Raw genomic sequence first — 144,179 nt, 5'->3', positions numbered from 1 at the left:
TGTAATTAATTAAATGCCCAGTTCTATTCTTGACCACCCAAAACTACCTAAGAAAAGGAGCAGCAATCATGAGAAAGGCTCTGAGGTTCTGTTCGATTATAAGCTCAATATGATTCAACAGTGTGATGTGATTACCAGAAAAGCTTACATGCGATCACAGTACATTAATTAGTCTGGGGATGATGGGTCATGAAACAAGTCTAATAAGAGACAGTTAAAGGGAACAAGTCAAGCTGGCTTCAGATATTTGAAGGGCTGTAAGGTGAAAGAGGCTTGTTCTATGAGTCTCAGAAGACAGAAACTACAGGGAGAGAGATTTCAGTTCAACATGAAAAAGAGCACTGTAACAACTGGAATCATCAAAAAAATGGAATGAGTAGCCTCTGTGGCAAGTTTCTTGTCACAGGAAGTTCAAATGCTTTATTGTCATCTATTAGAAGATTTATAAGCAATTCACAAACGGATTTGTAGGAAGAAGGGCAGCTAAACTATATAAAAGCACTTGGGATAGTGTCTGACATAGGAGATATTCAGTAGGTATTGATGTCTTTTCTTCTTGTTTCCTTACTATGGGATCCAGTTAATCTACAGAAGATAGCAACCCTTTGAAAAATATTCTGCCAATCACTTACCATGTATTTACTAATCCTGGACACTAATTAAGGGCTTGTTGACTACTGACTCTGAACTGCCAATTCAGATTTTGGGCTGTTCTAAGAATATGAGTGGTGTAAAAAGATCTCAATCTCTTTGAATCAAACCTTGAAGCCACAAAAATCTCCTGATTCTATAGCAGAATGTAAGCTACTACAAACATTCTTACATATTCATTTCTAGAGCACATTCACAAACAGCAATTTCAAACAACTTAAAATTCTATGAAATTCTACAATTCATTAGAAATCTGTTGGATGAAGAATAACATTTCAACTAAAATACTGCACATTTACACTTCAGACTTTAGACTAGAAAAAACTGTCCAACTACTCTGAGTAATGTAAACCTTGAGAAAAGGTTGAAAACACCCCAAACACAGATTTCCAGCTAGCTGAGGGCAATGGAAGCTGCCTAAATCTCTCTCCATAGCCTCTAAAAAAATACAGAATAGGGCTTCCCTGGTGGCGCAGTGCTTGAGAGTCTGCCTGCCGATGCAGAGGACACGGGTTCATGCCCCGATCTGAGAAGATCCCACATGCTGCAGAGCGGCTAGGCCCGTGAGCCATGGCCGCTGAGCCTGCGCATCCGGAGCCTGTGCTCCGCAACAGGAGAGGCCACAACAGTGAGAGGTTCGCGTACCGCAAAAAAGAAAAAAAAAATACAGATTAACAAGAAAAACAAATAAAACTGTACAAAACCATACCCTCAGCATAACTAGACAAAAGAAAACACAAAACTTCAAATTATCTGTAAGTGAAAAAAAAAAGGGAAAGGGAAAAAGTGACCAAATCCCTGCCAGCAATCATTCATGCTCCCACAGTAAGCCTCCTAGGGAAGAAGGGCAGTCTGAAAAATACTGCAGAGGAGAGAAGAGGGGAGCTAGTGGCAAGCCTACAATTGCTCTGAAACTACCACCAGGAAGAAAAAGACACCCCACAAGAGTGAAAATATTGAAAAAATATTCTTGTAGATCAAAACATGACTACAAGGAAGGGTTAGAAAAGCACGGGAGACTCAAGGCGGTAATCTTTGAAAGGTATAGCTTCTAGGAGAAGAAAAGAGGGAAAAAAAAATGTGGGGGGGAAGGCCCCTTTGGCAACTGGATGGTGAAAGAGAAAAGATGTAAACAGGGAAATTTCTGGGGTCCTACAAGACAAAACAAACAAACAAAAAAGAAACAAGAAATCAGAGGACACACAGTCCATCTTTCAAAAAATACACTACAGAAATAAGACTTTACTACACTAACATGAGAGGACATCAGAGAATTAGGAATCACTCCAAATTTAAAAGAACACTCTCAAATCACAATGTAATAAAACTAGTAATTATTAATAAAATGTAAAAATTAAGTCTACCTGGAAATTTTTAAACTATTTCCATAAAACAACTCTTGGGCAAAAAGAGGAAAGACAAATGATTGCAAAGCTTCTGAAAAAAATGATACTGAAAACTAAAACACTGCATATCAGAACCAATGCGATATGTTTAAAGCTGTAACAAGGACATAGCACTAAGAATGATTAAAATGGAACATATTGATCAATTAAAAAGAATGAAGTCCTGATCCATGCTACTACATGAATGAACTGTGAATGTTTCCTGTGCTGAGTGAAAGAAGCCAATCACAAAAGGTCACATACTGTAGGGTCCATTTAAATGAAGTGTTCATAATACGCAAACACATAAAAACAGAAATTAGATTAGTGGTTGCCTTAGAGCAAAGGATTGCTAATGGGTATGGGGTTTCCTTTGGGGATGATGAAAATGTTCTGAAATTAGATAGTGGTGATGATTGAACAACTCTGTGAATATACAAAAAAACACTGAATTGTACACTTTAAAAGAATGAATTTTTATGGTATGTCAATTTTATCTCAATAAAGCTGTTATTCACTAAAAGGATAAAAAATGAATTAAATTCCCAATTCAAAAAACAACAACAAAATAAACCAATAAAAAGCACAAGGAAGGGGCTTCCCTGATGGCGCAGTGGTTGAGAGTCCGCCTACTGATGCAGGGGACACAGGTTCGTGCCCTGGTCCGGGAAGATCCCACATGCCGCCGAGTGGCTAGGCCCGTGAGCCATGGCTGCTGAGCCTGAGCGTCCGGAGCCTGTGCTCCGCAACGGGAGAGGCCACAACAGTGAGAGGCCCACATACCACAAAAAAAAAAAAGCACAAGGAAGATAAAGGCAGGAAATAATGGAATAAAGAATTAGAAAGAATAGACATAATTAATCAGTCAAAATCCTATAGTTCTGAAAAATTTAACAAAAGAGACAAACTGCTACCCTAATTTAATAGGAAAAAAAGAAGAAAGCATATATACACAAAAATAATAAATAACAAGAGAAATACCACTGAAATAGAAATTTTATGTAAAAGACTACTTTTCAGACTTCCATACAAATAGATTTGAACCTCTAAATGAAACGAATAATTTCCCAGAGAAATACAGACTACCAAAATTGACCCCACTGGAGATGGAATGTTTAAACATAAAGAAATAGATAATTACCAAGCAACTACCAAAACAAACAAACAAACAAACCATACACACCAAAAAAACAGGCCCAGATGATTTCACAGGGTATTATATCAAACCTACAAAGATCAAGTAGTCCCAATGCTCCATAAATCGTTCCAAAGCATCAAAAACGAAGAAACACTTCCTACTTCGTTTTATAAAGTAAGTATAAAATTAACACCTAAACTTGATAAAGACATTAAAAAAAAGAAAATTAAAAACCAATATCACTTATGAATGTTGATCTGAAAGCACCAAATAAAATAGTGACAGAGTCTAACTCCACATTAAAAAAAAATCAATACATCATAACCAAGTGGCATTCATTCCAGACATGAAATGTTGAATCAATATCAGGAATCCATTAATAAAATATTCTATTACTAGATCTAAGTGGAGGACATAATGAAATCCACAGATGCTGGAAAAGCATTTGACAAAATTCAATACCCATTCCTGAAATAAAAAGAAACTCAAGAAAATAAAAATTGCTGAGTACTTTCTCAACACAATTAAATAAATAAATATATAAAAATAAATAAATATATATATATAAATATATATATATATATATATATATATGAGATCTTGAAGCCAGAATTGTACTTAAAAGTAATATTAATAACTATTAATATAACACCTCCCATAATGGACTGTTGTGAGAATTGAATGAGATAATATGGGTATGGAAATTCATTCATTCATTCAACAAATATTTATTGAGTATTTAAATATGCTAGGGATTGTAGAAGAGAAGGGGGAAAAAACTTTCTTCTGGCCAGATTACATGCCAACCACTGTGCTAGGCTGGATATACTGAAGGTAAACAAAACAGACATGGTTCCTGCTTTCATGGAGTTCATAAGACAAATAAGGAAGACAAAAATTAAACAAGTAAAACCACACACAATAAATGTATGAATATAAATAGTACTAAGTGCTATGAAGGAAAGCAATAGGAAACTATCTATGAAAAAGAATAACAGGAGGGATTCACTTCAATTGAATGATCAAGGAGGGTCTTTCTTTGAAGATTAATTAATTACAGAATACCTGCTTTGTGCCAGGCACTCTACTAGGTAACAGTCAAAGAGCAGGGAATAAAACAAACAAAAATCAGGCCCTTGTAGACTTAGATTCTGGTTGGAAGAGACAGTCAATAAATAAGAAAAAATATATATGCCATATTTTCATAAGTGCTCTATAAAATGATAAAGTAAGAGCTTCCTTGGTGGCACAATGGCTAAGAATCCACCTGCTAATGCAGGGGACACGGGTTCGAGCCCTGGTCCAGGAAGATCCCACATGCCATGGAGGAACTAAGCCCGTGCACCACAACTACTGAGCCTGCACTCTAGAGCCCATGAGCCACAACTACTGAAGCCCAAGTGCCTAGAGCCCGTGCACCACAACAAGAGAAGCCACCGCAATGAGAAGCCCATATACTGCAACAAAGAGTAGCTCCCGCTCACCGCAACTAGAGAAAGCCCACGTGCGGCAACGGAGACCCAACGCAGCCAAAAATTAAAAAAAAAAAAAAATGATAAAGTAAGAGACAGAGGATAGGGAGTTCTGGGAAGGAGGGTGATGAAAGATAGCAGAAGATGACATTTAAGCAAAGACCTGATGGAAGTAGGAAAGCTAGCACTGATGATATCTTAGGGTAAAGTATTCCAGAAGTTGAAATAGCAAGGCTTAGGCCCTGCTTAAGGTAGGAATGTGCTTACTGTGTTTGAGGAACCAAAAGGATAGTGTGGCTGGAGCAGAGTGGTAAAAGAAAAAATGGTAAAAGATGAGGTCAGAGAGCTAATGAGGGTGGAGGGTCAGATCATATAGAAGCTTGTAGGCTATAATAAGAACTGTAGGTTTCAATCTGAGTGTGGTAAGAACACAATAGAGTTCTTAGCAGAGGAGTGAAATGATCTAGCTTATATTTTAAAAGCGTTGCTCTGGACATAAAGTGAAGAATTGACTGAACAGGTACACAAGCAGAAGCCAGTAAAACCACTTAGGAGATTCCTATACTCCAGGTGAGAAATTATGATAGCTTGCACTATAGTAGAAGTGGGGAAAATGTGGAGAAACATTTCTCCTTCTCATATTTCCGGATATTTTAAGAAATGAGTAAAAAGGTTTGCTGATATATTGAATGCTGAGTATAAGAAAAATCAGGAATGGCTCTAAGCTTTTTGGCCAAAGGTCCTAAAGAGATGGAGTTATCATTTACTGGATAGGAAAAACTTCAGGAGGAACAGATGGGGAAGGTGGAAGTTCAAGGAAAGAATTAGGACTTCAGTTTTAGACCTGTTAAGTTTGAAAGGCCTATTAGACATCCAAGCAGAAATACTTTTGTAAAGTGTTGGAGATATGAGATAAGATTTTTTAAGACCTAAAGCATGAAAAGAGTTGACCTTGAAGGAATAAAGAGCACTGTAGCCAAAGAAAATATGAGACTGGGGCGCAGGGAATAAGTTTGGCTTACCGAACACACTGAAAGGCCAGTGAGCTTACACATAGGAAGACTAGACAACAGGAATTAAAACAAGAAATGATTTTTAAAAAGAGTCTCACCGTAACAAAGTAATAGAAAATACTGATACATATTTTGGTACCTGAATGCCATGGACTGAATTGTGTCCCCTCAAAATTCATTTGTTGGACTTCACTGGTGGTGCAGTGGTTAAGAATCCGCCTACCAATGCAGGGGACACGGGTTCGAGCCCTGGTCCAGGAAGATCCCACATGCCGCGGAGCAACTAAGCCCGTGTACCACAACTACTGAGCCTGCGCTCTAGAGCCCATGAGCCACAACTACTAAAGCCTGTGTGCCTAAAGCCCGTGCTCCATAACAAGAGAAGCCACAGCAATGAGAAGTCTGTGCACTGCAACGAAGAGTAGCCCCCGCTCACTGCAACTAGAGAAAGCCCACGCTCAGCAATGAAGACCCAATGCAACCAAAGATAAATAAATTTATTTTTAAAAAATTTCATTTATTGAAGTCCCAACACTCAGTGTGAGGGTTTTTGGAGATGGGTCTTTGGGAGGTAATTATGGTAGATGAGGTCATGAGGGTGAGTGCCTCCTGATAGGATTAGTGTCCTTATAAGAATCCTTACAAAAAGTGGAAGACAAAGATGTTTCTCTCTCCCTCTCTCTCTGCACCCACATAAAAGAAGAGGTCATGTGAATACACAGTGAGATGGCAGTCACCTATAACCCAAGAAAAAACCTATAAAACCAATCGTGCATCAGTATAAAACCAGTATCAGTATAAAACCTATCGTGCATCTTGATTTTAGACTTCCCAGCCTCTAGAACTATGAGAAATAAATTTCTGTTCTTTGAGACACCCAGTCTATGGTATTTGCTATGTCAGCCCAAGCAAACTAATATAGTGGAAATGGAGTTACACTGAACAAAAATGTAAGATATGTGAATGGCTTTGGAACCATTCTAGTTCCAAAGTTTGGAACAATTGCTAGCAAAAGCATAAAGTGCATTGAAGAAACCATTAGTAGTAGCCTCAAAGTCCTTTGAGGATGCTGCAGGTGAGAGTTTGCAAAAGGACAAAATCTTACTGAAAACTGGAGGAAAGGAGAGCCCTGTTAAAATAGAAGCAGAGATTACAGTAATACCATTACTTGCAGTTATGTAGAAACTAGTTAATAAGCAAAATATTGAAACTGCCACATGGTTTCTTCTGGCTGCTTACAGTAAAATTCTATGATGCTATATTGCAGAAAGGACTATTAAACAAAAAGGATTCAGGACTTGATAGTTTTGAAAATTCTCAGCCTTTCAAAGTGGTAAAAGATGCTAAAATTAAGAAATAGTCTTTGACGGGAATAAAGACGCAGACTTACCAGAGAATGGACTTGAGGATACGGGGAGGGGGAAGGGTAAGCTGGGACAAAGTGAGAGAGTGGCATGGACTTATATACCCTACCAAATGTAAAACAGATAGTTAGTGGGAAGCAGCCGCATAGCACAGGGAGATCAGCTCGGTGCTTTGTGACCACCTAGAGGGGTGGGACAGGGAGGGTGGGGGGGAGACACAAGAGGGAGGGGATATGGGGATATATGTATATGTATAGCTGATTCACTTTGTTATAAAGCAGAAACTAACACAACATTGTAAAGCAATTATACTCCAATAAAGATGTTAAAAAAAAAAAAAAAAGAAAGAAATAGTCTTTGAGCAAAGATCAAATCCAGGGCATTGCTAGGAAAACATGGTCCAAAAATGAAGCCCATGTTGTGACAAATCTTTTGTTAAGACCTCAGAAAGATCAAAGGTGATACCTCAGAATATTGTTCAGAGAGAAAAAAGCCCTCTAAAGAGAAAAAACCTGTGCCTCACAAATCCTCTCAATCAAAGGGCTGCAAGGAAGCTTAAGAATGTTGCTCCTCAGCCATCTCAGAAAGGACCCAAGGTAGAAAGACACTTAGCCCAAAGAGATTTGCAGGTGTAACTTGTTGACTAATGGCGTGACCAAACAAGATTCACAGGAGACCCACAAAGTTCTTAAGAGTGTTAGCATTCTATTTTTGACCTGGGAGGTAATTTAGGTCACAGTTATGAGCTTTGTGAGAATTCATGAAGCTGTATATTTATGTTGTGTGCATTTCTCTGACTTGAGTTATAATACACAACAACAACAAATGTCATATTTTTTAAAAATGCTGGGTTCAATCACTACTTTGATTCTTTAATTTCCTAGCAGGTCACAGATCAAAGTTTGAAAAATTATGGTCTGGGATAAGAGCTGTGATAGTAAAAGAAACTGGGGGAAAAAAAACATAATTTGGAGTTTGAAGGTAGAACTGATAGGACATAGTGAGGGACTGGAGTAGGGGAAGAGCAGGGAGAAGTGTCAAAGATGACTCATGTTTTTGCTTTGAACATCTGAATGGATGGAAATGCCACTTACTGAAATGAGGAAAAGTAGAGGAGGAACAAATTTAAGATATGGGGGAACAGAATGAAGAGTTTGCATCTGAACATGTGAAATTTGAGACATCTGTTACATACACAAGCAGAGATGCAAAGATGCCAACTGGATATACAAGTATAGAGTCCATCACTGACTATCCTAAGTTTGCCTCCCTCTCCCCACAAGTGCCTTGTTTTATTTTCTTCACAGGACTAATAATTGTTTGAAATTATCGTAGTTTTTTTCATACGCTACTGTCTCTCCCCAACTAGAAATTTAAGCAAAAACCTCACATTTCATTTGCTTATTTGTTGCTTGTGAATGAATGCACTGATGTCCCTAATTCTTTTTCCCTCCTGAATATCCTTTATGGTCTGACTTTGAAGTTTCCTACCACAAAAGAAGTAGAGTATATTACCCTATCCCTTGATTCCAAGTTTGCCATGTGACTTGCTTTGGTCAAGTCTCAAAAGGCCTTGCATGTTGCAGATTACTCTCTTGTGCTTCTGCTGTGACCATGAAAAGGACATGCCAGAGCTGGCCCTCCAGTCCCAAGAGGAAAATGAGGGACATATGACCCAGCCAAACAGTACTAAAACAGAGCCTCCAACCAACCTACAGTCATATGATCAACCCAGACAAAAAGACCTGAGCATGACTTAGATCAGCTGATTCCCAGTCAATCTACAAATTTGTAAGCTATAATAATAAATAATCATTGTTTAAAATTGCTGAGTTTTGGAGTGGTTTATTAAACAGCAATAGCTAACTGATATACTGCTGTATTCCAGTGCCTAGAATAGTGCCTGCAATATAATAATAGCTCAATATTTTAAATGAATTATTTAATTCAAAAGGAAATGGAGGGACTTCCCTGGTGACGCAGTGGTTAAGAATCCACCTGCCAATGCAGGAGACACAGGTTCCAGCCCTGGTCTCGGAAGATCCCACATGCCGCGGAGCAAATAAGCCTGTGTGCCACAGCTACTGAGCCTGCGCTCTGGAGCCCACGAGCCACAACTACTGAAGCCCATGCACCTAGAGCCCATGCTCCTCAACAAAAGAAGCCACCACAATGAGAAGCCCCTGCACCACAACAAAGATTAGCCCCCGCTCGCCGCAACTAGAGAAAGCCCATGTGAAGCAACGAAGACCCAACACAGCCAAAAATTAAAAATATAAATAAATAAATAAATTTTAAAAAAATCATTTAAAAAAATTAAAAAGGAAATAGACAAGGAATAGCCAAAGAGGTAAGGAAAACCAGAAGAACGAGATGTCACAGAGGCCAAGAGAAGAGAATGTTTTAAGAAAGAAGTGATCAAAAGGGACTAATGGTGCTGAGGTCTATTAAAATAGGATTGAAAAGCATTTACTTGATATGGCAACGTAGTGATCCGTGGTAGCCTTGAGAAAGGAGGGAAGCCAGATTGGAATGGACTGAGTTTAAAATGGTAAGAAATAGCTACAAGAAAGAAAATTTCCATGGCCCCAAACTGGCAGTGCTCCTTTATACCATCCTACCATTCTTCCTTGAAGATTTCTTTCCTTTCTGATTACTTGATCTTGACTATCAAACCTGGGATATATTTCCTGCAAAGAATAGGAATGCTGAACTTTCAAGCACAACTGTTTTCTTTCTTATCTCACAATACACAACAAGGCACTGGTTCAGGGTCATACAATAAAAACAAAAACAAAATAAAAAACTCTATCTGCACTATCCCATGCTTTATCTAACTGGCTAAGGCAGGCCAATCACTGATCATCAGTCAAAAAGCTAGGATGTTAAGCTACAAAATAAAAATCAACTGTGAAATTTTAAATCTCATAAAACACTATGGGTTGACAGATGATGATGGACTCCTGATGGGTTCAAGTACTGAGAATAAAATTTGGCTACATAAATCTACTACCAAGAGCTAGCTTTAAGTCTCATTACCATATTCAGAACTAATGAGCTTCAATTTATAGTCTATGATTAAAGGAGACAAGATTTATGTTATTTTTCCTATTTCAACGTCTTGTTTCAGAGCATTCTAGGTACTTCTCATATGATGTCCTATGTATAAATACTTTTAGAAAACTGAATTCTATACAGACTATTTCTTCAACTTAATTGAAAAACCATTTCATATTTTATACATCTTGGCATCCCCCACAGTTTCTTAATAAATACCTATTGTTTCTCACACATATATATAACTACCCATAAGACATAAAGTTTTTTAACATACCATATTTTTCCATGTGCTCTTTTCCAGCAAACCCAAACATCTGAGAAGCAACTGGGTGGGCTGACAATCCATACTTGTTGATCAGGACTTCGAGATGTTTATCAATTGGATTGGTCCTATTTGCAAACTAAGAGAGGGGAAAAAACAAAATTTAATAAGTACTTGACATGATAGGTGTCTCTTTTAACTATTACAGCGTTACTAAGACATTTGCTTATTTGAAGTGTAGAGTAAGCCAAAAATGGACAATGTGAATAAAATCAGTCAGAAAATGCTTTGCAGGGAAACATGGGAAGGAAAAATAATCAAGTGACCAAAGAGGTATTAATTCTTTGAAGAAACATGTATAAAGAGTCCATATGTGCAAATAACTACTCAAGGTGCTGGGGATAAAACAGTGAACAAAACAGATAAAGTCCCTGCTCATTTGGCATTTACATTTGAGGGAGGAGGGGACAGAAAGTAATGGGGATGAAAATTAATTAAAATGTAAATAGTAATGCTATAATGAATAAATTCAAGTAAAGGGATAAAGATTGAAAGTGGGAAGTGCTACTTTATAGAAAATAGTCAAGGGAGGTCACATTGACAAAATGACATTTGAGCAGGGATGTGAAGGAGTAGGAACAAGTCATTTGGACACCTTTGGGAGAGGAGCATTCAAGGCAGAAGGAACAGCAAGAATAAAGACCCTAAGGCAGGAGCAGGCTTGGGTATTTGAGAAAAAGAGTGAATTAGGGTTAGCATAAAGTGATACTCAGAGTGCAATCACCTCTGTTTCCATGGTTGTAGAATAGAGAAACACAGTTCCTACTGCAAACATTCTACAAAGGGAAAGCTAACTGTTTCTTACCAGTTTACCTACTAGACTATGAACACCCTGAGGGCAGGAACTCTGCTTCACATACTTCTGTATGTGAATCCAATGCCTAGCATATGGCCTGTTACATAGTAAACATTCCATAAATAATTGTTGAATGAAATAAATCAAGATTTTTTTGGTGCACAAAGGGGTTCTAAAGGGAATGCTATGAAAAAACTAAGATTAAGAAAAAATAGGCTTACAAGAGGAAAATTATTTAGTTAGATATGATAAGCAACTTGACAATCCAAAGGAGTAAGACAAAATGAGCTGATAAATGGGATCTGTGGAATCTGTGAACACAGAAACCTTAAAAATAAGTATATATAATTATGTGTTTGGATTTCCATAGATGTAAATTTTTTTCTGTCATAAGAAATCTAAAAAAAACATTAAAAAATACAGAAAATGTTCATACCTAAGTTAAAAAGGAATGTGAATGAAAACAATGGTATACAACTTCTGCTTCTAGTCATGATACACTATAGAAACCAGATTTACCTTTCTGTCTTAAGCAACTAAAAACCTGGACAAAATATACAAAGCAACTGGTTTCAGACAACGGACAACATAAAGCTTAGTATAGCAATCTCTGAAATAACTCACAGAGAAGAGTAATGGAGAGAAGAGAGAGAGAGAGAGAGAGAGAGAGAGAGAGAGCTGAAGATCTGAAGAGAGTTCCTCTTGAGTTTTCAATGAGTCTTATCAACACATGAATATGAGGAAACTACTGAGACCAGGGAAAGAATCACTGGAAAGGAGCAGGCAGAATAATTCCCAATGTTCCCACAGGGACAGGAATAGTTCTTATTCCCAAAACCACAATGGAAAAAATCTCCTAACATATGGGGGCATCAATGGAATCCTGAGGTTACTGCTTGAGTAACAGGGTCAGTTTAGTCTTAGAATGATAAAGGCTGTTCTGATTCTACCTAACAAAGCTTAAAAGCAAATCTCAAAATTATCAAACCACTTCTAAAAAACACCTACCCCAGAACAAACCCCTAAGTAGTTAACAGAACATAAAAATTCAACACCCAGCAAAGTAAAATTTAAAATGCCTAGCATTCAATCACAAGTTATAAGGCATGCAATGAAACAGAAAAGTACAACTTGTAAAGAGTGGATTAATCAATCAATAGAAATGATATAGCTGATAGAATTAGATGGGAACATTAAAACAGTTACTATAATATACTCCATCTGTTCAAGAAGGTAGAAGAAAGCATGAACATGACAAAGAAAAACAGAGAAGATATAAAAAAATGACCCACATGAAACTTTTAGAGATAAAATATACATTGTCTGAAATGAAAAGTAAATTCAGTGGAATTAACAGCAGATTAGACAATGCAGCATAGATTGGTAAACTTGGAGAAGTAGCAAATTAAAATATGAGGAGGAAAAAAGCTAGAAAAAAATGAACAAAATCAGTGAATTATGGTACAACAACCAAGAAGTTTAGTAGATATGTAATTGGAGACCCAGAAACAGAGAAAATGGAGAGAGACAAAAGTCAGAAAAAAATATTTTAAGGCATAATGGATGAAAAATTTTCAAATCTGATGAAAACTATAACTCATATATCCAAGAACCTCAACAAACCCCAAGCACAAGAAACACGATAAAACTACACCAAGGTACGTCATAATAAAATTGTTCAAAACCAGTGATAGGGCTTCCCTGGTGGCGCAGTGGTTGAGAGTCTGCCTGCCAATGCAGGGGACATGGGTTTGTGCCCCAGTCTGGGAAGATCCCACATGCCGCGGAGCGGCTGGGCCCGTGAGCCATGGCCGCTGAGCCTGCACATCCAGAGCCTGTGCTCCGCAACGGGAGAGGCCACAACAGTGAGAGGCCCGCGAACCCAAAAAAAAAAAAAAAAAGTGATAAAGAAAAATCTTAAAAGTAACCAAAGAAAAATACACATTAAGTATAGAGCAACAAAAAAAATAAGAATGACAGCAGACTTTAAATCGAAAACAATGAAAGCCAAAAAAAATAGTGAAGCTAAACTAGAATTCTGTACTCAGCAAATACATCTTTTAAAAAAAAAGGTAAAAGAAAAAAAATAAGGTAAATAAAGAATTATTAGAACATACAAAACTGAGAAAATTCATCACCAGCAGACCAGCACTATGTGAAATGTTAAAGGAGAATCTTCAGGCAAAAGGAATATAATCCTAGAGGAAAATTGGAATCAATAATAAAGGAATAAAGATCACTGGATGAGGTGGATGGACCTAGAGTCTGTCATACAGAGTGAAGTAAGTCAGAAAGAGAAAGACAAATACTGTATGCTGACACATATATATGAAATTTAAGGAAAAAAATGTCATGAAGAACATAGGGGTAAGACAGGAATAAAGACACAGACCTACTAGAGAATGGACTTGAGGATATGGGGAGAGGGAAGGGTAAGCTGTGACAAGGTGAAAGAGCGGCATGGACATATATACACTACCAAACATAAGGTAGATAGCTAGTGGGAAGCAGCTGCATAGCACAGGTAGATCAGCTCGGTGCTTTGTGACCGCCTGGAGGGGTGGGATAGGGAGGGTGGGAGGGAGACGCAAAAGGGAGGGGATATGGGAACATATGTATATGTATAACTGATTAAATTTGTTATAAAGCAGAAAAAAAATAAAATTAAAAATTTTTTTAAAAAAAGAAAAAAAAAGAATCACTGGAAATTATAAACATGTGGAGAAATATAAGGCTTTTTTCTACTTTAAGAATTCTTTTAAAAATAATTGACTATTTAAAGCAAAATCAATAGCTGATATAGGGCTTATAACATGTATAGAAGTAAAATGTGCTTCTAGGAAGAGGTAAACAAAAAAATACTTTGTAAGGTTCATGTAATACTATAGTGAACAGTCGTAACATTACTTAAAGGTGGTTTGTGAATAAGTTAAAGATGAATGTAAACCCTACAGCAACCACTAAAAGCAAAACATCTGAGGCATAGTTAATATGCTCATAAAACAGAAAAAATAAAATTATAAAAAATCTTCAATGAACAGAAAAGAAGACAAAGAGGAAAAAAGGAATAAAGATATTGAACAAAAAGAAAACGAGTAGAAAGATGGTAGATTTAAATCAGTGGTGTCCTAGTAAATGTTTAATAGTCTCATGGGGGGTGAGGGAGGTCTTATTGATAGCATTTGTCTGTTTTTGTGTTGTAAATACTCCCACCATGGCCAAATTGAATCTACTAGCATGATGTCACTGAAAGCAAAGATGAGAAGAGATATGCATAATCAGATCTTGCAAGCTGGTACAAGCCGGTAGGCATCAGTTTCAGCTAACCACTCATTTAAACCCAGCTATATCAGTAACCACACTAAGTGGAAAGGATATAAAAAGCCCAATTAAAAGGCAAAGATTATTATATTGTTAAAAAGCAAGACCCAACTAAATGCTGCCTAAAAAACATAATTCAAACATAAAGACAGAAATAGGTAAAAGGATGGAAAAAGATAAACAATTCTAATTCTACTCAAAAGAAAGCTGAAATGGCTATGTTAATATCAGACAAAATAGATATAACATCAAAGAACACTACAAGAGATAAATTCTTATAAGTAGCCTAAAATCCTTCAAAAGGCAGGGTCTGACAAAGGGAGTACCTGGCTGGGATCCATAAAAACTTTCACAAATGTGTTTTCAGTTTCACGATATAATACGCCTCACATCACCTCACAATGATGAAGGGGTCAATTTATCAAGGACATAACAATCTTAAATGTTAATACAACTAATATGAGAGCCTCAAACTACATGAAGCAAAAACTGATAAAACTGAAAAAAATAGACAAATCCACAGATTTAGCAGCAGATCTCAATACCTCCCTCTCAATAACTGATAGATCAAGTAGACAGAAAAAACAGTAAGGATATAGAAGGCAACCAATATTATCAACCAACTTGACCTAGAATTTATAGAACACCCCACCCAACAACAGTAGAGTACACATTCTTCTCAAGTGCACAAGAATATTTACCAAAACACACCACATCTTGAGCCAAAAAACAAGTCTCAATAAATGAAAAAGCATTCACATCATACAAAGTATATTCTCTGACCACAGATAATTAAAATAGAAACAAATATCAGTAACAAAAAGGTATCTGTAAACTGCCCAAATGTTAGGAAGCTAAGCAACACACTTCTAATGTATGGGTGAGAGAAGAAATCACAATGGAAATTGCTAAATAATTTGACCTAAATGAGAATGAAATCATGACATAAAAAATTTGTGGTATGCTGCTTAAGCAGTGTTTTAAAAGAAATCTATAATATTAAATGGCCATGTTTGAAAAGATTTAAAATCAATGACCTAAGCTTCCAGCTTAATAAACTACAAAACAGAGTAAATTAAACCCAGTGTAAGAATTGAAATATTAAGGATCACAGCAGATATAAATAGAAAATGAGCAGAATGAAGTAGAATGGATAGAAATTAGTAGAATGAAACAGAAAAGAGAAAAAAATAGAGAAAATCAATGAAAACAAGGGCTGGTCCTAGTAGAATGAAATAGAAAAGAGAAAAAAATCAATGAAAACAAGGGCTGGTACTCTGACAAGATCAATAAGACTGGTAAACACCTTTTGTTATACTGATCATGGAAAAAATAGAGAAGACAAAGGTTATCAACATCAGAAGAAGAGAAAGGACATATCTAAAGATCCTACCTTAAGGGGATACTATGGGAATAATATGAACAAGTTTTTGTCAATAAATTCAACAATTTAGATGAAATGGACAAATTCCTTAAAGGGCACAAACTATCAAAGCCCACTCAAAAAAAAAAATAGATAACCTGAATAGTAACATACTTACTAAAGAAACTGAACTTTAAAACCTTCCCATAAAGAAAACTACAGACCTAGATGTGCACTGGTGAACACTACCAAACATTTAAGGAAAAAAATACCAATTATATAAACAAACTCTTCCTAAATAAAAAAAAAAAAAAAAGAAGAGAAGGGAACAATTCTCAACCATTCTATGAGGCCAGCATTATCCTGATATCAAAAGTAAATAAACATTAAAACAAAAAAGAAAACAAATCAACACCATCACAAACATATACACAAAAATCCTTAGCATAATTTTAACAAATTAAATCCAAAAACATATAAAAGATAAGACATCACAACCAAGCATTTACCCCAGGAATACAGGATGGGTTAATATTCAAATATCAATCAATATAATTCACCATACTAACCAACTAAATTAAGAATAACAAACAAAATAAGGATCTCTCATAGGTACAGGAAAAGCAAGTGAGAAAATTCAACATATACTCATGACAGAAACTCTCAGCAAACTAAGAATAGAAGATAACTTTCTCAACCTGATAAAGAACATCTGTGAAAAACTTACAGCTAACATATTTAATAGTGAAATCTGAATGTTTTCCCCTATGATCAAAAACAAGGAAAAGATAAATGATCTCACAACCTCTATTTCAATTTGTTGTGATGACCCTAGCCAGTGCAATAAGGCAAGAAAAATAAATAAAAGGCATACAGATTGAAAAGGAAGAAATAAAACTGTCTTGTACATAGATGATACGATTGTTTATGCAGACAATCCTACAGAATCTTAAAAAAGCCACTAGACTAGGAAGAGAGACTAGCTAGATCACAAAATACAATGTACAGTTGGAAACTGGTATTAAAATAAGTGCTATTTTTAATAACATAAAAAACTTGAAATACCTGGGGAAATTTTTAATAAAATATGAAAAAGAGTTACACATTGAAAACTAAAAAACATTACTGAAAGAAATCAAAGACCTAAATAAAGAGAGATAAACCATTTTCATGGACTGGAACATTTAATATTGTTAAAAATGTGGAGATCCCTATGTATTAACCTATAAATCTATTACACGAAGCATTTTTATAGAAATTGACAAGCCAATTGTTAAAATGAATATGGAAATGCAAAGGATTAGAATAGACAAATCAATTTTGTAAAAGAAAAACAAAGTTGGAGAATATGCATTCCAATTTGGTTTCAAGGCTTATTATAAAGTTACAGTATTCAAGAAAGTAAAGTATTGGCATAAAGACTGATCAAGGAAGAGTCCAAAAAATGATCCACACTACATGGTCAACTGATTATCAGCAAAGATGTCAAGGCAGTTCAATGGGGAAAAGATAATCTTTTCAACAAATGGGGCTGTATGAAATATGGGATACACATTTTTTTTTTTTTGCAGTACGCGGGTCTCTCACTGCTGTGGTCTCTCCCGTTGCGGAGCACAGGCTCCGGACACGCAGGCCCAGCGGCCATGGCTCACGGGCCCAGCCACTCCGCGGCATGTGGGATCCTCCCGGACCGGGGCACGAACCCACGTACCCCGCATCGGCAGGCAGACTCTCAACCACTGCGCCACCAGGGAAGCCCTGGGATACACATTTTTTAAAAAATTTTAAACTTTGATCTTTACTTCCTACCACTTACAAAAATTAACTTAAAATTTTCTTAAATAGGATACAAAGAGCACAATAGTAGAAAACAGACAAACTAGACTTCATCAAAATTTTAAACTTTTGCTCTTCAAAAGATACCATTTATAAAAGGAAAGGGCAAGTCCAGAGAGCTGGAGAAAATATTTGTAAAACATATTGAACAAGAGCTTGTATCTATCTGGAATATACGAAGAACTCTTACAACACAATAATAAGAAAATAACCAACTAATAATTGGGCAAAATATTTGAACAGTCATTGAATTCATCAAAGAAGATATACCAATGACAAATAAAAACATGAAATGATGCTCAACACCATTAAATATTAGGAAAATACAAATTAAATCCACAATAAGATACCACTGTATACCCACTGTGTGAAGAAAATTAAAAAGAATGATGATCACAAGAAAACTATACACCAATATCTCTTAAGAATGTAGATGAAAATATCTTCAATGAAATGCTAGCAAACTGAATCAACAACACATTAAAAAAACGCATGACAAAGTGGGATTTATCCCAGGAATGCAAGGTTGGTTTAATGTCTAAAAATCAATTAATGTAATACACCATATCAATAGAATAAAGGGCAAACACCACACAATCGTCTCAACAGACACAGAAAAAGCATTTGACAAAATCCTAAACAGATTCCTGATTTAAAAAAACACTTTTAAAAAGCATGGAGGAACTTCCCTGGTTAAGAATCCACCTGCCAATGCAGGGGACACAGGTTCGATCCCTGGTTCAGGAAGATCCCACATGCTGCAGAGCAACTAAGCCCGTGCACCACAACTACTGAGCCTGTGCTCTAGAGCCTGCATGCCACAACTACTGAGCCCATGTGCCACAACTACTGAAGCCCGCATGCCCTAGAGCCTGTGCTCTGCAACAAGAGAAGCCACCGTAATGAGAAGCCCACACACCACAACGAAGAGTAGCCCCCACTCGCCACAACTAGAGAAAGCCTGCACACAGCAACAAAGACCCAATGCAGCCAAAAATTAATTAATTAATTAAAAAAAAATTTTTTTAAGTGTGGAAAAGAAGGGAACTTCCTCAACCTGATAAAAGGCATCTACCACAGATAACATGCTTAATGGTGAAAGACTGAATGCTTCCCTCATAAAAGCAGAAACAAGATGAAATGTCTGCTCTCACCATTTCTATTCAACATTGTACTAGAAGTTCTAGCTAGAGGAATTAGGCAAGAAAATAAATAAAAAGCAACCAGATTGAAAAAAAAAAAGAAGAAAAACTATCTCTATTTGTAGATGACATTATCTTGCAAATAGAAAATCCTAAGGAATCCACTAAAATCTATTAGAATAAACAAGTTAATCAAGATTACAGGATATAAGATCAATATATAAAAATTAAATATATTTCCATACACTTGCCAAGAACAACTCAAAATGAAATTAAGAAAATAGGGACTTCCCCGGTGGTCCAGTGGCTAGGACTACATGCTCCCAATGCAGGGGGCCCGGGTTCGATCTCTGGTCTGGGAACTAGATCCCACATGCCGCAACTAAGAGTTTGCATGCCGCAACTAAAGATACCGCATGCCGCAACTAAAGATACCACATGCCACAACCAAAGATTCCACATGCCACAACTAAAAGATCCCACATGCTGCATCTAAAAGATCCCACATGCCGCAATGAAGATTCCGCACATGGCAACAAAGATCCCACATGCCACAACTAAGACCCAGCACAGCCAAATAAATAAATATTAAAAAGAAAGAAAATAATTCCATTTACAAAAGCATCACTAAAAATAAAACACTTAGGAATAAATTTAACCAAAAAAGTGTAAAACTTACACTCAGAAAACTATAAACATTGTTGAAAGAAATGAAAGATCTATTTTAAATAAATGAAAAGACATTCCATGCTCATAAATGGAAGATTTCAGATGGTTAAAATGGTAGTACTCCTCAAAATGATATACAGTCAACACAATCCCTATCAGAATCTCAACTGGTTTCTTTGCAAATATTGATAAGCCAATCCCAAAGTTCATGTGGAAATTCAATGGACAGAGAACAGCCAAAACAATCTGGAAAAAGAAGAATTTAGAAGACTCTTACTAAACTTACTAAAAAACAACAGTAACTGGGGAATTCCCTGGTGGTCCAGGGGTTAGGACTCTGTGCTTCCACTGCAGGGGGCATGGGTTTGATCCCTGGTTGGCGAACTAAAATCTCGCCTGCCACACAGTGGGTCCAAAAAAAGAAAAACAAAAAACAAACAAACAAAAAAAACCAGTAACCGAAACACTGTAGTATTAACTAGCAAAAGACTATACAGATCAGTGGAATAGAACTGAGAGTACAGAAACAAACTCTTACAATTAAAATCAATTTTTTAAAATATTATTTTTGGGGTGTTTTTTTTTTTTTTTTTTGCGGTACGCGGGCCTCTCACCGCTGCGGCCTCTCCCGCCGCGGAGCACAGGCTCCGGACGCGCAGGCCCAGCGGCCATGGCCCACGGGCCCAGCCGCTCCGCGGAACGTGGGATCCTCCCAGACCAGGGAACGAACCCGCGCTCCCCGCATCGGCAGGCGGACTCCCAACCACTGCGCCACCAGGGAAGCCCTAAAATATTATTTTTATTAAGTCTTTAACCTTAACAGTGTGGTTTGGTTTTTTCCTAAATATTTATTTATTTACTTACTTTATTTGGCTGCGCTGGGTCTTAGTTGCAGCATGTGGGCTCTTAGTTGCAGCATGAGAACTCTCAGTTGCAGCATGCATGTGGGATGTAGTTCCCTGACCAGGGATCGAACCCAGGCCCCCTGCATCGGGAGCACGGAGTTTTAACCTATGGACCACCAGGGAAGTCCCAAAATCAAGTGGTTTTTTTTTGTTTTTTTGCGGTACGCGGGCCTCTCACTGTTGTGGCCTCTCCCGTTGCGGAGCACAGGCTCCGGACGCGCAGGCTCAACGGCCATGGCTCACGGGCCCAGCCGTTCTGTGGCATGTGGGATCCTCCTGGACCGGGGCATGAACCCGCGTCCCCTGCATCGGCAGGCGGACTCTCAACCACTGCGCCACCAGGGAAGCCCCATCAAGTTATTTTTGACAAAGGTACCAAGACAAGTAAATGGGTGTTAAGGATAGTCTTTTCAGTAAATGGTGCTGGGACAACTGGACATCCACATGCAAAAGAATGAAGTTGGATCCTTACCTCACACTATATTAAAAAAAAAAAACTCAAAATGGAACAAAGACCTAACTGTAACAGCTAAAACTATAGAATTCTTACAAGAAAATATAAAAGTAAATTTTCATGACCTTGAATTTGGCACTGTTTCTTAGATATGACACCAAAAGCATAAGCAACAACAACAAAAAATAGATCAATTGAACTTCATCAAAATTTAAACTTTTATGCCTCAAAGCAGGGGTCCCCAGCCCTTGGGCTGTGGACTGGTATCAGTCCTCTGCCTGTTAGGAACCAGGCCACACAGCAGGAGGTGAGCGGTGGGCAAGCAAGCGAAGCTTCATCTGATGCTCCCCATCGCTCGCATTACCTCCTGAACCACTGCTTGTATTACCACCTGAACCATCACCCCACCCCAACCCCATCTGTGGAAAAATTGTCTTCTACGAAACAGGCCCCTGGTGCCAAAAAGGTTGGGGACCGCTGCCTTAAAGGATACCATTAAAAAAGTGAAAAGAGAAGCCACTGAATGGGAGAAAATATTTACAAATCATCTATCTGATAAAGGACTTGTATCTAGAATATATCTTACAACTCCGTAATATAGAGACAACCTAATTTTAAAATGGGCAAAGGATCTGAGTAGACATTTCTCCAAAGATACACAAATGGCCTTTAATACATGAAAAGATTCAACATCATTAGCCATCATGGCAATGCAACTCAAAACCACAAGGAGATATTGCTTCACACCTACTAGGATAGTTATAATAAAAAAGACAGACAATAACAAATTTTGGCAGACGTGGCAAAATTGGAACCTTCATTGCTATGGACTGAACTTTGTCCATCCCAACAGTTATGTTGAATCCTGAACCCCCGATGTTACTGTATTTGAGGGGAAAAGGGCTTTTCAGAGGTAAAGATTAAATGAGGTCATAAGGGTGGGGTCCTCCTCCTTAGGACTGAAGAAAAGGAAAAGGTAATTCATTCCCTCTCCCTCTCTCTCTGTCTCTCTCTCTCTGTCTCTCTCGCTCTCTCACCCCTCATAAGTGTTAATGAAACTGGGATTTGGGAAAACTTTTTTTCCCCTTTGGATTTTACTGTATTGTTTGAAATTCTTTATAATTAGCATGAATTCCTTTCTGAAAATAATAAAGTCATTAGTCTTTAAAAGAAAAAGTTCGTATCTTTTACTAAATAATATCAGTTTGGGATCTGTCACAAGAAAAGAATCAAGTGCAGAAAAATATTGCTGAAATTATGTTCATCACAGCATACTTTACAATAATAATAAATAAAAATCTAAATGTCCAATAACAGGAGCAATCCTAAGTAAATTATAATATAGTCATGTGATAAATTGTAATGCAGACATTAAAAATTTTTTGCTTATAATTTTTAACATGACATAAAAAATAATGTTAAGTGAAAATGAAGTAAATCGAATTATAGATGCAGCACAATCTCGACTTTTTTTAGCTAAATTAGCAAATCACTAATGATGATTGTCATTATAGGCGATTATTTCTTCTTTATTTTTTCTGTATTCTTCCATTTTTTATGACTTTACAACAAGGAAAATAAAATTTTTACTTTTTAAAATTTTTATATTTATTTGGCTGTGCCAGGTCTTAGTTACAGCACACAGGATCTTCGTTGGGGCATGCAGGATCTAGTTCCCTGACCAGGGATGGAACCCAGGTGCCCTGCATTGGGAGTGCAGAATCTTAACCACTGGACCACCAGGGAAGTTCCAGGAAAATAAAAATTTTAAAATAAGCAGCTCCTGTAAGAGTGGGCCATGAAAATTTAAGAAGTAACTATACAAATCCTTCCAAACATATATACAAACACTCATAAAAGTCTGGCATCTGTCATTCTAAGTATCTGGGGATGAAATATCTCTTTTGCTCCTTGCCCCATGTCTTAATCAGTTTGGGCTTCTATAATAGAATACATAGACCAGGTGGATTAACCAACATATTCTCACAATTCTGAGAGCTGGGAAATCCAAGATCAAGGTGTCAGCACATCTGGCATCTGGTGAAAGCCCACTTCCTGGTTTGCAGATGGCTGTCTTCTCAATGTATCCTCACATGGCAGAGAGCAGAGTGGAAACAAACTCTCTCATGTCTTTATAAGGGCACTAATCCCATCATGAGGATTCCTCCACACTCACAACCTAATTACTTCCCAAAGGCCCCACCTCCAAATACCATCACCTTGGGAATTAGAGTTTTAACATCTGAATTTTGAGGGGATAAAAACGTTTAGTTCACCCTAGGAAGTTAAAAGCAGAGCAACAGCTCTTGTTCTCAGCCTAAAGAGATAATGAAGAGATGTCTTGGCAAAAATAAAAAACAAGAATACACTGTTCCTCTACTTCTCTGGTAAATTTAACTCCTAATTTTCTCCTATGTTTGTCTGTGCTATGAACAGCCAATCCCAGGCTTTCCCTGATGCCTAAAGTTCAACCAAGAGCTGACTTCAGCACTCCCTCCTTGCCTGCTGCTGACCTGAGGATCGAAATCACATCAAATCACATGCTTAGGTGGACTGAAAAATAAGTGGTCAGAGGCCAAACTGAGTGGCAACATTCCAACTCTGAAGAAATTATAAAACTAACCAAAATAAATTAACTGGTAGGAAGTGCCAACAATGGGAACCATAGAACCATTTCATCTCATAAGAGCAGCAGCCTCTTAAGTCCCTTTCTTGGCTACACTCAGGCCAATAAATAAAAAAATAATGTGTAAGCCATATATGTAATTATAAATTTTCAAGCAGCCACATTAAAAAAAAAAGGTAGGATTTATTTGAATATATTAATTTAACCCAATATATCCAAAATATTATAATTTCAAAGAAATATTTTTTTAAATATATATATATTTTAAAAATAAGAGTGGTTTTATTTATTTATTTTTGGCTGCCTTGAGTATTTGTTGCTGCGCGTGGGCTTTCTCTAGTTGCAGCGAGCAGGGGCTACTCTTCGTTGCGGTGTACAGGCTTCTCGTTGCGGTGGCTTCTCTTGTTGAAGAGCATGGGCTCTAGGCATACAGGCTTCAGTACTTGTGGCACAAGGGCTCAGTAGTTGTGGCACATGGGCCTAGTTGCTCCGTGGCATGTGGGATCTTCCCGGATCAGGGATCGAGCCCATGTCCCCTGCATTGGCAGGCGGATTCTCAACCATTGTACCACAAGGGAAGTCCCAAAATTATTTTTTTAATATTTTAGTTGATTTAAACAATATCAATTATGTGTATTGTGCTGGCACAAATATGCAGAAATATTTTTAAATTGTTGAGACAGTTTACATTCTTTTTTCATAGGAAATCTTTAAAATTCATGTATATTTTATGGTTCCAACACATCTCAACTTGGATGCTAAATTTTTATCAGAAATATTTGATCCAGGTAGGCAGCCACGTATATTTGTTTGTTGTGAATAGAATTCCCAGTGGAACAAGTATCCTTTTTAGTTCAAGCTAATAATTCTGTCTTGTATAAGAAATTATTACCTTTGTTTGCAGCATACCCATAAAAAGGGAAGTTACAACACATGATCTGAAGGGAAAGACATAGGACAAAGATAGAAACCAAAACAGCAATGCAGGAGTGGGAAGTTAAGCCCTCTGCTATAGAGAGCCACCTAGGGGCCATAAACAGAAACAGCAAGTTATTTTTGTTACATTCAAATAGATTGTTCAATCACCTGGTTTTTAAATTTAGGATTCTAAATACAAAATCTTAATAAATTCAGTTACAAATTGCTATAATTAATAAATGAATAAGGGAATAAAAGAAGAAAAAAGAAGTGTAGATGTATATGGAAGTAGGGGGGTAGTGAAATGCCAACAAAAGGATTTCATGTCAGATAGAAATAAAGAGGAAAAGACAAAGTATAAAAGATAAATGGAGAAGAAACTCATAGTGAAAGAGAAGGGAAAAAATGATAGGTTCTCCAGGTACAGCAAAAAGTTTACTTGGATTAAAAGACCTGGTCTCAGTTGAATCATTAACTGCTAACTGGGTCCAATGTCACTGGGTAATTACTTCACTCTGGGCTTCACAGATTCACTTTACCTATAAAATATCTTCAGGACCATCTCTAGCTAAAACATTGTCTAAGTTGCTTGCCTGCCCCAGGAATCTACCCTATAGAAATAATAGCTTGATGAGGGTGGGAGGGGGAAAAAAAAGAAAGAATGGCTGGAGAAAGTAAAGATATATGTACAAGAATGTTGACTGGAGCACTATAATAGCAAAAAAAAAGAACATGTAAAACTAAAATTAAACAACCTAATCAGAAGAGCAGAAGGGACTGATTGAAAACCCTATAGCCATGTAATGGGATACTAGGCAGCTGTTAAAAATAAGGAAGTATATCAATATGTTCTAGCCAGAAGCTGTCCATTTGCCATGTGAAAAAGCAACATATATAAAATCATTAATCTTCTCCATGAACATATCAGTGCTTTTTAACATTCTGAACATGTATATGCACGTATATGTGTATGAATGCTTAGTTAGATATGTCTGTATAAACTTGGAAAAAAGAAAGGACATATAGATACACTGGTTACCTCTGAAGAACAAGATTAAACAGGCAAATAAGGACTTTTAATATATATGCTTTTTAAATTATGGGACTATGGATGAATTTTACTATTTTATAGTTTTTAATAATTTTCAAATAAAAGTTATCAAGGTACCTACCATTAACTATGGAAGAAAAACATCTATTTTTCATGTGTCATAAATGTTAGGCACTTCTGTTAGGCAACACCTAATCATCTTACTTTGCATCTTCTCCAGTTGCCACCCTCCAATCCAGTTTTTCAAACTGTTCCCTGAACATACTATATTCACTCCAACATTCATGACTTGGCTTATGATGTTTTCTCCAACACCCAGAAAGATCTTGTCTTCCCCAATCTTCAATTATCCTTACTTTATTTTTATCTTTATTTATTATATAGCCTGCGAGCCACAACTACTGAAGCCCACGCACCCTAGAGCCTGTGCACAGCAACTACTGAGCCCACGTGCAGCAACTACTGAAGCCTGCGTGCCTAGAGCCCATGCTCGACAACAAAAGAAGCCACCACAATGAGAAGACCGCACACCACAACGAAGAGTAGCCCCCACTCGCTGCAAATAGAGAGAAATCCCTAGCACGGCGCAGCCAAAAAAAAAAAAAAGAGAGAGAAATAGATGGCAATACCATAATAGTAGGGGATTTTAATACTCCACTTTCATCAATAGATAGATCATTCAGACAGAAAATCAATAAGGGAACATCAGCCTTAAACAAGATACCAGACCAGATGGACTTAACAGACATTTGCAGAACATTCCATCCAAAAGCAACAGAATACACATTCTTCTCAAGTACACGTGGAATGTTCTCTAGGACAGATCATGTGTTAGGCCACAAACAAGTCAATAAATTTAAGGTTGAAATCATAGAAAGCATCTTTTCCAACCACTGTGGTTTAAAATTAGAAAACAATTACAAGAAGAGAACTAAAAAATTCAAGTAAGTGAAGATTAAACAACATGCTACTGAACAACCAATATGTCAAAGAAGAAATCAAAAGAAAAATCATAAAATATCTTGAGACAAACGAAAATGGAAATACAGCATACCAAAACTTACGGGATACCACAAAAGCAGTTCTAAGATGGAAATTCATAACAATAAACGCCTACATTAAGAACAAGAAAGATCTCAAATAAACAACCTAACTTTACACCTCAAGGAACTAGAAGAAGAAGAATAACCTAAGCCTAAAATTAGTAGAAGGAAGAAAATAACAAAGCTTAGAGAGGAAACAAATGAAATAGAGATAAAAAGACTATAGAAAAGATCAATGAAACTAAGAACTGATTTTCTGAAAAGATGAACAAAATGCCTACACCCTGTTTTCTCTCTCACCACTTCTTAATTCCAGTTACACATTTATTACACCTTATCACACTATCCTCCATATAACATAACTTCCTGCCAATTTTCAATCTTTTCCCTCTCTATAGTGTATTCTAAATAATCACTTCTAGTCCAGTTTCACTAATTCTCTTTTAGTCATGTATAATCAGCTATCAAACCTATCTTTTGAATTTTTAATTTTAATTATTTCATTTTTCTTTTCTATAAATCCTATTTGGTTTTTTTTTCAATGCCTGTAATGTCCCTTTTTGCAGTTTCTTATACCCCTGAGGTATTTCCAAGCTTGGCTTTTATTTTTTAAAACATAGCAAGCATGCCTAAAACTAGATGCAATAAATCTAGTTTCTGAGGTCTGCAGAGATCACTTTTTACTGTTCCTTCTTTATCCTGGTCCTCAAATATGCTGCCTTGTTTCTTTAATGCTTGATTATTTTAAATTGCATGTCCTTGAAAGGTTACTTGAAGAGTTCTCAAAGCCTTCTAGAAGGAAGATGCTTTCCTCCAAAAGAAAATTTGCAGTTGCTTCTGTTAAGTGCCATGGTTAACTAGAACCAACTTAAGACTCAATTCATGGTCTGACGTTTCTTTGACCACCCAGGTAAATGAGAATTTTGGCAACTGTCCCTGTGGTTTATTAATTCTCAGTGAAAGGTTTTCTGGTTATTTTTTTATTCTCTTTTTTTTCTCCCTTGCTCTGCTCAGTGCCAAAGCAACTCTCCCTGTAATCAACTGAAAGTGGGGAAAAGAGGAAGTAGGGGAGGGGGGGTAGTTTTACTTTTGTGTTCACCCTTACCGAAAAGGTTTACCCCTAACCAGTTTAATGTGGAGAGTCGGTATTTAACTTCTGATCTTGGGGAGACCTGAGCTGTGACTACTTTCCTCTTCATCTAGGGGGCCATCAAAATTGAAGTTCACAGCTTCCTGATCAGCGAAGCCCTTCAAGGCAAAAGTAGCTTCAAATGCTGATCTTAATTTTCCAGCATTCACCAGCAATTCCTCTCTCGTTAGCTCTTCAGTGTCTTTAGGATATCTTGTTTCTATTCCATTCAAATATTTTAGTTGTCATTAGTAGGAGAAATGATTCAAAAACCTGGCTTGCCATTACCAAAAACATAAGTCCCAAACCTTATTAACATTCTTCAGTTTGTTGAATGGAAATAATTTTTGAATGAATGAATGACTTTCAAATTAAACAGACATGTCACCCTCAGATTCAATCATCTAACCTGTCTGAACATCAGTTTCACAAAATAAAGGGGTTGAACAAAATTATCTCTATGATTCTTTATTGTCTAAAATAGCAGGATCTATTGCATATACATGCAATGTCACCTTTCAGCTTTTGCAAGCTCCATTTATGGTAGTCAGATGGGCAAAGTTTTCTCATAGTGTTACAATTCCAAAATAAGAATAAATGAGACTCACTGTTAATCCAAGGGATCCCTTTTCCATCTTCTCAAACCCAAGAGCCAAGACACAATCTGCCAGACCTTGAAAGAAAATGTAATTAGTTTGAAAAATTAAATTTCTAGACGCCCAACAAAATATCATTGAATACTTCAATTTAAATAAGCATGTCAATTTATACAAAATGTAAAAACATGGTATAATCCTATAAAATTTTTAATAAGTGAAAAATTACAGAGAAAATTCTTATATGCTTCTAAATAAGAGGAAAAATTAATAAAGTATATAATTCTTTCTTTGATTGTCAGTGTTAATAAGACTTTTGATTAATGTGGAAATATGTTCCAGTGAAGAACAAATATAAATAGCTAATTTTCAATTTTTAAACATTAAGTAAAATTTTTAAAAATTTTGAAGTATCTTGATCAAAATCTCAACAGAATTATTTTTGGAGGGAGGGGGCACATAAAAATGATGTTGAAGTTCAACTAAACAGCAAAACAAGCAGAATTACCAAAGTTTTTCCTTAAAAAAAGGAAAAAAAAAATAACATAGGGGGCACAGGGGATACTAATATTATCCAATAGTGTGACATTATAAAGCTCCAACAATTAAAACACCAAAGAGTAGAGCAATAATCAACAATCAATCAGAAGAAAGAACAGAGGGCCTAATAAAAGAGCCTAGAATATTTGGAAATATAGACTATGATATATATCCAAGAGAAGTGAAAATATATGGCCACAAAAAAAATTGTACACAAGTGCTTACAGCAACATTATTCATAATAGCCAAAAAGTAGAAACAACTCAATGTCCATCAACATGTAAATGGATAAACAAAATGTGGTGTATCCAAATAATGAATTATTAATTGGCCACAAAAAAGAATGAAGTACCAATACATGCTACAACATGGATGAACTGTGAAAATATTATGCTAAGTGAAAGAAGCCACAAAACGCCATATATCATATGGTTCCATTTATATAATGTTCAGAATAGGTAAATCCATAGAGACAGAAAGTAGATTAGTGGTTGCCAGGGGCTGTTGGGAGAGGGAAATGGGAAGTGACTGCTAATGGGTACCACTTTCTTTTTGGGGTGATAAAATGTTCTAAGATTAGATAGTGGTGATAGTTGCATAAACCTCTGAATATACTAAAAAACACTGAATTGTAAACTTTTAAAGGGTATATTTTATGCTATATAAAGTACCTCTCAATATAATTGGGTTTTTTTTGTTTGTTTTTGGTTTTGTGTTTGTTTTTGTTTTTTGCGGTACGCGGGCCTCTCACTGTTGTGGCCTCTCCCGTTGCAGAGCACAGGCTCCGGACGTGCAGGCTCAGCGGCCATGGCTCACGGGCCTAGCCACTCCGCGGCATTTGGGATCTTCCCGGACCAGGGCACGAACCCGTGTCCCCTGCATCGGCAGGAGGACTCTCAACCACTGCGCCACCAGGGAAGCCCTAATTGTTATTTTTTTAAAAAGAAATACATTATAAAGCAATCCCTCTGATGGTCGTATGGAGAAATAATAAAAGGGGGGCAATAACCCCACATCTATTTAAGTTTACTACACAAATAGGCACTTCTCACCACCCTGAATCAGTTGCCGGGCCATAAACAAAGCAGTTGAACCAGTAGAACAGTTATTGTTGACGTTGATTATAGGAATTCCAGTCAGTCCCAAACTGTGATAGATAGCCCTCTGTCCACAGGTAGAGTCACCTACGTATAAAAATAAAAAAAAAATTTATATATGCAACATGAGAATTATGGAGCTGCAAAGCAACATAATACTACATTATGGCTTTTCCAGTGTTATGTCTTTGTCTAACATATAACATGGGCAGAACAATAAATATACTATTGACATCTTACTCAGAAACAGTTTTAGCATGAAGCATCATTTACTCTGCAAATATAAAAATTCTCAAAACACAGAATATATATGCACTTTCTTTACACAATACAGAGGTAGGAAAGTAGAGACATGACCAAGTAATAGCAAACAATTCAATCTGGCTAGGGTTACATGACAGGCAGCAATATTTCATGTATACTGTCAGATATAAATCTTTTAAAACTAAACCAGTTGGGCTTCCCTGGTGGCACAGCGGTTGAGAGTCTGCCTGCCGATGCAGGGGACACAGGTTCGTGCCCCAGTCCAGGAAGATCCCACATGCCACGGAGTGGCTGGGCCCGTGAGCCATGGCCACTAGGCCTGCGCGTCCGGAGCCTGTGCTCCGCAGCGGGAGAGGCCGCAACGGTGAGAGGCCCGCGTACCGCAAAAAAAAAAAAAAAAAGTAAACCAATTGACTAAAAGGCCATGATTTTTCTCTTCATGTAAAATTTCGTAACTTCAAAAAGTTAAAAGATTCTGCATGCCAGGGTATTCCAGAGGAATGTAATCCAAGTAAAAACACATTTGACACCCTTTCCCAAGGAATATGTCCACCAAGGCAGACATGCTGGAGCAGTATGATGGAAACACCTGAAGATACAGACTCTCCAGAAGTCTTCAGGGAAAGCAGTAAGGTTCAGGACCTCCCTTTCATAAATACATTGTGCATCTCTTTGAATTAGTACATTTCCCTTCAAGAATTCTCTTGATATCTTGAAATCTCAAAGAAATAATCACAGATATAAATAAAGATTCATCTACAGTAATGCTTACTATAGCCTTTATAATAACTAGAAATTAGAAATAATTTAAAATGCCCAAGAATAGGGTATCATTCCTACTGCTAAATAAACTGTAGTAAATCCCCAAGACTAGAATATCATGAGATAATTTAAAATGCTGTAGGGGCTTCCCTGGTGGCGCAGTGGTTGAGAGTCCGCCTGCCGATGCAGGGGACACGGGTTCGTGCCCCGGTCTGGGAAGATCCCACATGCCGCGGAGCGGCTGGGCCCGTGAGCCATGGCCACTGAGCCTGTGCTCCGGAGCCTGTGCTCCGCAAGGGGAGAGGCCACAACAGTGAGAGGCCCGCCTACCGCAAAAATAAATAAATAAATAAATAAATAAATAAATAAATAAAATGCTGTAAAAGGACTGGGAACATTCTAAATGTCCATTAGAAGGGGATAGATTAAATAAATCATGATATATCTATTCAATGGAACACTATGCTATCATTAAAAGAGACCAAGAAAGCTCCTTATGAAACAATTTGGAATAGTCACCAAGAACTACTAAGTTAAAAAGAGCAAAATATAGGGACTTCCCTTGTGGTCCAGTGGTTAAGACTCCACGCTCCCAATGCAAGGGGACTGGGTTCAATCCCTGGTCAGGGAACTAGACCCTGCATGCCACAACTAAAAGATCCTGCACACCACAACTAAGATCCTGCACACAGCAACTAAGACCCAGTGCAGCCAAGTAAATAAATAAATAATTTTTTTAAAAAAGCAAAATACAAAATAATGTGTATATTATCCTACCATATGTGTAACAAAAGAAAGGAGGAGGGGGTATTTATACACCCACACATACTTATTTTTATATGGATAAATTACCTATGAAAAGATACACTAGAAATTAGTGAAATTGCACTACTATACATAAAATAGATAAGCAACAAGGATTTACTGTATAACACAGGGAACAATATTCAATGTCTTGTAATAACCTATAATGGAAAATAATCTGAAAAAATATATATATAACTGAATCACTTTCCTGTATACCTGAAACTAACACAATATTGTAAATCAAATATACTTCAATAAAAAAAGAAATTAGTAAAATTGGTTGTCTAAGGAAAGGAAATCATGAGACAGGGAGACAGGAATAAGAGTGAGACTTTCCAATATATAAACATCTACCTTTTGTATTTTTGTACCATGTAAATGTTTAATCTATTCCAGAAAAAAAAATTTGAAAAATATTAATGATGAAATGAAAGAAGACTGAATCACATGGGAAATATTGAATACAATAAAATGAGAAAAGCAGGTTACCAAAAGTATGTAACTAGCACCTAAATTGAAGAGAAAATTATGTGTGCATATGTATTCACACATATTCATACTCACTGAAGGACCTACACCAAAAAAGTAATGGTAATAATCTCTGGATAATGAGATTACAGGTGACTTATTTTTTCTTGCGCTTTTCTGTGTTTCCTTTTTTTAATTACAATAGTATATATCATTTTTCTAATTAGAAAAAAATCTTAATGAAAAAATTTTATTAGACACAAAAAAATCAATAAATACAAATTTTAAGACAACAAAGAAAAAAAGATAAAAAGTGTTTTAATTTACTTTTTAAAAAGTGTACTGTTTTGGCAGTACAATAATGGCAAAAAAATTTTTTTTAATATATATATATACTAAACTAGGCTGACACATAAAGGAAATCTAGGAATGATGAGAATAAGACCCTGAACTCTGAGTTTTTTTTTTTTTTTTTTTTTTTTTTTTTTTTTTATGGTATGCGGGCCTCCCACTGTCGCGGCCTCTCCCGTTGTGGAGCACAGGCTCCGGACGCGCAGGCTCAGCGGCCATGGCTCACGGGCCCAGCCGCTCCGCGGCATGTGGGATCCTCCCAGACCGGGGCACGAACCCGCGTCCCCTGCATCGGCAGGCGGACTCTCAACCATTGCGCCACCAGGGAAGCCCCTGAACTCTGAGTTTTGAGGGTTAAAATTCACAAATTCCTCTGCATTGTTTATGTAGTTGCTGTAACTTTTAGAATATATAGTTTATTACGTACCATACACATAGCCAATACATGCCTGTTCTACTGCAGAATAAGGGATCTGTGCATCCGCTAAAGCCTTCTGGCCTATAAAAACAAAAAAAAAATTATCACATAGCACTTTAAGTGAGTAAAAATAAGTTTAGAGTTTTCCCAGAGTAAACCTACCTCTAGTTAGTCTATGTTCAATTCAAATGACAAATCCTTCATCAAATCATCTCAGATTTTCAGAAGTTACCTTACCTTTCAAAAGTTATCATTTCTTCCTCTTAGCTATGTAACACTTTTTCATACCGCCTTTTTGATATTTAACATTTCCTATTCTAACTGTACACCTAACTATAAATATCAATATATTAAATCCCAATAGTCTTAAAGCTCCTTAATGTCAAGGTGTGTTATTCATCTTTGTGGCTCTATTGTACATCTAGAGGACAAAATAGGATAGAATTTTATTGTTGAGCAGGAGTGTGGGAGCACTCATATGGTCATCTTACAAAGCCAGGATCAAGAGATGACCCTGCCTATGGAACAAGAAATGAAGCTTTAAGGATGCTATCCAAAGGTACAGAAATGACCAATGGAGGAACTGAGAAAAGTTATGAAAATAAACTAGGAAGAGGAGAGTGGAAGCTAGAGATAAAATGTAACCTAAATCCTCATCTACCATAGTGAGAAGCAAACAGATGTCTAAAACTGATAAGTCAAAAACTGGAATAAGTGTGGTGGAACAAATATTTAAAGATATGGAGATAACCACCAGAAGAACTAAAGTCAAAACCGTTAAAAGAAGTTGCCCGCTGGGGAAGGGGCCTGGGAAGTATAAGCCATCTGTGTATGTGTGTTTTAACCATATGAATGTATTACTTTGAAGTTTTTTTTTTAACTTAAGAAGGTATATGATTGATTATGGGATTGGTTTAGTCAGACTAGTTATCTTTTCCCGCTTAATGTATGAGCAAAAAAATTAATGTTTTACTTATAATAATGTTGATGGGATTATGTTTAAAAGAGCATTCTCATATGCTGCTACTGAAACTAATAATATAAACAGTCTGAAAAATAATCTGACAAGAGTCTTAAAGCTGTTTATGTTCATTGTTCCAGTGAGTCTACTTCTAGGCTTTGTCCTCAACAATAACTAGAGGTGAGAACAAATATTTGTGTTCAGCAAGATGTTTACTATAATTCTTCTAAAATATCAAAAAGTTGTGAAGCAAATATCCAACAAAAATTACGGCATAAATATATAATGAAATATGCAAAAATTATTTTTTTCCAGTTTTAAGTGGAGAAATCTTTACAATAATAAGTTTTAAAAATCAGGACACAAAACTACATATAGAATATGATCCCACATAGCCACAGAAGAAAAAATTTTAAATAGAATACACCAAGGGAATGTAAACTAATACAGCCACTATGGAGAACAGTATGGAGGTTCCTTAAAAAACTAAAAATAGAATTACCATATGATCCAGCAATCCCACTACTGGGCACATACCCAGAGAAAACCACAATTCAAAAAGACACATGCACCCCAATGTTCATTGCAGCACTATTTACAATAGCCAGGTCATAGAAGCAACCTAAATGCCCATCAACATACGAATGGATAAAGAAGATGTGGTACATATATACAATGGAATATTAGTCAGCCATAAAAAGGAACGAAATTGAGTCATTTGTTGATACGTGGATGGATCTAGAGACTGTCATACAGAGTGAAGTAAGTCAGAAAAAGAAAAACAAATATCATATATTAAGGCATATATGTGGAACCTAGAAAAATGGTACAGATGAACCGGTTTGCAGGGCAGAAATTGAGACACAGATGTAGAGAACAAACTTAGGGACACCAAGCAGGAAAGCCATGGGGGTGGAGGGGGGTGGTGTGATGAACTGGGCAATTGGGATTGACATGTATACACTGATGTGTATAAAATTGATGACTAATAAGAACCTGCTATATAAAAAATAAATAAAATTAAATTTAAAAATTAAAAAAAAAACCAATTTAGAAAAATAAAAAAATAAAAATTAAGAAAAAACATTAAATGAACAGTGTCTACCCGGAAAATCAACATCAGTTAATCAAATCTCATGAACCTTCCTTTTGGGGGACAGAGATTTCTGATTCCCTGTATAGTAATATCTAAATACTGAGTTGAATGATGTAGTTGAAATGAAACCTAATTTATGAACACTGAGTGCACTAGGTACTTGTAGAGACAAGTAGTGTCTAATAAAAAACCACAGTAACCCTTTTTGGGTTGCTGGCAGCAAGTTGGCAAGAATAGGAGGAAGGGGAAGGCTTCCTAGGAGGAGGACTGTACCTGAACAACTTCATGGTACCACCGAGCTCCCAAGGTCTCCATGAGTGGGAAGCCTGTATTCCCCAGCACTCCCTTAAACAGCTGATACCTAAGCTTAGACTGCTTGGCCTTGAACTTACAACATCTCCTCTGACCCAGCTTCCTGTTAAGGTTGCAAGGCTGCTCCACAATCAAGACAGACCACACAATAAACTACAACGTTCAAAGATCTGAACGTTCTGTATTACCTGCTTCCTTTGCCAAGTCAGGGTAGTCTCTTGAATTCTCAGCTCCAGGCTTTGTGAACTAGAAATATAGAAGGAGATAATAAATAGAAACAAATATAGTTAGATTTTTTCACAACAGAGAACTGCAGAAATTCATTCGTCTATTCACTTAAACAAAAACATATTGAGCACCTATCGTGTTTCTGGACTCTGATAATAAATAATATATAGTTCGTACCCTCCGGGAGCTTACCGTCTAATGGAAAACAGGCAATTACACCACAGTGTCATAAGTACAGAATGATTTGGGAGAGACAATTACCCAGCTTTGGAGGACTAGAAAGGCTTCCCAGAGGAACTGACGTTTAAATTAAGTCTTTAAGGATGAGTAGGAATTAGCCAAGTGAAAGAAAAGGAAATTCTAGAGCAAAGGCCTGGAAATGACAGAATATAACAATTTTACATGCAAACAATTTTACATGCAAACAATTTTATATTGCAGAGGCTGAAACATGATTTGAAATGGTAAGTGATAAGGACAGAAAAATTACTGAGGACCAAACGATAATTACTAATATTGGGCACTTACTGTTGTTACTCACTGTACTAAGCACTTCACATGTATTAACTTGTTTAATCCTCACAACAACCCTCAGAGGTAGGTACTATTCTTATCACCATTTTAAGATAAGAAAACAAGGGCAGAGGTTAAGTCACTTGCCCAAGGATACACAGCTAATAATTAGTGGAGCTGAAACTTCAACCTGGTTCTAGAGCCAATTCACAAGTGACCTTATATGCCCTCCTATGACACCTGGGCTTTATCCTGAAGACAGTGTATTTTTAAAAAAAACAAAACAAAACAAAGACTGAAATAAACAATGAGATACACTACAACACCAAACACTGACAGGATGTGGAGCAGCAGGAACTCTCATTCATTGCTGGTGGAATGAAAAATGGTATTGCCACTGTGGAAGACAGTTTGGCAGTTTCTTACAAAACTAAACATCCTCTTAACATATGATCCAGCAGTTGTGCTCCTTGGTATTTACCAAATGAGTATAAAACTTATGTTCACACAAAAACCTGCACACGGATATTTATAGTAGCTTTATTATTTATTATTTTTTAAATTTATTTATTTATATTTGGTTGCATTGGGTCTTCATTGCTGCATATGGGCTTTCTCTAGTTGCGGCAAGCAGGGGCTACCCTTCCTTGCGGTGCATGGGCTTCTCATTGCGGTGGCTTCTCTTGTTGTGCAGCACAGCCTCTAGGTGCATGGGCTTCAGTAGTTGTGGCATGCAGGCTCAGTAGTTGTGGCTTGCAGGCTTTAGAGCACAGGCTCAGTAGTTGTGGCGCACGGGCTTAGTTACTCCACGGCATGTGGAATCTTCCCAGATCAGGGCTCGAACCTGTGTCCCCTGCATTGGCAGGCAGATTCTTAACCACTGCACCACCAGGGAAGCCCTATAGTAGCTTTATTTATAATTGCCAAATTTGGAAGCAACCAAGATGTCTTTAGCAGGTGAAAGGTTAAATAAACTGTAGTAAAACCAGACAATGGAATATTATTATTCAGCACTAAAAAGATATGAGCTACCAAACCACAGAAAGACATGGAGGAATTTTAAATGTATATTACTAAGTGAAGAAGCCAATCTGAAATGGCTACATATTGTATGATTCCAACTACATGACATTTTGGAAAAGGCAAAACTATGGAGACAGTAAAAAAAAATTAGTTGTTGTCAGGGACTGAGGGAAGGGAGGGATGAAGAGGCAGAGCAAGAGGATTTCAGGGCAGTGAAACTATTCTGTATATGATGTAATGTATACGTGTCACCACATATGTGTCTAAACCCATAGAATATACAACACCAAGAGTGAACCCTAATGTAAACTATGGACTTTGAGTGATAATGATGTGTCAATGCAGGTTCACTGACTGTAACATATGTGCCACTCTAATGCTGATTATTGATAGTGGGCAAGGCTTTCCGGCAGGGTCGGGGGCAGTGAGCATGTAGGAACCCTCTGTACTTTCTGCTCAATTTTGCTGTGAACCTAAAACTGCTTTGAAAAATAAAGCCCTACTTTAAAAAGAGAGAGAGAGAGAGAGAGAGAGAGAGAGAGAGAGAGAGAGAGAGAGAGACTGGGCCGAGAAGACGTGCACGTTAGATCATTCTAAATGCAATGTTGAGGAATGAATGGAGCAAGGCTGGAGGCAGTGAGACCAAATGGCATAATTCTGAAATAGTCCGAGTGAGAGTGAACTAAGATAGCAGCAGAAAGAATGGAAAGAAGCAGAGAGACTTGAGAAACATAAGTGAAGTAAAATCTACCAAATACAGTGATCAATTAGATAAGATGCAGTGGTCTGCTAGTCAGAGGTTGTGCTAACGAGAAATGGCTTTCAAAAATTTTTAACTGCAAACCACGATAACATACAACATGACCCAGTAGACACATAGTGAAGCAAAATTTTCATGAAATACTTATCCTTGTTATATTGATACAGTATTTTCGATTCTATTTCAATTTTTTTAATGCTAGAGGCAACCTTCTAAACAGACGTCACTACCCCTGCAATGGATCACAAAACCCAGTTTGAAACACTGTATAGATACTAGACTTAAATGCCACACTTTATTGCACAGTGCCAAAATACATCTGCTGAACTGAACCAAAACAAAACGTTTAACATTTGTTCCTATCTCTTACCCACCCCAATTCTTCATAACTTCTGAATTAGGGAATCCTTCATAATTCCCTAATTCAGCAGCCCCAAATTACCTATTTCCCCTGTAGTTACTCTTCAGTTCACTAATTACAATCAGAGCATGTAGTATAGAGAGCACTTACTGTAAGGAGAGAGTACTGTGCTACTAGGCTCCACCAAGTAATACCTATTAATAACCACATTATCATCCAGGTAGTGAAATGACTGCACTTTCTCATTTCTTACTGAAATCAAGGCAGTTTTTAAAAGATTAGTCAAGCAAATAAACACATACAACGTTACTCCTTCAAAATGAAAAGCATGTTTAGGTGGAAACTACCAAATGTCCATTAACAATAAATTGAATATATTATGGAATGTTCACACAATGGACTATGTTACATCAATGAGAATGAACAATCTATAACTACACATAAAATTAAGGATGAATCCCAGAAACATAATGTTGAATGAAAAAGCCAAAACCAATCTATGACATTAAAGGTCAGAAGTCAGGATAATGGTAACCCTTTGCAGGCAAGGAGTCAGTGACTGGAAGAAGGCACAGAGTAATTTCTGAAGCACTGGTAATGTTCTGTTTATATTTGCTTTTTAGTTTTTATTTTTTTAATCAAAGAAATGCAAAAAATAAAATAAAAATAAAAACCTACCTCAAGGTTTATAATAAAAACAGCAATCTTGTTCCACTACTCTCCACCCACTAGTCTTACTTGCTCCCAAAACATCCATTTTCAATTTTTTTAGATATTTCTTCTTTTATAAAATGCCATGTTTCTAAATATTCTTATGCTATTATTTCTTTATCAATTTAAGAAATTATATCATAGTCTCTAATAAGGGCCAATGAGAATTAGGTCTCTCAGGCCACCTCACATATACATTTACAGTTCCCCCATCCTCCTTATACAGTTGAATCACAATTTTTTTTGTGTTTGTGTGGTACGGGCCTCTCACTGTTGTGGCCTCTCCCGTTGCGGAGCACAGGCTCCGGACGCGCAGGCTCAGCGGCCATGGCTCACGGGCCCAGCCGCTCTGCGGTATGTGGGATCTTCCTGGACCTGGGCACGAACCCCCGTCCCCTGCATCGGCAGGCGGACTCTCAACCACTGCGCCACCAGGGAAGCCCACAATTTTTTTTATTAAATCAGTATGTAGTGCTTACCTTATAAAGTTAATGTTTCTTAGTATTGGGCTAGGTTGTATACTATGATTACACGTGCTTTATTGTACAATTTTGTTTTGCTTTGTTTTTCCTGGAGTTAACTGCCTCATTTTTAAAGTTTTGACCTTTTTATTGTAAATAACAGAGATACAGAAAACCACACACACACACACACATATATATATCTCCTAGTGAATTATTTTAAGGCAAACACTCTTGTAACCATTGACAAAGATTCTCTCCTTCACCAAATTCTAGCCAAGCTCCTCAGAGTCCTCTTCTCTACTAGGTCTCAACCTTGGCCTAAAAACTTAAACACTAACATAGTTTTTATGAGTTCTAACTTGCTCAAGGCCAGGTCCCTAGGAGGACCCTAGCCCCACTTAAAGCACCTGCCTGAGAAAACTCAAGGCCGTCAAAAGAATTTACTGCTTCTTCCAGCCAACACCTGAATATAGGGCTGGTCTCCCAGTCTCTGTGGGAGGGTAGGAGCCCAAGCTTGGGTAAGCGCCAGTTAGCAAATCCAGATGGTTCCATGTGAACTAGCCTCCCCTCTCCCCACTTTATGTAAGTTTTCACTTCCCTGACCCTACAGCTGGCCCTCTGCATCCGTGGGTTCTGCATTCACAGATACAGTGGGCCAACTAAGGGGACTGAGCATCCATGGATCCTGGTATCCAAGAGAGATCCTGGAACCAATCCCCCAGGGATACCAAGGGACTACTGTACTGTGTCCCTACTCACCACCCTTCCTATTCCCTTATTATCCCTTTAAAATACCCAGTCACATCTGTATAAAGTTAGTTCAGTTCACACTGGACTTCTTCCCTTTTGCAATAGCATATTACTAATTAAAATCTGTCCTAACACTTTACCTAGTGTCTACCTTTATCTTTGACACCAACCACCCAGACTAAAAAATTGAACCCTGCCTGCCCCTCCACAAACTCCTCTAAGCACTCTGTTCCAATCTCAACCCCGCTCCACCCCCAAAGTAATTATTATCCTGATTCTTACAATAATCACTTCCTTTTAGTATTTCATAGTTTTATCACCCAAGTGTCTATCTGTAGACACTATTGTTCAGCTCTTTTTTAAAGTGTTTATAGGCCTTTTAAATTCTCTTTTAATCTACAGGTTCTCCTCCACTACTTTCTTTTCCTCTCAATGCATCTGTTAAAGAACCCAGAGCATTTGGCCTGTAGCTTCCCACAGTCTGGATTTTGTAGATTGCATACTCATGCAGTTCAACATGTTCCTCTGTTCTCTTTATTTCCCACACACTGGCAGCTGGATCCAGAAGCTTGCAGACTCACATTCTATCTCCCTGACAAAACTATAGGTGGTGGTGTATTCTTTCATAAGGAAGCATATAACATCTGATTATTTTTGCTCTTTGTGTTTCTAACAGTTGTTGGTGCTCAATGACTAGATCCAGCAATTCTCAAAACTTCTCGGTCTCAAGACCACTTTACACTCACTGAAGATACCAAAGAGCTTTTGATTATGAGGATTATATTTACCAGTATTTACCCTCTTGGCACTTAAAATTTGAAAATAACTTTCAATTCACTCAAAAAAAACCATTACACGTTAACATAAATAATTTTTATGAAAAATAACTATATCTCTCCCTCAAAAAAGTGATGAGTGGCATCGTTTTGCATTTCTGCAATTCTCTCTTTTGTTTTTTTGGCTGTATTGGGTCTTTGTTGCTGCACACGGGCTTTCTCTAGTTGCAGTGAGCGAGTGGGGGCTACTCTTCGTTGTGGTCGCAGGCTTCTCATCGCGGTGGTTTCTCTTGTTGTGGAGCACAGGCTCTAGGTGCACGGTCTTCAGTAGCTGCAACACGCGGACTCAGTAGTTGTGGCACGCGGGCCCTAGAGCACGCGGTCTTCAGTAGTTGCAGCTCGTGGACTCTAGAGCGCAGGCTCAGTAGTTGTGGCTCGCAGGCTTAGCTGCTCCATGACATGTGGGATCTTCCCGGACCTAGAATCGAACCCATGTCCCCTGCATTGGCAGGAGGATTCACCACTGCACCACCAAGGAAGTCCCCTGCAATTCTCTTTATTGTCTGGTTTAACAGGAGGCAGCTGAATTCTCACAGCTGATTCTTCATTCAGCGTTTGGCGTTATGCTGTTTTGGTTGACGTCTATGAAGTAAATCTGACCTCACACAGATATGTGATTGGAAAAGGGAGGAGCATTTTAATAGCCTTTTTAGATAATTGTGGATATTCTTTTATACTACACTAAAACTTGACAAGTGGGAGTTTCTTACAGGTTAGTTGCAATGTTGAATTTAAAACAATATCAATGAACTTTTCATACTCTTGTTATATTCAAGTCCATTAAAATCTTGCACTTTTTTTTTTTGCAAAACCAAATTTTACTTAAAGCACAAATATGTTACTTTTTGCAAAGAGATTCATGACACAGGACTAGACAGTGAGGTCAGATAGCCACTTAGCACACATTTAAGTCCACGGCGCCTCCCAGGAACTGAGGGAGTGGCCCCATGCCCCTGGATACAGCTGTCTGGGCTGATTCTAGGGGGTGACAGAGTTCAGGCTGAAGTTTAATGCCTTAAATACTGGCTTCACTTGAGTATCACACAGTGGCAGCTCTTGACATTATTAAAAAGGAAGCAACGCACTAAAGGGAAGGTACAGACGGGTTTGGTGAATGACTAATTCTCACTGCATAAACAGGCTAACTTAAGTTACCATATCAGCCATTCTAACATCTGTATAGAAATTCCCAGGAAGATGTGTCCCTCAAGGCTAATTGTAAACCAGGATGTACATTTTGGAAGTTGGTCCCTTGCAGTGCCTGTAACAGGAGTGTTCTGGAGACGCTGTTGTGGCAGGACAGGTCACTTTGCAGGAGATGCCTGGGGCCTAGCAGCTTCATCCTTCAAGCCCCACTTGGTGCACACTGGGTTTGGGGGCCGTCTTGGGGAGGACAGGGAAGAGGCACTCCTCAATAAATAAGGTCGGGAAACAGACTTGGGCTTCACACTCCATCCTGCAGTCCCCCTTAGCCCAAGCAAGTGACTGAGGAAGAAGGAACAGCAGCCAGCGGGGTGGGAGTGGCCGTCCCACACCCCTGCTGGGGTCTCAGCTGAGTTGCTGGTGGTTGAGTGCTCTGATGATGGCTGGCATCTCCTTTCTGCAAAAGCATCAGTCCACACGGGTAGGATGCAGGGTGGGGCTGTCCTGGAGCCCCTCCAGTGACAGGTTTATGGGACAGCAGTAGGGAAGCAGCTTAATGGCCCAGCCAACACGGTCCTTCTTGAGAGCAGCTGACCCGTGAAGGAGAAGCTCCAGCCCTCGGTCTTCAGTGTTTCTGGCGGGGCAGCAAACGGAAGAACTGGGCGACATGTAGCATGGAGAAGCTGATGTGCTGGGCACAGACCTGCCCAGAAGGACAATGACCAGCTCTTGGGGTCTGCTTGGTGTGGCGGGCTGCTCCAGCCAAGGTGGCTTCCACTTCCTGCCTGGGAGGAAGAAGGCGTGGGGTCCCGCCCCTGTGGGGAGGCAGGACTGTGAAGTGGTCTGTCCCCTACCTGCTGGAGGGTCAAGTGTGGTTCAAGTCACAACGTCAGCAGACTTCGTTGAACCAGTTTTTGTTCTCTTACAAAAAAAAAAAAAAAAAAAAAAGACCCACAGAACCAAATCCTACATGACAATAAATATGTTTTTTCTCAATAATACTGCTTAGGAAGATCAAGAGCCCGCAATCCAGTCATCCTGAAGGTCCCAAATATCGCAGGCAAGTGGGGTTTTCCTGGTGAGACGGATCCCTGTGTGGGGTGGGCCGGTGTCTGTGCCGAGAGGCCTGCTGGGGTGCGTGACACCCGGGGCATTGATGTGATCCTCGGAAGAACAGAGGTCCAAGAGTAAAAAATGACATCAAAAGCAACCAGGCGTCTGCTCTCCTTGCCTTAGGCTGATGCCAGAGCTCTGCTTGTGGAGGCGGGCGGACACCCCCGAGAGGCTGGGCTGGGCTGGAGCCAGGCCAAGATGGGGCGGGGGTCCCACAGTGCGAAAACCCCAAATAGCCGAGATTGAGGCGCCAACAGGTTAACGCCAGCACTCCAGCGCATGCAGTGAGATCTGGAGACCCAGGTCTTCAGGAGATGCTGGTGCGGTGGCTGTGATGGCAGCGGAAGGCTGGGTGACGCAAAGAGGAGAAACGCTGTAAAGTCAGGATTCACCACCACGCATTGTGAATCAAAGTCCTGGTGCCAGACCAGTCGCAGGCATGGGAAAAAGGAATAACAAAACCCCACATTTTGTGCACGGAGGAATGCAGGAGGGTTCTCAGAAACACCGTGGTGGTCTGGTATGCTTTGGAATGGAAGCAGTATCCCTCCAAGGAAGCAAGAAAATCCTGCACTTTGAGTGGAGTGGTAATCTGGCTTTTCTCTGGAGCCATTTCACATAATTTTCCAAACCTCTGCCAGGAAGCTGGTATGTGTCTGATTGCCAGTGTTCTGGGAACAGGGCTGGGAAGTACCATCATTTAGTATACAGAATTTCACTTGATTCCCTTTTTTTCAACTTGGGCCTCACTCCCGCCTTCCAGTAAGCCTAATGGTCAGATGATTCTAGAGACTCATCTGTTCAGTTTCTCCAGAGAACAAGCCTCCAATACCCTGACAAGGAAGGGATAGTCACCTAGTGGTAAAAAGGATCTTGGAATCCAATTATTCCATAGAAGTGTTTTCCTTCCCTCCTCTCATCCCCAACTTCCTTGGCATCTAGTACATGCAGGTTCTGAGCCTTCTGGAGTTCTGCAGGAAGACTCAGCCAATATAACCCCTCTTCAGGAACTTGGGTTGTGGGTTTCTCTGTTCTGAGTCAATGACCACTTTTCCATCAGCTTTTAATCATCCAATATTTTTCTGACATCTTTCTGCTATTGTTTCCTCTCCTAGTCACTTCATCCCTACTGTCATTTTAGTGGTATTTGGAAAGCACCAATAGAGATAAATTCATATTTTCAACCTGCCATGCTTATCCAAATGTCCTAATACATCATATTTAAATTACCTGTTTATCCTTTCCTCCTCCATAGTATACATTCCTTAAGAACAGGAACCTTGCTTTTTTCATCTTTGTACTCCTAGCATATAGCACATACTATGTTTATTGAATATATGCTTAAATGATGAATTAACTACCCTATAACATTAACGTGTGTTAGAGATAGCATGGAAGAAACATGAGATTTTAAGTAATGCAGTTTCAAAATTTAGGAGCAGTATCAAGACAGATAAATTACTTAGCCCCTCTGAGCCACAAAAATGGACAATAAAATGTGGATAATAATAATCCCTTATGTGGTGAGGATTAAACACGATAATGTAATATTTTTTAAACCGTAGGTTTGTAGAAGGTGACAAAATTAATTTTAAGCGTTGTGGGTTGTGATCAGCATTTTAAAAAATGAAACAAAATACGAAATATCAAGAGTTCATCACACATAATAATAAGTGTTGCTTTAGCAAGCTTGTTTCAGTTTTGTGAGTGCATGTGTGTATGGAGTTGTGATGTAAGATATATTTCTTTCTGTGGGCTGTGGAATTATATATAAAAGTATTGAAAAATCAAATGCTTAATTATATGGTCCTGACTATAACGGCACCAGAATTTCCCCCCAAAAAAGTGGCCAACATAACTTAGAGCAGTCTGAGGAAGTTTTAAGAAAATACAGGACTTGGACTCTTGCTATAGACAGAATGTCTGTGTCCTCTCAAAATTCATATATTGATATCTAACTTACAAATCTAATTCTTCATTTTTGGAAGTGGGGCCTTTGGGAAGTCATGCAGATGGAGCCCTCAGGAATGGGACTAGTGCTTATAAAAAAGCCCAGAGAGTTCCCTTGCCCCTTCTGCCATAGAAAGCTGTCTATGAACCAGAGGGCAGGACTTCACCATGCATCAAATCAGCCTGTGCCTTGATCTTGAACTTCCCAGCCTCCAGAACTGTGAGAAATAAATATTTCTTGTTCAAGCCACCCAGTCTAAGGTATTGCTGTTATACAGCCCTAACAGACTAAGACAGACCAGTTCTTGAAGATAGCCAGAATTTAAATTGATGAAAAGAGGGCATATCAGGAGGTAGGCAGCATACGCAAAGGGACTCGGCCTGCTGTCAGCCAGGTAGTAGTTGTGATTTAGTTGTGTTAAAACCTCTTGACATGCATCATGCGAATTCCAGTTTACCATAGGAATTAATTTCCTACACTGATAATAAAACCTCACTAAGAGAACTTCAAGTTGTCTAGGAATTCAGCTATTCAAATTAAGAACCACAACCAGTTGAGATCTACCAATAGAGCTTAAAGTATTATCTGCTAAATTTCTCCCTCTTCATTAAACCCTCCTCCAAGTTCCAAAAGATCAAACCCAGAGAGAAGTACATTGGCCTAGTAAGCACATCAATAAAGCTGCTCTCCATAGTCCCAATCTCTTCCCTGAAGATTGTAACTAACACCTCCCACACCTCCACCTCTCAACTTGAGGAAAAATAAATATATCTCCTACTTCCCAAAGCTCAGTGCTTTTCTATATAGCCAATTTAACCAGACATTTAACAGCCAGCGGTGGAGGATCTGACTGTATTTATACCGTACTTTAAAAGGTTTTACTGGGCTTCCCTGGTGGCGCAGTGGTTGAGAGTCCGCCTGCCGATGCAGGGGACGCGGGTTCGTGCTCCGGTCCGGGAAGGTCCCACATGCCACGGAGCAATTAAGCCTGCGCACCGTAACTACTGAGCCTGTGGTCTAGAGCCCGCGAGCCACAACTACTGAGCCCACGTGCCACAACTACTGAAGCCCAAGCAGCTAGAGTCCATGCTCCGCAACAAGAAGCCACCGCAGTGAGAAGCCCGCGCACAACAACGAAGAGTAGCCCCCGCTCGCCGCAACTAGAGAAAAGCCCGCGTGCAGCAATGAAGACCCAACGCAGCCAAAAATAAATAAATAAATTTAAAAAAATAAAAATGCAAATAAGTTAACCAGTGAAGACAAAAGTAGTGGGAAAAACAGAAAGCAAAGCAACAGAGGCATAAAAAAGTTTGGGGTGAAACTAAAAGCAGTTTGGCGTCACTAGAGCACAGAGGTGGTGAGGATGTCAAGAAGTGAGACTGTAGGAGTCTCTGGCCTCCTGAGTACCAAGAAGAGTACCACCTGAGGAACAACAAAGGTCGGAGGATCCAGAAAACCTGCCACCTGTGCCGAAACGCTGAGCATCACTAATGATTCTCCTCCTCATCTACACTGGAACTGTCCCTGAGAAGGGATCCTACAAGGAGTATTCCTGCAAGTGCAGAACTGGCGACATTCACGACCTGCTTTCCTTTCGGGTGTGAGGCGGACCTTGCCTCCGTCAGAGGTCCACACATCTTAGGATTCCACCCAGATTCAAAGGAGGTGCGGACTTTGGGTCATCTTGGGGCGTCCTTCACAAACTGCGCCCCAGGGAGAAAAGGAAAAAAGGAGGAAGATATGGCCGCTGGAACAACCCTGCGATATTACGATCCCGCAGACACGCCCTACATCACAACCCACCCGAGTCGCCACTCTGATGCCCCCAGGGCCAAGAAGCCAAGCTGGGCGGTGGGATGCCCCGGGCGCCCTCCGGGTAGGAAGGACAGACCGACGCACAGCTCCAAATCTGATTCTCCCCCACCCCCACCCCCGGTTCCCGGTCACCTCGAATCTCCCCAGGCCTCACCCAGACACAGCAGAGCAGGGAGCCCGCCTCCGGGGACTCACGGCTCTGTTTACCTTGGTCATCCCAACGCCCACCACAAACACCCGGTTCCGGCGCGGAGACTGTGAGATGTCCACATGCATGGCTCGGACTCTTCTGGGCACGGGAGCCGCAGCTAACGTAAGAACGACTGGCCTAACGAGCGCGCAGACCTACTGAAACCTCTGCTGCGCCGGAGCAATTAGAACCGGGGGCGGGGCGGTAGGCGGCCAGGGGGCGGGGCGGGCAGGCGTGGGAGCGCGCGCGCGCGCGCGCGCGTGCACTGAGGCGCCTGCGACGTGGCCGTATGGTCTCCTGGTGGGGCGTCGCGGGTTAGGGAATCCTTTGAGGACAAGGCTGGAGTTCACTGGTGGGCTCGAGACCCAGGCCGCCTCAGCCCTTGCAAAAAAGCTCTATAGCCTGGAACCAGCCCCTCAGGTTTAGGTTATTTATGCTGAGAGGGAGTGTGGCCGAGAGCAAGGCCTGAGGCTGAGGGCAGGGCTTGGCCAGAAACCGGACTCACAAAAGGGTAGCCTCAGGAAGAATTTCGGAGTGTTGGAGTTGTTCTGTATCCTGTTGGTCGTAGTAGTTAGAAGAGTCACTGCACGTGTAAAACAAATAGGACTGTACACTGGGGGGAGGGGGGCGGATTTTATTACATGAATGTCTAAAACGAAAACCAAAGTTCTGTCACTAGCTCTGTGACCTTTCTTAACCTCTCTGAAACTCATTCTCATGTGTTGTTTTGTGAGGATTAAACGAGGCGATAGAAACAAAGCCCTTAGCACTGAATAGAAGGAATATGTATATATGTAGGTATACTGTGGATATATACAGTGGATGCTTTTTATTGGCTGGTTTTGAATTTGCAGATTTTCCTGCTCACAAAAATGTATTTGTAACCCCCAAATCAATACTAGAAGAACCCTTGAGGTGGCAGAAAATGTGAGTTGCCCCACGTGCCTGTTCTCAGCTGAGATTAAACAAGAACCATGCTCTGTTTGTTTCAGCTCATACTGTAAACCAAGGTACTTCTCATGATCTATTTAGTGCCACCTTATTCGCATTTTTGCGTTTTTTGTTGATGATTTCACTGTTTAAAAGTGGTCGCCAAGCATGTTGCCTGAAATGCTGTCTAGTATACCTGGATACAAGAAGGGTGTGAGATGCACTATGAAGAAAATACATGAACTTAGTTCAAACATGTTATAATGCTATTGGCTCTGAGTTCAATGTTAATATATATATGTGAATAATAAGATGTCTTTAAACAGAAACACACATAAAAGAAGGTTATGTATTGATCAGCTGACAAAAAATGCTGTGGGCAGAAACTTGCAGGAGCCTAACCCTGTATTTCCCCTAGGAGCAATTGTTCAGTATTCACTAATTTGTGTTCACAGCAACTTTCAGAACATAAATACCACCAAAAACTGAGAACCGACTCTGCGTGTGTGTGTGTGTGTGTGTGTGTGTGTGTGTGTGTATGTATGTGTAAAACTTCTGAGGGCCCTTCCAGTCCTAAGGGTGTGTGATAAGAGCCCCTCCTAGATCTCCATGGCATAAAGCATCAAATGCTGGAAGTTCACTCCCTCAGGAAAACTTCCTGTAATTGTTCCTAGCACTGGTAGAATTTAAGGCCAGATGTTCATTTAGCAGAAACTCCACTTGGCTGCTGAGGAGGCTTTGGGCAGGAAGCGGAACAAGGAAGCTACACGGAAAGGCAAGGGAAAAACTTGGGGCAAGCAGAGGTGTTCTGAGACTGATCACACTATCTCTATGGGGACTGAGTAACCTGTCTCTGGGGGAAGAGACATGTTCAAATTGAGGCTGACTGGCCTTGGGGTTATTGCAGGAGACAGCCTTACCCCTGGAAGGGAAACTGAACCAAGTGGACCCTCAGTTCACAGGCGATTTTTATTATTTCAAAAGGCCTTATAGAAATTTCATATGTATATACACCATGCCACCCCCAATAAAAATCACCATAGGTTCAAAACATCCATATCCAGAGCCTACTCTCTACTGAATCAGAGCCTCTGGGAGTAAAGCCTAGGCATCAATATTTAGAAAGTTGCTCCTAGTTGATTCTAAGGAGCCTCCACTAGGCTGGGTAAAGAACTCCTGAACTGAGAATGGGTCAACTTAGTAAAATCTTCACGTGATCAGAGAAGGGGCAAAGAATCTCCCCTTTTCCTGCCTATTCCTAAAGTCCAGCATAAGGCTGGCACTGAAGAGGCTTTTACTAAGTGTAGAGTTGTTTCTTGAAACTCTGATTGGCTGATAAAGACAGCACTGTGATTGGTGGATAAGATAACCCACTAGAGCAAGAAGTCACAGAGTCCAATTTAATTGTTATGTAACAAATGCTGCCTGTCCCATGGATATTGGTTTCAAAAAAGGAGCCCATAGAGGTGGAGAGGGAGTAATAATAAACATTGCTGTTAATGCTGAAAAGATTGGGAAAGGACACTTCCCTTTCCAATGTGGAAGACTAGATAATCCAAAAATTCTCCTGCCACAAAACACCTAGAAATGCTGCATAAAATACAACAAATTTCTTTTAAATGCATACAAGATGGAAGAGGCAAGTTTTTTCTTTTAATTTTATATCCATCTGTACTGTTTGAATGTTTTGATCTTGTGTGTGTTACTTTTATTTTTGTCTTTACTCTATCGTATTTATTTTAATTTTTGTTGTGTTTTGTTTTCATTTTAACTATTTATTTTTGAGTAGATAATACTTAAAACATGAATCAAGATTCAAAAAGTACAAAAGGTCAAACTGTAAAAATTCTCCCTCCTACCCCTATTGCCAGCTTCCAGTTCCTCTCTCCTACCCTAGAAATATTTTATGTAACTACAACCAAGTGTATATATACCCACCTAAGTAATGCTGTCCCTCTTTATAACACAAATTTTAGCATTCTTTACACACTATTCCACATCTTGATTTCTTTTCCATACAAAAATAGATTTTGAAGATCATATCAGAGCTTCCTATGTTTTTTCATAACTGCATAGTATTCAATTTACAGATGTACTATAATTTATTTAACCAATCCCCTGTTGTTGGATATCAACACCGTTTCCAGTCTTTTGCTATTATAAGCAATGCTGCAATGAATAACCTTGTACATATGTCATTTCACACCTGTGTGGGTATATCTGTAGGTTAAATTCCTAAAATTGGAATTTCACGGTAAAAAAAAAAAGAGGTGGGGCTTCCCTGGTGGCGCAGTGGTTGAGAGTCCGCCTGCCGATGCAGGGGACACGGGTTCGTGCCCCGGTCTGGGAGGATCCCACATGCCGTGGAACGGCTGGGCCCGTGAGCCATGGCCGCTGGGCCTGTGCGTCCAGGGCCTGTGCGTCCGGAGCCTGTGCTCCGCAAGGGGGAGAGGCCACAACAGTGAGAGGCCCGCGTAACGCAAAAAAAAAAAAAGAGGTGATTTATACTTCTGAACATATATTGCCAATTGGCCTCCATTAAAGACATTTACTATCATCATTGTGAGAGTGCTCTGCATATATCCTTTAATAACTAAAACAATAGTTACATTCATATTATAGTTCAGAAGGGATTACTGAAGGATTTTTTGCTTAAAACCCTCAGGATTTAAAAGAAAAAAATGTTACTGCCTATGGCCATATTATTACTACCACTCTCATCCTACCTCCCTTGCTCCTTTGCTAAGCTTCCTTGGAATCCCAGAAATAATCATAACATAGAGAGGAGGAGGTGCACCTTGTTATTTTAAAAACCAGGCACCAGGGCTTCCCTGGTGGCGCAGTGCTTGAGAGTCCACCTGCCAATGCCGGGGACACGGGTTCGTGCCCCGGTCCGGGAAGATCCCACATGCCGCGGAGCGGCTGGGCCCGTGAGCCGTGGCCGCTGAACCTGCGCATCCGGAGCCTGTGCTCTGCAACGGGAGAGGCCACAACAGTGAGAGGCCCGTGTACCGCAAAAAAAAAAAAAAAAAACAGGCACCAGATTTCCTCTTAGGAGAAGAACTTCCTTTACTTGGTGTATTAGTTTGTGAGGGTTGCCATAACAAAGTACTACAAATTGGGTAGCTTAAACAGCAGAAATTTATTTCTGCACAGTTCTGGGGGGCTAGAAGTCCAGGATGAAGGAATTAACAGGGTTGGTTTTGTCCGAGGCCTTGGCCTCTCCTTGGCTTCTAAATGGCCATTTTCTCACTTTGTCTTCCGGTATACCCATCTGTGTTAAAAAAAATCTCTTCTGGGCTTCCCTCGTGGCGTAGTGGTTGAGAGTCCACCTGCCGATGCAGGAGACACGGGTTTGTGCCCCGGGCCGGGAAGATCCCACATGCCGCGGAGCGGCTAGGCCCGTGAGCCATGGCCGCTGAGCCTGCGCGTCCGGAGCCTGTGCTCCGCAACGGGAGAGCCCACAACAGTGAGAGGCCCGTGTACCGCAAAAAAAAAAAAAAAAAAATTTCTTCTTATAAGGACATCAGTCATGTTGGATTAGAGCTAACCCTAATGACGTATTTCAACTTAATTACCTCTTTAAAGACCCTATTGCTAAATACAGTCACATTGTGAAGCCCTGAGGGATAGGACTTCAACACATAAATTTGGGGGGATGACACAATTCAGTCCATAACAGTTAGCTTTAACCTCCTTAAGTATGAGATGTGAAGTCCCACAATTGCTCCCCAACCTTCTGTAAACATCTTTCTCATGCAGCCTCATGTCTGTGATTCTTTAAGCAGTGGCAGAATTGGAGTTGTGTCCAGTAATATGTAGAAAAGGGACAGGGAGGGATGGCCAGGTGATCCATAACCTGAATTCATTGGAAGCAAGAACAGGTCACAAATGACCAGGAGTGACATAAACCCCAATTAATCTTGAGGGTCACAGAGAGGAACTTAAGAGTTTCCCACTGGACCCAGGAAGGAAGTTAGATACCAGTTTTGTTTAAACCTTGATGGACATAGTGCTGACCTCAGCAAGCACCAGTGACTTCAAAAAGAGAGAGTTTTATTTCTAGATTGCCTAACAGCCCAGACATTGGTTGGAGGCCAGGATTGTTAGTGGCTTTGGGGTCTTCAACAAGTGGAAAGTGAAAGAGGGGAGAGTGTTTGCTGAACACTATTGATCCACCCAGAATGAACTAAACAAGGCCACTGATGATCTCTGCAAAAGCATTTTGGGTGGACAGTGGGGGCAGACGCTTGGGATTCTCATTCACAAATATTTTTGCAGTCCAGTTACTGAGCGTAAAATTGGGATGAATTGAGATGCAAATGGGAGGTGAGGTGGTGAAGTCCATGACTGTAGACACTATGTCCGAATGAATAAATGAAATAACATTTTTTAAAGTGAGATAACATTATTGAGCATATGTGTAAGCAAGATTCACACATCCCATCCAATCATACCAACACCACCACAAGGTAGTGACAAAGATTCTCTCCATCACCAAACTCTAGCCAGCGTCCTCTGAGCCCTCTTCTCTACTAGGCTTCAGCCTCCCCTATAAAGACTTAAAGGAACACTAACATAGTTTCTAACAGCTCAAGGACACATCCCTAGGATGATTCTAGCCCCATTTAAAGTGCCTCCCTGAGAAAACTCAAGGCAGCTGAAAGAATTTACTCTTTGTTCCAGCCAACACCTGAAGGTAGGGCTCCTGTCTCCCAGTCTCTGTGGGAGCCTAAGCTTGCATAAGTGCCAGTTAGCAAACCTAGAACGCTTTCGTGTGGACTAACCCCCTCTGCGCATTTTGTAAGTTTTACTTCCCCGACTGTACATAGTCCCCGCTCACCCACCTCCCTGTTCCTTCATTCTCCCCGTAAAACTCCCAGTCACCTCTACAAATACAAGTTGAGTTCAGTGTCACGCAGGACACTTCCCTTTTGCAATAGTATATTAACGATTAAAATCTGTTCTCACTACCTTAGTGTCCGGCTTTCTTTATCTTTGACACTAGTCACTTTTATATCCACGCTTTACAGATTGACGCTTAGAGAGGTTGGCAGCCTTGTCCAAAATCACACAGCAGAGCTGGGCTTTCTCCTACCCAGGTCTTCCGGTCTCCCAAGAGCCTAAGAGAGCCGCGCCGGCCTCTCGGCCCATAGGCGGCGCAGTTTACGAAGGCCTGGGGCTGAGCGGCAAGCTTTCAGCCGGAGAGGAGGGGGTGGTGGAGGGGCCGAGAGGCACCTTCCCAGACTGGTCCGGATGCTGCGCGCCCTGACCAGCGCCCTGCGCCTTTGGAGCCCCCGGAGGCCCCTTGAGGCCCGTGGCTGCGCCGCCAACCTCGCGGCCGCAAACCGCGAGATCCAAGTGTGCGCTCTGGCGGGTCCAGACCAAGGTAAGTGCTCTGTCCTGGAAGGCCCGGGAGGCGGCTGGGGCGAGCTCTGGCGGGCTGTCGGAGGCCGGCCCGGGGCCTGGCACTACTGCCGGGACGGGACCCATGACCAGCGCGCCCACTGCCCCGAGCAGACTGAAACCGATCTCGGAGACAGCAGTGAGCGGTCCTGAAGAGAGATTTTAGTTCCCTGCCCAGGAATTGGACCTGGGTACCTGGATGAAAACCAGGAATCCTAGCCAGTAGACCACCAGCGAGCGGTTAGAGGCTAGAAGCAAAGTGGCCCTGGCTCTTTCCCCCATTTGAAAGCAAGAATGTTTCAAGGGGGCAAAAACTGTAAAAACATGTACAAAGTTTATCATTAGAGACACAGCACAACATGGGAGCGCACACAGAGAAGCAGTTTATTTAAGTCAGAAGCTAGGCAGAAATACACAGAGAAAGAGTATGGGGTTCCTCTCTAATGAGGAGCGCAGTAAAGAGGTGATTTAAATTACTTATATAGGACAGTCCTTCCAGGTCTTTGTTTACATTTGGCCAATTATCTTGTTTCTTTTCCACACCTGACCTGCCCTAGGGCCCTCCCCAACACGCGTGCGCAACTTTTTGTTAAGATGGATCCCACCAGAGGCCTGTGGGTGTATGTCCACACGTATTATGGGGTGGCACCTCCTCCCTTTTTGACCCTCACGGAGCCTTCCTGCCCATGTGTAGACAGGGAAGTTTTCCTTGACCTCAGGAGTGGTCATCTTCTCTTTATTCCAGCAGAGCTCAGCTTCTGCCACTAGCTTTGTCCTTGGATTGTCTGGGTGAGAACAAAGCTTCAGTTTTACTCCACTTGACGAACACCAGCTATCTGGCCCAGGGGCCCATCTATCCTACCTCAAATCCCCCCTGAGGGACGTGAACCCCGAAGAAATCTTTATTGGGAGGATGCAGGGCAATGGTCTGTCTTCTGTAGCTTCTGCAGGCATGAAAGGGGCTTGTAGACCCTACCTAGTTGGGGTCACGGAGCTCTCGCCCTATCTCACTAAGGGGTCCCAGGGCGACTTCTGTTGTTATTCCAGCAGGATCTGTTCCGAGGAGTGGCTGGAATCTCTGCATCACTGTCATCCTGATGTGAAACTATTGTAATCTGGAAGAGACAAACTTAACAAGTAGATTAAAAAGGCAGGAGCCACAGTAAAAGAATTATTGTAACCAGAGGCCCAAGCAGGAGTAAGAACCAGGATACATTTGGTAGCATTCCTTTAACTGTGGTCCAGATATAGTCAGCACTTAGGTTACCCTGTCCAAAGGAATGAAGCCATTTAGCATGGTCATATATCTTTTGATGTTCTCTTTTATTAGCCCAGTGTGATTGATGTAGGTGTAACAGACTCAGAAGTAGTTGGAAGAGTGACAACCTGAACATTAATAGACAAAATAGATCTCATTTTTTTTTTTCCGGAGAATAAGCCTGAATCCCAGTCTAGGCCTGGCACTTCGAGGAGACTTGTAGCCAGTAGGTTTTAACTTTTGATGCGGTATTAACGTATAAACCAAAGCAGTTGTCACCATTAATAATTTTAGTGTTTCTCTAGGTATGAGAAGATGTAAGAATTTGGGCTTATAAAAATCCTTACCTGAAAATATCTAACTATCTGAAGGCCTGTTCTGCCAGTTTTTCCCGGAGCACAGAATGCCTGATTCCTTATCTCCACCCTGAATTCCTTTCAGGGGGTGTTGAAGGTCAACAGCTGCAGCAGCTCCTGATCTAATCTTTGTAGAGGCAGATGGCAAGTGCCAGTTTCCAGTTGGCAGGGCCCCTTCATGGCCATAAATTTGACCATGGTTTGGGGGGCATTTCATGTCCATTTTGTCCCACAGTGCTAGGAATGTTTATTTCCTCCGCTGATAGGCCACATAATGCGTTGTTACTGGACTAGGCCTCGTTAGTAGTAGCCAAAATTCTCTGGACCACCTGAGACTAGTCTAGTCTCTTATGGTCCAGGAAAATATTCTCTCTTGTTGCTTTTTCCCATACCTAGAGTTACACCATTACAATCATTGACCTTATATGGGACTATCATTTTATCAGAGGCTCAGTCACATATTTGGTAATGTAAGAATAACAATTTTGATAAGGCTGCTCAGAACCCAACGGTCTCCAATTTCTGGAGGGACCAGGAAGAAAGAAAAGAAAAATGTTTTAATTTTACCCACGGGTGTAAATTACCAAATTGTTGTAAACCATAAGTAGCTTGAGAAGAAGAGATTCTTTATATCTGAAAAACAAAGATTAAAAGCTAGCAATATGTCAGACAAAAAGTAATAAAAGAATTATAATCATATTTAGCAGTTCATTTAATCCCATGTAATTAATTTTTGTTCTGAGTCCAGTTTTTCTATTAGTTTTGTTAACCTTGCCTGATGATTGAGAATGATAGTGACAGTGATAGTTTTAAGAAGTTTGTGAAGTTTTTGTTAAGGCTTGTATGATTTATCCAGTGAAGTGGGTGTCTTGATCACTGGAGACTGTAGAAAGTATACCGCAAGTAGAAAACACTTTTTTTTTTTTTTGGCTGCATTGGGTCTTTGTTGCTGCACATGGGCTTTCTCTAGTTGTGGTGAGCGGGGGCTACTCTTCATTGCAGTGCGTGGGCTTCTCATTGCAGTGGCTTCTCTTGTTGCGGAGCACAGGGTCTAGGCGTGCAGGCTTCAGCAGTTGCAGCACGCAAACTCAGTAGTTGTGGCATGCAGGCTCTAGGGCGTGTGGACTTCAGTAGTTGTGGCGCACAGGCTTAGTTGGTCCATGGCATGCGGGATCTTCCCAGACCAGGGATCAAACCTGTATCCCCTGCATTGGCAGGTGGATTCTTAACCACTGTGCCACCAGGGAAGTCCCAGAAAACAAATTTTTAATCTTTTATTTTCTTCATTGTGAGGGCATTAACCCTCCAGCCAGGGAAGGCTTTAACCCATCAAATTAAAAAATGAGGTTTGTCAGGGAGCTGGGAAAAGCCAAGTGGCTGTCTTGGGTTTCCCATAGCCCTGTTTAATTTATAGTCATTATTTATCCATTTTATTTATTTATTTTTTAATAAATTTATTTTATTTTTGGCTGCGTTGGGTCTTCGTTGCTGGGCACAGGCTTTCTCTAGTTGCAGCGAGCAGGGCCTACTCTTCGTTGCTGAGCGCAGGCTTCTCATTGCGGTGGCTTCTCTTTGTTGTGGAGCAGGGGCTCTAGGCACAGCGGGCTTCAGTAGTTGTGGCACGCGGGCTCAGTAGTTGTGGCTCGCAGGCTCTAGAGCACAGGCTCAGTAGTTGTGGTGCAAGGGCTTAGTTGCTCTGCGGCATGTGGGATCTTCCTGGACCAGGGCTTGAACCCGTGTCCCCCGCATTGTCAGGCAGATTTTTAACCACTGAGCCACCAAGAAAGCCCGTTTATCCATTTTAAATTCTCTTACTTAGGAATAGACCACTGCCATACTACAAGGACATCAGGATGGCAAAAGTCTGACAATGAGGGGTTAATCTTTGTAGAAGCAGAATGAACTTTATCTACATGTGCCATAATCTTCACAGATCATTGTGAAATATTTATTTACTTTAATAAAGTAACAGAAGATTTTAAAAACAAATATAAATCACTTAAATGTAAAGAAATTCACAGTCTATTATCAAAAGCAGCATTCCAAGAAAACTTTGTTCTCTTTTTTTTTATTTATTTATTTATTTATTTATTTATTTATTTATTTATTTTTTGGCTGTGTTGGGTCTTCGTTGCTGCGAGCGGGGGCTACACTTCATTGCAGTGCACAGGCTTGTCATTGTGGTGGCTTCTCTTGTTACGGAGCACAGGCTCTAGATGCACGGGCTTCGGTAGTTGCAGCATGCGGGCTCAGTAGTTGTGGCTCACCGGCTCTAGAGTGCAGGCTCAGTAGTTGTGGCACACAGGCTTAGTTGCTCCGCGGTATGTAGGATCTTCCTGGACCAGGGCTTGAATGCATGTCCCCTGCATTGGCAGGCAGATTCTTAACCACTGTGCCACCAGGGAAGCCCAAAACTTTGTTCTCTTAACAGAGAGAGAGAACCAAATTTCAGTCTGGTACCAGCTTACTGTTAATCACAAAATTTATTTACCTAATTAAATTTAATCTAGTCTTAATCAATCTTAACAACGTACAAAATTCTATTCTCAAAGTTCCTTTTTCACAAACCTTTTATCACCTTTCAGATCCATATTAACTTGTCCCATCCATAAACAATCAGCTCTAGGACAAAATTATTTTCCTCTTTTTTTTTTTTTAACAAAAAATATCTCCAGTCTTTATATATTCTTGCTGACAACAAATATCCTACTTGCTTTACACACTGAAATGCTTCCCTTGTCACTTTAGTAGCTTTGATTACATATTATAATTTTTAACCCTTAAAAAAATCTTAACTTCTAGTGAAAAGCAAGAAGAAAGCAATTGTGAACTGCTTGTCATATTGGCATTCTCTGATTAGCAAACTTAAGAGCATATTGATTGAGCGGTGTTGGCTTTTGTTTGTTCGGTTGGTTGGTTTTATTTTGTTTCTGTTTGGGGGTAGTTTTATTTGCGGGGGTGGTGCTGGGGGGCGGTGGTTGAACTTTGCATTCAGTGGTGTTACACTCCACAGTCTGCTGCTCATTGCCATCAGGGCAAGGTCCTTCTCTTGTCTTTACTTTCTCCCCAGTCCAACCCCTCTAACCTTCCCTGCATTTTATGTAGCATTGTTTGTGTCTGAGTTTTAATTTACACAGAAGGCACTATTCTAGACATCTCATGTTTCTTCCTTTTTCCCACTTGATACTAAGTTTTGAAGAGCTTCTTTGCCATATAAATCTGTTCCTTGCTCCCTGCTGTTGTATACTACTCCCTAGTGTGCATCCCCCACTTTTGATGGACATGTAGGGGCTTCCAGTGTCCGATTACATCACTTGGTGAGAATTCTCTGGCCATGTGGGATTGCTGGTGTTAGAGAATACCCCTTAGTCTCATGCTTAGTTCACTGCCAAACTGGCAATGGCGCTTGCCTTGAAATAATTATAGTTATTCTCCCAACTTTACAGATTAAGAACCTGAGGAACGGAGAGGTTAAGCAATTTGAACCAGCTCTGATTTCAAAACCTGTGTCCTCAACTATCAGGTCATCACTACCTCTTCTGGTAATTCAGTGACTCAAAACACAGACTTGTACATTAGTTAAAAAATTACCACGGGTCATAGACCTTAGGGCTCACTTGTAAAAAAGGGGAATTTTTTATCCGGAAATAACAAGCATCAGGAGATTAAGCCTCTGCCCCTGCCAGAGGGCATATGGAAGGAATGAGATAAGGAAATCGAGAAGCAGTGGAGGAGGCATGAGGAGGGGACCCACACACAGGAGAACCACCCCACCACCCTGTTAGAAGCCACCCGTTCTGCCTTCCACTTGTCATGATGTCACCAGAGCATAGTCACATTGTGCCTGTTGTCCTTGAAAATGGGATTGTTAACCCACTCTTGGTTAACTCTTGTTAACCACTCTTCACTCTTCCTTATGGCTCTACTCCAGCTCCTTAGCTGGATGTTCAAGTTTCTCCACCACAACCTGACACTGTCACCTCATCTCTTCCACCCATGTGTTTGTTCATTTCAAGCTGTCCCACCTCAGTGTTTTGTTCTAACTATGCCCCTGACTTGGGTCCTCTTCTTTCCTCTCTACCTTTGTAAATCCTTCTGGAATTACACCCCCCCGCCATTGTCCTTTTACATCCCTTGTGTCTGGACTTGTCTCCCTCATCAGTTGTTAGCTCTTTGAGAGGATTGCTAGCTGGGTCCACCTATCAACTTTGGCAAATTCTCTTCTTTTCTGGGCCTCAGTTTCCCCTTCTATATAGTAAGGGATTGTTAAACCAATTGGTCTCTATACTACTTTCCAGTAGTTTCTATTGACTTCCACCCACATCACCTTGTGATTCAAACCATCCAGTCAGATGTGACTCTAGGTCATCTGCTAAGGAAATCAAATCATCAGCCAGTGGTATGGGGGGGTCTGGTAAGAGTAGAGAGGGTGCAGTGCACTACTGGGGCCCAGCAAGGGCAAGGTTCCCAGAATAGGGGCTCAACTAAGAAGTCAGGGACCATGGCTGAGTCCTCTCTATTTCTCTGGGGCCTGGCATGTGGTAGTACAACTTGCACATTGTCAGGTGAGTGAATTAAAGCCAAAGACACCCTGTCTGGCTCCTCAGGGCTCCCAGCTTAGATTTCTCACCTCATATGGGGCCCTAGACTTTCCCCAGCTTCTGTGCATTTTCCCCACTCACAGTACCCACAAACTATGTTTAAGCACTTGTGGGCATTCTCTCTTTTAATCTTCATTACAACCTTTTTAGTATTTCTATTTACAGATTGGGAAAGTGAAGGTCAGAAGGGTAAAGTAATTTGCCCAAGGCCATGAAGCTGGTATGTGACTGAGCTGTGACTTGAGCCAAGCACCACATTTACATTCTGAAAGAGGGAAATAGAGATGAAATATGGGAGAGAGTCAGCCAGAGAAAATGGAAAAACAGAACAGGAAAGCAAAGAGAAGAGAGAAAAGTTTCTGTCAATCCCAAGACGTCATGACTGTATTAGTTTTCTATTGCCATGTAACAAATTACCACAAACTCTGTGCTTAAAATAACACACATTTATTTTCTCATAGTTTCCGTAGGTCAGAAGTCCAGGCACAATTTAGCTGGGTTCTCTGCTTCAGGGTTTTAGCAGGCTGCAATCCAGGAGCTGGCTGGGGCTGTGGTCTCATCACAGGCTCAACTGGGGAGAGGTCTGCTTCCAAGTTCCTCACGCTGTTGGCAGAATTCATCTCCTGTGGTTGTAGTACTGAAGTCCTGTTTTCTCGCTGTTGGCCAGGGGGCCACTCTCAGCTCCTAGAGGCTGACCACAGTACCTTGCCACACAACCCTCTCCATAGGTCCACTAGTTTCTCTAGTGTATGCTAGTAATAGAGTCTTATATACATCATAACCTAATCACAGAAGTAACATCTCATTACCTTTGCCATATAATTAGACCTAATCTTACAAGTGATATTTTATGACCTTACCTGTATTTTCTTGGTTAGAAGCAATTCACAGGCCCTGTCCACATTCAAGGGAAGGGGATTATTCAGGATGTGAACACGGGGGCCACTCTAAGGTCTGTCTGCCACAATGACCTTGGACCTAGACTGTTCTCAACCCTTCTGATGTGGTTTCTCTGTATCCACCACAGTTTCCCTCCCCCAAAGTTGCAGCATTTTCTCATCTGGAGAGGATCTTTGGGACATCTGAGTTCCTCAGTGGGACCTCCAGGCCTGCTGGGCTCAAAGAACTCTATGAAGGTTTCTGGGGAGGCTAAAGAAGCCCACCTAGCCTGCATGTTACAGTTCTCTGTCCTGGACCACAGTTCTCTAACTGTGGCTGGAAACCCTGTCCCCTGAGAGCCCTGCAACTTTCATTGGCCCTTCTCCGTGTCTCAGATCAACTCACACTGAGAATGCCATCTTAATAAATCCTGCTTGTTCTTCAAAGCTAAACACCCTGAGAGAAAATAATAAGGGGGCTTTGACGCCCAAAGGATTGGTAAACACTCCTCTAGTCCATCCTGACATTTTACAGGAGGCAAAACGGCCAAGAAGGCATAAGAGTATTTGAGCCCCTGCCCAGAGCTGTTCTCTCTTCCCCACACCTGACCCAGATTTGGCAGGTGAGTTGAGGCCAGAGTGAGGTGCAAGGGCCAGATTGTAGGGGGTCTTTGGGATGGTATTAAGGATTTAGACTTAATTTTGATGAAAAGGGAAGGGAAGAATATGGTCAGATTTGGGTAGGAAAGATGACTCTGACCCAGATGAGGGAACGAAAGTGGAGGGGGAAGGGGAGGCAAGACTGAGGGCAGAGGGCCAGTTGGGGGATTCACGTAAGAGAAGAAAGGGCCCACCAGGTTAGTGGCTGCAGGGAGGGATGTGAGCTGACAGGTATGAGATCTAAGAGGTTGTACTGGCCACTTGGGAGACTGAGTAAACTTCAAGGGTGAGGAAGATGGAGGCAACATGACAGAACTCTGAGTTAATATGTCATTCGCTCACCAAAGGAGCAGGAGAAAGAGTGATCATTTCTTGACATGTTGGTCTAGATGTCAAGTGGGCAGCTGGATATTCAGGCTCGGAGCTCAGAGGAGAGCTGGCCGGGTGTGCAGGGAAGTCCTGGGTGTACAGGAGGTAGGCACACGGGAGGCGTGAAGGAGAGGGGCGGATGAGCAAGTGCAGCCCTCCTGACTCTTCTGCCTTGCCTCACGCTGCTCTCCCTTTGCTCTGAACTCCTCCAGTTCTGGAAGACACTAAAAGGTGGCACAATGTGTCCCCCCCCCAAAAAAATATGCCACATTGGTATAGGGATTTTTTTTTTTGAGCTAAAGACACTTGAAAAAAACAGCAGATGCAAGAAGGCCATTCTGATCTCCCTTTTGCTTCCTGAAAACAGGAGATAAAAACTCCCATGTAAAAGATGCCCTCCCTGAAGCTGGAGAAAAGAAACATTCTTCAACAGGGAGTTGAAGCCAAGAGAATTCTGTACAAACAGACAACTGTGTACAAACAGGCCTTATCTTCCTTTAGCCTCCCACATAGTTAACTCTTCCACAACTGACATTCTTTCTTCAGCCTACTATAAAAGCATGTAGGTTCTACCATTTCTGGGGGTTTTCATTTCCTTTTGAGGGCTCTCATGTTACATAAAACTTATACAAATTTGTGTGCTTTTCTCCTCTTAATCTGTTTTATGTTGGTTTAATTCTCAGGCCCAGCCAAAAAACATTAAGAGGCCCAGCTCTACAAACCCTATAGTACCCTGCTCTGCTATACTCAGGGCCCTCATCTGCAGCATTCCCTCTGTCTGAAATGGGCTTTTCCCCACCAACACACAAACACACACACACACTTTTGCCTGGCTGACTCCTATTCGTTCCTCAGCTCTCAGCTGAAAGGTCACTTCTTCCTCTGGGAAGTCACTGCTCACCTTCTACACTAGGGGCCCCCTCTGCCCACTCTATACCGCTCACCTCCTTGTCCTTTTTCCCCCCATGTTCTCATCACGAATAGTAATTACTGGTTGAATGTCTGTCTGTCTCCTCTGTAGACTGTAAGATCTAAGAGGAGAGGGACTGGGTCTGCTCTGGCCTCTGACATCAGTGTCTGGTACAGAGGCCAGCATGTGTTAAATTCGTAATTGTACAAATGACTGAATAAAGAGATCTTGGATTGACCTTTCAGGAACTTCAACATTAAAAAATTGAGTACTCTCATAGAGAACAGACTTGTGGTTGCCAAGGGGGAGGAGGGGGACGGGGGGATGGATTGGGAGTTTGGGGTTAGCAGATGCAAACTATTATATATAGAATGGATAAACAAGGCCCTACTGTATAGCACAGGGAAATATATTCAATATCCTGTGATAAAACATAATGGAAAAGAATAGGAAAAAGAATATATATACACACACACACACACACACATATATATATATCTGAATCACTTTGCTGTACAGTAGAAATTAACACATTGTAAATCAACTATACTTCAATAATTTTTTTAAAAAATTGAGTAGTCTCTTACCTGTAGTATTTTCCCCATCATACCTCACTCTGCAAATGAAAATTTTTTTTTTTTTTTTTTGCAATACGCGGGCCTCTCACTGTTGTGGCCTCTCCCGTTGCGGAGCACAGGCTCCGGACGCGCAGGCTCAGCGGCCATGGCTCACGGGCCCAGCTGCTCCGCGGCACGTGGGATCTTCCCAGACTGAGGCATGAACCCGTGTCCCCTGCATCGGCAGGCAGACTCTCAACCACTGCGCCACCAGGGAAGCCCCAAATGAAAAATTTTACCTATTCTCACCTTGCTCAAATGCTTCCATCTATGAGCTGCCATCTGTAATCCTATAGTACTTCATGTGCTTACTTTACTTATGACCTCATGTTATTATTTACTTGTATTAGGCTGTAAGCACATTGAAGACAGGGGCTGTTACATAACTTATAACTCCCACAATTTATTATATATCATAGTTGTTCAATAGATATGTAAGGGGTTTTTTTCATAGCCAATACTTGGTTTTTATTTTCAGTCTTCTTAGTTTTAGTCGTTGTACTGGGTGCTATGCTTTTCTTAAACTCTTATTTATTTGATACTAATAAAATTAAACATCTTTTCATGTGCTTATTGGCCATTTGTATGTCTTCTTTCATGGAGTTACCTTTTTGTAAGAGCTGGCTTTTTAATTAAAATATAATTGACATATTAGTTTCAGATGTACAACAAAATTCAATATTTGTATACATTGTGAAATAATCACCGCAGTAATTCTAGTTAAGATCCATCACCACACAGTTACATTTTTTTGTATGTGATGGGAACTGTTCTTTTTTAAGTAATTTTAATTAATTAATCTTATTTTATTTTTGGCTGCATTGGGTCTTCGTTGCCGCGCATGGGCTCTCTCTAGTTGAGGCGAGCGAGGGCTACTCTTCATTGCGGTGCGTGGGATTCTCATTGCGGTGGCTTCTCTTGTTGTGGAGCACCAGCTCTAGGCACGCGGGCTTCAGTAGTTGTGGCTCGCGGGCTCTAGAGCGCAGGCTCAGTAGTTGTGGCGCACGGACTTAGTTGCTCCACAGCACGTGGGATCTTCCCAGACCAGGGCTCGAACCCATGTCCCCTGCATTGGCAGGCGGATTCTTAACCACTGCGCCACCAGGGAGGTCCTGTGATGGGAACTTTTAAGATGTACTCTCTTAGCAACTTTCAAATATACAATATTGTTAACTAAAGTCACATGCTGTACATTACATTCCCAGAACTTACTTATTATAGATATATGTTGAATAAATGAATTAAGAATTTTAAAATTGGGTAGAAGAAAACCTAGAAAAGTGCAGAGGCATCATCTGAGAGGTAGGAGGAAGACCAGGAGAACACGGGGCCACAAGGCAGATATACGTTACTACACGTCTGTCAAAACCCACTGGCTGTACAACACTAAGAGTGAACCCTAATGTAAACTATGGATGTTGGGTGATAATGACGTTTCCATGTAGGTTAATCTTTTGTAACAAATATCCCACTCTGGTGGGGATGTTAATAGTGGGGGAGACCATGTATGTGCAGTGGGCAGGGGATTTACGGGAAATCTCCGCATTTTCCACTCCATTTTCCTGTGAGCCTAAGCTGCTCTGAAAAAACTAAATCTATTGGGCTTCCCTGGTGGCGCAGTGGTTGAGAGTCCGCCTGCCGATGCAGGGGACACGGGTTCGTGCCCCGGTCTCGGAAGATCCCACATGCTGCGGAGCGGTTGGGCCCGTGAGCCATGGCCGCTGAGCCTGCGCGTCCGGAGCCTGTGCTCCGCAATGGGAGAGGCCACAACAGTGAGAGGCCCGCGTACCGCAAAAAAAAAAAAAAAAAAAAAACAAACTATATCTATTAAAAAAAAAAAAAAAAAATCCAAGGCAGAAAATGTTCAAGGAAGAGCATGTGTATTGTCAGCAGAGTTAACCGTTGCGGAGCCTGGGACCAGAATGGAAACATGTCCCTTGGTTAGTGATGTGGTTACATTGGTCACTTTGGTGAGAATGGTTTCTGCTGAGTGACAGGGTGGGAGCTAGATCGGAGAAGGCTTAAGTGAATGGAAGGCAAGAAAGTGATTAATTGAGTACAGAAAACCCTTTCAAGAAGCTTGACTGTTGCGGGTGAAAGAATATCACACGGATAGGGCAAACGTTATTCTCTTGCCAAAGGGGACGGAATGTGAGTGTGCTCAAGCCTCTGGATTAGTTGCTAAATTCCTTTGACAGAGGAACCTGGTCACTTGACCCATGAGTGTCCAATCAGTGAATTCCATGCTGCAGGACACCTTACAGGTCAAATGGCCCAGGTTCTTTAATAAATAACTTCTGTTTTTTTCCTCATTGTTATTATTATTATTATTTTTGGCTGCATCGGGTCTTACCTGTGGCACCCGGGATCTTCATTGTGGCGCGGGCTCTTCGTTGTGGTGCACGGACTTCTCTCTAGTTGTGGCACGAGGGTTTTCTCTGTAGTTGTGGCGCGAGGGTTTTCTCTGTAGTTGTGGCGCGAAGGCTCCAGGGCATGTGGGCTCTGTAGTTTGGGGCATGCAGGCTCTCTGGTTGAGGCTCGCAAGCGCAGTAGTTGTGGCGTGCTGGCTTAGTTGCCCCGTGGCATGTGGGATCTTAGTTCCCCGACCAGGGATTGAACCCGTGTCACCTGAATTGGAAGGCAGATTCTTTACCACTGGACCACCAGGGAAGTCCCAACAAACAGCTTTTGAGGGAAAGACAGGACTAGAGGCAGAACCTGAGGATTTTAACAAGCTTTTAAAAGACACATCAATATTTTTGCAAATTAGCAAGTCTAAACTCTGAAGTCTAGAGATGCACATTTGTGTGATAAAACGAAAGAAATGCATGGAAGTGATCACCATAAAAGTCAAGAGAGTTGTTACTTTTGGGGGGAGGAGGGAACAATGAACGAGTCAGAGCACACGAGGAGGTTTCTGGGTGGTGATATTATTATAACTCATTCAGCTCAAGAGGACGAAGTCCGGCTATGGAGAAAAGAAGAATGGAGAGATACGTGAAATTGAAGAAGGGGTGTGTGGTGTGTGTGTGTCTCACAATGGCAGAAGCAGGCAGGAACCACTGTGGCAGTCATTCTTGTCCCTCTCCCCATGTTGCACCAAGGTTCACAAGCCCTTCTACTTCTTCTGTGAGGCAGAAGGGGCAAGAGTTATTCTCCCCGTTTTATGGTTGGGAAAACTGAGGCCTGGTGTATGAGACTTGCCCCAAGTTACACTGCTCATCGAGGGTAGAGGCTTCCCAGATCCCAGGCCCCAGCCCAGGAGTGAGCAGGGCAGCTGGCTCACCCAAGGCTGCCCTGTCCCCTGCAGGAATCACTGAGATTTTGATGAACAGACCAAGCGCCCGCAATGCCCTGGGGAACGTCTTCGTTAGTGAGGTGAGAAAGGGTGGGCACGAGAGTGGGCTGGGGCTGGCTTGGGAGGTATCTGATGGAGTCTCCTCTGCAGCTGCTGGAAGCTCTGGCCCAGCTGCGGGAGGACCGGCAAGTGCGTGTCCTGATCTTCAGAAGTGGAGTGAAGGGTGTATTCTGTGCAGGTGGGTTTCCTTTCCAGCCCCTATGCTGCGGCTCAGCAGGGCTCCCCCCAGCCTGCAGGGCATTTGTGGGGCGGGGGGGTCCTTAGGTCAGCTCCAGCACAGGACTCATTATTCCCATTTTAGAGATGTGAACTCGGCGGTAAAATTCCTTGCCTAGGGTTACACAGATAGTAAGAATTCAGTTTGAACTTGGCCTCTCTGACCCCCAAATCCTTGTTCTTCCTGCTGCACCACCCACTGTTCTGACCCTTCACTGAGGAAATGAGGAAGCTGAGTCCAAAGACATTCACAAGGTCTGTGGCCAAGGTGGGACTCTGTGCCCCTTTGCCCACCTACAAGATCCCAGTCCGTCAAAAAAACTCTTCAATGTCTCTGCACCATTTGGTCCTCGCCACGCACTTCATTTCAAAGATGAGAAATGCCGCATCCCAGGCCCACAACAAGCAAATGAATGAGAGCTGAGCTAAGAACTGGCACTGGGGAGGCGGGAAGAGGCTGTGGAAGGCTAGGGTGGGAGGAGTGTGATGCTTAGGAGTTTTCAAGGAGATTTGGCTCAGTCCCTAGGTCTCAGCTGTCCAGATCACGGTGACCAGCTCGGGGTCTGCCATGGCAGGATAAGTATGTGGACCAGTCTGCCTGACCCCGCTGCCCTGGCTGAGGCCCTCCTCCTCCCCTGGCCTCTTCCTCTGGCTCCACCTCTATCTGACCTCTTCTATCATGGTCACTTCACGCCCCTGTTAGCCCCACTCCTCACTACCCCAACTAAGGACAGGGAAGTAAGGGAGCTGCAGGAGGTCTGCCCCTGACTTGCTCTGGAATCCTGGGCTAGTCCCTGTCCCTCTCTGGGCCTCAGTTTCCCCATCTCTCACTGAGGGGCTGGAACTAATCAAAGAATTCCAAGGGCTCTCCCAACTGACTTTCGGATAATCTAACATTGCGAAGGCTATATTCACCCCTTACTCCCGCCTCAGGCCCCTGCCATCTGGCCTTTGATGACGCCTCCATTGTCACTACTCTCACCAAGGTCCCTGCCCACCTCCATGCCACTGGGCCCTGCACTCACTCCTCAGTTCTCATCTTACTTGACCTCTCAGCCTCCTTGGACCCCACCAACCCCTTCTGTTAAAAAAAAATAATTATACAGTGATGTATGTCAATTATTTCTCAATAAAACTGGAAAAAAATAACTAAGAAATTTTTATTTTATTACTATTTAACATAGTTTTTGAATTGTCAAATATATATATATTACACAAAAATTTACATTTTAATCATTTTTAAGTGTAAAATTCAGTGGCATTAAGTACATTCACAAGGTTATTCAACAATTACCACTGTCCATTTCCAGAAAATTTTCATCATCCCAAATAAACTCTATACCCATTAAGCAATTCCTCCCCATTCGCCCAACCCCTGGTAACCTCTGTTCTACTTTCTATCTTTACGAATTTGCCTATTCTAGGTACCTCATACAAGTGGAATCATATATTTGTCCTTTCATGTCTGGCTTATTTCACTTAGTATAATGTCCTTCATGTTCATCCATGTTGTAGCATATTGCAGAATTTCTATCCTTTTAAAAAATGAATATTCCATTTTATATATATATATAAATTATATATATATATTTTTTTCCACATTTATTTTGTTTATCCATCTGTTGATAGACCTGGGTTTGTTTATACCTTTTGGCTATTGTGATTAATACTGCTATGAACATTGGTGTGCAAGTATCTGAGTCCTTGCCTTCAGTTCTTTGGGGTATACACTTAGGAACAGAATTGCTGGACCATACAGTAATCCTATGTTTAACTTTTTGAGGAGCCACCAAAATATTTTTCACAGTAGCTGCATCATTTTACATTCCCACTAGCAATGCATCAGGGTTCTCCACATCCATGCCAACACTTTTTTGTTTTTGTTGTTGTTGTTTATAATCACCATCCTAATGGGTGTAAAGGGGTATCTCATTGTGGTTTTTATTTGCATTTCCCTAATGACTAATGATGTTGAGCATCTTCTCCTGTGCTTACTGACTTATCGTCTTTGGAGAAATATCTATTCAAGTCCTTTGTCCTTTGTGGGTTTTGTTTTTGGTTTTGTTTTTAGTTGTAGGAAGTCTTTATATATCCTAGATATCAATTCCTCACCAGTTATATGATTTGCCAATATTTTCTTCCACTCGTGGGTTGTCTTTGCTCTCTTGATAGTGTCCTTTGATGCACAAAAGTTTTAAATTTTGATGAAATCCAGTCTATCTTTTTGTTGTTGTTGCATCTCTCCTTTTTTTGACCACCCCCACCCCCCACCCCTGGCTTCCCTAACCATGTTTTCCCAGTGTTTCTCTTTCCTCTCTGGCTGCTTCTCTTCAGATTTCCTTTGCTGGATCCTTTGACAGCCCGGAATGCAGTAACGGGCTGTCACCCTTGCATCTGCAGGTGCAGACCTGAAGGAGCGGGAGCAGATGAGTGAGGCGGAGGTGGGGGTCTTTGTCCAGCGGCTCCGAGGCCTGATGAATGAGATTGGTGAGGGTCCTGGAGTGCGGAGGAGGAGGGCATTCCGGGGCCCTGCTGGTCCCAGCCTCACCCCACCCACCACTCTACTCTAAAGACAGAACAGTTTCTGTTGTGAGCTCTGTGGAGAGACAGATGATTCTGGGTGTGGGGGGAAAGGGGCGAGGGCAGGGAACAAGGAATTCTGCAAGGGGGAGGGTGTGGCGAGGGTTCAGAGGGCATTTTTCCCAGGGGGAGCCCTGGCTTCTCAGCCTTTGTGCCCTGCTGGTTATGACCCCCAACCCCTGTGCCCTCAGGGTGCAAGCCTGGACTTTTCAGAGTCAGGTTTCACCAAGCATGCTTTCAGGCTTTGACAATGGCTGTTCTTTTAACTGGAATATCCCTCCTTGGCCATCTGAACTTTCTACTTGTTCTTTAAGACCACCAGTGCCTCCTCCTCCAGGAAGCTGTCCCTGATCCATCCTCCAAGCTTCCTTTATCAGAGCACTGATTACCTGGGTCATCATTGCCTGTTTACAGGTCTGCCTTCCCCACGTCTGATTCAGTTGTGTTCCCAGCACTCAGTATGGGGCTTGGCACACAGAATGAGAAGGGAGTGCAAAAAGGCTGGTCCCAGGGAGGCCAGCAGGAGATTACCCTGCCCATCTCCCCACTCCCGATCCCCAGCTGATGGCACAACTCTCCCCAGTGGGAAAACCAACCTCTAAGGTAACCTGGCTGAGGTACCAGGTAAGGTCCCCAAACCTGGGACCAATGAAGCCCTCTGTCCCAACCAGTGAGCTCCTCCCCTCCCTGAGACACTGTCCTGGTCCTGCCAGGGCCTCGCAGGCTGAGCCTTTCTTCATCTCCACAGCAGCCTTCCCTGCGCCCACCATTGCAGCTATGGATGGGTTTGCCTTAGGTGGAGGCCTGGAACTGGCCCTGGCCTGTGACCTCCGAGTGGCAGGTACTGGGCACAGGGAGAGGTGGGGTAGGGTGGGGAAGGAAGAGTGAAACAGGCTAATTCTGGGGATCCTGCAGTCAGCCACTGCTCTTGGCTTGCCAAGCAGCCACAGAACTAAAGGCAAAGTGGGGGACAGGGAGCTCAGGCAGCAGCTGGTTCCCCTCCTGGCCTGGCCCGACTGAGGCAGTACCCATGCTTCTCAGTCAGCTGCCCTCCGCTCAGGACTGCTCCTACCAACCCCAGAGCAACTGCTAACATGACAGCAGAAAGAACACAGAGAGGGAAGGCTGGGGACAAAGACTAACTGTTCAACCTTCCGGTTCTGTCCAAACCAGCTTTTTCAATCACGTTCTGAGCAAAGGTGAGCCGTGGGGGCGGCCTGTCACCTGCCCAGCTAATCACAAACATGCCTGGGCAAGAACACTGCCCTCTGGTTCATTGGCACCCAAAAAGGTTTGCGTTACTAGTTCAGAGAAATTGAGCTTTGAAGAGTGGAGGGAGGGGAGGATGAAGATGATCGATCACTTTTTAACCTTCCTGTCATGGTGGTTAGGTGCGCCCTTCTTGGAGGCAATCAGAGAAAGTCTGAGTGCCATCACGGTGCTACTCTCTTCCCCTCATTGCTTTCCCCCGCCACCCAGGAAGAACATTTTTAAAAAATGTGTAACCCCAGGCATAGAGGGAGCTTATATCTACAAGATACGTATCGAAGAGAAGGCATCAAAATACCAGGTCAGGTCACAGCCCTGAATCTGCTTCTCACCTGCCTATGTTTAGGGCAACTAACTTGCAGGATTTGGTGGACAGGAGGGTGAACGTCACCTCCTTCCTCCTGCACTGCATGGTTCAGGTAGCCTGTGCTGAGGGAATTCAGGAGAAGCCTGTGTGGTGGGACACCTCAAGGAGGGCTTGTCAGAGGAAGCAGAACTGGGGAAAGAGGATGTGGACCGGAATACAGGAAAATTTCAGGCTGACAAAAAGCTGGGAAAAATAACTGGTAGGAGCAGGAGTCAGCGGCACTCGAGGCCAAACCTGAGCTAAGGATGCGTGAGACAGAGAATCCATTAACTTACAAATAGGTATCGGGCACCTAGGAACCCCTGCCTTGTTCCAAGCACCATTACCTCACTTGATCCTTAGCAACTCTCTGGAGTAGGCAGAAGAGGGGTAGTCGTCGTCTTCCCACCCATGAGGCTCAGAAAGGGTAAGAGACTTGCCTGGTGAGTAGGGGAGGTAGATGAGTGCCTGGGCCTGCTGGCTTCCAGGCTAGGGCTCTTCCAAAGGCAGCATCTGGGGGAGCCTGGCTGTGGCCACACCACGAGGGAAGTGGCTGGCTGGAGGAGCGAGCAGAGCCCACAGGCGGTATCTCTTCTCCTTGGGGATTGGCGCTGGAAGGTAGGGTTGGGGATTCATTCTGTTTTGTTTAAGCAGCTTCCTCAGCTGTCATGGGGCTGATTGAGACCACCCGAGGACTCCTCCCAGGAGCAGGTAACCTCAACCCACAGCGTCCATCCTTCTTTACCTGTCCAACTCCAGTCTATCCAGCATAATTCCCTACTTTCCTCTTTTGCCCTATGTTCTGGGCTCTGCCCTGCCAACCTAACTCAGTTTGCTCTTCTGAGAGGTCTTGGCTGACTCCCAGCCTGGGCCTTCTCTGGCCTCCCACTTCCCATGCAGACTCACCACCCCTACTCCATCCTGGCAGGAGGGACTCAGAGGCTGCCTCGATGCCTGGGGGTGGCCCTGGCGAAGGAGCTCATCTTCACAGGCCGACGACTGAGTGGGGCACAGGCCCAGGCTCTGGGGCTGGTGAACCATGCTGTGGCCCAGAATGAGGAGGGCAACGCCGCCTACCACCGGGCACGAGCGCTGGCCCAGGAGATCCTGCCCCAGGTTTGATGATCACCCAGCACAGGAGGGCCTGTGCCATACGGGATGCACGTGTGGAGAGGCCAGGGGGCAATGGTGTCTCATGCAGCCACATAAGATCCATTTACCCAGATTTATAAAATTAACCCTCTTTGGAGTTTTAGCATCCATTCAGCCATCCAGTAAATGAAATCAGATTTTAAGTTAAAATGAAAATTAAGTTCTGAGGGACTGGAATCAAATAGGCCTGAAAATCCTCAGAACAGCACTGTAAAACAGAACTTCCTGAGATGATGTAAACATCCTCTACCTGTGCTCTCCACTAAGGCAGCCACTAGCCACATTATTTAAATTTAAATGAAAATTTTAGTTTCTCAATTACACTTGCCACATTTCAAATGCCAATAGCCACATGTGGCTACTGGCTACTGTATTGGACAGTACTCCATTAAAATGTCCCAAAATTGAAAAAGCAAGATTCTAAAGCAGATAGAGAACTACCAGCTCAACTTTCCGACCATACTACATGGGGGAAAAGTGCTTGAAATACATGATGTAGGACGTGTTAAGCTCCATTAATTTTTTAAAATCCTCAAAATAGCCTATGAGCATAGTCTCCCAAAAGGTTTAGAGACCCAGGGAGTAGGTTTAGGCCCTGCCTACATGTAAGCTCCAAGTACCTGAGAGGCTCTGCTGGCTTCTCACTCCTCTAAGAGGACCCAGAGGGAGGTCCCAAGTTTCTGCAAAGATATGCAAGCAGCTGAAATGGAGCTAGGTTTTGCTAATTTATAATACTGACTTAGCCCATACGGAGCATCTCATCCATCCGACACAATCCAAGGTATTTTAATAGTGTCCCAACTATTAGGACAATCCAGCTGAGCTGATTATCCCCATTGTATCTATGCTATAACAGACCCAGAAAGGTTAAGTGATCGTTCATCAAGGTCAAACAAAGTGACTGCAATACCAGAAAGAAAAACAGTAACTGGTATTTTGGCATTAATTTTGCATAATAAAAAAACTGGTATTTTATTTTAAAGAGTGCAGAATGTGTACGATTTTTTTAAAAAACTAAATAATGCATTTCAAATACAAAAAATTACAGACGTTATAAAATGAACTTAAAATATAAGCCTATAAAACTGTTACCCATACTCTATCATTTTAATATTATTAACAGAGAAAAGTATTTGAATTAATCATGAAGAGTAAAAAAGAGGTATTTTATTTTGGGAAAAAAACACTGTCTTCCTTAAATAATCCTGCCTCTTTTTATAACTTCGAGGTCTTCTTTGAGGGCAGGGACTATAAAAAACTGATAGTGAATTTGGTTTAAAAGAAAGTATTTCTTTTGTCTTCATTTCTTCTTTTTATTGATAGTTTCATCACATATAAATGGAGAGTCTGATGCTGTTAATTTTAATGCTGTCATGTTTCTGTTATAGTTGGTCAGAAAGTCTCTGAACTAATACAAAACTCTGAATGACTCAGGATAGTAGCTAATTACACTTCCACAGAGGGGGCCTATCCAGCAAGACTTGTAGACTACAGGGCTTATCTTTTTGCATAAACTAAATAACTGGGTCTTTGAGCTTGATCTCAAGATGATTCAGGCTTCAGATTTTTCAGTATATTGAAATAACGGTATTCTACTAATATAATTACTAGTATTTCAGGATTTAAAGGCAGCTTTGTATACCAAAACACGAGCATACCAAAAATTAGTACTAAAATCACTAATGCAAATGCTAGGACATTTTGATGCAACCTGAAAAACGAATCTTTAACTTCCAGCTGAGTAACTGGGTGCCAAGGATGAAAGGGTTCTTGGATGGGGTGAGCACAAAGGGTGGTGTGGTAGATGGCTGCCCTCTAGTGGACAAACTACTAAGACTAGGGAGTCAAGTGGCTGCAGAGATTAGAGCCCAGAAAAAACTGTCAATAAACACAAGGTCCACAACTTAACACTCAGATCTTCCCTTTAAATAATAAACATACCTTATCCTTTGAATATGGATTTGGCTACATTTTCCACTTGAACAACAAAGGGATGGAACATACTGTGGCCAGTGTGACTCACTGTTCTCATTCCAAATAACATGAAATGATCAATCATATTTCTAATAATTCATACACACACACACACACACACCCAGTGCACCCTTGAACAACACAGGTTTGAACTGTGCAGGTTCACTTATACATGGATTTTTTTCAGCTAAATACATACTACAGTACTACACGATCCGAGGTTGGTTGAGTTCGCGGATGCAGAACTCTTTATAGGGAGGGCTGGCTGTAAAGTTATACGCAGATTTTCCACAGCATGGATGGTCGGTACCCATAACCCCTGGGCTGTTCAAGGGTCAACTACATATATATATGTATATGTATATACACATACACACATACATACACACTCAGAAACATAAACGTGTGTTTTCAACACAGTACACATAGCTATGTAGTTTTTAATGTTCTGTGATGAGAAATCAGTAGTTAAATAACATATTCATGATAAGCAAATCAAACAGAAGAATAAGAAGGACATAAAGTAAAAATCAAAAGTAGGGTGACCCTGTTTACCTGGGGCTGTCCAGGTTCAACGTGAAAGTCCCATGTCCTAATAACCCTTCAGTCACTGGCAAGCCGGGAGAGCTGGTCACCAAAACATCGCTCAGGGCTTCCCTGGTGGCACAGTGGTTGAGAGTCCACCTGCCGATGCAGGGGACGCGGGTTCGTGCCCCGGTCCAGCTGCGGCTGGGCCTGTGAGCCATGGCCGCTGAGCCTGCGCGTCCGGAGCCTGTGCTCCGCAACGGAGAGGACACAGCAGTGAGAGGCCCGCGTACCACAAAAAACAACAACAACAACAACAAAAAAAACATGGCTCAATTCCCCAATCCCTCTCCCCAGAGATGACCACTGTTAACAGTTTGCACACTCTTCCAGAAATATTCATTGTATGTACAATATAAATTATGCACATATACTCATATCTAAATGACTCTAAATTCTTTTTAGGATGGTTTAGGGGACAAGGAACACACCTTTAGAGGCTAATCCAATTCTAACAGACATTTAAAAAACATGAAATTAAAATATGCATAGAAAAGAATTCAAGCAGTATGGAAAAGTATAAAACAAAAAAGTGAAGTTCTCCATTCTCTTGACCCTTCTCCCCAAAGGCACATCATACCAACACCTTTTACACAAATGGAATAATATACAAACCAGTATGCACCTTTCTTTTTTACCTACTACCTTGGAGAGTTTCCCATTTCAGCACATACTTATCAACCCCATTCTTTTAAACAGCTGCACACTTTTTCATTCATGGTATGGATGTGCCATCATTTAACCAGTACTCTAATGAGGAACATCATGTTGCTTACATCTTTATGCTCCTGAAAAATAGCTGGAGTGAATAACTTTGTACACCTTAGTGTACTTCTGGAAGTAGATGCCTACCTGGAGGTACAACATGAAAGAGCATGTGCATCTAATTTGCCAGTTCTTGTCAAACTGCCTGCCCGAAGCATTGTACCAATTTACTCTCCTATCAATTATGTATGCAAATACCTGTTTCCTAAATCACAGCTCTAATGGGCATTACCAACACTTTACAATTTACCTAGTCTGAGGTGAAAAGGAGCACCTCACTGTTCTGATTCATGTTTCTTTAAAAGTAAAGCTGAGCATACCTTGTGCCTGTATTTCTTTTCTGTGAACTAACTTTTCATACTGTTGTGAATGTTAAAAAAACATTATACCAGCTTTTTGTTAAGGAAATTCTTCTGTCACAGTATCACAAATATATTTTCCCAGTTTTTGATTTTTGTCTTTTATCTGTGGTATTTTTCAGTCTGAAGTCCTTCATTTTTATGTAGCTAGCTTTTTTATTTATGGCTTCCATGCTAACAAACTTTTTAAATCATTCTTTTTCTGATAAAGTCTTACTTACAAAAACTTCAAATAATATGAATAATATAGGAGGCAGAAGCACTCCTTGCCTGGAAGTGGGGCTGGGGATGGAGTGCCAGGCCTGCTGTGGCACAAGCTAACTGGAAGCAAGGCCAGTGAGGCAAAGACAGCCACTTGGATGCTCTTGCAAAATGCCCCCTCAGGATTTCAACCCAGGCCTGTCAGACTCCAAAGCCTGAGTTCCTAATCTTGACCTTTTTTCACCCTACTGGGGGAAAACCTGCTTGCAGTAGAGGCTTGAGATGAGAGGGGTAGAGGAAGGGAGCAGCAGTGGGAAAGGTGACTGGGAATCAGATCTGAGCTTCACCACTGACTCACTGGACAAACGTGGCCAAGTGCTTCACCACCCTGAGCCTCAATTAAACATGGCACCATCCTGGAAGGATGGGTAGCACCATTTGACCATTAGAGAAGTCTGTGGGCGGGAAAGTATTTGGAAAATGTTGTACATGTTGGAGGGATGGATTAAATGACAAGAACCCCGGATGGTCAGGCTTGGGAGGGTCAGGGATCAGTTAGGCTTCCTCCATTATAGAAAAGGAACATCAGCTGAGAAGTAGCAGGTACTAAAACTAACGAAACTTACTGTCAGTAAACAGCTGGATCTCTGTGCAGACCTCTTCCCCCACCGTGGAGCTGTGTGCCTAACTATGAGCACTGATCCCCTCCTCAACCAAGCTTCTTCTTTTCCCTAGGCCCCCACTGCTGTGCGGCTGGGCAAAGTAGCCATTGACCGAGGAACAGAGGTGAGAGGGTTTTGGGTTGGAACCTGGGCCCCACTAAAGTCAGTGGGGCGGCTGGGAGGTGGTGCTTTCATGGCAAACAGATGGACAGCACAGCTGGAAAGAGCTCGGGAACTGGACTCTTCTAACAGACTTTGAGTCTGACCTCTCTCTTTGTGCCTTGCTTTTACCTACCTACAAAATGAAGTGTGGCCAGGTGATATTCCAAATGACATTTTATCCTCATCTCTCTCCCTTGGAGAGAGAAGGAAATTGAGGTTCAGAAAGGGTAAGACTTATCCAGGGTCACAGAACAAGGGAGTAACAAGAACCCAGGTCTGCGTGGCTCCCAGTCCATGTTCTCGGGTTTGTGTTGGTGGTCAGTAATGTGGCCTCGTGGACCGGGCTCAGGTGTGGTGCCTTGGCTGCAGCTAACCCATCCTAGACATCAGCTTATTCATTCACTCATCACACACTGAACCTAGACCTGAATTGGGACGCAGAAATGAGTCAAATATGGTCACTGCCCCCAAGGTGGGGAGGGGGACAGACACAAATCACTAATAAAAGGTCAAGGGTACCAAGCGGACACCCTGGAGAGGTTAGAGCTGCACTGTCCATGTGGCTACTGGCTACGGTATTGGACAGTGCTGAGTTGGAGAACGTTTTCTAGAACTGGGACTTAGGGTGAATGAGAATTCCAAAAAATAGGGAAAAGTGTGAGGAAAAACAGGTGTATAAATAAGCAACTTGACAGAACAGGACGAAGGGACGAGTGAGACAACATAGCATGGAGGTTAGGGGCATAGGCTCTGGTGCTGGACCATCTGGGTTCAAAGACCTGCTTTTCCACATACTGTTGTGCCCTTAGACAAATCATTCCACCTTTCTATGCCTCAGATTTTTCAGCTGTATAGTAGGGAAAATAACCCCTGTTGTGAAAGGTACTTCTCTTAGAATAGTGCTTCTAAGTGGTAGTAATAGCAAGTACTGGGCAGTATAGGCTGGGAAGTTGCCAGGGGCCAAGTCATAAAGGCCTTAGTCCTCAGGGCAATGGGAAGCCAGCAAAGTTCACTAATAGGGGTGACGGGAGGCAGCCAGATGGCAAGGAGGGAACACTGGCTGTGCAAGCACAGCTCAGGCACACCCTCCTCAGCTCTACAGGCTATGTGTAATCCTCCCCACCGTTCTCGCAGCCCGCATTCGTCCCAGCAGTTTCACCACTGTTATGAATGGTGTTCCCTCTCCAGGTAGGGGATTCTTTATCTTCTCATCTCTCTTCATACGGGCTGGCATACAGTAAGCCTCAATAATTCTTTGCTGGAAGAATCCATAATCAGTAAGAAGTGGTGTAGGAAGTAGGGCAAGCTGGCGCCCAGTGCTGATGGAGATGGGCAAGGTCAGGCTGATCCAGGCACAACTTCTTTCTTGCAGGTGGACATTGCATCAGGGATGGCCATTGAAGGGATATGCTATGCCCAGGTACGTGTCTGCCACCAGTCCTGCATGCTTGTAGCAGAGGCCGGGCCAGAGTGGGCGGCCTTAAGTACTATATGACCAATTCAGTAGGTTCCTCCCAACCCAGAGAGTCAGTCTTTGTGCCATTCCTTCCTCAGTTAGCCTGGGGTGATGCCAGGGGAGCCACACTGCTCCTCTCTGGGACTGTTTCCTCAGCCATCTAATGGTGGTGGAACCTGCTATACTTGGGTGCCCAGAGAATCACAGAGGAACTTGAGAGAGAAGAATAGCAGCTTATGCGATCTCTGTACCAGTGGCTACTGTAGAGGCCAGGCTGGAGTGGGACATCAAAGCCTTGGTTTTCACCTGTAGGCTGTGTGTGTTCGATGGTAGGGCAGTAAACCTGGGGCCGACCTATTTAGCCCCTCACTCCTGGGTGAGTCAAAAATATTAATCTCCAGGTTAACAAATAATGAAAATACTCTTAAACAGGGGGTCCTGGGATTTGTAAGACGTAGTGTGAACCAACTACACACCAGGATTCAAAGCCAGAGTTCTTACCGCAAAGCCTAATCTATCTTCTCTACTGAGTAGCCTCATTTCAGACTGTTGCACGGGACTGTGAGCTCTCTGGAGGCATGCAAGCTGTGTGCAAAGAGAGGCTAGTGTGACAGGCCTTGGGTGCTGAAGAGGTAGCCTGCCTTCCCCCAGGAGACCAAGGAGCCATCGAGGCCCATACTGCTGCATGGCCCAACACCGGAGTCCAGAGACAGTGAAAGACTTGGATTCTGTCCTTGTCATGCGTCGAACAAGCTTGAGCGAGTCCTGGCCTCTGGTCCTGCTCCCACAGACTGACACTCTGTATGTTGTTTCAGAACATCCCGACCCGGGATCGGCTGGAAGGCATGGCTGCCTTCAGGGAGAAGCGGCCCCCTAGATTTGTTGGCGAGTGACTTCCTTTGAACCTTAAGCATGGGAGATGCACACCTTACAGGGAAGGATCCAGAAGGAAAATGTGCAGCGCGCCTGCCCTCATCATTTCACCTCTCTAGGCTTCAGTTTCCTCACAAGGACGATGATCGACATAGAATGACTGGCACGGTGCCTGGCACTAAGGTGCTGACTATGCCACCTACTGCTACCTTCGTCATTCCTCACCCAGGCTAGACAATCACTGGCGTCGGGTTGGCTTTGGAGAATACCTGTCTCTCCCTAAGAGAACGATCAGCTAAGGACAAAACAGACCCCTCTGGGCTTTTGTATCGCTGGCACTCAAGCCTGACCTCTGCATCTCAATTAGGTGCTCACCAGAGATGACAGGAGGTTGTAAGAACCACCCCCCAACTGCCCTGTTTCTTCCTCTGTACAACAGAGATAATAAGGAAACCCTGGCAGTGGTTGAATAGGCCCAGCTCTCTGCCAGTTACTCACTGTGTGCCTCAGCCTCCTCATCTGTAATGAAACTGTTGGGAAGACTAAAAAAAATAATAAAACGCCTGATGTTTAATCAACGTGAGTTATTATTCATGTACAGTGTTCTTTTAAGAACCAGATGAAATCACTGCTGTGAAAACCTTTTGTAAACTGTAACATGCCAGGCAAATCTTTGATGGAGCATTAAATGGCTTTCAGGAGTACTGAGAAGGGAACGATTAACTCTGATGGACAACATGGAAGGTCAGGAAATGGGCAGGTAACACTGGAGTTGAAAGCTGAAGGATCAATAGGCATTTGAGGCGAAAACGAGAAAGCCTGAGGGGAACAGAACGAGCAAAAGTGAGCAAGATGACGACACTCAGAAATAAAGGGTGGCTGATATGCACATATGCACACTAGTCTCAGGAGCCCTCCTTCTGTGTACCAAGGCCGGGGAAGAGACAGCCACGTGGTCATTCTTTAGCTTTCTGAGCCTACGCCTGGCCAGACTCAGAAGTCACTAAGCCATGGGCATGGAAACATACCAATAACATTGTTGACTTGCTGCTAAATACAAATGTGCCCCAAAGTTGTGCTCATTTCCTGAAAGGGAGAGTAACATAGAAGAGCCCAAGTCTTAGAATCAGCAGCAACCGCATGAGCAGTATCTATCTACTCAGGAAAGTAACCTAACTTCCTCTTTCTCATCTGTTAAATGGGGAGGATAAAACTCAACTATCGCAGAGGATTGTTGTGAATGAGACAAAACTTGGAGAGGTGCCCAGTGTAGAAGTGGACCTCAACAGGCACTATTTCCCACCCACCCTCCTCACATTAGCCTAAGCTAGTATCTGGTAACAGCACGTTCCAACGTACGGAACTCCGGTCAGGAAAGTAAGACAGCCTTTTGAATCACACAAAAGAGTGAATGAGATTGCTGGGTCATATGGTAGTTCTATTTTTAGTTTTTTAAGGAACCTCCATACTGTTCTCCATAGTGGCTGTACCAATTCACATTCCCACCAGCAGTGCAAGAGTGTTCCCTTTTCTCCACACCCTCTCCAGCATTTATTGTTTCTAGATTTCTTGATGATGGCCATTCTGACTGGTGTGAGATGATATCTCATTGTAGTTTTGATTTGCATTTCGCTAATGATTAATGATGTTGAGCATTCTTTCATGTGTTTGTTGGCAGTCTGTATATCTTCTTTGGAGAAATGCCTATTTAAGTCTTCTGCCCATTTTTGGATTGAGAAAACCATAATTCAAAAAGAGACATGTACCAAAATGTTCATTGCAGCTCTATTCACAATAGCCCGGAGCTGGAAACAACCTAAGTGTCCATCATCGGATGAATGGATAAAGAAGATGTGGCACATATATACAATGGAATATTACTCAGCCATAAAAAGAAACGAAACTGAGCTATTTGTAATGAGGTGGATAGACCTAGAGTCTGTCATACAGAGTGAAGTAAGTCAGAAAGAGAAAGACAAATACTGTATGCTAACACATATATATGGAATTTACAAAAAAAATGTCATGAAGAACCTAGGGGTAAAACGGGAATAAAGACACAGACCTACTTGAGAATGGACTTGAGGATATGGGGAGGGGGAAGGGTAAGCTGTGACAAAGCGAAAGAGAGGCATGGACATATATACACTACCAAACGTAAGGTAGATAGATAGTGGGAAGCAGCCGCAGAGCACAGGGAGATCAGCTCGGTGCTTTGTGACCGCCTGGAGGGGTGGGATGGGGAGGATGGGAGGGAGGGAGATGCATGAGGGAAGGGATGTGGGAACAGATGTATATGTATGACTGATTCACTTTGTTATAAAGCAGAAACTAATAAAAAATAAATAAATAAAAAATAAAAAGAGTGAATGAGAGAAAATATTGTGTAGTTGCAGGACTGTAGAAGGAAGCAGGTTACAAACTCCTCTTATCCAGTCACCAGTGAGCAACAGTTTGAAATATGGTTTAGAATAAGAATAAACCTCATCTGATTCCAAACGAAGGTATATAGCATTCCAGTTAAGAGTCTGGCCAGCTAACAGCACAAAAATCTAGTCCTAAAATAAGCTACTAATTCAAAAAGGAATTTATTTCTTTGAAAAACTTAAACAGATGAATGGTAAAACGTGTTTTGTTAGCTGTCAATAATAAGGTGAGGAAGGACTTCACACTCTATTCCATAGGCGGGTTTGCAGAGGACACAAACCAAAGCTCCTGAGAGTTTATACTGTGGGTGAGGCTGGTTCTCAGAAAAGCTCACTATTTTTCTCATCTCCGTATTAGGTAAGAGCACCTCTTTGCATCTCTGGCACAGCCCTTCCTTTTCCTCTCAGTTTTGGTCACAGTCCTAACTCAAATTAAAAATTTGAGGGACTGAGGGTTTGAGATTTATAATCCCCATATAATCTTTCATCTGAACACTCTATTCTCAGTCCTAACTTTTTTTTTTTTTTTTTTGTGGTACGTGGGCCTCTCACTGTTGTGGCCTCTCCCGTTGCGGAGCACAGGCTCCGGACGCGCAGGCTCAGCGGCCATGGCTCACGGGCCCAGCCGCTCCGCGGCATGTGGGATCTTCCCAGACCGGGGCACAAACCCGTGTCCCCTGCATCGGCAGGCGGACTCTCAACCACTGCGCCACCAGAGAAGCCCAGTCCTAACTTTGACCATGCCCCACCAGCACACCCAATTACACACAATGTTATGCTTACTCAGTCTAATGCGTAACGCTGGAGGGAGAAAGGTCAAAGGTAGACTACCCAAAATCATAAAAATATATTTCTCTTCCCTCCACCCAACAAGTGGAAGGTACTCTGGTATCTATTAAAAATAATTTTTTCCCTCCCCTCCAATAGAGGTTCTGCCTTCCAAACAATACATTTATACGTGTATGTTTCCTAAAACTTCTTCATGTACTTCTTTTCCAGTGGCTTCATATAACCAGGAATAACAACTTAGGAGATTCTTTCAAACATGAAATTTAACATAAATATCACAGCTTCCCCGTAAGTCTTTCTTTTTCCTTTCCTCTGACAAACACTCAGAGTTAAGAAATTGGCCAGGGCTAGAGAAAAGTAACTGGCATAGCTGTTCCAACACAAGCTCAGAGGTCTTCACACAGAGTCCAGGGCTTGATTCTTCAAAACTGCTGAAAGGGTATTCCCAGAATGATTCCAACTTGATTTGGGATCATGGCTATCATACAAACCCAACCTTCTTATAACTTATAGAAAATCAACCAAAAAAAAAAAAAGCCCAAGAAGGCAGTCAACTCACAAACTCCAATGACAATTTGTTTCAATTCAATTCAACATTCAATTGGTGACAGGGCAGAAGACCTGACACTGAGCAACAGAGCACCTCTGAAGCCCCTGAGGATAAGAAGGGCATTCAACAGAGAGGGGGTCTCTGATAATTCATGAAATGCATTCTGAAGTCATCTAGAATGGAGCTTGCAATGTGCTGTGCTTGGGGGTCTGCCTCACTGTGCTTCTGGATGTCACACAAAAGCTGCAGTCCTTCTTCTTCGACTAACATTTTGCAGTATTTGCTGGCTGAAAGAAAATCAAGCAAAGAAACCTGATGGACAAGTTGGCATCTTAAATATTCCCAAATTACCACATTCACCATTTTGAAGAAAGAGTACAAAGTTTTAAGCCCTGTGACACAGGAATTAACAGATAAACTGTGTCAATTTAGAAGAAATATGTCAGTTAATGCTTGGCTTGTGTAATGAGATAATGGATGATTATTTTATTATGTTTACTTCTGGACAACTCTATGCTTCAAATGTCTCTAATCCTAGCTAAAAGGATAAGAACATCTTTTATTACAAAAATAGTACAAATTTCAGGTTCAGGCAATATGTTGAGCTAGACAACCTAAAAACACCAGAGCTGGATACAGTATAATTGAAAAAAATTTTAATTCATAGTTGAGTGCACAAAGTAAAGGAATTGTCCAGGAGTCAGACACAAAGAGCAAAAAGCACCTAAAGCTCATGTAACCTAACCTGTAACTATCGTGAGGCAGAAAGGGACTATCAGTTTCAGTAATCTAGGAATTTAGATTTTAACTTAGGAAGTGAGAAGCAAAATCAATGCATAAAGCTGGCCCCTCAAAGGGCTAGACAAGACAACGGACAAGACAATGAAACATCTGCATTTAGCCTGGGCTCCTGGGGAGAAGTCTTTCCTGAGACTTTATAACCAGTCCCAAGTTGCTATAGGGTTTGAATTTATATTACCCTAAATATTCTGGGAACCCTTGAGCTGAGAAATTAATATAAGAATTAGTCCAGGGAAGCAGCCGCATAGCATAGGGAGATCAGCTCGGTGCTTTGTGACCGCCTGGAGGGGTGGGATGGGGAGGGTGGGAGGGAGGGAGATGCATGAGGGAAGGGATGTGGGAACAGATGTATATGTATGACTGATTCACTTTGTTATAAAGCAGAAACTAATAAAAAAATAAAATAAAAATAAAAAAAAATAAAAGATCAAAACAAGGAAAAAAAAAAGAATTAGTCCAATCCCAGGGAAACCTCTAGAACACTTGACAGAAGCAAATACAAAGCTGTACTGAAGGCACATGTCCACAAATCAGTCTGAAAGGATTCTCTTAATCAGTCCAAGAGTCTATTAGACACAGAAACAATGATCCAAAAACACAGCTAAGGCAATTACCAAGAATGCAGTAAAAAGAAACAAAGACATGGAAACATTTTTTTTAAATGGTTACAAAATATGTAGGACAGATTCAGAGAAGGTATAAGATACTTCTGATAGATGTTACAAGAAAGGAATAGAGAGAATAGGTGGAGGGTAATATTTTAAAAGAAAATTTTCATCAATTTTGTAAGGTATAATCATGGCCTGAAACCCAGGGGCCATATAACAAAATACTGACTTGTAAAAACAATGAATAAAATCAAGACAATAAACTGGGAAAAAATATTTGCAAGAGTTCCTTCAAATTAAAAGGACCAAAAAACAGTAAACAAAAAGTGAGCAATGGAAATCAACAGACAATTCAAATATAAGACAGTTCACCTTACTTAAAATAAACGTCAACTGAGACTCTCTTTCACCTTAGACTGACAAAGATCAAAAAATTCAACTAGGGCTTCCCTGGTGGCGCAGTGGTTGAGAGTCCACCTGCCAATGCCGGGGACACGGGTTCGTGCCCTGGTCCGGGAAGATCCCACATGCCGCGGAGCGGCTAGGCCCGTGAGCCATGGCCGTTGAGCCTGCGCGTCCGGAGCCTGTGCTCCGCAACGGGAGAGGCCACAACAGTGAGAAGCCCGCGTACCGCCAAAAAAAAAAAAAAAAAAAAAATTCAACTAAACCTTTTTGCAAGAATAAAAGGAAACTGGAAGCTCTAATATATTGCTGATGGGAATGCAAACTGGTAATCAATTCTCTGGATGACAGTTTAGCAATATCTACCAAAACAAGCATTCATAACACTTTGACTCAGTAATTCTAAAAGTATTCTGCAGATTATGCTTGCAAAGTGATGTCTTTTATTTTAACAAATGGTATGCACTACGCTTGTACTAATACTGTGCTATATACAAATGCTCGTACTATGAGCCAAGCAATGTTTAAATGCTTTGCAAATGTTACCGCATTTAATTCTCATAACAGCCCTATGAAATAGGTACTTTAATCCCCATTTTACAGATGAGGAAACTGGAGCACAGAGGGGTTCAGTAACTTGCTCAAGCTCCCACAGTTAGTAAATGGGAGCAAAGTACAAATAGTCTGATTCTGGGGTCTGTCCTCTTTTTTTTTTTTTTTTTTTTTTTTTTTTTTTTTTTTGCATTACGTGGGCTTCTCACTGCTGTGGCCTCTCCCGTTGCGGAGCACAGGCTCTGGACGCGCAGGCCCAGTAGCCATGGCTCACGGGCCTAGCCGCTCCGCGGCATGTGGGATCCTCCCAGACCGGGGCACGAACCCGCGTCCCCTGCATCGGCAGGCGGACTCTCAACCACTGCGCCACCAGGGAAGCCCGGTCTGTCCTCTTAATTAGCACATATGTTCATCTTTCCTAAATATATAGTATGTGTGTGAGTGAGAGTGAGAGAGAGAGAACGTCATTATTCATTGAACCAGTGTTTATATTGTGATAGAAAAGACTGGAAACAATGTTAAATAAATTGTTACATCATATAGCAAAGAAATATGGAGGAATCTAATTAATAGTGGTGATCTGGAGTCAGATCACTAGGTTAGAACCCTATCTCTGCCGGTGCAGGCTGTTTTAACTTTGGGCAAGTTACTTTACTTCTCTATGCCTCGTTTTCTCATCTGTAACAGATATACAATAAAATGCTACCCGTTCTATCTGTTGTGAAGATTAAATAAGTTACACATAAATAGCTTACAACACTGCTTGGCACATAGTAAATATAAATACTCAACTAAATTCTAGCTTTTGTTACAGTTACTACTGTTGTAACTGAATATACCAGAGTCTATTTCAGTGCCATTCAAACTGATTGATCTGCCTCCATCTATTCATATGCCAGTACCATTTAAAGAGAAGTGTTAGAGACTTCTCTGGTGGTCCAGTGGTTAGGACCCCATGCTTCCACTGCAAGGGGTGCCAGGGTTTGATCCCTGGTCTGGGAATTAAGATTCTGCATGCCGCAGGCACAGCCAAAAATAAATAAATAAATAAATAAAGAGAAGTATTAGGGCAAGCTCCTAAAAACCATTTTTCTCAGTCAGTTCTTTCCTGTTTATCCTGCCACTTTAACTTTAAAATAATTTGCAGATTCCTCAACTCTTACTCATTCACTTGAATTGTATTATATCCGTGAATTGAAAAGAACTGAGTATAGTATGTCTCACAATTATTTCAGGCTCTTAAATTATTTCCTATAGTTTTTTTTGCATATAGGCCTAAATACTTGTTAAAGCCATTTTAAGATAGCTTATGCTTTTGATAGTTAAACCTTTAATTAATTCTAAAAGTTATATCTTAGGTTTTTTAGTATAAAATTATAGCCTGTATTTCTTTTATAATAAAAGCAAAAATTTTAATAATAATGCTTAACAAAGAATAAAAGCCAAGGGACTTCCCTGGTGATGCAGTGGATAAGACTCCACGCTCCCAATGTAGGGGGCCTGGGTTCGATCCCTGGTCAGGGAACTAGATCCCACATGCATGCCACAACTAAGGAGCTGGCAAGGCACAACTAAGGAGCCCTGGAGCCATAATTAAAGAGCCCACATGCCGCAACTAACAATCCCATGTGCTGCAACTAAGGAGCCCACAAGCCACAACTAAGACCTGGCGCAACCAAATAAATATTTTTAAAAAAAAAGAATAAAAGCCAAGAATTCCCAAGGGGAATTTAAAACAGCTAAACATGGAAAAAGATTTAATCTGCCTGGGACCAACTCCTGACATCTGGCCCCCCAGCCTCCCTCAAACCATTACAAAGAGGCAAATCTATGTATTACTATAGGAAGAATAGTATTCATGATAAACTACTGAGTGAAAAACAGCAAGCTATAGGATAGTATGCACAGAATGAGCCCATTTTGTCTAAAAACATTATCCTATTCGCATATAGTATATACTAACTATAGCATGTATACAGAAAAGTATCTGGAAGTATAGTTATAGTTATCAACTTATGGACAGTGCTTGCCTATGGGGAATAGGAGTGGGAGCAAACTTTCAATTTCTATATTGCTTGACAACCACCCCCAATTATAATTCTGTAACATTTTTTATACTAATACAAATGCTTTTCAGTTTCTTTTTTTAAAGTGTTAAAATCAGGACACAGGTGAACAATTTTTCAAAATTCCACCTTGAACTTAATCCTTATACAGAAAAATAGCTGGAAAACTATTCTTTTTAATTACATACGGTTTTTACTGCAGACATGATACATGGCCCATAGTGCCCAGAGCTGAACCTCTGGTTGAGAGACGTTGCCAAGGAGTGGGAAAAATGCCTTGAAGGATCTAAATAAGTACAAAGAAGATGTTTCTTCAGAACTCAAGCTAACATCAAGGATATAGCAATAATTTTCAACATTTTCCCCCCAGGGTCAATTCCTCACCAAGACAGATGTACTGCTGAGCATATAATCAGAACTAGCATTTAAGAAATTATACTCTGTGTGAGACATTATACATTCAGTATCTGATTCCACCCTCAATCTTGCACAGTGCCAGCCTCATTTTACAGATGATGAAAACTGAGTCTCAGAGATTTTCTAAAAGTGATTTTCCCAATATCACAAAGAAACAGGATTTGAACACAGGCTATTTTATTCTAATAGTTTATCACTGTACCATGGCCTCTACATAGTGAGTAGACTGAGGACAAGCTTTAAGAAAAGCACTATACCATCATGAAATTACCTGTAGGTCACCAATGCTGTCATCTTACAACTTGAACTTGGCCAATTCTGGATGGTTGTATACTGTACAAAAAGACAAATCAAGATTCTAGTATTGTTTCATGTCATTTATAATTACATATATATGAAACAACATAAGTTTTCAAAATATGGGATTGATTACTCAAATTTAGGATACCTAACCTGCCAACTATCAATTAGATAAGCATTATATATGTAGAATATAAACAAAGTCATGTGGAAAACAATACAATAAAAGGGGCTCCTGCTTAATGATGGAAGATTGAGCATGCACCCACTCCTCTCCTAAATCCCATGAACAGAATGATACAAACAGTTTAAAAGAAGACAAATACACATAGAAGAAAGCAGAAGAAAAATGGTAACTAATTTAATAGATCTAGCACTGGGGAAGGTTAAAAAAACAAACCATTTTGAACAGAACACCCAAGAGACTTAAAAATTTGGCAAAAGTATTACTTCAGGAAGTAAGATTAGAGGTGGGGTTGAAAATAGGAGGATTGGTTGAAAGTACCAAAGAATCAAGACTTCAAGATCTCCTCTAACACCCCTTACAAAAATTTCTGGACTGGGCAATCCCATGAACAACTGAGGTTGGGAGTACCATGCTAAAAACAGGGGGCTAAAGTGAAAAATCTAAATACTAAATGCTGAGTCTCCTTTACCCCCCAACTCTCTTCCTCTAGTGGGTGTTTAGCCTGTTGGAAGCCGACCTTATAATCTTCAATCAGAAGAATAGAAATTAAGGAAGGGAGGGACGGGACTTCCCTGGTGGTGCAGTGGTTAAGAATCCACCTGCCAATGCAGGGGACACGGGTTTAAGCCCTGGTCCGGGAAGATCCCACATGCTGCAGAGCAACTAAGCCCGTGCACCACAACTACTGAGCCTGCGCTCTAGGGCCCGCGAGCCACAACTACTGAGCCCATGTGCTGCAACTACTGAAGCCCACATGCCTAGAGCCCATGCTCCACAACAAGAGAAGCCACTGCAGTGAGAAATCCGTGCACCACAACAAGGAGTAGCCCCGGCTCGCTGCAATTTGAGAAAGCCCATGTGCAGCAACAAAGACCCAATGCAGCCAAAAAAAAAAAGGAAGGGAGGGAAGCAGGGAGAAAAAAGAGGGGAAAAAAAGGAGGGATGGAGGGGCGAGAGGGAGAGAAAGAAATTTCCCAGAATTGAAGGAAATGAGCTTCCAGAGCAGTAAGTAGCCAATGTAACAGATGAAAATGAACCCACATCAAGGCACATCACTGTGATTTCCAAACACTGAAGACAAAGGTCTTAAAGCTTCCAAAGAAAAATGGCACAGGACTTCTCAACAGTGATACAGAGAAATAAAAGACAATGGAGCAATGACTTAGAAATTGTGAAAATATTTCAAAACTTAACTTTTATACCTAGCCATTTGATCAACTAAATGTGAATGTAAAATAAAGACCTTTTCAAACATAAAAGGCTTCAAATTTTCTTTTGCATACATCTCTTAGGAAGCTACTGGAGGATATGACCCAAGAGAATGAGGGAGTACACCAAAAAATAGGAAGGTACGCAATCCAGGAAACAGGGAATCCAACACAAGAGAGCAAAGAGAATCTCCAGAATGATAGTAAATGAATATCCTGGGATGACAGTGGTCTAACAGACATACAAAAAAGCAAATCAGATAGAAAAAAAAAAAGAAGGCTTGGGAAAGTAGTCTCCGAGAAGCTGAAGTAGACAGGATGTGCTTGAATGTACTGAAAGGAGATGTATACTTGGAGCATAGGAAAAGGTGTGCATTGGGACAAAGAGAAAAAGAATCTTCATTTTCCAAAGTGGGAAAATAAATTGATAATGTCTTAAACTACAAAGTCAAGAAATAACAACGTATGTTAGAGATATGGAGGTAAACACCAAAATAAATAGCTTTAAAAAGAGCTGAGAGTGGGAAAGAGAATTAGAATAAGTCATATAAACAGTTTGCATGTATAACTTTTATAGAAGGAAAGTTATCAGAAGGAATGCAACAAAATGTTAATAGAGATTAGCTTTGGGTGGTTAAGGTGTGGGTGATTTATAATGTTTTCTTTATATTTTTCTCTATCTTTCCCATTTTCTACAATGAACACATATTTCAAAAATTCTTACGATCTAGAAAAATAAGTTTTCTGCAAGAAGAGATGACTCTGGATTTTGTAAAGAGCAATGGTTCTCATACCAGATCCTGGAGAAGTGCTCTCCTCTGGAGGTCATGGGATATCCAGGGCTGTTTGTCAGATGTCAGGTGGGCTATGATGCCTGCAGCTAAATAGCTGACTTCCAATTCCTTACTATGCAGCAAGCTGCTGACATGCTTTACCACATCTTCAGTCATCAGCTTGGAAGAGAGTTCTCTGACTTCAGCTATGTTGTTCTATGGGTCAGATGGAGCAGAGAATATCAGGGACAGGAAAGGAGGGGAGAATCAGGAACTGGCTCCTCTCCCTCTCCTACTGCTCAGCTCATATACATACAAGAACACTTAGTCCCATCCTCCTCCCTCTGATTTAGCCTAATACCTACAATCCCACCCCCTTGATGATGAGGATGATCAGTAATAACAAATCATTGAGTAAGCACTTACTAAGTGCCAGGCACTGAGCTAGAGAGACTGAAATGTCTTTTTATCTGCCTTATCTCACTTAATCTTTAATAGTCCTAAAAAGAAATTCGACACTCAGCAAGACTGACTTGTCAGGTTCACACTGCTAATAACTGGTTGGACTAGAATACAAATCCAGGTCTGACTAAAAAACTTAACATTCCTGGGGGCCCACTATATGTTACATTAGCTTTAAGTTTAACAGTAACAATGAAAGGCAGGAAGTATTTTTGTTATTTTATGTACTGTATTAGTTTTCTATGTGTGTAACAAATTAACACAAACTTGGTGGCTTAAAACAACATACATTTTTCCTCTCCCAGTTTCTGTGGGCCTCGCTTAGCTGGGTCTCACAAGCCTGCAGTCAAAGGGCTGGCTGGGCTGCATTCTCATCTGGAGGCTCCAATGGGTGAGGTGTGGGTGGGGAGAATACTTCCAAGCTCACTCAGACCTTGGCAGAATTCATTCCCCTGTGGCTGCAGGAAGGAGGGTTTCTTGCTGGAGGCCACCCTCAGCTCCCAGAAGCCGCCCATAGTTTTTTTTGCTATGTGGGCTTCTCCCTTCTCCAACCACTCACTTCTCGATTGTCTGCTAGGAAGAAGGATTTTATACATATTGTAATATAATCACAGGAGTGATAGCCTATTATCTTTGCCATATTCTGTTAGTTAGAAGCAAGTCACAGGTCCTGCCCAGACTCTGGGGAAGGGGATTACACAAAGACATGAACACCAAAAAAAAACTATTATCACTGGGGGTTGGTCACTTAGGGTCTGTCCACTACACAGGTGAAAAAACAAAGGGTTAGAGGATAAACACACAGTCAAAGCGACCACAGCAGTTACTGCTCCTTCTCAAGCAGCTTTCAGAAAAGTATACCCTATAGACTTAGTATGTTGAAAAAGGCATAAGGCACTCTGCAGAAAATTGTACTGTTTTGAGACCCACCCTGCCCCCTTTTCCCAAGACTAGCTATACCCCTCTTGTCAACAGCATGATTTCAGCAGAAATTGCACTGTTTTTAGATCCCCTGCCCTTCTTCCCTGGGCCGGCTACACAATTAGTCAACAGCATGACTTCAGCATTGAGTCTATTAGATGGCAGCCCCAAACAAGAAGAGACAAGATGATAGACAGGATCCTTAGCAAAACTGAGAGGGACACCTCAGTTGAGTCCCAAGTTCCTCTTGTAATCCTGGCAGAGGCTTTTATATTAGCCTTTTCTTCCCAAGAGTCTATGGAATAAAATACTGAATGGGAGCTACAGGAGAATGTGGGTCTTCCTCATACAGAAAAAGAAGGAAAAGGAACAACCTCCCTAATCCTCAGTATTCTGAGAGGCTCTCAAAAGGATAAAAAGTAGGATACTTAGCACTGTATAGATCTATGAGGCTTCAATCCACCCTTCTGGCCTGATTTCCCATTGTTTTTCTTCTTCCCACCTTCTCCCAAAATTCCAGACACTCTATATTACGGTGTCCCTCAAATGATTACATTTTCTCATCCTTTCTTAGCCCAAAATGACCTTTGTTCCTTTCTTCTACTTTTCTGTACCTTCCAGGTTTCCAATACCAATCATGTATTCCTCTCTATGAAGCCTTTCACATCTGCTCTGTCCCAAGTCCTGTATGTGTTAGGGATACAAAGGGAAAGACACAGTCCCTGCTTTCAATGAGTTCATGATCTAGAATCAAAGGCTCCCACTGGACTTTGTGCCTCTTTTCCAGCACTTACCACAGTCAATCATGAATTAGAGAGGTATGTGCATACATGTCTGACACCACCTCCCAACATTATTAGTACTACCGGCTTGCTATGTTTCATGTATCTGTGTCTTCCGAAGCACCAGCACAGCAAACTGCAGAGGCATACAGTAGTATGTCTTCATTACTTTTTGTAAATCTTCACCTTTATCTTTAGGAAACAAAGAAATCTCTCAACAACAAATATCCTGATTGGGAGGTAGTATAAAAGTATAAACAAAGATATTTCTAAAAAATTAATTCAATTGTTAAAGAGGAAGTATAGTAAAGTGGCTAATATCAGAGGGTCTGGAGCCAGACTGCCTGAGTTTGAGTTCTGATTCTGCCTCTTGCTATCTAGGTAACATAGGGTAAATGGCGCTTCTGTGCCTCAGACTGAGTATCTATAAAATGTAGACGACGATGTATGGGAGAGTACAGAACATAACGCAATTTCCCCATCCCTGTGTATATGCCCTTTAACAATGTGACTGCTGCTCTTCCCATCAAGGGGTGGCCACCTCCTTTAATCTGGGCTTATCCATAGGCATAAGAAATACCTGGTCTTTGTCCCTGGTTCCTGACTCAGAGCTCTCAAATCCCTTGGAATTTCTGGAGTGATTGGAGCATCTTTGTTCTAATGAGGTGACTCTTGGCAGGCACCTAGATAGCTTCTGGATGGGGGCTGGATGCCAGAAAGACCAAACCTTGATTAGAAGCCTGGAACTTTCAACCCCATGCCCCCAACCTCAGCGGGAGAGGAGAGAGGCTAAAGATTGAATTAATAATCAATCATGCCTGTGTGATGAGACCCCCCCACCCCCACATAAATACCCTAAATAATGGGGTTTGGAGAATTTCTGGGTTGGTGAACACATCAAGGTGCTGGGAGGGTGGTGTATCCAGAGAGGGCATGGAAGCTCTGCACACATCCCTCCTTCCTTGCCCTACATCTCTCTTCTATTTGACTATTTCCGAGTTGTATCCTGTAATAAACTGAAAATAGAAAATAAAGTGCCTTCCTCAGTTCTGTGAGCCATTCTAGCAAATTATCGACCTAAGGAGGGGGTCGTGGAAACCCCCAATTTAAAGTCAGTCAGTCAGAAGTAGGGGTGGCCTGGGCTTAACAGTTGGCAACTAAAGTGGAGGCAGACTTGTGAGACTGAGCTTTTTAACTTGTGGGATCTGATGCTAACTCTGGATAGCTAGTGGCAGACTTGAACTGAATCGAACTGTAGGACACCCAGTTGGTGTCAAACAAGTGGCAAAGTGGTTGTTGGAAAACACCCTGGGTCTCATAACCTACTTTGACCTGTGAGACATTAGAAAATCTGATATAAGCAGAGGTTTAAGAAGCACTTGTACAGTGCACTTGCCTTCTATTGCTGCCCAGAAACTGCCAAGTGAAGAAGCTCATGGAGACACAAGGCCCAGCTAACAACCTGCACCAACGGTCAGAGTTGAGAGTCAGGCCATCCTAGAGCATCTAGGCCTAGCTGAGCCACCAGATGACTGCAGCGACATGAGTAACTCCACAGAGACCAGCAGAAGAACTGTACAGCTGGGCTGAGTTCAAACTCTTGACCCACAGATTCATAAGTGAATAAAATGGATGCTGTTTTAAGCTGTAGTTTGTTTACAGCAATAGATGACTCATATATAATGGTATTTACTTTATAGGGATAGTGTGAAGATTAAATGAGTTAATGCATGTAAACTGCTTACAAAAGTGCCTAGCACATAGTAGGTACTACATGAGCGTGAGCTTTCTATTTTTTTAAGTAATTAGAATTAACTCAAAACAATTCACCTTACCAAAAGACCAAGTATTTTTCTTTGTATTGTTGACTCTGAAAAAGTCTGTGAAAAGAATATACAGGTTACTTTATCATGAAGAAAAGAACTTTACAGGGACTTCCCTGGTGGTCCAGTGGGTGAGACTCCACACTCCCAATGCAGGGGGCCCAGGTTCAATCCCTGGTCGGGGAACTAGATTCCGCATGCGTGTCACAACTAAGAGTCTGCATGCCACAACTAAGAAGCCTTCATGCCGCAACTAAGAGTCTGCATGCTGCAACTACGAAGTCCGCATGCCACAACTAAGACCAGGAGCAGCCAAAATAAATAAATAAATAAATATTTTTTAAAAGGACTTTACACATAAACTCAATCCTGTCTTCCCACCTCCAAGACTTGGATGAAGATCGTCAATCCTTGATTTTCAATAACGTGCTTGCAGGCAGCTGGAGATTCATCTGTAAGATTCCAAAGTGCTTTCAAAGTAAACAAGAAGGTGACATCATCTAAATTCTCAGTAGTCTTTTGTTTTACTATTGCTAGAAGTTCCTAAAAAACAAAGAGACAGGGAGTAAGATGCCCTAGTGACTGACTCAATTCCAGTATAAGGAAAGAAATGGTTAAGAAAAGCTTTAGAATCAAACCTCGGTTCTAAACCCAAGTTCTACCACTTAATAGCCGTGTGACCCACTTTCTCTCTATAAAATGACTTACACCTATTTTTTAGGGTTTTTGTGAGGAAAAAATATTAAAGTTTATCAAGCACTTAATCTAGTTCTTGGTGCTTGTTAATAAACCTCATAATCAAGTACATATCAGCTATTCCATTATTCACATATTGACAATGTTTAGTCAACACCTTTTGGAAGTCAGGCACATATTCAGATAAGAGTGACAGATTAAAAAAAAGTTTATCTCAACTAAATAAAATAAGTTTTAGTTTTGGTAAATGCTCTGAAGGAAACACATAAAAGCCTAAGAACTTTCTTTAGAAAAGGTGGGAGAGGGAAGACTCCATACAAAGGTAATATGTAAAAGAGACCAAAAGAAAAAAAGGACAAGGCAGTTAAGCAAGGAATGAGGACATAAAAAGGGGAGGGGGGCAGATACTCCAGGCAAAAAAAAAAGTTTGCTGTTCTACACCACTGAGCAGGTTAGTATGGCTACAGGATAACACTAATTTCTAGTATAATATGTCCTAATAGCTTGAAGAAACCACTGACTTATTTAACAGAGATTCCAATATACCATTTCAAATCAGAATTTTTCTAGACAAAAGTTAAGCCAGTATTCATGGTTTCTTTCAAACATACTAGACTGTCATGTGAAAGGAAAAAGACAGCCATTTCCACTTAACCAGCTAATGAAAAGATACATAAAATATAACAACGCTAAACAAACCAGATTATGTCTGTTTTCAGGAGGAATGAGACCATCTCAAATATTTTACCCCATCAGGAGAGAACATATCAAGAGAATTCACAAAAATAAAGCTGTTAGAGCCAAAAGAAGAATATGAGTGCACACCACGCTGGTAGCAATCACCTAGACAGCCAATGGTGTGAGTGGCAGCAAGGGAGGGAGCAGAAAGTGAGGCTGACCTGGAAAGCAATGACAGCTGTGATCAGGCCCATGGTTAGATGCTTTACACATTTCATCTTAATAATACTCAAAATAACTGCAAAATATTACTCCCATGTCCAATGCCAGTTTTTCAGATAAAGAATCTGAGGCGCAGAGGAGATAAGTAAATTACCTAAGGGCTATGGCTAGTTAGTGGCTGAACCTAGTTTGTTTTAATCTAAAGCCTGAACTTTTTTAATTTTTGAATTTTATTTATTTTTTTATACAGCAGGTTCTTATTGTCACCCATTTTATACACGTCAGTGTATACATGTCAATCCCAATCACCCAATTCATCACACCCCCACCACCACCCCCCGCCACTCTCCCCGCCTGCTGTCCCTACGTTTGTTCTCTACATCTGTGTCTCAATTTCTGACCTGCAAACCGGTTCATCTGTGCCATTTTTCTAGGTTCCACATATATGCGTTAATATACAATATTTGTTTTTCTCTTTCTGACTTACTTCACTCTGTATGACAGTCTCTAGATCCATCCACGTTAAAGCCAGAACTTTTGGTACCACTACCTAAAATGGTTTCTCCAAGAACTACAGGGCTACACTTCCCTCCGTGTTACTTTAAGTACTTGTTCTCCATACCAATATCTCTCTCTCTCTACGTCTATCTATTACTGTTAGCATTCCCAGTAACTTCAGTGTTCTTCCACCACATCATCTTGGCAAAACTCCTACCTTAGTTAAACCCTACTTCATGCCCCACCTCCAAAATCTGAATATTGAAAAAGACTATGCTCGAGTCTCACTCTTAATATCTGTCTCAAAATTTCAAAAGGGCATTCAACTGTACTGGCAATCCTACTATATTTCTCAATGAATTCACTCCAAAGACTACTATTTCATAATTCTCACTCCCCAAACTTTAACTGCCATCTTCTTGTTCCTCTCATTTGATCAATTCATCTAAGTTTTCACTGGGAACCATAGCTATTCTTCCTAACAAAATCTAACAACCTGCTTGCCCTTGCATCAGTGTACTCTACCTTCCTTTCTGCTCCAATCTAAAGCCAGCATCTGGGGACTTTCCTGGTGGTCCGGTGGCTAAGACTCCACGCTCCCAGTGCAGAGGGCCTGGGTTCGATCCCTGGTTCAGGGAACTAGATCCTGCATGCACGTCGCAACTAAGAAGTCCACGTGCCACACAAAGATCCAGCGTGCCTCAACTAAGACCCTTTGTAGCCAAAATACATAAATAAATAAATAAATATTTTTAAAAAACCCAATGACAGGGGCTTCCCTGGTGGCGCAGTGGTTGAGAGTCCGCCTGGCGATGCAGGGGACACGGGTTCGTGCCCAGGTCTGGGAAGATCCCACATGCCGCAGAGCGGCTGGGCCCCTGAGCCATGGCCACTGAGTCTGCGCGTCTGGAACCTGTGCTCCGCAACGGAGAGGCCACAACAGTGAGAGGCCCGCGTACCGCAAAAAAAAAAAAAAAAAAAAAAAACCCAATGACAAAAATTTCTCCTTTAAAAAAAAAGAATAAATTCAACAATATAAAAAATTTTTTTAATTATTGCATACCAAATCATGCCATAAATAAAGTAAAAACAGACTAACAGCCAACTGAGGAAGAATTACATGCATCTTATAAACATAAAGGAATCCTATAAATTAGAAAAAAGCCAGCAACCCTAAAGAAAAACTAAAGGCCATGAACAGACAATTCACAGAAATTATAAATGACTCTTCCAAAAAAAAAAAAATGGCTCAAGCCTCACCTCAGAATAAGAGAAGTGCAAAATAAAACAATGATGTACATTTTTTCATGATCAATGTTAGCATAATCATAATGTAGATACTGATTTATTAAAACTTGTAATATAAATTTATTGGGGGTTGGGAAAGGAGGTAATTTGTAGAGATATATGTAGGAGAGCCAAATTCTTATTTACCATACCAGCAGAATCACGATATAACATCTAAAACTGATAAATCTTTTTTCTTTTTTTTTAATTGGAATATAGTTGCTTTACAATTTTGTTAGTTTCTGCTGTATAACGAAGTGAATCAGCTATATGTATACATATATCCCCTCCCTCTTGGACCTCCCTCCCACGCCCCCCCCCGGCCATCCCACCCATCTAGGTCATCACAGAACACCAAGCTGACAGCTCCCTGTGCTATAAAGGAGGTTCCCACTAGCTATCTATTTTACACATGGTAGTGTATTTATGTCAATCCTAATCGCCCAATTCTTCCCACCCTCCCCGTCCCCTCATGTCCACATATCTGTTCTCTCTGTCTGAGTCTCTATTCCTGCCCTGGAAATAGGTCCATCTGTACCATTTTTCTAGATTCCACATACATGCTTTAATATATGATATTTGTTTTTCTCTTTCTGACTTACTTCACTCTGTATGACAGACTGAAACCGCAATTATAAGCATTTTATTTAGAGATATGGAGAAGAAATAGCTATATGAGTACAGAATAGTTTCTTCTGGGTAGCAGGTCTTACAGATTGTTCATTTTATAAGCTTTTTAAAATGATTTAATTTTTTAAACTATGTTCACAAATTACTTTTATTGAAAAAAAAAGTTATAAAAGTGACAATTAACCTACCTTAACTGCCATGAAGAGCTCTTCTTTAAGTTGTGCAGTTTGATCAGGTGAGAGCTATAAACAAACAAAAAGCCGAAAGTGAAATGTTAGACCTCCATCAAAGCTCCACCAAGACTAGGGAGAGAGAAATTTTGCATTTAGCGATCACATACCTGCAGGGCTAGAATAGAGGTTATGCTCACTGCCATTGTTTGCATCTTGGGGTTTTCATGCTTACAGAGCCATCTCATAACAAATTTGGCAGCATCGAACCTAAAAAACAGTATTTTTCTCACAATAAAGTTTGTGAGACTGTACATGAGAAGTGAAGAAATCAGTTAGCCTCCCCAACAAATCTTGTTTAACAAAAATAGTCTTGGACTTATAAAGCCTCAGCTATGAAAGCAAAGAGCATTTGGCAAAAAGAAGAGAAAATCAGAAGAGGAAAAGGAGAGCATGCAAAAATGAATGTGAGTGGGAATTCCACAGCAGTCCAGTGGTTAGGACTATGCATTTTCACTGCCAAGGGCCCAGGTTCGATCCCTTGTCAGGAACTAAGATCCCACAAGCCACAGGGCATGGCGAAAAAAAAAGAATGTGAGCAAAATGCACAAGATTCAAAGACTGACAGACCTAAAAAAGACTTATTTTTGGCACTCAGTTCCAACTATGATGGGTCTGAAAAAGGAAATAAGTTCCCAAGAGGTAGTAATTTATAATCTGAATTGCAGACAGTGCTAAAATGCCACAGCAAACAAATCACTTAGCTAGACAGAATTCATGGCCCTTTATTCACGGCTTTTACTCAGCTCCAACAGATGATTGCTATACAGGAATGAAGACTAGCTGAAAAAGAGCTTCCAACTTGTCAAAAGAAAGTGAAAATACAGATTCGTTTTTTTTTTTTAATGAGGAAGACCACCTTCCCTACTGTACTTTTAAAAGTCGACTCTCATGTTAAGTACACACTTTAATTAGATTTGACAATGGCTTAGCCTACAACCTTGCATGCATAAATCATGGGCTCTGTTCATATCAAACTGTGGCTAATTTTCCTGTTGGCAGCAACTATTATTAATGGCAACTATTATTAATGTTTTGGAACTCATGAATCTGAGAGATTACAATGGTCTCAAGAGGAACCCCTCTGGAGTCTACAATGATGTTTTGTGTTTTTTTTTTTTTTTTAAAAAAGCATTATCAATAAAATAATAACAAAAAGAATGGTTAATATTTAGAACAGCCTGCACTCTTATGCTAGGCACTGTGATGAGTACCTTAGAAACATCATATCTAATCCTCGTAAGAGTCACCATTTTACAAATGAGGAAACTTACGCACAAAGATAATGAAAGGGCGAGAACTTGATTCGATGCTTTACTCTCTGGAGCCCATGTTCTTACCACCCACTGCCCTAAACTGGAATCACACTTTGGGAGACAACACTTGCAAGTATAGTACTTCTGAACACCTCTGTGGAAAAATCTCAACAGAACATTCTCCCCCAACACTTTATCCCAGCCTTAATCAGACCCTTGCTAGGCTAATAACCAAAACCCAACAATGCTCAGAGTCACACTGGTCAACACCCCAAAATCAGATAATCCAATTTTATACTTGCCTGTCAAATGGAACATCCACAAGAATCCTGGCATTGGTTAAGGAGAGAAGGCAATTCTTCTGTAACTTAACGGAATAAAGAAAAGTAGTTCTGAGCAAATGTATACTCATTCTAAATAAAGGTTCTAATTAAACATTTGGAAGCTGCTACTAATAAGCTTTTCTTATTGAGAGCTTGTTGTGTACCTGGTCCTCTCCAAGTTCTTCATTTAATCTTACTATTAAACTCTGTAACATTCACCTTTGCCTAAAGAACAATCTTTCCCTTTTATGGCAAAGAGGCAGTCTCCCTTCTCCCTGAACCCTAGAAGGATCTATGTGGAGAGTTGCCTGTGTGTCAGTCCAAATCAATTACCAGAATTCTGGCCCATCTACTGAATGACAAATGTCCTTACCAGATCTCATAACTGATTCTGTGATAGAGCTTCTACTTTCTACCTATGATTGGTAGGGATTGAACTATGCCTTTAAAGATAGGAAAGAAAGAGAAAAGGCCTTCTAGGAAAGCTTTAGGAATAGAAAAATATAACATCTCTTTGAAAGGCCATGAGTAGGCCAGAGACATGCACTGCCATGACAGCAGTGTATGAGGCAGGGATAGCAAACCTGAAATGCCAGCAGGAACTAGGCAGTAACATAAACAAGTGAAGAAAGCAGAGTACGAAACAATAGGGCAGTGGTAGGAATTATGGCAAACTGAAGAATTCATACCCTTCTATAGGGGCAGTTGTTACTCAGCTCCAACTGATGACTGCCATGCAGGAATTAAGACTGAATTGAGAAGGATCATCCAACTTTTCAAGAGAGTGGAAATACAGATTTTTTTTCAAACAAGGAAAGACCACCTTCCTTGTTGTATTTTTAATAAATCGATTCCCATTTTAAGTACACACTTCAATTAGATTTGACTAATTTACAAAGATGTGTAACTAATACCACCCACCACCACCACAAGCAACATAAAAAATATTTCCATCACCCCAAAGAGTTCCACTGTGCCCCCTTCCACTCAATCCCAACCCTGCAAATTCCAGTCCCAGAAAATTATACTGTCATTACAGATTAGCCTTTACTAAGATTTCACATAAGTAAAATCATACAGTATCTACTCTTTTGCATCTGGCTTATTTTGCTCAGCATATAACGTTTCTGAGATTCATCCATGTTGTATATGTATCAGTACTTCATTCTTTTGTATCACCAAGTAGTATTTTCTTATATGAATATACCACAATTTGTTTTATCTACTCACCTGCCGCTGGACATTAAGTTTTCAGTTTGGGGGGGATTATGAATAAAGATATTATGAGCATTTGTGTATAAGTCGTTATATGGTTATATGATTTCATTTCTCTAGGAGTAAAATGACTATGTAGCGTGAAAGAGGACTTTCATGTCTAACTTTCAAAGAAATTACCAGACTGTCGAACTGGTGGTTTTATCATTTTACCTTCTTAACATCAATATATGAGAATTTCAGTTTCTCTACACTCTTGTCAACACTTGGTATTGTCAGTTTTTTTATTTCAATCAATCTAGGGGGTGTGTAGTGGTATCTAGGTGTGCAGTGGTATCCAAATGTGCTTTTAATTTGCATTTCCCTGATGGCTAAAGATACTGAGCATCTTTTCATGTGCTCATTTACCATCTGCCTATCTTCTTTGGTGAAGTATCTGTTTCAAATCTTTTCCCTTCTTAAAAAATTGGTTTGTCTTGTGTTACAAGCCAAACAGTTCTTCACATATTGGATAAAAGTCCTCTGTCATATACATAAAATGAACATTTTCCCCAGCCCTGGATTACCTTTTCATTTTTTAATGTCTGTGTGCGTTTGAGCAGAAGCTTCTAATTTTGATGAATTCCAATTTATTATTTTTCTTTTATGATATATGCTTTTTGTATCCTAAGAAAACTTTGCCTACTCTGACATCACGTTTTCTTCTAGAAGTTTTATGGTTTTAGCTTTTATATTATTTAGACCTTTAATTTAGCTTTTATATTTAGGTCTATGATTCAATTCAGTTTAATTTCACACATGATGTTAAGCCTACAGGATGTGCTAAAGTGTTAATAGTAGATGTTTCTGGGTAACTGGTTTCTGATAAATTTAAAAATTTTAAACCCTATTACTTATTTATATTTCTTATTTTTTCTATAACAAACATGAATTCCTTACCTATTTCTCTCTCTCCCTCCCTTCCTCCCTCCTTCTCTCTCTCTCAGGATGAAAAATCAGAACTAAATAAGAAATACTTTTCATATATTTGTCCTCAAGTAAGAAGCAGTCAAATATTCAAACCAAATTACCTGCTGGTAATAGGGGAAATTTTTCAGAGCCTTGAAAAGTAGACAGGTAACCTCTGACAACAGACGAACAGGCATCCCCCTGGCTAGGTCCTGGCGTGTTAAGTTGAGGGCACAAGCACTGGCTGTGAACTGCACTGGCAAATCCAATGGATGATTCCTCATTCCTATAGCCACAAGCTGAAGACGAACTTGTTTTTAGTGGCATGTGACAACATTAGCATTCTTTACACAGTCTTATTTTTGTGTTAGTTGTCAAAAATATTTGCTCATTGGGACAAAAAGTAACAGATTTTCCCCTTCCTCGGCATTTATTTTTTAGGACACCAGCAATACCTTTCAATCCAAATGTAGCCATTAACTAGCTGTGTGACTTTAGGTAACTCACTTCCTTTCTCTGGACCTCTGTTTTGTCATCTGTGACTTCACAGTCATTTACTGAGCCTCAATCCACCCAAGACATTATGATAAGCACTACAGGGGACACAACATCAATCACTTATACCCTACTCCTGAGCATAAAGCCTTATGAAAGAAATAAGGTATGTTAACAAATAACATTGTAAGGGAGGTCAAAACATGAAGCTGAAAAAAAGCACCAAAAAAGAGGTGTAAATAAAGTGCTACCTAAGGTGGTTATGCAGGGAACAATCATTTCTGGTATGGAAGTCAAAGGCTTCATTCAGAGAACGCATTTAGGCAGGGTCTCAGATGGGATCTGGATAGGAGATGGAGGTAGGGGTGGAATGGAGAGGAATTACTAGGGAAGGGAAATGTGATAAGAAAAAACATAAAGTGGACAAAAAGATGGGACGAATCCACCAAGAGAAGGGGAAGAAATCTGAATTTGAAATAATCTGAAAAGTGGTAAAACCTAATATTAGGGAGTTCCCTGGTGGCCCAGTGGTTAGGATTTGGTGCTTTCACTGCTGTGACCGGGTTCAATCCCTGGTCGGGGATCTGGGATCCCACAAGCCACGCAATGCAGCCACAAACAACAAAAAAACCCTAACATTAGAAAGGCAACTAGAAGAGAGACTGCGTAAGACCTAGAAACAAATGTAAAATGAAGGTGTTATACTAAGCTTAGACCATACCTGCTCTAACATTCAGGGACAACGTGGTCTGCTTTGTCTATCGAATAGGGATAATCATCCTTACCTACCTCAGAGACCAGTCTGCTGATACACGCATGAACCATGATTTTATGAACTGTTAAAGAGACCAGAGCCCCTTACTTTGACACCTATATGAACTCAGACCTGGGATACACTTTTCCTATGGAAAATGTCTTTTTTCTATATTGCTAATCTGCTCTTAGGATTTCACTGGATTGCCATCATCGACAATATAAACATGTATTAAGTAAAACAAACATGATTTTCAAAATCAAAAATCACACAGTCTTAGATATGAAAAGGACTTTTAGAACGTCTAATTCAACCTCCTCCTTACAGATGGGAAACAAAGATCCACAGTTTTTTCCTTTATACAGTACCATTTTAAAGATATGAATAAATCTAATCTCCCATGGTACAGAAATAGCCCTAGTTTTATGGAACTACAAAAAATTACAAATGATAAAAACAAGGTGACCGGGGCTTCCTTGGTGGCGCAGTGGTTGAGAGTCCGCCTGCCGATGCAGGGGACGCGGGTTCGTGCCCCGGTCTGGGGGGATCCCACATGCCGCGGAGCGGCTGGGCCCGTGAGCTGTGGCCGCTGGGCCTGCGCGTCTGGAGCCTGTGCTCCGCAAAGGGAGAGGCCACAACAGTGAGAGGCCCGCGTACCGCAAAACAAAACAAAACAAAACAAAACAAAACAAGGTGACCTTAAGACTCTTCATTTTTATGTTACATTTAATTTTAAATAATTGTAGTTTTCCTTCCCAAACCACTTAAAACTTCCAATTACATTTAAAATAAATTCCTTCTTCCGTTATCCAAAGCAAAGTTGGCCCGGTCGATACTGGTAATTTTACTTTATTCACAAAATAACTTTAAACGGTAGACTTGGTTACCTTCAATTATTGTTATTTTGTTCTGTTCTTATTGTGGATACTGTTGTTGTTTTCTTTCAGAAAACCATATCTTAGATTTTAAAGATTAAACAAATAACACAATGTTTAGGCAAAGTGAATTCATGTTTAAAGATCAAGTCCTGCTTTAGACAAAATAGTGCAATGCTTCTAGAATCCCCTGCTCAGACCAAATTCAAAAATTTGAATGATTCAAATTGATTCAGATGCTCAAAAAAAGAGATGTTCTAGCAGTTTAAGCCTAACACCATTCTCCTCTATCTGTGAGGGCACTTTGACTCACAATAGAATAAGGCATATAAGTTAACCATATTCATTGTGTTTGATGAACAACTTTAATTGAACCAAATAATAATAATAAAAACTACATTTCTGATGTGCAGTTACCTTTAAAATAGCAGGCATGGCTACTTGCATTGAAAATGTCTCTGTGAAGAGCCTGTAGAGGGCTTCCTTCATAAAACATGACCTATTCCTGTATCGGCTCAGTGCTTCTGAAATCTGACTCATATTGGCTCCTCCGGCAACCTGGAAAACAAGGATGTTACCAATAGGTTTCACCATTCACCTTCAAGCACAGGCTTTTAGAGCGTGTCAAGTATTTGAAACAACAGATTTTCACTTAAATGTTTTAATAGCTTTACAATCTTGATCTCATTCAATCATAATTCTAGTAGGTAAAAGTTCTTCTCAACCTCATTTCTACATGGTGGGTCCAGAGAGGTGATGTACATTGTTAAATGTAACAAACCAGTTAAGTGGTGGGGCCAGATTCAAATACCATCTCTCTACAACTATATTACAGTTGAGACTGCAACTGCATACTAGCTAGCATGTAAATTCTTAAACAACCAATAAATAACCATGAATGCACGTCTTCTAAGTACTCATACAGAATGAATTAAGACAATAAAAGACAGGGAAAAGACCACGTAAAATAACTAAGATGAAAAAGGAGTTGACCAGTTATAGAATTAATTAATTAATATTAATATAATTCTTCCTTGCTACCACTGAAGTAATAATTTCAGAAAGTCTATAAATAGACTTTGGGTCTGGAGGATAATGGTATCCTCCTGATCCAAACCATCAAGTCAGCAAAGAATGTAGACAAAACTAGATACTATGCAGTTTTCAGCATTCCTGGGTGGTGAAGAAAAAGAAGAAAATAAAGGGGTAAAATTCAGGATCCTACAAAATGAAAAGAAAAACAACCTCTTCTCCACTCCACCATGACCAGTAGTCACATCACCCATTGAAGAAACATCACATCATTAAATTGACAGAAGAGTGCTTTTGAATTAGGAACCCTGTCAATTAAATGCCAATAAATAAAAAGATTCAAACCAATTCCATAAAAAGCTACTATAAGAAATTTTTTAAAAAGCAAATCTACACATTTCAACTGAGAAAAATTCTTCCCCTAAACCAACAACAAATCAGAAGAAAACTGTAACACAGCACTTTAAACTGAATTAAATCTTCTTAATCAGCATGTTAGGATGTGAAAAAATACGTTCAACAGAAAGATGAAACAAGGGATGATTAAACTCAGGAAAAAGACAAAATCATATCAAACATAAAAATTAAGTTACAAAGTACCCAAGGAAGAGTACAGCTGAATAAATATTTAGTAAGGAGAAGAAATGCAAGAAATAAACAAGAGAAAGAAATTTTAAGAAAGAAGAAGTAAAAAGGAATCTAAGATTGAGTGCTTATATAGAAAAAAATAAAGAAGATCCAACACACATATACTTGAAGTTCCTGGGGAAGAAATGAACTAACATTTAAAACTACTACCAAGAAAAACTTTCCAGAAATAAAAAAAAGACCTAAATCAATACACTGAAATAATCCACCAGCTACCTGGGAAAACTGACCCAGACCAAGTCTGAGACATAGCACAATATAAGGATTAAATTTAAAGATAAAGAAAAAAATCTTCAGGGCCTTCACATAAAAAGATCAAACAAATTAGAGAATTAGATTGTCAGTAGACTTAACAAGCAACACACAAAACAATGTAACAGTGGACAAGCATTTTCAAGAAATAAGGGGAAAAAAAGGTAAACAAAGGAGTTTATATCCATGCTTGCAACTTCTAGAGGAAGTCTGGACAGTAAATTGTGTTCAATTCCATAAATTTCAGCTCTTACCACAATAACAGTTGTCCATGCCCCAACCCACCCCCCAGCCACCAGCACATGCTCCTAGAGCTCCCTGCACTTAGCTTGTGAGAGCCCATGTGGGAAAAAGGACCCTGCCCTCCAAATATCAGGGATCTATGCTCTCTGATCACTGCTTGCTGCTTCTGAGAACAGGTACAAAGAGGTGAGCAGCCACTGTTGTTACACCCCCACCCCACCAACTGTTCAAAGCCCCCCTCCAACAGATAAAGTGACTACCAGGGGATTTAAAGGGCTGCCCCTTCATTGTTTTCTTTTTCCCCTTTTAGGAGACATTAATGACTATGACATTCAAAACAACTGCATATACAGAGAAAATTTCAAAGTGACTGCACATGCCCAGGAAAAGGCTCAAAAAAGACCTAATAAGACCTTAAAGTTTATACTTCAGGCTGATCCTCAACACAGACCCAAAATACAAAAACAATAACAAAAGCATCAAACCCCAGGAAAGGAAAAAAACCTGATTTCCAGAGTTGCAATATTATTAGTTTCAAATGTCCAGTTATCAACAACAAAAACAAATCATAAAGCATATAAAAAGATAGGAAAACATAGTCCATTCAAAAGGAAAAAGAAGAAAAATCAAAAGACACCGTCCCTGGGGCTTCCCTGGTGACGCAGTGGTTAAAAATCTGCCTGCCAATGCAGGAGACACGGGTTCGAGCCCTGGTCCGGAAAGATCCCACGTGCCGCGGAGCAAATAATAAGCCCATGCACCACAACTACTGAGCCTGTGCTCTAGAGCCCGCAAGCCACAACTACTGAGCCCATGTGCCACAACTATTGAAGCCTGCACACCTACAGCCCGTGCTCTGCAACATGAGAAGGCACCTTAATGAGAAGCCCATGCACCGCAATGAAGAGTAGCCCCCGCTCGTCACAACTAGAGAAAGCCCACACACGGCAACAAAGACCCAATGCAGCCAAAAAATTTTTTTAATTAATAGTTTTTAAAAATCTTACAATAAAAAAAATGAACTCAAAATGGATCAAAGACTTAAATTTATGACCTATAACTATAAAACTCTTACAAGGAAACATGGGGCAAAATCTTCACAATATTATACTTGGCAGTGATTTCTTGGATATGACACCAAAGGAACAAGCAACAAAAGAAATGCAGACAAACTGAACTTCATGAAAAAAGACAACCCAGAGAATGGGAGAAAATATTTGAAAATCATATATCATAAGGAATTAATATCCAGACTACACAGAGAACTCCTATAACTCAACAACAACAACAACAAAAAAAAAAAAACCCAAGCAACCTGATTTAAAAGTTGGCAAAGGACTTCATCAGACGTTCTTCAAAGACATACCAATGGTCAATAAGCTCCTTATAAAAGATGCCCAATATCACTGATCAGTATGGAAATGCAAATCAAAACTTCAAGGGATTTCTCTGGCGGCCCAGTGGTTAAGGCTCCATGCTTCCAATGCAAGGAGCGTCGGTTCGATCCCTGGTCAGGGAATTAAAATGCCACATGCCACACAGTACAGCCAAAAAAATAAATAAAATAAAAATTAAAAGGGTTATCCCTGTAAAAAGAAAAAAAAATTCAATGAGATACCACCTCACATCCATTAGTATGGCTACTACTAAAAAATTTAAAAACAGGGGTTTCCCTGGTGGCGCACTGGTTAAGAATCCACCTGCCAATGCAGGGGACATGGGTTTGATCCCTGGTCTCAGAAGATCCCACGAGCCATGGAGCAACTAAGACCGTGCTCCAAAACTACTGAGCCTGCGCGCTAGAGCACGCAAGCCACAACTACTGAAGCCCGTGTGCCCTAGAGCCCGCATGCCACAACCACTGAGCCCACACACTACAACTACAGAAGCCCACACACTCTAGGGACCACGTGCCACAACTACTGAGCCCGCGTGCTGCAAATACTGAAGCCCACACGTCTAGAGCCCGTGCTCCGCAACAAGAGAAGTCACCGCAATGAGAAGCCTGTGCACCACAACAAAGAGTAGCCCCCCACTTGCTGCAAATAGAGAGAAAGCCCATGTGCAGCAACAAAGACCCAACCCAGCCAAAAATAAATTTAAAAAAATTTTTTTTAAGTCTCTGCTGCTATTTACAATAGCCAGGACATGGAAGCAACCTAAGTGTCCATCGACAGATGAATGGATAAAGAAGATGTGGCACATATATACAATGCAATATTACTCAGCCATAAAAAGAAACAAAATTGAGTTATTTGTAGTGAGGTAGATGGACCAAAGTGTGTCATACTGAGTGAGGTAAGTCAGAAAGAGAAAAAGAAACACCGTATGCTAACACATATATATGGAATCTAAAAAAAAAAAAAAAAAGGTTCTGGAGAACCTAGGGGCAGGACAGGAAAAAAGACACAGATGTAGAGAATGGACTTGAGGACATGGGGAGGAGGAAGGGTACGCTGGGACGAAGTGAGAGAGTGGCATGGACATATATACACTACCAAATGTAAAATAGCTAGCTAGTAGGAAGCAGCCGCATAGCACAGGGAGATCAGCTGGGTGCTTTGTGTCCACCTAGAGGGGTGGGATAGGGAGGGTGGGAGGGAGACGAAAGAGGGAGGGGATATGGGGATATATGTATACGTATAGCTGATTCACTTTGTTATACAGCAGAAACTAACACATCATTGTAAAGCAATTATACTCCAATAAAGATGTTAAAAAAATTTTTTAATGTCTCTGCTGACCTTTAAAAAATAAAAAATTCAAAATTCAAAAACAGAAAATAATATATGTTGGCAAGTATGTGAAGAAAATGGAACATTTGTGCACTGTTAGTGGGAATGTAAAATGGTACAGCTGCTGTAGAAAACAGTATGGCAGTTCCTCAAAAAATTAATAGAATTACCATAAGATCTAGCAATTCCACTTCAGGATATATACCAAAAGAATTAAAAGCAGGGTCTTGGGAGTTCCCTGGTGGCCTAGTGGTTAGGATTCTGGGCTTTCACTGCTGTGGCCCAGGTTCAATCCCTGGAACTGAGATCCCTCAAGCTGTGTGGCACAGCAAAAAAAAAAAAAAAAAAAAAAAAGGCAGGGTCTCGAAGAGATATTTGTATACCCATGCTAACAACATTATTCACAATTACCAACACAGCCAAAACATGGAAACAACCCAAGTGTACATTGATGATAAATAGACAAGCAAAATGTGGTATACACATAATGGATGTTATTCAACCTGAAAAAGGCAGTATGCCACAACATGGATGAACCCTGAGGACACTATGCAAAGTGAAATGAGCCAGTCACAAAAAGACAAGTACTGTATGATTCCACTTACATGAGGTAGTTAGAATAGTCAAAATCATAGAGACAAAAGTAGAATGGAAGTTGTCAGGGTCCAGGGAGAAGGGGTAATGGGAGTTAGTGTTTAATGGGTATAGAATTTCAGCCTTACAAGATAAAAAGAGCTATGAAGATGAATGGTGGTGACGGTTGAACAAAATTATGAATGTATGCAAAACCACTGAACTATATACTTAAAAAAGATTAAAATGATAAATTTTATGTTATATGTATTTTACCATCCCCTCCCAAAAAATGGGAACATGAACTGACACAGGGTGATTTCCAAGACATACTGCTTAGTAAAAAAAGCAAAGTGCAGAGTACATATACTATGCTACCTATTGTGTAAGAAGAGGAAATTTAAAAACCTAAATATATGTGCTTAGTGCTTTGACTATACTCTCAGTCAAGAGGGAAAAGAAAGAACTGCAAACATATCTTCAACTTTTTTTAGTAGGTCTGTGTTTCAAAGTAGTATAGGTGTGGGACTTCCCTGGTGGCACAGTGTTTAAGACTCTGCGCTACAATGCAGGGGGCCTGGGTTCAATCCCTGGCCAGGGAACTAGATCCCACATGCATGCAGCAACTAAGAGTTTGTATGCCACAACTAAGGAGCCGGAGATCCGCAACTAAGGAGCCCTCCTGCTGCAACTAAGACCCTGTGCAACCGAATAAATAAATAAATAATGTAAAAGAAAAAAAAACAAGTAGTATAGGTGTAGCAACTCTGAAACTATTTTATATGTGTTATAGGATTAAGCAAATGTGCTGACGCTTTTGAGAGCCAAAGTTCTCACTGTGGGAAAGAGAGATACAAATACAGAATGTGGAAGGGCAAAGAACAGTGTGAGGATGGTCATTTGGAAGTATCACTTTTAAACTTACTTCATCTATTTCTTGGCTCTGTTCACTGAAAGGGCTTAAAAACACATCTAGTACTCAGATATTGGTTTCCTCCTAAAAGGAACCAGGGCTTCTGGGAGAAATGTCTAATTCCAAGGCCAAAACAGAGAAGTATAAGAAGCCTGGAACATCTTAGTTTGCCAGAAAGTAAAGAAGTACTCAAAATAATAACAACAACAAAAATGGGGGCATGTAAAAACTGACACGGGAGCTCTCATTGGCCAACCTGTGACAAATTGAGCATCAAAATAATTAAGAAGAGTAATGAATTATAAATCATTGAAAACATCAGGAATCAATGAGTCCACACTGAGGATACGTTAGACTTGCTAAATGTAGAAAGGAGAGCTGGAGTTGGAAAATCACCACTTTGCAACCACTGCAGTAAAGATTGGTTCAGGTAAGAAACATCAATGGATGCTATATCTAGATCAGAACGTTTGATGAGGACCAGGATATTGGCATAGTCTTCTAATATCTTATATATTGCTTATTAGTTTCAAGAGGAATAGTATTACCTATGTAGTGTAGAAACAATACAACAGTATATAGATAATATTTTATCTGCACCTGGATATTTTACCTAGTACCTGAACAATACTTTGACCAAGTGATGAAAAGTAACTTCACTAATGAGGGGCACTGTGTGCTTCATGTTGTAATACACTTGAGAAGGACACAACGACCCTTATGTGGTATTCCAAGCAGAGATGGAAGAACCTGAATATAATTATGAGGAAGCATCAGACTAACCCAAAATGAGGAGTATTCTTCAAAAAAGCCAACAAAACAATGCTGGTCTGTATTCTTCAAAAATATCAATGTAACAAAGGACAGGAAGGACTAAGGAACTCTTCTAGTTTAAATTATGAAGAAATATAACAACTGAATGCAAAAATAATCCTGGACTAAAAGGAAAAATATTTTATAAAGGGCATTACTGGGATAATATACATAGTAGATTATATAAAAGTATTGCATCAATGCTAAATTTCCTGAAATTTGATAGCTGCACTGTGGTCATCCCTGAGGCTATCCTTGCTCTCAGAAGAGTCCAAGAGACTATCCTTGCTCTACGATATACAAACTGAAGTATGTTAAGGGGCAGAGGGGCATGATGTATGCAACCTACCCTCAAGAAAAAAACTGTGTGTGTGTGTGTGCACATATGTGTACAAGTGCATGCAGAGATAAAATATGAAAAAACAAATTTGGAAAAATGTTTAAAGTTAGTGATCTGCAAAGTTTAAAATTATTTCAAAATAATTTTTCAAGTACTATACATTGCCCAACGACCTACACATTATTAAGAATCTAAATGCTGGATATATTCTAAAAATTTTTAAAGTTTTGTTAACATCCAGATGTAAGAGCTGAAAGAGAAACAAAGGATAAGCCCTAGTAAGGCTAAGCAGAAGACCAGATAGCTGTTGCATCACCCTCTCTCTCCAGGGCTTCCTATAGATGCCATTACAAAACAATCCTCAAAAGGGATTCTTGCTACGCCCCACCAGTGGATCAACAAGGATTTCTTAGCAAATGAAAATGTTACATGGCTTTTAATACTAATGGCGGGTGCCCTTTCCACCCATTTTAAAGCAATTAAGTACACGTTGCCCACTCTAACATTGGGTGCAGGAAATAACACATACTTGTTCTGTTAGATTTTCACTAACACTTAATTTTATCCATTTTAATTTAAGCAAACTTTTTTTTTTTTTTTTTTTTTGGTGGTACGCGGGCCTCTCACGGTTGTGGCCTCTCCCGTTGCGGAGCACAGGCTCCAGACGCGCAGGCTCAGCTGCCATGGCTCACAGGCCCAGCCGCTCCGCGGCATGTGGGATCCTCCCGGACCAGGGCACGAACTCGTGTCCCCTGCATCGGCAGGCGGACTCTCAACCACTGCGCCACCAGGGAAGCCCCAAGCAAACTTTTGATTAACCTAAACAACAAAAATACTTAGTATATTTTGCATCTGATTCGAGCGATACATATTTCTCTTAAATATAAGATTTTCTGAAACACACCTCTTAAACTTACCATACCTTACACTCCACGTAAGTCTAGATTAAGATCTTTAGAGTTTCTTAGTACTAGGAAGATTATGGTCTCTCCTCTCCATCCCCACAATATCCAACACTGTATATAAGGCATAATTTAAAATTTTCAAAATAAACTAAACTTACATGTATACCAGATAAAGTTTACTGCAAGAAGACTTCTATCATTTTCTTTTGGTGTACCCACTTTGACAGTATCTTAACAATATGCATAATCTGTCTATAGCACTTGTCCAATATTACTGTATGTATCAGGAGTTGATGTGTTAAAATCTATTTTTTTTAATCACTGTGGTCTTTTGATCATTGTGACACTAAATGCCATTAATCTGAAACTGGCCTAGGTGTTCATTCACGGTAAACAATTCTCTACTATACACATTTAATTTGAAAGTTCAAATTATCTATCTGTAGCCTAATGATGTAACTGATGGCTTCCACCTTCATTAACAAGCCAGAAAATTAAAAGGACTTTAAAATACAACAATTGCTATTTTCAAATCAAAAGAATAAAATTGTGAAAACAACTAATGACTGTAAATCACTTTTCTCTCTCACCCTAGGAAAAATTACATAAGGTATAATTATTTTTTTAAAAGGGTTCTTTTAAAGTGGTGGTTCTGAACTTTGGCTGCACACTAGAATTATGTGCGAGCTTTCAAAACCTTGATGCCCAGAACAAGTCCCAGACCAATTAAATCAGAATCTCTGGGGAATGGGACACAAGCATCAGTGTATTTTAAAGCTTCCGAAGTGTTTACAATGTACAACTGAGGTAGAAAGCCACTGTTTTAAAAGAGAAATATTCTAGGACATATATGCTGCTTTAAAAACAGCACCATGAGAGGCTATAAACATATTTCAGTAGTGTTCAATACTTTTTTCTTAAGACTCTTTTAAAAATCGCTTTTTGTCATACCTTCACCAAAAATGGTGTTAGACATATTGATCACCTGCCTTATTCGTTATATTTAGCTGTTACTAGAGGTGAAAACACTAGTTTTAGAGTCACAAAGACCAGGATACAAGTCCCAGCTCTATCATTTAATACTTCTATGACTGTGGATAAGTAGCTTAACTTCCCTGAGCTTCCATTTCCTCATCTGTAAAAAACAATGTGCATGACATCTGGCACATAAGAGGTAATGTATAAATGACTCTGCTTATCATTATCAAACCAGAGTAGAAGACGTGGAGGCTAGGACTGTATCTTGTTTAAGGTTATATGTTCACAACCTACCACACAGGAGCTACGCAATAATTCTTAATTAAGCTCCTTAAGAATTTTTTAATCTGCCTTTGTAACCCTAATGCCTAGTACAGATTCTGATATACAACAAAAACTTTAAAATGTTTTGAACAAATGAAACGAACTTATTTCAGTAAAGAACAAACCCTCAAGCCTTGCGCTGTAGCAAAGAATTCAGAATAACCAGCATCCGTAGCCAAGAGTCCCACAAATTGCATCGCAGGCCGCTGCTGTATAAACAGTTCTACAGCTTCATCAGTGATGCAACTGCCCCCAGAAATGTCCAGTGACACAATGTTAGGCAGAATATCCTTCTGCTGTAGCAAATGAAAAGCTAGATCTGACTTGAGTTGCCTGTGATCAGAAATATCAAGGTGAAGCAGACATTTAAGTTCTCTAATGACTGCGAGAATCTGAGGTTTGGTCATGGTCAGGCATTTTAGATAGTGCATCGTGAGAGATCTGAGTCGATCCTTACAGGTAAGAAGTGCAGAGATGTTAGTGACCATAGTATTAGAGATATCCAAGCTTTCCAGTCTGGGTAACTGAGAAACATTAGCCAGGTCTTCACTATGAAAACAAACACTGAAAACACTTAAGATGCGAAGACCAGTGAGCTGACCAAAGAACAACAGTCTTGAATTTTGAGGGATGCTTGTTGAGTCCAACAGGAGACGTCGGAGGTTTTGCTGGATCCAGCTATTGCTGCAGAGTCCATTTAGGATGTCTGGAACTGAGAGGTCAGTGTGTACGGCAGTAGCATCCAGTTCAATGAGTTTGTGATGGCAGAAGGCTTTTATGAATGCAGCTGTAGATATTTTAGCTTTTTGAATATTGACCAGCTTCAGTTTCATTTGGTTGCCTCGGAAAATGCTTGCCGTTCTATCAGTCAGCTTGCCTATAAGAGAACCAGAACCAGCTTGTAATAACAACTAAATCTCATGCCTTTTCCAGGAGGTGTTATAGCCAAAGAACTTTGACAGATGCTAATAATAACAACAATAATGACCTACATTTGCTGCTTACTCTGTGCCAAGCACTGTTCTAAACCCTTTACTCAAATTATCTCATTTACTCTTTACAATAACACCATAAAAGAACTATGATTATTACCATCTTATAGCCGAGGAAACTCAAGCTTAAAGAGGTTAAGTAACTTGCTCAAGGTCAAAATGTGTGGCAGAATCAAGAATCAAAACCAGTTTGACTCCAGAGCCCACAGTTTTAACCACAGCAACCTTGTTCACAGAAAATAAAGAACAAAATAAAAGAAGTAGGTAAGTATAGGGTATATAATATGAAAACAGCACTAATGATTACTTTTAACCAAATTAGTGCATGGCCTTTGGTAAGTCACTTACCTCTCTAGGCCTCATTTTCCTCATCTGTAAAATGAGTGGGTTATACTAGATTTCATTTAGAAACGATTTACTAAGCATCTTCTATGTGTGAGATCCCATGTTAAGTAATAGGCTCACAAGGTAATTAGACACGTGTGACCATAAAGAATTCAGTCTAGGAAGCATGACAGGCAAATAAATTATTATAATAATGTATTATATCCAATGGTGATTCATACCAGGTATTGAATTAATACAAATGAGGTTAACATCGGGGAAGGTTTTTAAGATGGAATATCAGTTTCCCAGGGTGAAGGTGAAGGGTGGAAGAACATGCCAAAGACATGGAGGCACAGAACAACAGATTTTTCAGAATGACCCTAAGTAGATCAGCACTACTGGCCCATAGCATACAAGGGGAAGCATGGCTGGAAATGAAAGTGGAGAGGGAGGTAAAAGGCAGATGGGGCCTGTAAACAAAGCTAGGAAACTCAGACATTTACCCTATAAACAATAATGAACAACTCAAAATTTTTAAGCAAAAAAAAAAAGAATGGTCATAATTATATTTTTAGAAAGATCAATTATGTGATAATGTAAAAGAATTAGGATGGTATTTGATGGGAGTGAGATGGGGCAAGAGATTATTAATGATTTTAATGATGAGAAATGAAAGTTTAAACTGACAACATGGTAGCTGAATGGACTAGGGGAAAGAACTGAGGAAAAAGGTATATAAGATGATTCACAAGTTCCCAGTTTGAGTTGGGCTGTGCTACTAAGATAGGAAAAAGGAAACCCCAATATTCAAGGCTTTGAGAAGGAACTTATTATATTTATTCAACAAATATCAAGTGCTCAAGGTATGCAAAGTGCTATGCTACATGCTGAGAATGGTGAATGAGACAGACATGGCTCTTGCCATCTTGGGGTTTATTTACATCCTAGAAAGAGAACACAGATACAAAAGAATATAAAACAAGCAGAATACTACTAACATTAAAAATGTAGTTAAGTGTTCTAAAGGAAACAAACAAGAATATAATATAGGGGTGGGGAAAAGGAGGAGGAGGACAAGAATCTTCTGTCTCTCGGTGAGGTATGAGGAGGCGACATTTAAACTGAGACCAAAAGGATATGAAAAGCAAAGGCAGCTGTCATTCCAGACATGAGGAGTTAAAGACCTGATATGGGAAAAAGCTTGGCTTTTTCTGTGAAATAAGAGAAAACCAATGTGGCTGAAGCATAGTTGGTGAAGGGGATACCGGCATCTGACAGGGTAGAGACAGAGGCAAGAGTCAGACCTTACAGGCCAGGGTAAATAATTGGCATTTTATCCTAAGTACAAGGAGAAGCCCTTAAAGAGTGGCAGAGGTGTATACAGATCTGATTAAGGTATAAGAGGACTGCTCTCTGCTGTGTGGCAGAGCTTGGCGAGGGGCAGAACTGGAGGTAAGGAAACCACTTGGGAGACCAGGGGAGAAGTAAGAGAAAGGTGTCAATGACAGGGGCTAGGAGGAAAAGAACGTTTGAGATATGTATTTTGAAGACAGAAAATGTGCCAACAGAATCAATGGTAGAGGGAGGAGGAATGAAAAATGACTCCTAAGTCACTGAACAACTAGGAAGATTTTGAGATGGGAGGAAATGGCAGTGTAGCAGATGCTGTGATGTGACACCAGATCACATTTAGAGATAAAGGACTTACTACTTGAGCTGCTGGGAATGCCACCAACTGACAGCCCTCATCTATGGGGACTGCATCAGCTGAAAAGAACTGCTTCACCCATGGTCATACCACTTTCCCATGGAAACCCATATCCCAAGACTGTGTTGGGAGGTATAAAGATCCAGCCCTCACGCCCTAATGCAACACAGATCTGGGTAGTTATTCCACCTTCAGGACTTCCCATAAGATCAGCCGAGGTCTTCTCAGTTCTACATATTTTAAATCTAAAAGACTGAAGCATAAACATTTGGAATTAATCAGCATAGAGACAGTATTTAAAACCATGGGAATGGATGACATGAGAAGGTAAGAAGAAAAGGAACAAGGACCAAGTACCAAAAAGCATCTACGTTTAAGATCAAATAGCAGAATGAGGAATAATAGCCATGATAATAACTAACCGTTTTTGAATGTTCTGAACATTTTAGATATACTAACTCCCTGAATCCTCATAAAACCCAATGAAGTATGTATTATTATTAGTCATACTTTACAGATGAGATGAGGCATAAGGAACTTAAGTAACTGGCCCATGGAAATGGTGGCAAACCCAAATAGTCTGGCACCAAAGCCAGAACTCTTACCCTTTCTGTACTACCCTTCAAGGGAAGCTAGATGAGCAGACAGATAAGCAGCAGCCACTGAGGTAGAAGAAAACCAAAAGAAGATGATGATTCAGCAGCCCAGAGAAGAGTTATAAGATATGTAAGAGGCATCCTGGATATGTGGTTCTGGAGCTTAGAATAAAGACCTGCACTGGAAACTCCGGGAAATTCAAGTAGAAGTGGTAGCTAAACCAAACAAAATTACCCAGGTAGTGTACAAAGTGAGAAGGGTACCCAAGACAGAAACTTGAGGAACATAAAAGATTTAACGTATATACGGAGAAACAGAGGCATACAAACGAAATTGTGGAATAGTAACCAAGGATAAAATAAAAAAACAGAAAAACAAAGTACTCTAAGCCAGGAAAGTTGAGAGTAATAAACATTAAGTCATACATACAAGAACCCCTGATGATTTAATAAATCTAGGAAGGTAATAATCATCTATGGCCACCAAAAGTGAAAAACAACCAGGCAATCAGACTTTATTAACACCCTTAAGAAGTATAGGGCACTACCAAACATCAAACCTGAATCTGATCAAGCCTCTACCTCTAATTTCCAATTTATAGGAATTACAAGGATCAGAGAAACATATCAAATCATTGCAGTCAAACAATGGTAAAGTCCAGATTGTAGGACACTTTACAAAACAAATGACCAGTTTCTTTAAAAAAAAAAAGAAAATAACTGGAAAATCCCAAAATACATGGAGATTAAACAACACACTTCTAAATAACATGAGTCAAAGAAAAAATCTGAAGAGAAACTGAAAAATATTTTGAATTAAATGAAAATGAAAACACAACTTATCAAAATCTATGGGATGCAGCAAAGGCAGTGCTTAGAGGGAAAGTTATAGCCCTGAATGCATATATTAGAAAAGAAAGATCTAAAATCAATAATCTAAGTTCCCATTTTAGGAAACTAGAAAAAGAAGAGCAAATTAAATTCAAAGTAAGCAGAAGAAAAGAAATAAGAATTAGAGCAGAAGGACTAACATCAGCAACATGGTAGAGTGAAACACTACCGTGGTCTCTCCCCTTCAATCTACAGCCAATAAAACATCCATCCACAATGCACATATAAACAGCTCATACAACTCAATATCAAAATAACAAACAACTCAATTTAAAAATGGGCAAAGACCTAAAAAGACATTTCTCCAAAGACATGCATATGCCCAACAGGCACATGAAAAGATGCTCAACATCCCTAATCACCAGGGAAATGCAAATCAAAACCACAATGAGATGTCACCTCATACCTGTCAGAATGGCTATCATCAAAAAGAACACAAATAACAAATGTTGGCGAGAATGTGGAGAAAAGGGAACCCTCATATGCTGTTGGGTGGGAATGTAAATTGGTACAGCTACTGTGGAAAACATCATGGAGGTTTCTCAAAAAAACTGAACTACCATATGACCAGCAATTCCACTCCTGGGTATATATCCGAAGAAAAAATGAAAACACTAATCTGAAAAGATACATACATCCCAATGTTCATAGCAGCATTATTTACCACTACCAAGGTACAGAAGCAGGGCTTCCCTGGTGGCACAGTGGTGAAGAATCCGCCTGCCAATGCAGGGGACACGGGTCCAAGCCCTGGTCCAGGAAGATCTCACATGCTGTGGAGCAACTAAGCCCGTGCACCACAACGACTGGGTCTGCACTCTAGAGACCATGAGCCACAACTACTGAAGCCCACGCGCATAGAGCCTGTGCTCTGCAACAACAGAAGCCACCACAATGGGAAGCCCATGCACTGCAACAAAGAGTAGCTCCTGCTCTATGCAACCAGAGAAAGCCCGCGCGCAGCAACGAACACCCAACACAGCCAAAAATAAATAAATAAATAAAGACGTGGAAGCAACCCAAGTGTCCATCAACAGATGAATGGATACTAGCCTTACAACAAATGTTAAAGGAACTTCTCTAGGCGGGAAACACAAGAGAAAAAGACCTACAAAAACAAACACAAAATAATTAATAAAATGGCAACAGGAACATACATAAAGGTGAATGGATAAAGAAGGTGTGTATATGTATGTGTGTGTGTATATAACATTTATATATATTACATTTTTATATATGATTTTTATATTTATATATTTTATATATTTATATTTATATAAAATGGAATACTAAGCCATAAAAGAGAACAAAATTTGCCCATTTGCAGCAACATGGATGGATTCAGAAAGCATGATGCTAAGTGAAATAAGTCAGACAAAGAAAGACAAATACTGTATGATATCACTTATATGTGGAACTTAATAAAAATACAACAAACTAGTGAATATAACAGAAAAGAAGAAGACAGACAGATATAGAGAACAAACTAGTGATTACCAGTGTGTGTATGTGGGCAATAATAGAGGTAGGGGACTGGGAAGTACAAACTACTGGTGTAAGAAAGGCTACAAAGATGTACTGTGCAACACAGTAAATATAGCCAATATTCTGTAATAACTGTAAATGGACTATAACCTTTAAAAATTGTATACAACTTTGAAAATTAAAAAGATAAAGAGGATGAATGATAGACCAAAAAAACCCTATTATCAAAATGGCAAGAAATAAGTACTGGCAAGGATGTGGAAACCCTCATACACTGTTAGTGGGAATGTAGATTGGTGCAGTCACTATGGAAAACAGCATGGAGAGTCCCACAAAATTACAAATAGAACTGCCATATAATCTAGCTATCCCACTTCTGGGTAGTTATCCAAAGAATACAAAAACATTAATTCAAAAAGATACATGCACCCCTATGGTCAATGCAGCATTGTTTACAATAACAAAGATATGGACACAACCTAAGTGCCCATCAACAGATGAATGGATAAAGAAGATGTGGAATATATACAATGGAATACTACTCAGCCATTAAAAAAATGAAATCTTAGCATTTCTGACAACATGGATGGACCTTGATGGTATTATGCTCAGTGAAATTAGTCAGACAGAGAAAGACAAATACCGTATAATTTCACTTTTATGTGGAATATAAACAAACAAAATATGAAAAACTAAACCAAACAGAAACATGTAGATAGAAAAAACAGAGTAGTGTTTATCAGACAGGAAGAAGTGGGGGGGAGGGCAAACAGGTAAAGGGGATCAACTGTATGGTGACAGAGGAAACTAAATTTTTGGTGATGGGTACACCGTATTTCTATACAGAGGTAGAAATATATTCTGTACATGTAAAACTAATAATGTTATAAACAAATGTTACCCCAGATCAATAAGGGAAAATCAATAAAACCATAAGCTGGTTCTTTGACAAGACCAATAAAATCAGTTAGATTCTAGCCAGACTAAAATAAAGAGACAAATTACTAATATCAGAAATGAGAGAGAGGACATCACTACAGATCTCATGGACATTAAAAGGATATGATAAAAAAAAAAAAAAAAGGGATATGATGGGCTTCCCTGGTGGTGCAATGGTTGAGAAGCCGCCTGCCAATGCAGGGGACACGGGTTCGAGCCCTGGTCTGGGAAGATCCCACATGCCGCGGAGCAGCTAAGCCTGTGCACCACAACTACTGAACCTGCACTCTAGGGCCCGCGTGCCTCAACTACTGAGCCCATGCGCCACAACTACTGAGCCTGCAGTCTAGAGCCCATGAGCCACAACTACTGAGCCCACATGCCACAGCTACTGAAGCCCACACGCTTGGAGCCCGTGCTCCGCAGCAAGAGAAGCCACCGCAACGAGAAGCCCGTGCACCACAACGAAGAGCCAACACAGCCAAAAATAAATAAATTTATTAATTTTTTTAAAAAAGGATACGAAAGGAATACTATAAACAGCTCTATGCCCACAATTTTGATAACCTAAATTAAATGGACCAAATCCTTGAAAGGCACAATCTACCAAAACTCACACAAAAGAAACAGACAATGTGAATGGATCTATATCTATTAAAGAAATTGAATCAATAATTAATAACCTTCCAAAACAAAAAGCACCTGGATGGGTTCACTGGTGAATTCTACCAAACATTTAAGGAAGAAATTGTACCAGTTCTCTACAATTTCTTTCAGAACATAGTAGCACAGGGGATACCTCCTAACTCATTCTTTGAGGTCAGCATTACCCTAACACCAGAACCACAGAGCACCTGGGACTTTCCTGATGGAGCAGTGGATAAGACTCCACACTCCCAATGCAGGGGGCCCAGGTTCAATCCCTGGTCAGGGGACTAGATCCCACATGCATGCCACAACTAAGAGTTTGCAAGCCACAACTAAGAAGCCTGCATGCCGCAACTAAGGAGCCTGCCTGCCGCAACTAAGGAGCCTGCCTGCCGCAACTAAGACCTGGTGCAACCAAATAAATAAAAAATAAAAAAATAATTTAAAAAACCCCACAGAGCTACTATGAAAGAAAACTATAGACCAATATCTCTCATGAACACAGATGCAAAAATCCTCAACAACAACAAAAAAAACTCAACAAAATATTGGCAAGTCAAATCCAAAAATGTATTTTTTCTTGGGGTGGGGGGGGCTGCATTGGGTCTTCATTTCTGCACACGGGCTTTCTCTAGTTGCAGAAAGCACGGGCTGCTCTTCATTGCAGTATGCGGGCTTCTCACTGCAGTGGCTTCTCTTGTTGCAGAGCACAGGCTCTAGGCACGCAGGCTTCAGTAGTTGTGGCATGCGGGCTAAGTAGTTGTGGCTCACGAGCTCTAGAGCACGGGCTCAGTAGTTGTGGCACACAGGCTTAGTTGTTCTGCAGCATGTGGGATCTTCCCAGACCAGGGCTCGAACCCGTGTCCCCTGCATTGGCAGACAGATTCTTAACCACCGTGCCACCAGGGAAGTCCCAACAATGTATTTTAAAAGTACATGTATATCCTATTTAGCATGAATAACAAAAAGGATTAAAAAACTATTTTCTATACAGAAAAACTACAAAAGGTTGACAATGAAATAGAAGATTAAAACAATTATAAACCAACTAGATCTAACAGAAATCTACAGAACAACTCACCCAATAATGGCATAATATATATTCTTCTCAAATGCACTTGGAACATTCTCCAAAATAGAGCATATATTGGGCCAAAAAACAAATCTCAATAAATTTTTTAAAACTGAAATAAAACAAAGTATGTTCTCAAAGTACAGTTAAATGAATTTAAAAACCAATAACAAAGAAATCTGGAAATTCAAAAGTATTTGGAAATTAAACAATATATTTCTTAAAACCCAGTGGGTCAAAGAAGAAATCAAAAGGGAAAAATCAGAAAATAATTTGAGATGAATGAAAAATAAAGACAACATACAAAAACTTACAGGATGCAGCTAAAGCAGTGCTTGAAGGAAATGTATAGCTCTAATTGCATATATTTAAAAAAGAAGCTCTCAAATCAATAACCTAAACTTCTACCCTAAGACACAGGAAAAAGAAAAGCAAACCAAACACAAAATGAGCAGGAGGAAGGAAATAATAAAAATTATAATGAGAATTAATGAAATGGAGGACAGAAAAGTAAATAAAGTAAAAAAAAAATCAATGAAATCAAAAGATGGTTTCTGAAAAGATCGACAAAATTGACAAAACTTAGCTCAACTGACCAAGAAAAAAAGAGAACTCAAATTTCTAGAATGAGAATTGAAAGGGACAGAACTACTGACCTTGTAGAAATAAAATGAATTGTAAAGAAATATCATGAACAGACTGTATGCTGATAAATCAGATAATTTAAATGAAATGGATAAGTTCACAGAATAACACAAACTACCAAAGCTACTGAAGAAGAAACAGACAATATGAATAGACCTATAACAAGTAAATAGATTGAATTCATCATCAAAAAACTATCCACACAAAGAGGCCAAGAGGGCTTCACTGTTGAATTCTACCAAACATTTAAAGAATACATACCAATTCTTCACAAACTCCTCTAAAAAAAAAAAGAGAGAACACCTCCCAATTCATTGAGGCCAGTTTTATCCTGATGCCAAAAATCCATATAAAGACATCACAAGAACAAAATATCACAGACCAAAATCCTTTTAAATTATAGATGCAAAAGTCTTCATCAAATTACCAGCAAACTGAATCTAGTAATATACAAAAAGATTTATACAATGTGACCAAGTGGGATTTATCCCAGAAAAGCATGGATTGATTAACATCCAAAAGCAAATTAATGTAATACACCACATTAAAAGAATAAAAAACAAAACCCACGTGAGCATTTCAACAAATGCAGAAAAAGCCAACACCCTCTTCCTGATGAATACATTCAACAAACTAAAATAGAAGGGAACCTCCTCAGCCTGTTAAGGGCAATTACAAAAAACCCAAAGCTACAATCATTCTTAATGGTAAAAGACTAGATGCTTTCCCCCTAAGATCAGGAAAAGAAAAGGGTGAATGTTTCAATACTTCAACTTTGTATTGGAGGTTCTAGCCAGGGCAGTTGGACAAGAAAATCAAATAAAAGGCATCCAAATTGGAAAGGAAGAAGTAAAACTATTTCCATTTGCAGATGACATGATCTTGTATACAGAAGATTCTAAGAAATCCTTTAAACTATTAGAACGCATAAATCAATTCAGCAAGTTTCCACGGTATATGATTAACATTAAAAATCAATTGTAGGGACTTCCCTGGTGGTCCAGAGGTTAAGACTCTGTGCTTTCAATGCAGGGGGCACGGGTTTGATCCCTGGATGGGGAACTAAGATCCTACATGCCACACAGCACAGCCTAATAAAAATTTTAAAAATAATTTTTAAAAATCAATTGTATTTCTGTACACTAAAAATGAACAATCCGGGCTTCCCTGGTGGAGCAGTGGTTGAGAGTCCGCCTGCCAATGTGGGGGACATGGGTTCGTGCCCCAGTCCGGGGGGATCCCACATGCCGCGGAGCGGCTGGGCCCGTGAGCCATGGCCGCTGGGCCTGTGCGTCCGGAGCCTGTGCTCTGCAACGGGAGAGGCCACAGCAGTGAGAGGCCCGCATACCGAAAAAAAAAAAAAAAAAGAACAATCCAAAAATGAAATTAAGAAAGCAATTGTGGGCTTCCCTGGTGGCACAGTGGTTGAGAGTCTGCCTGTCGATGCCGGGGACATGGGTTCGTGTCCCGGTCCGGGAAGATCCCACATGCCGCGGAGCGGCTAGCCCTGTGAGCCATGGTCGCTGAGCCTGTGCGTCTGGAGCCTGTGCTCCGCAACGGGAGAGGCCACAACAGTGAGAGGCCCGCGTACCGCAAAAAAAAAAAAAAAAAAAAAGAAAGCAATTGTGTAACTGCATCAAGAATAAAATACTTAGAAATAAATTTAACAAAGATGTAAACTTATACCCATAAATTAGAAAATATTGTTGAAATAAAGATCTATTTTAAATAAATAGAAAGCTCTCCCATGCTCATGTATTAAGGATTTCAGATTATTAAGATGGTAAAACATTGGTGAAAATAACTAAAGATGATCTAAATAGAAAGATATCATATTCATGGATCAGAAGACTTAATGCTGTTAGGATGGCAATAATCCCCCAACTGATTATACATATTTGATGCAATTCCTATTCAAATCCCAGCTGGACTGTTTGTAGAAATTGACAAGTCAATTCTCAAATTCACATGGAAATATCAGGAACCCAGAATAACCAAAACAATCCTGAAAAAGGTGAACAAAGTTGGAAGACTCACACTTAACAATTTCAAAACTCACTACAAAGCAAACAGTAATCAAGCTACTTGGTACTGACAAAAGGACAGACACATCAATCAATGGAATAGAATTCAGAGTACAAAAATAAACCCATACATCTATGGTCAACTGATTTTCAACAAGGATGCCAAGACTATTCAACACAAAAAGAACAGCCTTTTTAACAAATAGTGCTGGGACAACTGTACAGCCACATGCAAAATAATGAAGCCGGACCCTTACACCTCATGCCAAAAATTATTTCAAAATGGACCAAAGTACTAAACATAAGAGTGAAAGCAATGAAACTCTTAAAAGAAAATATAGGTGTAAGATCTTTAGGACTTCGCAATGGCTTTGGCAATGGATTCTTAGATATGATACCAAAAGCATAGGCAACAAAAGATAAATTGAACTTCATCAAAATTAAAAACTTTTATGAGTAAAAGGACACTATCAACAAAGTGAATAGACAATCTATAGAATGGGAGAAAATAACTGCAAACCATGTTTGATGAGGGACATATCTTACAACTCAATAATAAAACACAAATAACCTAATAAGAAATAGGCAAAAAATCTGAATAGAGCCTTCTCCAAAGAGAATAAACAAATGGCCTTCAAGGACATGAAAAAACGCTCAATATGATTAGTCACTAGGGAAATGCAAATCAAAATCACAATAGATGCCACTTCACATCCACCAGGATGGCTATCAAAAAGTCAGATAACAAGTTTTGGTGAGGATGTGGAGAAATCTGAACTCTTGTAACACTGCTGGTGGGAACATAAAATGGTGCAGCCACTTTGGAAAAGAGTTTGGAAGCTCCTCAAAAAGTCAAACACAGAGCTACCATTTAATCCAGCAATTCCACTCCTGGGTATACACCCAAAATAAATAAAAACATATGCCCACACACAAATGTGTACACTAATGTTTATAGTAGCATTATTTATAATAGCCAAAATGTAAAAACAACCCAATGTTCATCAACTGAGAAATGAATAAAAAGGGGTATATCAATACAGTGGAATATTATGCAGCCATAAAAATTCAATAGTGATTGATGTTACAACATGGATGAACCCTGACAATACTATGTTGAGTGAAAGAAGACAGACACAAGAGGCCACATGTTGAATGATTCCATTTATATTAAATGTTCAGAAAAGGCAAATCCATACAGGTAGAAAGTAGATTATGACTACTTAAAATTAGGGTGGGATGGATACGGAGATTTTTTTTAAGGTGATGAAAATTGACTGTGATGATGGCTGCACAAATCTGTGAATATACTAAAAAAAATAAAAACTGAATTGTATACTTTAAATGGATGAATTATACAGTATGTGAATTTTATCTCAATAATGTGTTACCCCCAAAAATTTTTCATTAAGAAAAAACTGTAACATCGTAAATTAAACATAGCTCTTTGAAAGCCCCACTACAATAGGAGGTAAAGGAAAAAAATTTAAAGGTTCATGTTCACAAAGAAAAGAATGGGAGATGAGACTATAGCAACACCAGGGCAAGCCTAGACACAAGACAACTTCCATCAAGGGATCCCAGAGAGATTCGGAGAATCAACCTCCACACAAATAAAATGGGAATAACTTCTATATTTCTCACCGGGCTGTTGTGAGGAGCAAAACAGGAATTATATGTGAAAGTGCTTTTCAAACAGTAAAATGCTATAGAAGTACACTATAAAGGAGCCTTATCATTACCTTGCCAAGTCATGACCCCAATGAATTGATCAGCTAATTCCTGAGGGAAACGCCAATGCTCCGGAAGACAAAGTGTTCCATCAGATCTTTCAGAACACAATTTCTCCAGGTTAGCAACCAGGACGTTCAGGCAGATGTTGACCAAAGAGTAGGGAGACGCCTCCTCCTAGCAAACAAACCCCCAAACAAATTTGTTAGAACACATCTATAAAAATACAACATAAAAGTGGTCATGCCATACATCAAACTACTTAATGAGGATATCTTAAGCTACATTTTCCTCACTCTAATGATTTATATGTAATGAAACTACCTTATTCCAACTATTAACTGAATGGAAGACTTTTATCTGTTGTAGCTTCTGTTGTATCTTAAAAAAAAATTAAGTTCTCTCAACCCTTCACTTACCTCCTGTTCTGTGCCAGCCACTAAAAATACAGGGATGAGTAAGATATAGTTCTAATCCTTTTGGAGCTAACAGTTCAGTGTGGAATACATCCAATAAATCTGACAATTTCATACAACGTAAGGGACTAATCAAGCAGAAATCACATGGTCATTCATTCAACAAATATTTATTGAATGATTACTACATGCCAGAGGATAAGAAGGCCTGCCTATTCCCACCCTCATAAGTGTTCACACTGTAAAAGGTTGCTATACCCAGGAGGCTGTAGAAGAATTAGAACTGACAGATGTAAGACATCTTCTCTAAGAGACTGGCATTTGTTCATTCTACAAATATTTGAGGGACTTCCTGGTGGTCCAGTGGCTAGGACTCCGTGCTCCCAATGCAGGGGCCATGGGTTCGATCCCTGGTCAGGGAACTAGGTCCCACATGCCTCAACTAAGAGTTCTCATGTTGCAACTATAGATTCCCACATGCCACAACCACGACCCGGTGCAGCCAAATAAATAAATAAATAAAATTTTTAAAATATATATTTGAAAGGTATGGCACTCAGACATGAAGAGAGAGTGATTAGCCAGAGATTGCTTTTTTTTTTTTTTTTTTTTGCAGTACGAGGGCCTCTCATTGTGGCCTCTCCCATTGCGGAGCACAGGCTACGGACGCACAGGCTTAGCAGCCATGGCTCACGGGCCTAGCCGCTCCGCGGCATGTGGGATCTTCCCAGACCAGGGCACGAACCCGTGTCCCCTGAATTGGCAGGCGGACTCTCAACCACTGCGCCACCAGGGAAGCCCCGGAGATTGCATTTTTGTCAAAGGTTTCAACATGCAATACATTCACTGACCTCCACCTCACTTTTAACTGATTAAATTCCCTCCATAGTCCGAAGTATAAATTACTCCTTTACAAATATCCTCAACTCCTTGTTCCCTCTCCTCCATTACACTCTAAGACATTCTCCTTGAAGAACTTCACTATTCACCTTTTTTATGGCAACACCCAGCAACTAATCATCTATGAAGAGGGGAAGAAGGGACTTCCCTGGTGGTTCAGTGGTAAAGAATCCACCTTACAATGCAGGAGACATGGGTTCAATCCCTGGTCAGGGAACTAAGATCCCACATGCCACGGGGCAATTAAGCCCACACACCACAACTACTGAGCTCGCGTACCTCAACTAGAGCTCACGTATCCCAAACTACAGAGCTCACGTGCCCCAAACTACAGAGCCCACGTACCCTGGAGCCTGCAGGCCAAAACTAGATAGAAGCCCGTGCACCATAATGAAAGATCCCACATGCCTCAATGAAGACCCTGCGTGCCGCAACTAAGACTCAACAGAGCCAAAAATAAATACATAAATATTTTTTAAAAAAGAAGAAGAAGGGAAGAGTACGACAACATAGTATGTCATGGAAAATTCATAAACATTAACTTCAAATGAGCCCTCCGTAGCTGGAAATCCTTCAAGGTCTCTTTAGACAGGGCACTTTCTCACCATCAGGCAAGAATTATTTCATGCCTCTACTTGTTCCTCAAACCCATTTCATGCTGGTAACAGAATCTGACTCACTTCAGTGAGAAAAATGAAGCCACCTCACCATCAAATTTAGTTCGGAACTGCATGCATCTTTTCCTTGGTCTCCTCTTATATGGAAAACACGTACCTCCTTGCAAAGACCAACACTTCCACGTGTGAAGGCTGGATTTCATCCCTCCTGCCTTGGCCCCTCCTTGTTATTTCTTCATTCATGCATATCTTCAAACTCTCCTTCTCAAATGGATCATTCATTTTTTTTTTGGCCAGGCCACACAGCTTGCAGGATCTTAGTTCCCTGAGCAGGGACTGAACCTGAGCCCAGGCAGTGAAAGCACCAAGTCCTAACCTCTGGACCACCAGGGAATTCCCATCAAATGGATCACCCTTTTTTTTAAAAAAAAAAAAAAATTATTTATTTATTTATTTTTGGCTATGCTGGGTCTTCATTGCTGTGGTGGGCTTTCTCTAGTTGCGGTGAGCGGGGGTTTCTCTTCGTTGCAGTGTGCAGGCTTCTCATTGCGGTGGCTTCTCTTGTTGCGGAGCACAGGCTCTAGGCACACGGGCCTCAGTAGTTGTGGCACACGGGCTTCAGCAGTTGTGGCACGTGGGCTCAGTAGTTGTGGCTCGTGGGTTCTAGAGTGCAGGCTCAGTAGTTGTGGCGCACGGGCTTAGTTTCTCTGCAGCATGTGGGATCTTCCCAGACCAGGGCTCAAACCTGTGTCCCCTGCATTGGCAGGCAGATTCTTAACCACTGCACCACCAGGGAAGCCCCTGGATCACTCTTAACATACAATTTATGCTCTATTATTTGCCTTAAAAACAAAAGCCTTCTGTTGACCCCCACATCCTCTTCAACCATATTTCTTCAGTAAGTTTAATCTGCACGCTGTAATCACTATCCTGTTATTCATTTTTGTTTTTCTTTTAACTGTGGTATAATTTACATATAGCAAAAAAATTACTTTTTGGTGTAGTTAGTTCAACGAGTTTTGACTGATGCATACAGTCGTGTACTACCACCATAATAAAGATATAGAACAGTTCTATGACCCAAAAATTCTCTAGTGTCCCTTTGCAGACAATCCCTCCCACCAACCCCAAGCAACCACTTATCTTCGTTCTGTTCCCAGTGTTCTGCCTTCTCCAAAATGTCATATAAATAGAATCATTAAGTAATTGGGCCTTCTGAATCTGACATCTTTCATTTTGCATAATGCATTTAACACAGATTCATCTGTGTTGCTGCATGTTTTTGTAATTTGTTCCTTTTTATTGCTGAGAAGCATTCCACTGCAATGAATATATCACAATTTCTTTATTCACCAACTGAAGGGCATTTGGATTACTTGAAGTTTTTGACAACTTTGAATAAAGCTGCTATAACTATTCACAAAGTTTTGTGGGAACATAGTTTTCATTTTTCTTGGGTAGTTACCTAAAAATGGGATTCCTGGGTCCCTGGAATTCAACACTTCCTACATGTTAAGCATGTATTTAACTTTACATAACAAAGTGCTAACCCGTTCTTACAATGTGGCTGTACTATTTTGCATTCCCAAAAGAACATATGAGAGCTTCAACTGCTCCAAATCCTCGCCATGTCAGAATTAATGTCAGAAAGGAGCCAACGAAGCAAAAAAATTCCCTGAAACAGTCTCAGCAGACTTTTACTTCGGTCTCATAACCAGAATTGGTTCATATGCCCATGTGAAAATGGAAATTATGCTTCTTGTGGGTAATTTCTCTAGATCTATCTTCCAGGTTACTATTTCTTTATTCTGTGGCATTTAGTTCTTCATTGTTGAATTGTATATTGTTCTTTTTTCATTTTTATTTCATCTTTTATTTCTTTAATAAATTTTAAATACACTTATTTTATACTGTTTCAATAATACCATTTTCTGAAGTCTCTGGGAATCTAATTCTGTTAGTTATTGATTCTGTTGATTTTTTTAAGATTTTTTTTTAATGTGGACCATTTTTAAAGTCTTTATTAAGTTTGTTACAATATTGCTTCTGCTTTACATTTTGGTTTTTTGGCTGTGAGGCATGTGGGATCTTAGCTCCCTGACCAGGGGTTGAACCTGCACCCCCTGCATTACTACCTCCAGGTCAGATCTCTCTTTAACCACTGGACCACCAGGGAAGTCCCTCTGTTGATTCTTAATCATAGAGGTTCATGTTTTATAATTTAAGATTGTGAGCTAATTTTTTTTTTTTTTTTTTTTTTTAGGCCACACATCACGGCATACAGGATTTTAGTTCCCTGACCAGGGATCGAACCCGTGCCCCCTGCATTGGGAGTGCAGAGTCTTAACCACTGGACTGCCAGGGAAGTCCATGAGCTAATCTTTAGTGAGAGTTTACTGTACACTCCTGTGAAGCCTGGGCAGAAGATATGTCATATCAGAGAGATTATGCTAAATGCTACTTACTTAGGGGCATCACCAGGGGCCATTTTGATAATTTCTCAGCTACACATTTCCTGAACCAAGCTAGAAATGTCAGTTAAAACCCTTAGTCTGTATGAGGACAGACCTGTGATAGCAAATTTTTAGGACATATTTTTCTCACTCAAAATCCAAGCCAAAACTGACAAGCTTCCCTGTTTCCCTTTCCCATAAGCAGATTTTTTTAGACCTACCATTTCACTGAAGCATGACCAGCCTTTGTTAACCCATGTTTACATATACATATACATATGTATATATTACAGTTCACAGTCTCCATTCAAACATCCCGCTGGCTTTTGGCAAAGGTCTAGTCTCTAATCTTTGGTTATTTTAGGGCCTGCTTACAGTGGTGATTTCCAGCTTCTTTGAATTGGGTGGGGATGCTGGGGATTTTCCTTACTTTGCATTTGAAAGTGTTTGTTACATTTTATCCAGAATATTTCCTTTTAAGACTTTATGACATTATATGCCATATTATTGGACATGGCAGCCTCATTTTTAAAATACAGTAAAGGGGACTTCCCTGGTGGTGCAGTGGTTAAGACTCCATGCTCCCAATGTAGGAGGCCTGGGTTCAATCCCTGTCAGGGAACTAGATCCCACATGCATGCGGCAACTAAGAGTTCACATGCCACAACTAAGGAGCCCATGTGCTGCAACTAAAGACCCAGCAAAAACAAATAAATAAATATTTTTTAAATACAGTAAAGATTAAATCCATATAAAAGATGTTTAGAACATATGTAAAATATTTAAATAATATAATAAAATAGAAAACAATGTAAATATTTTTAGATATGGGGATATATGTATAGCTGATTCACTTTGTTATAAAGCAGAAACTAACACACCATTGTAAAGCAATTATACTCCGATAAAGATGTTAAAAAATAAATAAATAAAAAATAAAAAGAACTCGAACACAGTAAAAAAAATATATACATATAAATATTTTAAAAACATTCTTGTATTCACCACACAGCTTAAATAGAATATACCAAATTTTTGAAGTTCCTTATACAGCCTTCCCTGATGCTACTTCTCATCCCTTCACCCAGAGGTAATCATTATCCTGAATACTGTTTAGTTCTGCATGCTTTTGAACTTATATAAATAGAATTATACTACAGTATTCTGTTACGTGTTTTTGTTTTATAAATCAGTAGCATGTTTTAGAGATCGATTTCCCACCAAGACCACTAATGACTAATGACTCTGCCTCTATAATATCTAACTACTGATTTCATGATTCTAAATATTATCTATAAATCCAATGAATTCTAGATTACTACCTCCAGGTCAGATCTCTCTTTAAGCCACAGTGTTAGATAACCAGTTGTCTCCTTGACATATCTACTTAACTGTGTCACAAATACTTCAAACTCACCATGTATGAAACTGAACTTCCCCGGTCTTTCCCTACTCAGTAAACACCATCACATCTATTCAGCTGCTTAATCTTTACTGACATTTCCTTACCCTTAATCAACATCCCACACAAGACAGACATCCAATAAATTAGCAAATCCTGTTGGTTCTACTTGTGCCAGATATCTTCCATTTGCTACCTACCTCACACCCAGACCCACTCCTTAATCTTCTCTACCTCTACTCTGAGGCGACTTGTGTGGAATCACTACAGATAATTTCCCCAGCTCTTTCTCTTTTAAAGTACCCTGGGCAGGCTATGTCTCCCTCATCACTCCTCTAAAATCAGTCCTCTCTCCTTGCTACTGACTAAATGTTTGTATTCTTCTGAAGTTCTTTTTTTTTTAAATATTTATTTATTTATTTGGCTGCACCAGGTCTTACTTATGGCACGTGGGATCGCCAGTGCCGCCTGCAAGATCTTCATTACAGCATGCGGGATCTTTAGTTCCGCATGTGAGATCTTCAGTTGAGGTCAGTGGGATCTCCCCTTTGGCATGCAGGCTCTTAGTTGCATCATGTGGGATCTAGTTCACTGACCAGGAATTGAACCCAGGCCTCCTGCACTGGGAGCGTGGAGTCTTAACCACTGCACCACCAGGAAAGTCCCCCCAAAATTCTTATGTTGAAATCTAACCTCTAATTTGATGATGTTTGGAGGGAGGAACCTCAGGAAGTCATTAGGTCACGAGGGTGAAGCCCTCACTGAATGGAATTAGTGCCCCTATAAGAGAGACCCCAGAGAGTTCCCTTGTCCCTTCTGCCATGTGAGAATACAGCAAAAAGATGTATATGAACAAGGAACTGGGCTCTCACCAGACACCAAATCCCCCAGCACCTTGATCTTGGACTTCCTAGCCTTCCAGAACAGTGAGAAATAAATTTATGTTGTTTATAAGTCACCCAGTCTACAGTATTTTAGTTATAGCGGCCCAAATGAACTAAGATATTCCTTCTGAGAGGTCCTTTGGGCCTAGGGGTGGCAATAGCTACTGTTACCGGACATTGAGTAGTATATTACTATGGTTTTCCATACCGCTCCCTTATCTTTGCAAGTAGTCCCTTAATTAAACTCTCATTAAATTATCCCTATGCTGAGTGTGTCATCTGTTTCCTGCTGTGAATATGACTGTTAAACCTCCCAAATAAATTTCTAGTTCATCCCCTTCTTTCTAGCTCCACTACTAATTTCTAATGCAAGTCACTACCATATCTTTCCTAGAATACTAAAAAACTCCAAATTAGTTTCTCTACTTTCACTCTTAATCCTTTTCCAATCCATCTCTACCCAGAGTTTAGACTCATCATTTCTAAAATATAAACAGTACTATATAACTCTCCTAATGAACATGTTTTAATGGGTACAAGGTAAAAAAACAAAACAAACAAAAAGCTGTATTTTACATACAACCGACAATTAATTGGAAAATTAAATTTAAAAAATTTACAATAGCATCTTTGTTTTGTTTTGATTTGATTTTGGCCACACCACATGGCATGCAAGATCTTAGCTCCCCGACCACGGATCAAACCCGTGCCCCCTGCGCTTGGGAGCGCAGAGTCTCAACCACTGGACTGCCAGGGAAGTCCCTACAATAGCACTTTAAAAACCTCAGGGGGGACTTCCATGGCGATCCAGTGGTAAAGAATCTGCCTTCCAATGCAGGGGACCAGGATTCAATCCCTGGTCAGGGAACCAGGATCCCACCTGCCAAGGGGCAACTAAGCCCGCATGCCACAACTACTGAGCTCGAGCGTCTCAACAAGAGAGCCTACGTGCCCCAAACTACAGAGCCCACATGCCCTGGAGCCTTCGTGCCACAACTAGAGAGAGAAAACCTGCATGCCACAACTAGAGAGAAGCCCGTGTACCGCAATGAAAGATCCCGCATGACTCAATAAAGATTGTGTGGGCTTCCCTGGTGGCGCAGTGGTTGAGAGTCCGCCTGCTGATGCAGGGGACACAGGTTCGTGCCCCGGTCTGGGAAGACCCCACATGCCGCAGAGCGGCTGGGCCCGTGAGCCATGGCCGCTGAGCCTGCGTGTCCGGAGGCTGTGCTCCACAACAGGAGAGGCCACAACAGTGAGAGGCCCGAGTACCACACACAAAAAAAAAGATTGTGTGTGCCGCAACTAAGACCCAATGCAGCCAAAAATAAATAAATAATAAATCTTTTAAAAAATAAATGAACAAAAATTTAAAAATTAAAACCTCAGGGAATTCCCTGGCAGTCCACTGATTAGGAACACGTACTTCCACTGCTGGGAGCACGAATACAATCCCTGATCAGGGAACTAAGGACCCGCATGCCACAAAGCATGATCCCCCCTAAAAAAAAATCTGTTTTAAAAACCTCACATATAGGCCTGACTCAGGAAGACAACAAAAATCTAAACACAATAGTATCCATAAAGTTTAGCTTACAATAAAATATGGTAAGAATCAGGACAGAAAATAAAATTAGTCAACAGAAACAGACCCAGGGAATCCCCTGGAGGTCCAGTGGTTTGGACTCCATGCTTTCACTTTCACTGCCTAGGGTGCTGGTTCAATCCCTGGTCAGGGAACTGAGATCCCACAAGCTGCGCAATGCCAGGAAGGGAGGGAGGGAGGAAGGAGCCCAGAAATAACACAATTAGCAGATAAGAACTTTAAACAGATATTATAATTCATGGATATAGAGGAGAATATGAATATAACGAGGGAATAAATATGCAATCTCAACACAGAAGTGCAAGATCTGAAAAAGACCCAAATGGAACTTTCAGAGTTGAAAAATACATCATTTAACGTAAACAACACATTAGATGATATTATCAACAGATTAGATACTACAAAATTAAAGACAAGTGAAGCTGAAGGTAGTGCAATAGAAACTATCTAAACTGAATCAGAAAAAGTCTGGGAAAAAAAAGTGGAGAAGCATAGAACCCCAAGGGACAATCTTAAGCAGTTTAATACAAATGGATTATTGAAACTCCAGAAGAGAGGAGTTATTGGGGAAGAAAAAATATTTTAAGAAATAATGGTCAAGGAGGACAATGTCCTACACTTGGAATCTATGAAATTATTTTACAGTTTAATATTTATCGAATTACACAGTTAATTCACCAGGTAGAAAGAACAACAAGCTTAATAGCTTTCTTTTTTAAAAAGTCAAAAAATATTGACATTAGATACAAAATATAAACCCACTGATCCCAGAAGCAAAAATGGACCCAAAGTGAAATAAACAAAAGATACCACAACATAATAAATGTCTAGAAACCAACAATAAAGAGAAAAACCTTAAGACTGGGGGAAAGGGAACCAGAGGTAATGTGGACACAGTTTTAAAAAAAAAAAAGAAGTATGACCACTAAATTTTCATCAGAAGCAATACTAGCCAGAAGACAATGAAATAACATTTTCAGGGACTTCCCTGGTGGGCCAGCGGTTAAGACTCCACGCTCCCAATGCAGGGGGCCCAGGTTTGATCCCTGGTCAGGGAACTAGATCCCATGTGCCACAACTAAGAGTTTGAATGCCACAACTAAAGATCTCGCATGCCACAACTAAGAAGCAGTGCAGCCAAATAAATAAATAATATTTTTTAAAAAAAGAAAAACCAAGTGCAATGAAAATATCTTTCTTATTTCCTAATTCCTTTAAGAAATAACTGATTCATCAAAGAAAAAGTAAAAACAATATATTGTGCAATTTCTAACATGGAGAAGTAAAATGTATTATTTCAAAAGTACAAAGTACAGGAAAGAGGGGAGAAAATGAAAGAATACTGTTGTAAGGTGAAGCGATATATTTAAAAGTAGACTGTGGTAAGTCAAACATGTATATTTTAAAACCTGGAGCTGTTACTCTCAAACTTAGGACCACTTTATACTCTTAAAAATTGTATTACATCTTTCAACATTTACTGCATTAAAACTAAGAGATCTTTAAAATATGTATTAATGCATTAGAAATAATAAAAGTTAAAAAAAATCAAATGTTGACACAAAGAACACTTTTTTTTTTTGGCCACACCGTGTGGCTTGCAGGATCTTAGTTCCCAGACCAGAGATTGAACCCTGGCCTCGGCAGTGAAAGCACCAAGTCCTAACCACTGGACCTCCAGGGAATTCCCAAGAAAGAACATTTTTTTAAAACAGCTATATTTTCAAAAAGAATTTTTAAAAGTTTAGTGACAACGGCAGCACTGTTTTACATTTTTGCAAATTTATTAATGTGTGGCTTAATGAAAGAGAATGCGGTCTTAGAGACCCCAGAGGTCTTGAGTCCACATTTAAAAAACTGCTCTCTTGGGCTTCCCTGGTGGCGCAGTGGTTGAGAGTCTGCCTGCCGATGCAGGAGACACGGGTTCCTGCCCCGGTCCGGGAAGATCCCACATGCCGCGGAGCGGCTGGGCCCGTGAGCCATGGCCGCTGAGCCTGCGCGTCCGGAGCCTGTGCTCCGCAACGGGAGAGGCCAACAGTGAGAGGCCCACGTACCGCAAAAAAATTAATTAATTAATTAATTAATTAAATAAAAATAAAAATAAAATAAAAAACTGCTATCTTTGAGTGACCATTAAAGAGAGTTGGGGTGGGGCGGGAAAGGAGAGGAACAGAACTAGTAAGTCAACAGAAGAGATAAAATGAAACTTTAAAAATATTCAACTGAGGGAATTCCCTGGCAGTCCAGTGGTTAGGACTCCATGCTTTCACTTCTGAGGGTGCAAATTCAATCCCTGGTCGCAGAACTAAGGTCCCGCAAGCTGCACAGCACGGCCAAAAAAATATATGTATATACTCAATCGAAAAGAAGCCAGGCAAAGAAGAAACACAACAACAAACACAAAGGACAAATAGAACACAAACAGCAACTTAAACACAACAATTTTGATAATTATATTTACTCTAATTTAAAAGGCACAGATTGTCAAACTGGATTAAAAAAGCAAGCCTGCTGTTTACAAGAGATGGGCTTTAAACAGCGTTGTTTAAAAAACACTAATCGTAAGGACACTGGAGTGACTATGTTTAATGTCAGAAAAAGAAGGCTTCAGGAAAAGAATATCAGAAATCAAGATGGACATTTCATAATGATAAAAGGATCAATTCATCAAGAAGACATAATTCCTATTGTATATACACTTGCTAACAGCTTCAAAATTCATAAAGTAAAAACTGAAAGAACAAAAAGAAAAATTGACAACTACAGTTGGAAATTAACACTTGTCTTCAGCAACTGATAAAAACAAGTAGATGGAAAATGAATAAGAATATAGATTAACATTGGGAAATCCCTGGCAGTCCAGTGGTTAGGACTCTGCACTTCCACTGCAGGGGACATAGGTTGGATCCCTGGTAGGGGAACTAAGATCCTGCATGCCACACTACGTGGCCAAAAAAAAAAAAAGAATATAGATTGACATTCTCAATCAACTTGACCTGACATTCATAGAATACTATGCCCAACTACAGAACGCATACTCCTTTTAAGTGCACATGAACATGCACCAAGATAGATCATATCTGAGCCATAAAACAAATCTCAATAAATATAAATGGATTGAAATCATAGAGCATGTTCTCTGACAACAATGTATTTGCATTAAACAAAAAGATATGTGGAATATCCCCAACTATTTGGGAATTAGGCAGTACACTTCTAAATATCCCATGGGTCAAAGAAGGACTCTTAACAGTAATTATAAAATATTTTTAACAATACATCAAAATTTATGAGCATTTCCCCCAAGAAGTAGATATAGTTTAAAACCTTCCCTCAGGGGGGAGGGATAAATTGGGAGTTTAGGATTGACATAACACACTACTATATTTAAAACAGATAACCAACAAGGACCTACTGTATAGCACAGGAAACTCTGCTCAATATATTCTGTAATAACCTAAAGAGGAAAAGAATCTGAAAAAGAATAGATATATGTATATGTATAACTGAAGCACTTTGCTGTACACCTGAAACTAACACAACATTGTAAATCAACTATAGTCCAATATAAAATAAAAATTAAAAAAAAAAATCCCCCAAAGAAATTAAAGTCTCAATGGCTTCACTGGTGAATTCTGTTAGACATCTAAGGAATAAATAATACCAATATCCCACAAACTCAAAAAACTGGATAGGGAACACTTCCCAACTCATATTTTAAGGCCAATATTATCTAGATACTAAAACCAGATAATTTTTTTTTTTTTTTTGCCCATGCCACGTGGCTTGTGGGATCATAGTCCTCGACCAGGGATCAAACCCAGGCCCACAGCAGTGAAAGCACAGAGTCCTAACCACTGGACCACCAGGGAATCCCCAGATAAAATATTTCTAAAGAGCAATCTGCCTCATAAACATAGACATAAACAATATTTCAAAAATATTAGCAATAGAATTCTTCGATATATAAAAATAATACATCATGACCAGGTGGTGTTTATTCCTAGAATGTAAAGTTAAATTCACAATCAATAAAATCCACCACATTAACACAATCAAGAACAAAAACATCTTATTAAATGCTGAAACAGCATTTAACAAAATTCAACACACATTCATGATTTAAAAAAACAAAAACAAAAAAACTCAGCAAACTAGGAACAGAAGAAAAATTCCTTAATTTGACAAAGAGCATCTAACGGAAAAACCTATAGCCAGTATCATACTTGGAGGTGAAAGATCTAGAACAATACAAAGATGTCTATTCTCACCACTTCTACGTTCTACAAAAGGTCCTAGAAAATGCATTTTTAAAAAAAGAAAAGAAAAAGCACAGACTGAAAGAGAATAAGTAAAGCTGTCTTTATTTGCAGATGACAGATTGTAAAGAAAATCTTAAGAAATCTTTAAAAAACTGGAGAAAATAGGTGGCTTTAGCAAAGTTGTAGGATACAAGATCAATATACCCCCCCCCCAAATTATAACCTTTTAAAAAATATTTACGGTACTATCAAAAACAGGGATAAATTTAACAAAATATGTAAAAGACCTTTACACCAAAAACTACAAAACACTGCTAAATAAAATTAAGAACAGCATAGAGAAATATATCTAAAGGAAAAGTATTCATGCATTGTACAACTTTTAAAATTAATTAAAAATAAAATCTTAACCAAAAAAACCAGTGTACATAGTACAGTATGGAACCAGACAGAAAATGGATTAGTCTGATCACTTTTCTAAAGAAAACCTTGCTTTTCAATTCCAGTCAGCGCCAACAAAAAATGTGCTTGTCACGCTGTGCTAGTACATACATTAAAAACGCAGCTTTTCGGGCTTCCCTGGTGGTGCAGTGGTTGAGAGTCCGCCTGCCGATGCAGAGAACGCGGGTTCGTGCCCCGGTCCGGGAAGATCCCACATGCCGCGGAGCGGCTGGGTCCGTGAGCCATGGCCGCTGAGCCTGCGCGTCCCGAGCCTGTGCTCCGCAACGGGAGAGGCCACAACAGTGAGAGGCCCACGTACCACAAAAAAAAAAAAAAACCGCAGCTTTTCCATTAGCTACAAACAAATTTACAAATTATTTAGGGAGCTTTTAAAAGTGAGTTCAAAAGGGTCTACAGGAATACAGGCTAGATCTTTGAAGGACACAAAAGCCAACACGGCGTCAGCGTGTAAAGTACAACCTCAATCAGGATATTTCCTTCCCCCCCCCCATACTAATTGTGGGTAGAGCGTTCATTAGATTTTGAGTTCTAAGACCGGTAGCCCTTGGGATGTTGTAGAACATGGAGTCTGACATCAGAACAACTGATGTCAGGCTCCAGATCATGAGCAAGTCAAGGAAGGGTTCTCAATTTCCCTATACACCAGTAAAATGCCTACAAAAAAATCCGAGATTACTCTAGAAATGCAATACCTGACACAGTAGGCGCCAAATACAAACTCTTTTGGTTTGCATTTTGCTCAGTTTAGTCTAACAGGCATTCCGAGAGAAAAGAGGGGGAAACAAACACGTGGAATTTAAGGAATTTCAGCCTTCGGGGTTCCAGTTCCCCCCGGCGGGCTCAGAAGGTCTTCCTGTTAACGATCCCCGGACCGACAGGTCACAGCCTCTGGGAGGCAACAGATCCCCAACACACGTGGGGGAACGGTCGAGGTTTGAGGCATTTGGGTGCATCATGACAAAAAGCGCCACCGTCTACTACGGGCCAAGCCTAAAGCCATGCCCAGCACTTACGTCTAAATTTACACCACCCTGCAAAATAGCTGCCGCCCTCGCAGGCACAGGTGAGCATCAGAGACCAGAGCAGGGGACTCGCCCAGGGTTACGCGGGAGGCGGGACTCATCCCGCCGCTCCTCCTCTCAGCTGCGCAGGGTCTGCTCGCTCGGCTCCAAGGCTGGGACGCCCTGGGAGGAAAACTCCTCTCCGGCATGCACTTCCCATAAAAGGCAGAAGCCTGGCAGGGGCTCAGCCTCTTCAGACTTTACCCCCGCGTCGGTCAAACGAGCCAACAAATGCCTCAGCACAGTCCCCGACGACTCGCCGCACTCGCCAGGGGCCTGGCGTCCCGCCTAGGTTCGCGTTCCCCCCTCCCCCTCCCCGGTGCTCACCTGCGCCACGCCGCAGCCCAGGACTTCCTTCTGAGCGTCCGGAGGGACGATGGTCCGGGTCGAGAGGCCTGGGTGCAAGAAGTGAACCATTGCGACCCCCGCCTGCTAGGCGTCGAGGAGAGAGCGGCCGTCGAGCGGGGCCCGGATGCCGCGAGAGGTGGTCTCGACCGGCACCGGAAAGCAGCTAAACTGCGCCCGCTCGGCGGGCAGGCACTCAGCGCCCTTGCGGAAGGTTTGGGCTTTTGAAACGCTCAGCGTGGCGACGCGCACTCCTCCGCCGCAGACCCCGCCCCCAGGACGGCGTTCCCCACCCACACCGGAGTCGACCACCACTCCACGCCTTGAGGGCGCAGCCGCCCTCCTTCCGCCTTCTTGACGCCCCAGAGACCACCTTAGGCCTGCCGAACCACTCACCCAACTCCTACACATCCCTCTGAGACCGTCTCCCTCCAACCGACACCATAGGGCTAGGTACCACATTCCTGTCGCCGGTCAAAGGCATGGCCACCGACCAGCTCTGTGGAGTTGGGAAATAGAATATGGCGGGCCCTCCGTGTCCCCAGGGACATTGGTTTAAGGATCCACCATATGCAAATCCTCTGAAACTGAAGTACCTTATATAAAATGGTGTAGCATTTGCATATAACCTAGGCACCTCGTCCCCTATATTTCAAATCACCTCTAGAGTGCTTATACTAACTAATACAATGTAAATGCTGTGTAAATAGCTGGTACTGGCAAATTCAACTTTTGCTTTTTGAAATTTTATGGAATTTTTTTCTGAACATCTTCCATAGAGGTTGAATCCAGGGATGGAGAGCCCGTGGATAAGGAGGAATGATTGTATATATTTTTAAAAATTATTTATTTATTTATGGCTGCATTGGGTCCTCGTTGCTGGGCACAGGCTTTCTCTAGTTGCGGCGAGCGGGGGCTACTCATTGCGGTGGCTTCTCTTGTTAAGGAGCACGGGCTCTAGGGCGTGCAGGCTTCAGTAGTTGTGGCTCACAAGCTCTAGAGCACAGTCTCAGTAGTTGTGGCGCACAGGCTTAGTTGCTCCGCGGCACGAGGTATCCTCCCAGTCCAGGGATCGAACCTGTGTCCCCTGCATTGGCAGCGCATGCGGATTCTTAACCACTGCACCACCAGGGAAGCCCCTACATTTTTGAAATATATTTTTTAAAGTCCTTTCTCCTACAAATCTGGCAACAGCACCTCTCTTATATCAGACCTCTGTTTCAACTTCTACTGACATTGGATGAATCAAATATCAAAACCACTTCTGATCTAGTAAGTACACAAACTGAACTGCTCAGCTTTCTTGTGACGTAAAAAGTATGGAGAAGACCCTTCTAACCTGCTCCAAGAAAGAAACTCTGAGAGAGAGTAGTGAATTAGTACACTTTAGCTAATTTAAGAGAAAATATGTCTTGGAAACGGATAGTTACTAAGAGTAGGAGGCTTGGATTTGAATCCTGCTTTGGAATGCCTGCTCAGCCACCTACTAACTTGTGAACCTTGGACAAGGTGTTTTTCTCTGAAGCTCAACTTCCCCATCAGTAAAATGGGATGAGAATGCCTTATCTCACAGGGTTAATGTAAGGATTAAATAAGATAATGTATGTAGGGAGTTCCCTGGTGGTCTAGTGGTTAGGATTCCACGCTTTCACTGCCATGGTCCAGGTTCAATCCCTGGTAGGGGAACTGAGATCCCTCAGCTGCACGGCAAAAAAAAAAAAATAGAAAAAAAAAAGATTATGTAAAACACATGAAAATGAGTAATGGAACAAGTCCTTGATAAGCGGATTCAAATATTAAAGTTATTTTTCAAGTTCAAATAGCTTCAAAATGCATTCCTTTCACATTTATTCTTTTATTTAATCCTCATACAAATAGAAATCCCAGGCCTTAGGTGTCTCCATTTTACCCATAGAGAAACTGAACTACCTGAGGGATTGAACAGACAAGTTAAATTTTACCTACCTGATGAGTGGAAAACCTGGGAGTCAAAACTGAGTTTTCTAAATCCAAATCCAATATCAATATTCTTTTTTTAATTTAATTTTTATTTTAGATTGGACTATAGTTGATTTACAATGTTGTGTTAGTTTCAGGTATACTTTTTTAAATTTAATTTTTATTTTATATTAGAGTACATTAAATGGACCATTTCCTAACTTCTATCCTCAACTCTCCAACACCTCTTCCCCCAACCATACTGTCAGTTTCCTCTTTCACTGAAAAAAGAAAAGAATCAAAAAGAACATTCCAAGCTCCCCCCATCACATCTACCCACCTACCAGTATAGGCTCTCTGTCTTTGCATTCCCCCCTATTACTATGAACTATTTATACCCTTATCTAAGGCCAACTCTGGACTTGTGCAATAGATCTCATCTTCTCTTGCTTAGTCAAAGACATCATCCAGCAACATCCTTTCTTTCTCCTGAATTATCATTTTTCCCCCTCCTTCTTGGATCATTCCCACCAGCTGATATTTTTCCCATAATTTAAAAAAAACAAAAAACACTTCTTTTGACCTAATTTCCCTATTCAGGTATTGCCCTCACATCTCTTCCATCCTTTACAGCAAAACTTATCCAAAATGTGGTCTGCACTTGCTGTCTCCAATTTTTCTCTTACCATTTTCTTTCACCTCTGCCACTCTACT

General features: G+C 40.6%; 3 protein-coding genes across 6 annotated transcripts in view; 1 reads left to right on the top strand and 2 right to left on the bottom strand.

The window, feature by feature from the left end:
- The window catches only part of SCP2 (sterol carrier protein 2), a gene marked incomplete at its 5' end in the record, with an annotated part of 163,474 nt that extends 116,200 nt beyond the window's left edge, over nucleotides 1-47,274 (bottom strand). The window contains 6 exons of the mRNA XM_079696380.1: nucleotides 10,358-10,484; nucleotides 28,267-28,331; nucleotides 29,847-29,978; nucleotides 32,971-33,042; nucleotides 35,519-35,576; nucleotides 47,206-47,274. Of these exons, the coding sequence (XP_079552506.1) occupies nucleotides 10,358-10,484; nucleotides 28,267-28,331; nucleotides 29,847-29,978; nucleotides 32,971-33,042; nucleotides 35,519-35,576; nucleotides 47,206-47,274 (523 nt within the window). The remainder of the gene's footprint in view (nucleotides 1-10,357; nucleotides 10,485-28,266; nucleotides 28,332-29,846; nucleotides 29,979-32,970; nucleotides 33,043-35,518; nucleotides 35,577-47,205) is intronic.
- Nucleotides 47,275-66,485: 19,211 nt separating this feature from the next.
- Nucleotides 66,486-79,705, top strand: ECHDC2 (enoyl-CoA hydratase domain containing 2; the record flags this gene model as incomplete). Of its 4 annotated transcripts, none has more annotated exons than XM_079698392.1 (9): nucleotides 66,486-66,551; nucleotides 66,622-66,709; nucleotides 69,148-69,234; nucleotides 70,076-70,168; nucleotides 71,597-71,653; nucleotides 71,871-72,058; nucleotides 76,714-76,764; nucleotides 78,175-78,222; nucleotides 79,074-79,705. In XM_079698392.1, the coding sequence occupies 9 exons, from the start codon at nucleotides 66,501-66,503 to the stop codon at nucleotides 79,149-79,151; spliced, it is 741 nt and encodes a 246-aa protein (XP_079554518.1). In that variant the 3' UTR covers nucleotides 79,152-79,705. The 4 variants fall into 4 exon arrangements, with proteins under 4 accessions (XP_079554518.1, XP_079554521.1, XP_079554520.1 ...); XM_079698394.1 differs by having other exon boundaries at nucleotides 66,492-66,542; XM_079698393.1 differs by lacking the exon at nucleotides 70,076-70,168 and having other exon boundaries at nucleotides 66,501-66,551.
- Nucleotides 79,706-83,019: 3,314 nt separating this feature from the next.
- Nucleotides 83,020-141,599, bottom strand: ZYG11A (zyg-11 family member A, cell cycle regulator; the record flags this gene model as incomplete). Its single annotated transcript, XM_079698303.1, has 14 exons — nucleotides 83,020-83,183; nucleotides 87,514-87,611; nucleotides 88,014-88,075; nucleotides 90,232-90,426; nucleotides 94,211-94,255; nucleotides 94,580-94,741; nucleotides 98,398-98,451; nucleotides 98,550-98,649; nucleotides 99,998-100,062; nucleotides 102,304-102,480; nucleotides 104,723-104,863; nucleotides 114,187-114,938; nucleotides 127,131-127,296; nucleotides 141,510-141,599. The coding sequence occupies 14 exons, from the start codon at nucleotides 141,597-141,599 to the stop codon at nucleotides 83,020-83,022; spliced, it is 2,271 nt and encodes a 756-aa protein (XP_079554429.1).
- Nucleotides 141,600-144,179: the final 2,580 nt, after the last annotated feature.

This window comes from Hyperoodon ampullatus (genome assembly GCF_949752795.1).
Source record: "Hyperoodon ampullatus genome assembly, chromosome: 2".
In the NCBI taxonomy this organism is placed as follows: Eukaryota; Metazoa; Chordata; class Mammalia; order Artiodactyla; family Ziphiidae; genus Hyperoodon; species Hyperoodon ampullatus.
This window is presented reverse-complemented; position numbering and strand designations above follow the sequence as displayed.